The following is a 144,179-nucleotide window of genomic DNA, read 5'->3' as shown; positions in this document are numbered from 1 at the left end:
GGTGATTTCCCATGTGGACTTAATGTCTGCAGGGGTCCCAGGTTTCTGCACCGACAAGGCTCCTGGGTATCTTTCATTGGCGGGTACCCTACAGTAACCTGACTTGGTTCTCCCCTGGCAAGGCAGGCTAGATTCCTCATCAGTCTTCAGTGTGAATACGCACATTTGAGTAGGCTGGGGTTTAAAATTAGGCAGATACCAGACCCCAAGAGCATGTTCTTGTGACCTGCCCTGTCCCAAATCTTGCCCTCCTTCAGGTTCCTGGCTGCCATGACCTTCCTGGTCCGCACCTGCACAGTACATGCCCTGAAAGTCACCCTTAGTTAGTCCTGGCCCTCTGGGCCTGTTGAACTAAAGTTCATTTCCAAACATTGCAACGGTGAGTTCAGTCCCCATTTAGCCTTACTGTTGGCTGAGGTCCCAGATGTTTACAGCAATCATGCCTCTCAGAGGGGTCTTATCAGAGGATACCCCAGCTAGCTAGCCATATCCAGCCTCGGCAAGGGGATCCAGATGACTCCAGCCTGGCCCGCAGTGGGAGCATGTGGGTCAGGGCTGGTAACTAGGCAGGTGCCACGTAACCCAAGAGTCTGAACTCACGAGCTGCCCTCTCTGGATTCTCACCCTGTTCCAGATACCTGACTACCCTGACCTGGAGATGCACACACGCACAGTTGTGCCCTGTAAGTCAGCCTTGGGCACACCGGACTCTCCAAGCTTGTGAAACTCTGGCCATCCCCAGCCACCTATGCAGACTGGAGGGAACCCACCTTTCGAAAATCACTTTAATTAGAAAGCTGCAAATAGGTGGCAGTCAGTCCCCGTGCTGACTTGCTGCCTGTTGGATTCAGGGCTTCTCTAGGAAGAGGGACTCCCAGGTGTCTCCCAAAGGAGGGGACCCTGTCCTGGTGGCAAGGCAGCTGGAAAACTTCCAGCCCTGCCTTCAGGAGGAGTATTCCAGAATGGGCAGGTTGTCATTGCTCATCAGGCCTACTCCTTGTCACCCTAAATGCCTCCTCTGGTGACCCAGCCTCTCCTGACACTGCCCAGTTCGGGTAGCTGGCTACCCTGACTTGCACAGCCAGTGACCTTCATACCCTGTCTGTGAACTTTGGGCTGTAAAGGGCTCTCCAGGCCTAGGGAACTCTGGCTGGAGTGCAACCACCCGAATGGCCTCAGGATGGAAGGAGCCTTGGAAATCTGCCGGAAGTGGCAGCTTTAACCTGGGGATGGTCTGTCCCCATGTGGACCTGCTGCCTGATGGGACCCCCAGGCTTCTCTAGGAAGCAGGACTCCCAGCTGGCTCCCAATAGAGGCTACCCTTTCCTGCAGGCATGGCCCTTCCCCAGCAAGGTAGCTAGAAAAGCCCCGGCTCTGCCTTCAGGAGGACTAGGAAACAAGGGGTAGGTGGGCCTGGTGCATTAGCCTTGTACCCCCAATAGCACCCCTTCTACGAGCCAGCCTTGCTGTTACTGCCTAGTTCTAGGTCCCTGGCTATTTTAGTTTGTGGGGCTCGTGTCAGTGCACTTCATACCTTGTCTCCTGGCCTTGGCATGCAGGAAGTACCCCAGGCCTGTGGAGCTTCTGCCATGACTCAACTACCTGAATGGCTTGGGTGTGGTTTAAGCTATGCCACAGTCTGTCCCTATTTGGACTGGCTTCCTGATGAAGTCCCAGGCTTCTCCAGCAACCAAGACTCCGGGCCATCCCAACCAGCCATGCCCTGGCGAGGCAGTCCAGATTTCTCCAGCTGTGCCTTCAGGGCCACTGTGTACATCTGTGTTGGTTGAACTTTGGAATTGTTGGGTCCCCCAATAATGGGTCCATGGTCAAAGGCGTGAGAATGATACAAAGCGAAGGTCAAGCAAAATTTTATTTCGCGCCAAGCATCAAGAATCAAACTGACCAGCTGGGGCCGCATCTCCTACAGAGAGGGGACCCTTCCCTGCCTCACAGACTAACTTTTATAGAGCAAAGGCCATGTGGTTGGGCCTGGCCACACACAGGTGGCCAATGAGATTGTAACACACGGAGAAAGCTGCACAGTCATGCTAGGTCACACACGGGTGGCCAAATGAATTACAATTCACCCATAGTAGCTATTTGAACTAGCCTATCACCTTGGTCAGAATTGGCGCCCAAAAGACACCACCCACACTCCTTGGTAGCTAGGGAGACGGTATTTGCGCTTTACTGATTGGATGTCTCCACGGTCTCCACCTGACCCGACTCATCCCTGCATCCGGGCTGTTATCTCCACCTGACCTGACCCACCCTTGTATTTGGGCTTTGTTACCTGGGACTGGTTTCCCCGGACTTGCTTTTAAGTAAATTCCCCTTGGGGGGGGCGGGGGCAGGGTCAGTTTAAGTTTTACTGCATAAACAATAAAATGGCTGTTCAACTGGGGTGGGGCCGCTCTGGCTGAATAGGCCCTTACAGGAATAAGGTGGAATCCAGGTACCCCCACCCAGCTCATGGGACCCAGACTCCCCCTGACACTTGCCCAGTGACAGGTCCCTGGCTGGGGGGGTTCCACAAGTGCCATAAGCCCAGAATGTCCCCTTTGTGCAACCAGGGCTCTCCAGGCCTGTGGAGCTTGGAGCCATCTCTCACCACCTGCACTGCTTTCGGGAGGAGGCGGCCCACCACTCCCAAATCACTCTGAGGCGACTGCTCAAATGGGCGACAGTCAGACCCTGTACAGACTTAATGTCTGCTGGGATCCTGGGCTTCTGCAGCAACCAGACCTCCTAGTCTTATGGGAGGACACCCCAGCCAGCAGCCCCTCCACCCCCATCCAACCTGTCACAACACTCAAGATTCCTCCAGCTCTGCCTTTGGAGAATTATTTGCATTTGAGGAAGTTAAGGCTTGGAATTAGGCGGAATCCAGCTTCCCCCATGAAACAGAGTACCGGCAGCCTTATTAAAAATTGAAGGGGGGGGGGGGGGCGCCTGGGCGGCTTAGTGGGTTAAGCCTCTGCCTTCAGCTCAGGTCATGATCTCAGAGTCCTGGGATCAAGTCCCACATCGGGCTGTGTGCTGGGCGGGGAGCCTGCTTCCTCCTCTCCCTCTGCCTGCCTCTCTGCCTACTTGTGATTGCTCTCTGTCAAATAAATAAAATCTAAAAGAATAAAATAAAATAAAATAAAAAATTGAAGGGGGGAAGCCCCGAAGAGGGAGCGGTCATACTCCTACGCTCCTGGCAGCCTGCGTATCCCGCTAGCGGAAGAGAATTCTTATCTTGACAAGGGAAGACCCTTTTCATACAGGAATCTACCCCCCCCACCCCCGCTTTTAAGGAAGGAGGAGCTCTCCCTGCCCCAGCACCACTCACTGACCACTCCGCACAGCCAGTGAGAAACCACCACAACCTCACACTTTCCTCCAATGGACTTTGGTACAGAAACCCTCCCCAGTTTCCTCCTGAAACCTGATAAAAGCCAACCTTCCCTTTTTTTCTTCCAGCTTGCCTATGATTTGCCATGGTTTGCTTGCCCTGACTCACAATTCCTCTGTTATTCCCCCCAAAACCTCACTTCATTAGTAAAAATAACTGGCAGTTTTATTTTTAGGTCGACACCCTGAACAGCCTTCTCCTGTAACTCCTGCTGTGTTGGATATCGCCCTGTTCCAGGTCCTGGGCTGCTCTGGCCTGTCACCCCGTTCACGCTCAGTCCCCACCCTGTCACCCGTCTTGGACTGCAGAGGGCACTCCAGGCCTCTGGAGCTCTGGCCTGAGCAAAACAACTGAATGGACTCAGGGTGAAGAAGCCCAACACCTCCCAGAGCCTTCCACCCCCCTACTCCCCCTTCCCAGCTGAGGCAACAGCTTTATCTCTCAACAGTCTGCCCCACCTGGACTGTCTGCCTGATGGGGTCCTGGGATTCCCTAGCAATCAAGGCATCTGGCTGTTTTTGGCATGCATAGTCTGCACAGGATCCCCTGACTCTGAACTACACAGCGCCCTCCAGGCCTACAGAGTGCAGGCTAAGCCGAAAATACTTGAATGGCCTCAGAGTAAAGGGAACCCACCCCAAAATTCTTTCTGAGGCAACAGCTTTCATCTGACCACAGTCAGTCCCCAGGTGAACGGGCTGCCCAATGCTCCTATAGGAGACTGCGGGGGCCAGGCCTCCAGGTCCTGCCCTAGCAAGGCTTTCAGGATTCCTCCTGCTCTGCTTCCCTGGAGACTATACGCATTCTTGTAGGTTCAGCTGTGGAATTAGGCAGATGCCAGTTTGCCCAATAAGGCCTACCTGTGACTCGGCCTCCCCTGACATTGCCCTGTTCCAGGTGCCTGGCTAGCCCGAGCTGCACAGCCCACATGTGCACAGTAGCCACCCCGTCCGGCTGCCTGGGCTTCGGGAGCTCACGCCGGTCACTTCCAGGTGGGGAGACCCCACAAGGAACGTTTTTCAGAGACTCTTGCTTAAGCCAGCAACCGTCTGTCTGCATTTGAACCGGCTAGCTACTGGGGTCTGGGGTTTCTCCCCTGATCAAAGCTCAAAGAAACTCTTACTGAACGGTACTCAGGCCATCCCGCCCAAGCCTTCCATGTCAAGGCAGTCCAGATTCCTCCAGCTCTGCCCTCAGGGGGACAAGGAGCCCTTACGTAGGTTAAGCCTTGAAACGAGACAGATGCCAGGTACCACATCATCCGTGTCCTTTGACGGGGCCTCTCCAGGTGCTTGCCCCATTCCAAGTACTGGCTACTCTGACTGCGGAGGCCCGCCCATGGCAGGACCCACCTCCTAAGCCAGCTTTAGGCAGCCGGCCCTCGGAAACAGGGGAGTCAAACTCCACACAGACTTCCTACCAGCGTGGGTGCTGGGCTCCTGCAGCAGCCTAAGCTCCCAGGTGTCTGGCAGGAAGCTATCGCAGTCAGCCCACCGATCCAAGCCTGGCAAGGCAGTCCAGATTCCTCCAGGTCTGCCTTTAGTGGGGCATGTGTGTTTGGGTGGGCAAAGTCCTAGAATCAGTCAGATGCCAGGCACCCTCAGAAGCCTCCCTGGGTGTCTGGAATTTGCCCAACATTGGCCTGCCCCGTGACTCTGGCTGTCCTGACCTGTGTGGTCTGCACAGGCCGTACACCCCCTGAAACTAGCCTTGAGCAGACCCAATGCTCCAAGCTTATGGGAGTCTGGCTAGGCCCCGAACACCTGCACAGGCTCCAGTGTGGAGGAGCTGGCCTTGTGAAAATCACCCGGCAATACCCTGTATCCCCAATACCCCCTCCTGTGAACGGACCTCCCCCGACATTGCCCCATCCCAGATCTCTGGCTCCATGGACCTGACTGGCTGCCTGCTGGGGTCCTGGGCTTCTCTAGGAATCAAGGCTTCTAGGTGTCACTTACTGGAGGCTACCTTAGCCATCCCCCTGGGTCCCACCCTGGCAAGGCAGTCCTGGTTCCACTAGCTCTGTCTTCGGCTGGGAAATGTGCATTTGTGTGGGTTAAGGTTTGCATGAGGCGCATGCCAGGTACCTGCCATAGCTTGCTCTTGTGACCAGGCCGCTTTCACGTGACATTCACCCTTTTACAGGTCCCTGGCTACCCTCACCCAGTGACCCACACAGCCACAGTCCCAACCCTAATCTAGCTCTGAGCAGATGAGACCCTCTCGGCTTGTGAAATTCTGGCCAGGCCCCTATCACCTACATGGCCTTTGGCATGGAGGGAGCCTATCTCCCCAAAATTGCTCTGAGCCAAAAGTTGCAAATGGGTCACAATCCGTTCCTTCGTGGGCTGGCTGCCTGATGGGATCCTGGGCTTCTCTAGGGAACCAGGACCTCTAGGGGCCCCCAAATGGAGGATAAGCTGTCTTGCAGGCAGGTGCCCGCCCTGGCAAAGCAGTTGAAAAACATCCAGTTCTACCTTCCAGAGGGAAAAATTCCCACAGAGCATAGGCAGGCCTTGTGCATTCGGTCAATGCCTTGTAGCCCCGATACCCCCTCCTGGAACCCGGTCACACTTGCCTGTTCCAGGATCCTGCCAATCATGACCGGTGACCTGCAATGGATGTTCTGCACCCTGCCAGCTTATGGCCGTGGGATTCCCTCAGGCCTGTGAGGAGCAGCACAGTTGCCCATTACCTGCTAGCCCTCAGAGTGTAAGGTCCTATTGAGCCAGAGCGATTCCATCCAGTTAAACAGTGATTTTGTTGTTTAGGCAGTAAAACTTAAACTGACCCTACCCCCCCCCCCCCCCCCCCCCCAGGGGACTTACTTAAAAGCAAGTCTGGGAAACTAGTCCCAGGTAACAAAGCCCAAACACAAGGGCGGGTCAGGCCAGGTGGAGATATCTGATCAGTGGGGCCCGCATACTGTCTCCCTAGCTACCAAGGAGTGTGGGCCCCGCCTTTTGGGCACCAATTCTGACCAAGGTGATAGGCTAGTTCAAATAGCTACTAGGGTAAGTTGTAATTCAATTGACCACCCGTGTGTGACCTAGCAGGACGGTGCAACCTTTCTGTGTGTTACAATCTCACTGGCCACCTGTGTGTGGCCAGGCCCAACCACATGGCTTTAGCCCTTTAAAAGTTAGTCGGCAAGGCAGGTGGGGTCGCCCTCTCTGTAAGAGGGGACCCCGGCTGGTCGGTTTGATTTTCAATGCTTGGTGCGAAATAAAGCTTTGCTTGACCTTCACTTTGCATCAGTCTCACTCCTTTGATTAGAGACCTAACAAGAGGAAAGAGAGCCAAAATTCCAAAAATCTTTCTGAGGCTCTAGGTTACATTGGGACCTGTTAGTCCTCATTTGAACTGGCTCTCTGATAGGGTCCCAGCTCCTCCAGTAATTAAGGATTCCAGGTGTGTCCTATAAGAGGGCATCCCACCTGGTTTTAGCAAGGCAGTCCAGATTTCTCCGACTCTGCTTGGGGGGGAAGACACACTTTTGGGTAGGTTAAGCCTTAGAATTAGGCAGATGCCTGGTACTTCCAGTAGCCTGCTCTTGTGACCTGGCCTCACAGGACACCTTGTCTCAGGTCCACGTTGCGTGCCAGAGGTATGTTTCCCGTTAGCCATCCTTTTGGCAGCTGAGGCCACCATGCCTTCGGAGGTAGAACTCAACCCCAAACACCTGCACAGCCTCGAGGTTGCAGGGACCCAACACTCTGAAAATCACTGTGAAACAACCATTGCTACGAACCGTTCAGACCCCACGGAGACTTACCGTCAGCTGGGCCCGGAACTTCTACAGCAATCAAAGTTCCCAGATGTCCTTATTGGAGGAAGCCCCAGCCAGCCCGCCGATCGAACTCTGGCAAGGCACTCACTCCAGATTACTCCAAGTCCGCTTGCAGTGGGAATATGTTTATTTGCGTAGGTGAAGGTCTGGGATTAGGCAGATGTTGGGTACCTCCGAATGCCCCCTCAGGGCCTTGTCCAACATCGCCCGGACCAGTGTGGCCTGCACATGCGCAATATGCACCCAGAACCCGGACTTGGGCAGACCCCGCCCTTTAAACTTGTCAACTTCCTGATGGGCCCTAATCACCTAGGTAGCCTTCAGCAGTGGAGGGAGCCCATCTGAAAATCACTCTGCCCCGAAAGCTGCAAATTGGGAATAGCCACCATGTGAACTTGCAGTCAGTGGAGTCCTAGGCTTCTCTAGGGACGAGGACTTCCAAATGGGTCTAAATGGAGGCTCCCCTGTACTGCCAGCGTGGCCCCTCCCTGGCAAAGCAGGAAACCTCCAGCTTTGCCTTTTGGGGAGAACTCCACAATGGGTAGGTAGGCCTTGCACGTGTAGGCTGTTGACTTGTCCTCCTAACAGCCCCGCCTTGTGACCTGGCCTCCTTCAACATCGCTTTGCTCCAGGGCCCTGGCTATCCTGACCTGCGCAGGGGGACGTGCAGTCCACGCCTTGTTAGCGGGACTAGGGCTGCAGGGGACACTCCAAGCCCGTGAAATTCTGGTCAGAACCCAGTGGCCAAAATTGCCGCGGGCTGTAGGGAAACCACTGCTAGAAAATCTTTGGTTGGGGGGGACGGGGGCAGAGCAGCTTTAAATTGGTGACAGGTTGTCCTCATTTGGATTGGCTGCCTGGTAGGGATCCTGGACTTCTCCAGCAGTGGGGCCTCTCAGGTGTCTCTTATCCAAGAATACAATGACAACCCTCCCCGCGCGGATGGCCAGGCAGTCCACATTCCTCCAGTTCAGCCTATGTCGACTATTGGTTTGATATGATTCCAAGTCCACTTGTTTATGACAAAGACAAACTGTTTTTAGAGGTAGAGTTTTTTCGGTATGACAATGAAGTAAGTCGTTTCAGGACATCATCATCATCATCTCATCTGTTCTCGCCCATGAGAACTCAGCAGCTGGCGGCACCTGGCTGGCGGCTTATGGGTGAAAACGTGACGGAACTGGCATGGAGACGTCAGAATACAAATACAAATGAGAGCTGTAGGGGCTCCTGGAGAATGCTTGCTCTGAGGAATCAAAACTTGGGCTGATTTAAAATAGCTCTCAAAGACCTTAGGACAATTAGCTTCTGCCCCAGTAAAGGCAAGTCTCTTTTAAGCAGGGGCAGAGCCAGGTATCCTCCTTGTGAAGACCGTCTTGCCAAACAACACCTGTGCCCTTGTTGCCTAGCAACACACTATAGCAACAGAGGACTTTTTTTTTTTTTTTTTTTTTTTTTGCGCTGGCTGCAAGATGTCAGCTCTTACTTGGCTAAGACTCTCTTGATTTCAACTCCTCTGAAGTGTTTAGAAAGAGAAATCCAGGGTGCCTGGGTGGCACCCTCAAGTGTGTGGGTCTTGTTTCTGTTCAGGGCATGATCTCAGGGTGATGAGATCAAACCAGGGCTGCAGAGATTTGAGGTCTGCATGGAGTATGCTTGGGATTTTCTCTCTTCTGCTCCCTCTGCCCCTCCCACTTGTGCACGTTCTCTCTCTCTCTCTAAAAGTAAGTTTTTTTTTTTTTTTAATTGTTATTTTAAAGAGAAATCCAAAATGGAGTCCTTTGCTTTAACTCAGGATCCTGAGACCAAGAGTTGCACATTCTTCCACTGAGCCACCCAGGCGCCCAGCAATGTGACCTTTTATTTATTATTTTAAAAAATTTTTAATTTACTTGACAGAGAGAGAGAGAGAGTGCACAAGCAGGTGGAGTGGCAGGCAGAGGTAGAGTGAGAAGCAGGGTCCCTGCTGAGCAGGGAGCCCAATTCAGGGATTGACCTCAATGACTTGAGCTGAAGGCAGATGCTTAACCTAAGCCACCCAGGTGCCCCACAGTGCGACCTTTGAAGTCAATCTGAGGGACATTTGGATGGCTCCATCGGTTAAACCACTGCCTTCAGCTCAGGTCATGATCCCTGAGTCATTGGATCGAGTCCCGCATCGGGCTCCTTGCTCAGTGGGGAGTCTGCTTCTCTCTCTGCCTCTGCCTGCCACTCCACCTGCTTGTGTGCTCTGTCTCTCTCTCTCTGACAAATAAATAAATAAGATATTTTTTTTTTAAAAAAGAAGTCAATCTGAAATATCCCGATCAGCTTCAGGTGAGGTCATCTGCATGATAACAAACCCTGCTGGTCCCTCTCCCCTTAAAAGAAGATGCCCTGGGGCACCTGGGTGGCTTAATTGGTTGGGCAACTGCCTTTGGCTCAGGTCATGATCCTGCAATCCCAGGATCCAGTCCCGCATCAGGCTCCCTGCTTAGCGGGGAGTCTGCTTCTCCCTCTGACCTCTCTCCTCTCTGTCTCTCTCCCAAATAAATAAATAAAATAAAATCTTTAAAAAAAAAAAAAAAAAGATGCCCTGGCCTGAAACAATCCTTTCTTTTCTTTTGCTTATAGCTTTGTTACCCTACCCTCCTTCCGATTAAAACCTGTCCATTTTGTACAACTCCTCAGAACATCTCTCTACTTTCTTCAACAGTTGATTCATAAATTGCTTAATAAAGTCAATTATATATTCACTAGGTTAAATATTTTTTTTAACAGGGGCACCTGGGTGGCTCAGTGGGTTAAGCCTCTGCCTTAGGCTCAGGTCATGATCCCAGGGTCCTGGGATGGAGCCCCGCATCGGGCTCTCTGCTCAGCAGGGGGCCTGCTTCCCCCACCCCCCACCCGCTGACTGCCTCTCTGCCTACTTGTGATCTCTCTCTCTCTCAAATAAATAAATAAAATCTTTAAAAAAATAATTTTGGGGGGGGGGGCGCCTGGGTGGCTCAGTGGGTTAAAGCCTCTGCCTTCAGCTTGGGTCATGATCCCAGGGTCCTGGGATCGAGCCCCACATCGGGCTCTCAGCTCAGCAGGGAGACTGCTTCCCTCTCTCTCTCTACCTGCTTCTCTGCCTGCTTGTGGTCTCTGTCTGTCAAATAAATAAATAAAATCTTTTAAAAATATATTTTTTTAATAAAAGTACAAAACTAAATTTGGACTTTATTCCTTTCATCTCCCCTTTCCTGGAACAATAGTGTGATTCATCTATCATTGGTTTGGACTATGGTATTTCTTTATTGGTTTAGTAAACCACATTATCCTGTGTGCAGTTGACTTGTAAAATTTCACAGTGGAAAATTTCACAGATGTAGGAAAGACATTAGGGTTTGAAGCTGATGGCCAAGAAGGAATTCTTGAGACGTCTTTGGTGCAAAAAGGTGATTTTATTAAAGCACAGGGACAGGACCCATGGGCAGAAAAAGCTGCTGCTCCAGGGTTGTGAGGATTGGTTGATTCTACACTTCTCAAGTTGGGAGAGGATTAGGGATAGAGTAAGTCTCTAAAGGGATTTTGGAAGCAAGGTTTCCGGACCTTGAAGGGGCTAGCTATTGTTGGGAAAAAGTCATTTTTTACCATCTAATAAAACCTTAGTCTTGAGACCCTTCCTTCCAATGTATACTGGTGGCCGATATGCTTGGGGGATGAATGCCAACATGCATCTTGCAGTGGGGGGGGGGGGGTTAGAAATAAAGGAAGTTTCCAAAAGAATTTTTATCTGTTAAGTAGATTCACAGGGGCCTGGAGGTTGGGTTAAGATTGTCTTTTGCAAAATATCAACATCAAAGCAGTTGAGTCCCTAGAGGAAAGTAACTCTGCCCATTTCAAGGACTTGTTAATGGTCTGTAGGAAGTAAGGAAATTTAACAATTTTTCTTCTGCCTTTGCTTCCCACATCACCTACATTGAGTAAATTTTTGGCAAAGACAAACTCAGTATCTGAGCTTTAACTCACATCCTCAAACAAAACAAATGGTATAATCTGCAACTGGAACCAAAGTAATAGTAATGAACATTGGTCATTGCTGTGAAATGTCGTATTCCGTGTAAATTAAAAACAGGTGATAAATTATAATACATGTATAATTAGCCAGAATCTGATAAAGCCCATTAATGGCTTGACAAAATTTAAACTTAATATACGGTTTACTATCTATGGCATCCTACTGAGATTATAACCAGCCTTTGAATAGATAAAATTGATAGAGCTACTACAATTTGGATGCTAGTGTTCGCCACAACAATTATCTGACTCTGCTTTACCGTATTATAAATGATCTGGAATCCTATTATGCAATCTCTATGATGAAACATACATTGAACACAGTTGTTAAAGGCAGCAGAACAATAGCAGATATACACTTCACTTACTAACCTTACCAAAATTATTCAAGAGATGGTTTATGGGTAGAATGGATTATTTATTAATGTCTGAGGATCCCTAGAGACCTATTGAAGACTTTGGGAAAAACTTAAAATCAAGAAACCTCCAGATATTGGCCTGGTCACCAGATCCAGTCCCTAAAAGAGCAACCAAGGAAGATAATCCAATGCTACTGTAACAAGCATTCGTTAACACAGATGCCAACAGGCAGAATGGAAAAGTGCGATCACAAAAAGTTTCCCCAGGGTAGGAAGAAAGGAAATGAATGGCCTTGGGTGTCCTAACTCAGGCCTGGGGGCCAGCTCAGCAGCCAGTGGGATATTTAAATAAAGAGCTTGATCTGGTGGCCCGAGTGGGCCGGCCTGCCTTGGGGCCACCCTCTTGATCCCTGAGGCTAGGAAACACCACACTGGAAGGAGCCCTCCACCCTTTCCCACAACTGCCTGGGAGGTAGATGAGCTCATGGTCAAAAACTTGATTGGTGACAGGTGCAGGGAGGGTTAATCAGATTAAAACAGCCCATAATAAAGAGCCCATAAAAATTTCTACATATAAATGCCAAATTGGCAACCCTCTCTGGTCCCCTCCCTCTTTAGGAGTGTGGTACTACCACTCAATAAACTTTGCTTTGTTGCCCACCACTCTTTCTCTGGTCTACCTCTTCATTCCCCAAAATGGCGTGACCAAGAACAGTGGGCACCAAAGGAAAAGAAGTCTGCAACAGTAACATTAACTAGAAGCTAAAAGCCCATTATAATAGACAAAACTACAACAAATGATTAATATGAAACCAAATCAGAGTCAATGACAAGAACGCTAATACTGGACAAGAAATGACAAAAATTAGAATGTAATTACAACAACCTCATTTGGACACCGATGGCCCGAGGAGGACAAAACCTGATCCCGCCAGAGTAGAGATCATGCACTTCAAACCCATTAACACTGATGCTAAAATGAATCAATACCCCAGAATATCTGGAAAAAATAATATTAACTTACAAAGATCTTTGGGTAGCGGCAAACTGGAGATTAAGATGACCAACTCCTGATATATTATCCCTTAAAACATCTCCATGGAAAACTGCAGAGGAAACTACTAATATATTTCATTTCACTATTATATTTCATATTATGAAATTAGGACTATTTGTGATAGTGATCTGTGATAGAGAACATAGATCCTCACTGATACGTGTGAAAGCAACAGAACAAATTAAAAAGTCAGCTTAAAAGCTGTACCCTGGGGTGCCTGGGTGACTCAGTTGGTTAAGTGTCTGCCTTCCACTCAGGTCATGATCCCAGGGTCCTGGGATGGAGCCAGCAGTGGGCTTCCTGCTGATCAGGGAGACTGCTTCTCCCTCTCCCTCTGCTTGCCACTCCCTCTGCTTGGGCTCTCTCTGCCAAATAAATAAATAAAATCTTTTATTTTTTTTAAAGATTTTATTTATTTATCTGACAGAGATCACAAGCAGACAGAGAGGCAGGCAGAGAGAGAGAGGGAAGCAGGCTCCCTGCTGAGCAGAGAGCCCGATGTGGGACTCGATCCCAGGACCCTGAGATCATGACCTGAGCCTAAGGCAGCGGCTTAACCCACTGAGCCACCCAGGCACCCCAAATAAATAAAATCTTAAAAAAAAAAAATCTGTACCCTGCAGGATAGAACATCATTATTTACAGTATTTGCATAAGCCAGAAAAACAGAACTGATTGACTTGATAAGACCAACTGAGGAATTAACTGAAGATAAAGGTTAAACCTCCTGTCTATAGACAAAACAGGCTTATACCTAATGAAAATAAACCAAGTCAAAACAGACTATCTAGACTTAAGTTTCTGGCTTTTTTGTTTTGGCCGTTTGGGCTTCCTAAACCATTTAGACCACCACCCTTGAACACAAATTTTAAAAACAGAAACTCAAATAAGAACCCAAGAAAGCATGTACAGTGGCAAAGAAATGGAAACAGCCACACTTTTATGGTAGATAGACCTACAGAAAATAAGCCCACATATATCCACTACCCCATTTACTATAAATACTAACTGCTTTATCAAACCTAATTCCATTAATAGACAAGCCGCTGATAGTCAAAGGAAAGTAAACCCCATGAGCCACCCCTGTACCCCAAGACTCTGTGGTCACTGTCTCTTGGCCTAGGCCAGAGATAATTGCCCATATATTACACAGGTCATATCAATAGAAACCTATTTTGCAAGCAGAAATACTGCATATAGCACTATGTTGTTAGATACAGAGGCCCAAGTAACAATGACACAGGGCTATCCTACTCGTTTAGAAAATTTTAAAGATTTTATTTATTTATTTGAGGGGGTGGTTAGCACCTGTGCCAGGGGAGGAGCAAAGGGAGAGGGGTGAAGAGGGAGGGAGAGGGAGAGAGAAGCCCCATGCAGGGCTCAATCCCAGGGCCCTGAGATCACAACCTGAGCTGAAACCAAAAGTTGGCCCATCAACTGACTGAGACACACAGGGTTTCCTATTTAGGAAATTTAAACAAACAAACAAACAAACAAACAAACAAATGGACTAATTGAATGATTAGGATGAAAATTAACACCAGGGGCACATGGGTATATAGAGTCTAACAATTGAGGATAGACTGTGCATTATGGCTACATGCTTTATAAATCCCAATTTAGAAAACATTCTTGGAAGGAGGTAATAACACAAAATTTGAGGGAAACACATTCAGGAACTCCTAAAGGAATAAATTATTGTGCCTACTGTTTCATGTTATAATAATCCAATCCAGCCTATTAAAAAGCTGGACGAGTGTTATAGATTACAGGAATTTAAACAACCTCTCCAGATTGGTGGTGGTGGGGAACCCAGATATAGGTGCTATCATCAGCAACACCACCACTGGATCTGAAACTGATCACATGGGGATAGGCTTATCCGACATGTTTTTTGCTATTCCGGTTGATAAGGAGAGCCAACCCATGACTACATTCCTGTGATATCAAATACATTAGGTCTGATCAACAACATACATTAACAACCCAGTAATAGCCCACAACATTCTAACACAAGACATCCAGGTCTTCCAGGAAACCACAACACGCACACAAACCATCATTTCTTCTACCTATGACATCCCTATTTATAGAGATAACTTGAACAACAGACTAGAGTCCCATTATAGTTAATGGAATCCCTTACACTCAGAAGATGGACAAATGACTCAAATAATGTCCAAGGACCCCACACTACAGTAGAATTTCTAAGTATAATTTGGTCCTCTGAAGGCAGAGAAAGAACTGACCCAGTTATAAAGAAGATAGTGCATAAACTCCTATCACAAAAGCAGCAGGTCACAAACTGATAGGACTATTTCAATATTGGAAAGAGCACCTACCACATAAGAAGACCATATCAAAACACATTTATAAAATAACTAGGAAAAGTAGGGGGTGGTATTGTTTAAGTAGGGAATTCAGAAGGACAGAAACTCAAGAGGCAACCTTAACTTAGAAATGCTGTCAGAAATTTTAATACATTGGTACCAGCTAATGAGGACTCCTAATATAAATGAAATAACCTATATTCACAGAGGATTGCAAATGGTGTCTGAGGATAAAAACACGCAGGACCCTTTTGGGCTAAGTACCCATGGTCTAAGAACAGATACCAGTCATTTGAAAGTCTGCCCTGGGCACTCAATAAGATCCTACAAAATACAGAGCCACTAACAGAAAATAAGCTAATTACACTTAAACTCAACAGCCTATTCTGAAACAAATAAAGGAGACCCTTGACAGAGGAGAATGACTTTTGACCATAAAGTCCTAACATGGATAAATAAAGGGAGTGTTGGCATAGAAAATGTTGAGTCTGGAAATGCTATAAGGACATCTCATTTAGTCAGGCAGGCATGGGCAAAGCTTGTCCTGTATATGGTCACAAATGCAAAGATTCATTTTGTAGAAATCTCAGCTAAAACTGAGCATGACATGGCCTCAAAATGTCCAAAGGAAATGTCTTTTTTGTGTTGTGTATGACTCAGGACCTCGTTAAGAACTTAATTTTTCCTCCCAGAGGTCCCAAGACATGGCTGACTGACATGCTTTATCATGTCTCCTTCTGGTCTTGCGAAAATAAGGAGACAACCCACAAGAATGGTGGTGCGGGGTGGTGTGGTCGTGGGCTGGGATAAACATTTATTCAACATATGCTGTAAGTCTCCTATTTTATTAGGCTGTTACATATTTTCTATGTTGACATGATCATCCTGAAAGATAGTTTTATTTCTCCATTCTACAGGTGAGGAAATGAGGTACAGAGAGAGTAAATGCTCTGTCCAGGATCACATGGCTATTAAGACACAGAAATGGAACTCTATCTGGCTCAGACGCCTATGGTCTTTCCTCTGTATACATGTCCCCCTCTCACTAGATTAGAAGTTATATAAAGTAATTATCTGGCTGAGAATTATTTTTGCATATGCTCTCCAGCCTAGAATACTTGCATTCTTTCATGGAATCATCCTTGTCAACATAATGCCAAGCTGGCTCCCTCTTTTAGTTCTTATAAGATTTTGTTTATTGACTTTAATTAAGTGACCTCACTTAGAAGTATAAAGGTATTTATTAGAAGGTTTGAATTAGTCTATAAAGAAGACAGCAATTCCAAAGGGGTGTGTGACATCACCACCCCGTCCACTTGAAGATGGTGGCTGTACCCACGGTTCTGAAGTCACTGATATATGGAATATATTGTTTCACAGTATTACACTTCTCTTCACTTCTGCTCTAGACTGGATGCCACCTCCCCAAGGTCTCCTCTATGTATGTCTTGGCAAGCCAGTGCCCTTAAAAGTAGCTTCCTTCCCCATTCCAGAATTACAAATCAGTCTTCTTGACTGACTGGCGTTTCTCCTATGCCATTTAGAGCAACATGAAAGACTAGCGAGTGGGAAATAATGCAAACCACCCTCCCCCCACGCTCCCCACCCCCCGCCAAAAAAACATTGGTCTTATATGCTGGTGTGTCTTTTACACATGGTGGAAAAGAGCCTCCAGAGGGCAGAGCTTATTTGCCATTGTCCTTGGACTGTGTCTTCAGTTTGCTTCTCCACTTTGGTGACCCAAGGTAAGGAATAAATCATGGTCCTCCATGGTAAAGTTCTACTGGACCCAAGGTATGAATAGCAACCATCCTGCCTCTTTCCCAAGTTAGGTGGTGTAATGCCCATTCAATGGATGTAACACAGATTCAGATATGCTCAATAATTTGCCCAATGCCACACAGCCAGTGCCAAGGCAGGTCAAGGCCAGGGTCCTTCCAGACTTCAGCTCAGTTCCTTGGATGTTCTTGGATGGGAAGGGAATTAAAAGCAAGACAAGGCTTGTTGGGTATAAGGTTTCTTTTTTTTTTTTAAATAACTAAGGTGAGTCAAAAATAACCAGAATGGAAATAAACTCGAGTTTTAAGAAACAAATTAATTTTTAAAAAGAGTAGTCAAGTTTATTATAAAAAGATTAATAGTTGTATCTTATGATAAGTCATATTTATATTATAATTCATATTATTTGATAAATAATACCACAAAAGCATCAGCAATTAAAAAAAAACACTCTCATTATGGTAACAAACTATTTTAATATTCCATATTCTACCTCAGACTTTATTTACATGCATAAGAGAGTTTTGCATAATTGATATTCTATTGTATTGCTCCACTGTGATGCTGCTTTTGAAAAAAACTTAATATACTACAAGCACATTACATTGATTTATAATAATTACTTAAACTGGCTATAATATTCTATCAAGTATGTTATCAAAGATTGTTTAAACATCATCTTTTGACTTATTTTTATTTGCTTCCTCTTATTAATATGAATAACACTCCAAGAAGCTACTCTAAGCACATAATTTCATCCTTTTGCAAATAAAAAAACTGTAGTTGTCACTTGAAATATATGAAATATGTGTCTAAATGTGTATGTTTAATTTTAGTTCATTGAAGGAAAGTTAATTTAATTTTTTTTTTTAAGATTTTATCTATTTATTTGTCAGAGAGAGAGAGAATAAGCAGGGGGAGCTGCAGGCAGAGGGAGAAACAGGCTCCCCGCTGAGCAAGGAGCTAGATGTGGGACTCAATCCCAGGACCCATGACCTGAGCTGAAGGCAGATGCTTAATGGACTAAGCCACCCTGGAGTTCTAGGAAAGTTAATTTTAGGAAAGAAGAAAGAACACAATAGATACCACCTTGTAATCCCAACACGTAGAAACTTCTGGTATTATAAAGATGCACATTCTTTATATAGTTATCAAATAATATTTGGGATATATATAGATATAGATATATAAAATCAGTAACAGTTTGAGTCATAGCATAATACTGCTTCTGCATCTGCTTCCATTCATGAATGTTTTCTCATTTTATTAAATATTTGTTTGTATCTTGCATCATGATTTATTTAATTGCATCCTTCTTGTTGGACACTTAGTGGTTTTATTTTAATTCTCTATAGTTAATGATACTACAATTACTTTGAAATTAGCCTTTGTAAACACTTATAATTGGTTCCTTAGAATTAAACTTCTAGAATTGGAATAACTGATTTAAGGATTTTCATATTTTTGTTTTATATTACCATATTGCTTTCCAGAAGAGTTGTATCAGGTAAACTTCTCCTTTCTGTATATGAGGGTTTCTTTTTTCCCTCATGCTGGCAAGCAGCAGTTTCTTCATTAAAAAAAAAGAAGAAACGCCCCCCCCCGGCCCCCATTGCCCTGTTAATTTGTTAGTTAAAAAATACACTCTCCTGTATAATTTTGGATTTCAGGAAACAGTCAACAAAACAAAGAGGCAACCCATGGAATGGGAGAAGATATTCGCAAATGACACTACAAAGGGCTGATATCCAAGATCTATAAAGAACTCCTCAAACTCAACATACACAAAACAGGTAATCACATCAAAAAAAGGGCAGAAGACATTAATAGACAATTCTACAAAGAAGACATACAGATGGCTAACAGACACATGAAAAAAATGTTCATAATCATTAGCCATTAGGGAGATTCAAATCAAAACCACATTGAGATACACCTTACGCTAGTTAGAATGGCCAAAATCAATAAGACAGGAAACAAATGTTGGAGAGGATGTGGAGAAAGGGGAACCCTCTTACACTGTTGATGGGAATGCAAGCTGGTGCAGCCACTTTGGAAAACAGTGTGGAGATTCTTTATAGAGCTACCCTATGACCCTGCAATTGCAGTACTGGGTATTTACCCCAAAGATACGGATGTAGTGAAAAGAAGGGCCATCACAGTCCCTCATGGTTTGTCTCCCCCTCCAATCTCCTCCAACTCACTTCTCCTCTCCCCAGTGTTCATAGTGGCAATGGCGACAGTCGCCAAACTGTGGAAAGAACCAAGATGCCCTTCAACAGACGAATGAATAAAGAAGATGTGGTCCATATATACAATGGAGTATGATGCCTCCATCAGAAAGGATGAATACCCAACTTTTGCTTCAACATGGATGGGACTGGAAGAGATTGTGCTGAAAGAAATAAGTCAAGCAGAGAGAGTCAATTATCATATGGTTTTACCTGTGGAGCATAAGGAATAACATGGAGGACATTGGGAGATGGGAGAGGAGAAGTGAGTTGGGGGAAATTGGAGGCGGAGACAAACCATGAGAGACTGTGGACTCTGAGAAACAAACTGAGGGTTTTGGAAGGGAGAGGGGTGGGGATTGGGTGAGCCTGGTGGTGGGTATTAAGGAGGGCACTATTGCATGAAGCACTGGGTGTGGTGCATAAACAATGAATTTGGGAACAGTGAAAAAAAAAAAAAAAGACAAAGCACCAGATAAGGCAGCTGGATACATTTTCTCTCTCTTGAAATTCTAGTCTCTGTTGGAACGACTCCCTTAGGCATCCACAGCTCTAGGTTCTTTTAAGAAATGAAGCAAGTATTCCCAGGACTGTTCACATTGGGGAACAAAATCTAAAGAAGTATTCCTGCCTTTCTGATGTCAGAGATCACCATAGAGATGTTTCTCACTTTGAGGCAGAAGATACAGCTTTTTTGTGGTCTGAGCGCCAAACTTGTTGAAAGACGGTCATTGTTGTAACTTAACATTAATTAATAATGTGTACTCACACAAACTTGCATCAAATGACATTCTGCATGGAGGCAGGAGAGAAGGGGTTGGACTGAATGCATGAACCCTTGGAAGTTGTTTTCAGCTGAGGATTTTCGAGTAACCACTGGAAATCAAGGGAAGTACCAAGGATAGTAGGAGTTGAGAAGAACAGAAGGCCAGGATATAATATATAATATATAATATATAATATATAATATATAATATCTTTCTTCTTCTTCTACCTCACATTGTGCTTAGACAAAGCCCAATCTATATGAGAACTACCCTATAGAAAGTTGCTGAGTGAATAAATGAATGAATGGGGGAAAAAAAGAGCATCGTTGAACTCAGTAATACTGTCAATCAACTGGGTATAATTGACATCTGTAGACTACTTCATCGTTGAACTCAGTAATACTGTCAATCAACTGGGTATAATTGACATCTGTAGACTACTTCATCATTGAACTCAGTAATACTGTCAATCAACTGGGTATAATTGACATCTGTAGACTACTTCATCCAACAGTGGCAGAACACTCCTTATGCCCAAGTTTACATGGAACATTTAGCAATATAGACCACATTTTGGGTCATAAAATACACCTTAACAAATTTAAAAGAATAGAAATCATACAATATCTGCTTTCAGGCCACAATGCATTTGTGCATTTGAAACTAGAGACCAGTAATGGAAAGGTACCTGGAACATCCCCCAATACTTGGAGATTAAACAACATACTTCTAACAAGACACAGGTCAAAGAAGACATATCAGAAAATATTTTAAGATATTTAAGATATTTAAGATATTTTTAACTAAATAAAAAATACAACTTTTTAAACCTATGAGGTACTTTAAAAAGCACCACTTAGAGGGAAATTTATGCCATTGAGTGGATATGTTAAAAAATAAGAAAGACCTAAAATTAATAATCTAAGTTTCCACATTAGGAAACTGGAAAAAGAAAAACAAATTAAATCCAAAGTAGGCATGAAAAAAAAGAAACAAGAACCAGAACAGAATCAATGAAATTGAAAACAGGAGATTAATAGAGAAAATCAATAAAATCAAAAGCTGATTCTTTGAAAAGATCAATAATATCAAAACTATTTTAAAAGTCCAGTACCATTCATGATAAAAATCCTCAGTAAACTAGGAATAGAGAACTTTTCCAACCTAATATCCACAAAAATGCTATAGCTCATATCTTAGTAGTGAGAAACTTAAACTTTCTCACTAGGATTAGAAACAAAGCAAGGATGTTCCCTCTCACCAGTCCTTTTCAGCACCATACTATAAGTTCTAGCTAATGCAGTAAGAGAAGAACAAGAAATAAAAAGTATACATTTTGGGGGAACCCTCTTACACTGTTGGTGGGAATGCAAGCTGGTGCAGCCACTCTGGAGAACAGCATGGAGTTTCCTCAAAAAGTTGAAAATAGAGCTACCCTACAACCCAGCAATCGCACTACTGGGTATTTACCCTAAAGATACAAATGTAGTGATCTGAAGGGGCATGTGCACCCCAATGTTTATAGCAACAATGTCCACAATAGCCGAACTATGGAAAGAACCTAAATGTCCATCAACAGATGAATGGATAAAGAAGATGTGGTGTGTATATATATACACAATGGAATACTATGCAGCCAACAAAAGAAATGAAATCTTGCCATTTGCAATGACGTGGATGGAACTAGAGGGTATTATGCTGAGCAAAGTAAGTCAATCAGAGAAAGACAATTATCATATGATCTCCCTGATATGAAGAATTCGAGAAGCAACATGGGGAGTGTGGGGCATAGGGAAGGAAATAATGAAACAAGATGGGATCAGGAGGGAGACAAACCATAAGAGACTCTTTTTTTTTTTTTAAGATTTTATTTATTTATTTGACAGAGAGAGATCACAAGTAGATGGAGAGGCAGGCAGAGAGAGAGAGAGAGAGAGGGAAGCAGGCTCCCTGCTGAGCAAAGAGCCCGATGCGGGACTCGATCCCAGGACCCTGAGATCATGACCTGAGCCGAAGGCAGCGGCTTAACCCACTGAGCCACCCAGGCGCCCCCCATAAGAGACTCTTAATCTCACAAAACAGAGGGTTGCTGGGGGGAAGCGGGTAGGGAGAGGGTGGTTGGGTTATGGACACTGGGGAGGGTATGTGCTATGGTGAGTGTTGTGAAGTGTGTAAACCTGGTGATTCCTGTGAATCGATTCCTGTACCCCTGAGGCTAGTAATACATTATATGTTAATAAAAAATTAAAAAATACATACATTTTGGGAAAGAAGAAATAAAGCTGTTTTGTTTGCAGATGACATAATTATCTATGTGGACGACTGAAAGAATCAACAAAAAATCTACTGGAAATAATAGTTATAGCAAAGTTGCAGGGTACAAAGTTAATATACAAGCACCAATTATTTTCCTATATACCAGCAATGAACAAGTGGAATTTGAAATTAAAAGCACAATATCATTTACATTAGCACCCTCCAAAATGAAATGCTTAGATATAAATCTAACAAAATACGTGCAGGATCTATATCAGGAAAACTATAAATATCTGTTGAATTAAATCAAAGAAGAAAGTAAGTAGAGAGATATTCTATGTTTCTGTAGAGGAAGACTCAATATTATCAAGATGTCAATTCCCAACTTGACCTCTGTGTTAAAGATAAACTCATTAAAAATTCCAGCAAGTGGGGCGCCTGGGTGGCTCAGTGGGTTAAAGCCTCTGCCTTCGGCTCAGGTCATGATCTCAGGGTCCTGGGATCGAGCCCCACATCGGGCTCTCTGCTCCGCGGGGAGCCTGCTTCCTCCTCTCTCTCTGCCTGCCTCTCTGCCTCCTTGTGATTTCTGTCTGTCAAATAAATAAATAAATCTTAAAAAAAAAAATTAAAAAAAAAAATTCCAGCAAGTTATTTTGTGGATACCAACAAACTTATTCTAAAGTTTATACATAGAGAGTAAAAGACCCAGAATTGGCAATATAATATATAAGGAGAAGAACAAAGTCAGAGCACCTAACTTCAAGACTTATAGTAAAGCAACACTAATCAAGACAATGTGATATTGGCAAAGAACAAATAGATCAGCAGAACAGACAAAGTTATCAGTAGCTAAAACAGACAAATAGATCAATTTTTAGAACAGAGAGCCCAAAATTAGACCCCCATGAAGGACAAAGGAGCAAAGGTAATAAAATAGAGCAAAGGTAGTCTTTTCAATAAAAGGTGCCGGAACAACTGGAATCCACATGCAAAAAAAAAAAAAATGAATGTAAGCACAGACCTTTCACCCTTCACAAAAATTAACTTGGAATATACCACAGATCTAAATTTAAAGTTAAAAAAGATAAAAGTCCTAGAAGAAAAACACAGGGGAAAACCTAGATGACCTTGGGTATGACAATGACTTTTTAGATATTTTAGATATAAAACCAAAGATATCAACCATGAAAGAAAGATATCAACCATGATAAGCTGGTCCTCATTCAAATTAAACACTTCTGCTCTGTGAAAGACAGTATCATGAGAATGGGAAGAGAAGTCACAGACCAGAAAAAAAAAATTTGGAAAAGACATACATGATAAAGGATGTTCTCTAAAATTGTACAAAGAACTCTTGATTCAAAAATAAGAAAACAAATAATTTGGGGCTCCTGGGTGGCTCAGTGGTTAAGCATCTGCCTTAAGCTCAGGTCATGATTCCAGGGTCCTGGATGGAGCCCTGCATCAGGCTCCCTGCTCCCGGGGAGCAGGGAGCCTTCTTCTTCTGCTCCCAGCCCCCCCCCCCCCCTTTTTTTTAAAAGATTTTATTTATTTATTTGACACAGGGAGAGATCACAAGTAGGCAGAGAGGCAGGCAGAGAGAGAAAGGGAAGCAGGCTCCCTGCCGAGCAGAGAGCCTGACGTGGGGCTCGGTCCCAGGACCCTGAGATCATGACCCAAGCTGAAGGGAGAGGCTTAATCCTCTGAGCCACCCAGGCGCCCCCCCACTCTCCCTTCTTGTGTTCCCTCTCTCGCTGTGTCTCTGTCAAACTAATAAATAAAATCTTAAAGAAACAAAAAAAAGAAAAGAAAACAAATAATTAATTAAAATAGGCTAAAACTTTAATGGGCACCTTATCAAAGAAGATATACAGATAGACAAAAAGCATATGAATAGATGTTCCATATTATATGTCATCAGGGAAATAAAAATTAAAACAAGAACAAGGTATCACTACACACCTACTAGAATGGCTAAAATCTAGATCACTGATGACACTAAATGCTGGTGAGGGAGGGTGTGTTGCAATAGGAATTCTTATTCATTGCTGACTGGAATGCAAACTGGTACAGCCATTTTGGATGACAAAACCAAACATATTCTTACTATATGATCCAGCAGTCACGCTGCTTGGTATTTGCCCAGAGGAACTGAAAACATGACTACCCAAAAACCTGCACGTGGATATTTACATCAGCTTTACTCATAATTACGAAAACTTGGAAATAGCCAAGACGTATTTCAGTAGGTGAATGGGACATCCAGACAATTAACTATTATTCAATGCTAGAATTAAACGATTTATCAAGTCATGAAAAGACAAGGAGGATCCTCAAATGCATATTACTAAGTGAAAGAAGCCAATATAAAAAGGCTACATACTGCATGATTTCAATTATATGACATTCTGGAAAAGGCAAAACTATGGAGACAGTAAAAAAAATCATTGGTTGCCAGGGGCTATCAGGGGAGAAGAGATACATAGGCAGAGCAGAGGCTTTTTAGGGCAGTAAGAATACTCTGTATGATACCATAATGATGGCATGTCATTATACATTAGTCCAAACCCTTTAGATGTACAACACCAAGAGTGAACTCTAATGTAAACTACGGACTTTGGGCAGTTATGTGTTAATGTAGGTTCATCAGTTGTAATAAATGTACCACTCTGTTGGGAAGGGGTGCTGATAATAGAGAAGTTATGCATGTGTGTGGGGTAGGAGTATATGAGAAATCTTTGTACCTTTCCCTCAATTTTACTGTGAAGTTAAAACTGCTCTAAAAATAGTCCTAATTAAGAAAGTAATTTGATATAAAGATGGATTTTTATTCAACTATTACCAAATTCAGCTGTTATAGAAAGCAAGACATACCTACAATGCTAATTTTTAGGATTATATAAGTCTCAGTCTTATTATGCTAAATGGAAAGATGCTTCATGTTCATGGATTGGATGACTTAATATTAAGATGGCAGTACTCCCCAAGTTGAACTGCAGATCAACAAAAGATGTCCTAAAATTAGTTTGTGTTGATGACTGCCCGACCCTGTGAATATATTTTAAAAAGTGTAAAATTCCACAAATGTCATGTAGCTATTTCCTTTGATAATACCCAAAGAACTGGATCTAGCCCAGAGAAGACTGACTAGAGTGACCGAGAAGACAAAGCTGTCTGTTCGCATTCTCACTGCCCATTTCTCTCCTTCAGTAGAAAAGGGTATGTGGCACCTGTCAGTAGTTCTCAACCCTGGCTCTGTGTTAGAATCACTTGGGCCCCATCCCAGACCAATTAAGTCTGGGCCCCAGGTTCAATCTTTTAAAAAATCTCCCTCAGGACTTCAGGTTTCTGATCCAGCATGTAAGGAACTTAGAAGCCATCATCTCATTCTATCAATAAGGAAAAAAATGAACAAACTTAAAAAAAAAATCAATAAACTTTCTTAGATCTATCAAAGGAGCAAAATCACAGGGCAAACTGCTGCTCCTTGAACTAGAGAGAATTTCAGCTTACCAGAGCAGAAACCCACCTCAGTGAGACCAAAAATGGGGGAAGAAATCTAAGCTGTAACTGATAAATTGCTGGGGGTTCTGTATGGATAAGTCGGGGAGATAAAACAAAACAAAACAAAACAAAACAAAACAAAGCAAAACCCAGGAAGACTCAATCACAGGGGCAAGATTCACACTTTGTGCATTTTGCCTCCAGGAGCTTTACCAGGTTCTCACAGTAAAGATCAGAGAAAAATACCTTTGGGCTTTCAGGAGAGGGAGGCAAAAAGTAAGCATTTTGAAACACACCAGCGCATTCCGAGAAAGGCAGGCCCACAAGAGAAACTATTTTACCAGACCTAACATATTGGGGTTTTATCAGAGTCTAACCAACCCAGGTGAAAGGCAAATAGCCAACTCCAGCTACTCAAGCCTTCCAAGTGGAAGGCAATACACAAATCGGACCCCCTCTGGCCATCCTGGACCATGTAAATGGTTAAAGAAAAAAAAAAAGAAGAAGAAGGAGAAAGAAAGAAAAACTGCGAAGCATTTGCAAAATTTTTGACATCTCAGCAGCACAGCCTCACTTAAAAGCCTAGGATGGAATGGTTTAAGACTGTGCAAGCATACCTAGGCTATACTGTAGATTCAGTGCTAGACCACCATAATAAAGTGAATAAAGTGAGTCAAGGGAATTTTTTTGTTCCCAGTGCATATAAAATTTATGTTTGCACTATACTGTAGTCTGTAAGTATGCAGTAACATTGTGTCTAAATAACAAATATCCATACCTTAATTTAAAAAATAAATTATTGCTAAAAATGCTAACTGTGATTGAAATCTTCATAGATTCATAATCTTTTTTGCCGATAGAGGGTTTTGCCTCCATGTTGATGGCTGCTGACTGATCATGTTGGTGGCTGCTGAAGGCTGGAGTGGCGGAAGCAATTTCTTGAAATAAGACAAAAATGAGGTTTGTCACATCGATTGACTATTTCACACATGATTTCTCTGTAGCATCAATACTGTTGGATAGCATTTTACGCACAGGAGAACTTCTTTCAAAATTGGGAGTTGATCCTCTCAAAAATGTGCTCTTGCTTTTTCAACTAAGTTTATATAATATTCTAAGTCCTGGGTTGACATTTCAACATCCTTCACAGCATCTTCCCTGGGAGTAGTTTCCATCTGAAGAAACCACTTTGTTCGCCCATAAGAAAGATCTCCTCATCCATTCAAGTTTGACCATGAGATTGAAGTAATTCAGTTACATATTTGGGCTCCACTTCCAATTCTAGTTCTCTTGCTATTTCTACCACACCTGCAGTTATCTCCTCCACTGAAGTCTTGAACTTCAAAGTCATCCATGACGGTTGAAATCAACTTCTTCCAAACTCCTGCTAAGGTTGATATTTGGACTTCTTCCCATGAATCACGACTGTTCTTAAAGTTCATTTGTGAACAATTTCCTGAGGGTTTTCAATTTACTTTGCTCAGATCCAGCAGTGGAATCACTATGTATGGCAGCTATAGCCTTAAGAAATGTATTTCTTAAATAATAAGACTTGAAAGTCAAAATTAGTCTTTAATCTATGGGCTGCAGAATGTTGTGTTAACAGGCATGACAACAACATTAATGTCATTATACATCTCCATGGACTCTTGGGTGGCCAGGTGTATTGTCAGTGAGCAGGAATCTTTTAAAAGGAATCTTCCCCCCCGCCCCCTGCCCGAGCAGTAGGTCTCAGTGGGTTTAATATTCAGTAAACTATGTTATAAAAAGATAGACTATCATCTATACTTTGTTGTTCCATTTATGGAGCATAGGCAGAGAAAACTTAGCATAATTCTTGAAGGCCCTAGAATTTTTGGAGTGGAAATGAATATTGATTTCAACTTAAATTCACTAGGTACATTAGTCTCTAACAAATGAGCTTTGTAGCTAGGCTTTGACTTCTCTCTAGCTATGGAAGTTTTAGATGGCATCTTTTAATATAAGACTGTTTTATCTATAATAAAAATCTGTTTAGTGTGGGTACCTTCATTGATTATCATAGCTAGATTTTCTGGATGACTTGTGGCAGCTTTTACATCAGCATTTGCAGGCTCACTTTGCACTGGTGTATTATGGAGATGGCTTCTTTCCTTAAACCTCATGAACCAACCTCTGCTGGGTTCACACTTTTCTTCTGCAGTCACCTCACCCTTCTCAGCCTTCATAAAATTGAAGACAGTCAGGGCTGTGCTCTGATTAGACTTTGGCTTAATGGAATGTTGTGGCTGGTTTGATCTTCTCTCCAGACTACTGAGTCTTTCCCCATATCAGTAAAAAGGCCATTTGTGTATTCACTGGGATAGTACTTTTAATTTCCTACAAGAACTTTTCCTTCTTGGGCACGTGCACCCGAATGTTTATAGCAGCAATGTCTACAATAGCCAAACTATGGAAAGAACCTAGATGTCCATCAACAGATGAATGGATAAAGAAGATGTGGTATATATACACAATGGAATACTATGCAGCCATCAAAAGAAATGAAATCTTGCCATTTGCGACGACGTGGATGGAACTAGAGGGTATCATGCTTAGCGAAATAAGTCAATCGGAGAAAGACAACTATCATATGATCTCCCTGATATGAGGGAGAGGAGATGCAACATGGGGGGTTGAGGGGGTAGGAGAAGAGTAAATGAAACAAGATGGGATTGGGAGGGAGACAAACAATAAGTGACTCTTAATCTCACAAAACAATCTGAGGGTTGATGGGGGGAGGGGGTTGGGAGAGGGGGTGGGGTTATGGATATTGGGGAGGGTATGTGCTATGGTGAGTGCTGTGAAGTGTGTAAACCTGGCGAATCGCAGACCTGTACCCCTGGGGATAAAAATATATGATTATAAAGCTGTAAAAAAAAAAAAAGAAACGAAAAAAGAAAGGATGAATACCCAAGTTTTGTAGCAACATGGACGGGACTGGAAGAGATTATGCCGAGTGAAATAAGTCAAGCAGAGAGAGTCAATTATCATATGGTTTCACTTATTTGTGGTGCATAACAAATAGCATGGAGGACAAGGGGAGATGGAGAGGAGAAGGGAGTTGAGGGAAATTGGAAGGGGAGGTGAACCATGAGAGACTATGGACTCTGAAAAACGATCTGAGAATTTTGAAGGGGTGGGGGGTGGGAGGTTGGGGGCACCAGGTGGTGGGTATTGTAGAGGGCACGGATTGCATGGAGCACTGGGTGTGGTGCAAAAATAATGAATACTGTTATGCTGAAAAAAAAATTAATAAAGTGCAAAATGTCATAAAAAAAAAAAGAACTTTTCCTTCTTGTTCACAACCTATCTGAGTAATTCTTTGCCACAAGAGGCCTAGCTTTCAGACTGCCTCAGCTTTTGACATGCCTTCCTCAGTAAGGTTAATCATTTCTAGCTTCTGATTTACAGTGAGTGACATGTGACTCTTCCTCCCACTTGAATATTTAGAGGCCATTGTAGGGTTGTTAATTGGCCTAATTTCAATATTGTTGTGTCTCAGGGAATGGGGAGACCTGAGGATAGAGAGGCAGGGGAACAGCTAATTGGTAGAGCTGTTCTATCAAAATACACATGATACTTAGTATTAAGTTTGCTGTCATATATGGGCACAGTTTGTGGCTCCCCAGAACAGTTATAATAATAACATCAAAGATCACTTGATCACAGAGCACTATAATAAATATAATAGTAACAGAATAATTTGAAATAGTGTAAGAATTTCAAGAATTCCAAAATATGACACAGAGACCTGAAGTGAACAAATGTTGTCAGAAAAAATGGTGCCAATAGACTTAACACAAGGTTGCCATAAACCTCAACTTTGAAAAAGTGCAATGTCTGCAAAGTGCAGTAAAGTGAAGGGCAATAAAACAAGGTGTGTCTGTAGAATGTTCTTCTTTTACACCATACCACTACCTTATAAAAGGCCTGTCAACCACAGGTGTTTTTTGTTTTGTTTTGTTTTGTTTTGTTGTTGTTTTTTTACTAAGTACATCATGTCTGGCTTTCAACAAAAAATTACAAGGCATACTAAAAGGCAAAAAACTCAGTCTGAAGACAGAGCAAGTATCAGAAACAGACCAAGATATGGCAGGGATGTTGGAATCATCAGACCACGAATTTAAAACCACTATGCTTAATATGCTAAGGGATTGAATGCAGAAAGTGGCCAACAAGCAAGAACAGATGGCTAATGTATGCAGAGAGATGAAAATTCTAAGAAAAAAATTAAAAGGAAATGCTAGAGATTAAAAAAAAAAAAGCTAACAGAAATGAAGAATGTCCTTGATACCTACCTTAGCAGATTGCACATGGCTGAGAAAAAAATCTGAGCTTGAGGTTTTGTCAGTTGAAACCTCCAAAACTGAAAGGTAAAAAGAGAAAACCCTGGAAAAAGGGAAGAGAACATCCAATAACTGTGGGGCAATTACAAAAGGTGTAACACTCATGTAATGGAAAACCAGAAAAAGAAGAAAGGAAAAAAATAAATATTTGAAGCAATAATGATTGAGAATTTCCCCAAATTAATGCTAGATGCCAAGCCACAGATCCAGGAAGTTTAAAGAATGCCAAGAAGAATAACTACCAAAAGAAACTACACTTAAGCGTATTTACCCAAACTATAGAATATCGAAGATAAAGGAAAAAATCTTGAAAAAAGTGAGAGGAATAAAACACTTACTCTATAAAGGAACAAAGATAAGAGTTACATCTTACTTCTCAGTAACCACACAAGCAAGAGGCAAAAAGAGACTTCTCTGCAGACCCCCATCAGCTCACCTGTAAAATAAATCTTGTGATTCCTATCCTACTTGTCACATAGTAAATGCTCAATGAAGGGTCTTGAATATTTTGAAGTATCTGTTAGGGGCTCGGGAGGAACAACAACAAAATTTTTTTTAAGCTTCCTATAAATAGTAGATTTATAGAACATAAAGAAATCCTCCAAATGACTATGTAGAAATTACGCATTAGAAATTAATGGGTTTGTGGAAGTCCCGGCTATTCAATGCTAATAAACAACATGAAGAAGAGCATTTGGAATTTTTTCAGGATTTAACTCTTCAACTATGTCACTCTGGGTCAATCATTTCCTTCATGTTCCAGGAAATTTAGGGAAAAGGTAGAAAGAGGGGGAGCAACTAATGTCCTTAATGCCAGCTCTGTGCCTGGCACCATGCAATGCACTTGGCCTACATTATCCCAAATGGTTTATAAACAACCCAAGGAGGCAGACATTACTATCTTTATTTTACACTTGTTGGGAGTCAACAAGATTAAGTAATTTGCTGATGATTGCCAAGGTACGAAGGAGTGGAGATGGGATTTAAAACCAGCCTGCCTCATGGAAAAACATGAGCTAATAGGAATGGCAGCCGGGCCTCCTGGCCTGGACTCTTGGTCAGGGGTGGGCCCATGTGTCAAGCTTCTGGATGAGCCTGGCTGGTCCATGGTCTTAATCCAGAAGGGGTAGTAATATTTCCATTAATTTCTTGAATTGAAAATGACCTTAAGAGCCTCTGGGGAGTGACATACTGTTTTCCTGTGTCCTTTCCTTTAAGAAGGGTATGGGAGGCCCTCCGATTGTGAATATGGACGTCCTTTATTCTGGTTAATGATCTGCAGCTCTGATTGAAGTATAGGGGTGGGGACTGGCACCCTGAAGTGCTGCACACAAGCTGCCCCTTCGTCTGCAGCAACACTTGGATCAATTGGAGGCTTTCAGAATGAAGGACAGACATCTTTACCACTTTTGTAAAAAGAGGGAAGATTTTATGTCATTTCCAGACGTGCAACTGGAAGGTTTCTGAAGGTGGAAGGTGGACCTTTGTCTCTCCTGCTCTTTTCCCTGCTGCTTTCGTTACTGTTTAGTCTGAATGGGCTGTAAGAACTTCCTAAAAAAAAAATACAGAGCCCTTAAAGCATCAAGAGTCATTGAACATAAAAAAAAATTCGTAAGGAAAATTATATATTTCTTCTTTAATGGGCTAGTCGCAATCAGATTTGATGACTGATTTGATTTTCCTGGTGAACATCGTGGTCTACACTAATTGTGAAGTGAGCCTAATTAACTGTAAGGTCAGACAGGCATAAAGTGCACGTTCTGTTTTTTCCACTACATTCCTAAACCTAGCACAGTTCATTGACTCATGCATTCAACATGTATTTACAGGGCAACTGTTATCTGCATGTCACTCTGCTACCTATTAGAGGCATAAAGAAAAACAGGACATGGTCTCTGTCTTACAAAGGCTTATAGTTTAGCAGGTGAGGAATATATATAAACAAGAATCTCAAGAAGGGGAAAAAGTGTTGCAGAAAGAGAAGAAAGGGTGGGAAGAGAGAGGAGACAACCAGGAGGTGTCACTGTTGTGATGTCTCATCACCAGGTGGAGGGGAAGAGGGAGGACATTTTACACAATGTTGCTGGGGAATGAAATGCGTGAGGAAGAGAGGCAAGAGATGAATATGGAAACCCAGACTGGGGTCAAATCGACAGTGGTCTTATATGTTACTAAGGAGTTGGGGCTTTTTCAGTCAGGCAAAGAAGGGTTGACAGCCAGCAAGGAATCAAACCTCAGTGCTACACCTGCAGGGCCTGAACTCTGCCAACCACCTGAAAGAGCGGGAGGATGGGTTCACCCCTGGAGCCTCCAGAAAGGAATGCAGTTCTGCACACCTGACATTAACCCATTGAGTCCCAGCTCTGACTTCTGACCTACGGCACCGTAACATAGTAACATTGTCTTGTTTTAAGCCAGTGAGTGTCTGGTAATTTGTTATGATAGCTAGAACACTAATACAGGGACTAGAGGAAGCCACCTTCCTTCCCTGGCCTTTCCCTTTTTATTTGGCTTTGGAATATAGGTGGGTTTCAGTGGGGTGAAGTCCAGAGCAGTGACCAAGAGAGAATTCTTGAGACGTCTCTGGGGCAAAACGGTGGTTTATTAAAGCCCAGGGACAGCACCCCGGGGGGGCAGAAAGCCCTGCTGCATTGGGGCTGTGAGGCTGTGGCTGATTATATACTGTGGGGTTGGGAGAGGTAAGGAAAAGGGGAGGTTTTAAAAGAACTTTCATGGCGCCTGGTTGGCTCAGTCATTAAGCGTCTGCCTTCAGCTCAGGTCATGATCTCAGGGTCCTGAGATCGAGCCCCACAACGGGCTTCCTGCTCCGCGGGAAGCCAGCTTCTCCTTCCCACTCCCCCATCCTGTGTTCCCTCTCTCCCTGTGTCTCTCTCTGTCAAATAAACAAACAAATAAATATTTAAAAAAAAAAAAGAACTTTCATATGCTAAAGAGGACCTTCAAGATACCGAAACTCCTTGTCAGTTGTGAAGTTAAGCTTGTCTTTCCCCTCTAGCAAGGCATTAACATTAGATAGTTGGGAGATTGTCCTGGAAGAACGTCACAACCGTCCCACCCAGGAATGGGGGGTGGGGAGGGGTTGCAGGGGATCGCTGCTGCTTTCTTCAGCCAGCCTTCTGTTTCCTCATCACTTTGATGCCAGTGACCCTCATGGGTCTAATGTTTGGACTTCTCCTCCTCCCTCCTAATATTTTCTAAGATAGACCCCGGACCCAAATATAATTACAAGGGGGAAAGAAAAAGTTTAAAGCAAAGATTTGCATTTGTTAGGCTGTGGGCCATGGTTACCGACCACCAAGTTTTGTTTGACTTGCATAGTATTATAAAAACTTTAAATTTCATGTTCTTTGTCTCTCTTCCTTTTTGTATTTTCCCTCCCCCCCTCCCTTTCTTCTTTTTCTTTCTTTCCTTATTTTTGCCTTAAGTTAAGGAGCTCTGTGATCTCGGGGTCCTGGGATCGAGTCCCACATCGGGCTCTCTGCTAGGCGGGGAGCCTGCTTCCTCTTCTCTCTCTCTCTACTTGTGATCTCTCTCTCTGTCAAATAAATAAAATCTTTAAAAAAAAAAAGTTAAGGAGCTCTGGCCCCAGTGAGCTGGCTGCCTGGATCTGAGTGTTACTGTCCCCTTTGACGAGTGTTCAGTTTCTAGCATTCCTTGTTACCTCTCATGGGTTGTTTACTCATTTATATTACCTGTTTGCATGTTGATTGCCTTTGTGACACTAGCCTAAATCTAGAGTGAAAACATACTGGATCTGGGATCTCTGAAGTGAGAGGATATGAAAGCAAAGGAAGCAACAGCAAGACTCAATAAATGAGCAGAATTACTTTTTTCAATTCAGGGTGGTCCTATGAAGTATGGTGAGGTCTTCTGAATAACGTGTGTGCTTGCACCTCCGCGTGCGACTATACCTATGGATGAGTGTATATAAGTAGAGAATTATGAAATGGGCAAAAAATCACAGTTTCAGATGAATTCTTTGAGTGAGGTTTCTTTTCCTTCAGTGGGACCCACCTACTACCAACCTATAGTTTCAGCTCTGCCTCAGTCCAACGGGAGGATATTTAGGCACATGACCCTGAGTCAGTATTTTATGAGATCCTCATCATTGCTTTGGTGTGGCTTAACATCCTCTCTGGTTCCGTGTGCAAGGTTTTGACTTGATTATCTTTGACCAAGATCATTCCTGACAGCTCAATTCCAATAATAGGGTTCTTCCCCATTCTCTTCTTGCCTTAGTTTCTTGCCTGATTTTTAAAAACTGTAATTCTGTCTCATGCCCTCTAATCAATCTGTTAACTCAAAATTCTGTCTTGGAACCTTAGCCTCATTAGGGAAGGAAATTCTCACTCCTTTCTTCTGGGCCTTCCTTAGGCTGAATTTTTACTTCATTGGACCCTCTCCCAGTGGCCTGAGGCTCTCCACATGTCATCTGAGGCAACACCTTTTCTAGTCACATCTGCCTAGTGTCTTCTTGGCCTGTCACAATCAAAGCTCCATTCAGATGATCTCACTGTCCCAGGCATTTGTGAGCCCTGTGAGGACATTACAACTTTTTTCATTCTTGAGGAAAGTCTAGGAAATAAAATATGTGAACATAGGAGGAAACTGCCTGGAAATTTGAGAGGCTTCCCCAGTAAGCTTTCTAGTCTTTCCTTGTTCTGCAGCTTACAGGGTTGAGCCCATCTTTTCTCAATTATCTCAAGTGGAAGGCTCATTTAGGACATTTGGTCATTTTACTCCTGATTTTCTTCAAAATGAACCTAGTGCTCTATAACCATGACAATAATTTGGGCCTTTAGGTCAAAAAATTCCCAAAGAGTCTCTTTATCTATTAATTGACAACTAAACAGAACTCTAGGGAAGAACTATTCCTTTTGGGCATGAAAAGTTATATAGAGTTATACGATCACGGAATGAGGACTAGCCAAAGATTTGGAAGTGGTGTGTTCTAGTCCAGACTCTGCCACTGACTACCTGGTGATCTGGGGAAAGACACTTACCATCTGTGTGGCTTTCCTTATCTGTTTAAAAAGAAGTAATTTTTAACATGGTTACTCACAGGGTTGTGAGGATTTCCTAAAGATGGATCTGAGTCATTGTCCAAATTGGAGATCCCAGCATTAAGATCCCATCTGTTTACTGTTGATAAAAACAGCACCTTGTTTACTAGAGTGTTTAATGCCATCTACATACATTTGTCATGGGATTCGTTGACATTTATGAGTCAGAGATCTGCTCAAGGCTATGCAGCTCCAGAGTGAATCAAGAACTCAGGTCTCTTGACCCCGAGAGTCAGGTGATGTTACATGCTCACTGTAGAAAGAGCATCTCTGACAGAAACCCCAGGATCAAGGAGCACAGAGGTGCTTCTGTTCATGCTCTCTGCTCACATCTTACCCACTGAAGTCCCATCCTACCATGTCTGGGCTGACATCCCATTGATCATTCCAGGGCAGATGACACTGGGCCATTTCATTTCTGACCAGAAAAGTTTCTGTCAGTGTTAAGAGGCTTCTGAGAGATGATGTGCCTCTGTTGGGAGTCTGACTGGACTACTTTCTCTCCTTTTCGGAGCCACGTAATTTTGGTCTGAAGGAAGAGAGAAGAATGGCCAGTTATTAGAATGACAATGAGATAACTTGCATATTCTGCTGGTTTGTTGCTGTCATTCCCTTTAGGAATAGCAGTGGTCCAAACCAAAACCCTTTGACCTCAGGGTAGGGCTCCTCGAATTCTTCTTCTTACCTTCCTCTCCAAGAACTGATAATCCCTGAAGCTACGTATTGCTTTTCTGTACAAACAATTCCAAAGTTCTTGTCTTCTAGGCAAGTGATACTGGGGCAGCTCTAAACTCCTATTGGCCTTGTAGAAGGTCTGAGAAGACGGGCTGGCTGCTGAGGAAACCAGGCCTTCTAGTCACATAGCCTGGTGTCTATAACCCTGACTTTCAAGCAGTTCTTTGGCTCAGTTTTGTCTTCCATGACCCCCTAGCGATTTTCTCAGAGCTCTAACGTAGCATGAATTCCACTTTGGTGCTTATACAGAAGTGAGTTAGGCTGAATCAGATTTTTTTTTTTTTTAAGATTTTATTTATTTATTTGACAGACAGAGATCACAAGTAGACAGGCAGGCAGAGGGTGCGGGGAGCAGGTTCCCTGCTGAGCAGAGAGCCCGATGCGGGGCTCGATCCCAGGACCCTGAGATCATGACCTGAGCTGAAGACAGAGGCTTAATCCACTGAGCCACCCAGGTGCCCCAAGCTGAATCAGATTTTGACAGGCTCAAGTCCTTTATGATTTTATTGACAATATTCTGTCAAATAGAACAATTCTTTTTCTTTCCATTTTATGCCCCTTACCTTGAAAAGCTTGAGTATTAGGGAGGCTGGTAATAAAAGATCATCTAGGACACTCTTCTCCTAGCAATAATGTTCTCCTAGAAGGTGGGTCAGGGTATCCAACTTCCTAAAAGTACCTTAGTTGGAGACATGTAAGGAAACCCACAGAGAAACCCTTCCCTAACTATCTTGACTATAGGACTCTCCAGAAGAAGCAACCTCAACTTCTTGGTTTTCATATGCTAAGGAGTGTCAGGATGTGGAGCTAGGTCTCTGGGAAATTTCTTCCCCATCTCCCATTGTACACTTGGACAAGCAGCTCTGAACTGAAGAAGAGGACTTCTGCCCCATGCCTACCCTGGTACAGGACACAGCTGCACAGTGGTGAGCCCATGTCTTGATGGGGTAAGTTTGCTAGAAGAAGCTAAAGACAAATGTAGAGAAAAACTGCATCAGAACTCAGGGTACACTTGAGGGCCTCCAGCCCAGGAAGGCCATCCCAGAACAACCTCCAGGGAAACACCTTCAGAAAAGGAGTGGGAAAATGGAAGGTGAAGCAGTGATGCTCCAGGGACATCAAGGAGACCTGGTCTGAATGCTGCAGTACCTTTGGTCTTAGGAGACATTTTATCTGGATACAAAGGTCATGATGACAACCCTAAAGACCCAGGGAAGTAACAAAAGGAAATGAAGCCATATGAATACTGGAATCGCAAAGTTTAAGGCTGTTTGGACCCTATGGATCATGGGCAATATTCCATAGTGGCCTCCCCCACTAGGGAATGAGGGGACATATGCAAATGGGCAGAAAAGGCAAGCTGGTGTTTCATGCCCATAAGCAGCAGAAAGAAACAGTATCTCCAACCTAGAAATAGCAGTGAACAATTGGTATGGGGGAAAGAAAATGCTTGTCAGGAGAGACCATGTGGAAACCAAGGCAACTTTAATACTTGGAAGAGGGCTTAACTCCTTGAGGCTAAAGATGGGGGAGAAAAAGGATATAGCGTGGCTCAGATATGGGTGGCTGGGACAAGAGTGTTTATTACTGGGATAAGATGATCTGTAGTAGGTACTTCCAGGAAGCAGAAGGCATGGGATGGAGGTTCTGTTCAAGTTAGCAGGTGCTCTCAGAGGGAGGGGAAAATAACAACTGGGATGTTACAATTGTGTCCACACACACATTGGAACCACCACACATACAGAGGAGCCAGCAGAGATACAGACAAGCCTAAGGTACCTGCCTTCAAGGGGCTATAAGAGAATTAGGAAGATACAATTACTCAGATGAGAGCTGTGCACAGAGCCCCAGAAAGGCAGTCAGGAGACCTGCTTCTCATCCCATCTCTGCCACTCACATGCTGGGTGGTTTGGAGCAAATTGCTTCACATTTCGGGGACCTCAGTCTCCTTGTGGTCATTAAGGAGCTTGGCCAAACTGGATTAGAGTCACCATCTTAGTAGTTAGATCAGTGGGATTCTAACTCCAACTCACAATTTTGGCCTGGACTTGCTATTACCTCCCGTTGTTGAGGCCGAAACCACTCAATACCTCTGAGCAAGGTGAATCTTAAGATGGCATGGTCTCCTGGAGAAAAAAGACAGGGAACATTAAAATCCCTTCTAACACCCAACAAAATAAATCTTTATATGTAAGCAAGGAAGTTCTTGACAATATTCCTTGGAGTATAGGATGTTACTGACAGATATTATCTAAATCCAAGCCTCTATATTTGAGATCAGGGAGGTAAAGGTGATTTATTTCCTACTTAGGTGCACCTCTCAGAGGGGCAGGAACTTGGCTCCACAACCAGCCAGAGCTGCTTCTCTCACTCTTCATGCAAGCTAGGGATGGGTTAAGTTTCAAAAGTCTCATTTGTACTCCCCAAAGGGAGTGGAACGCTTGTTTGTGAGGAGGCTGGAAGGGGGGCAGGGTTAAGTATCTGGAAAAAATGGACATGAGAACTGCATAGGCTGAAACTAAAACCTTGGAATGCTCAGCTCTCTTACAGGACAATTTGTTGCTGTCTTTAAGACTCCTGTCTTATCTCCTTATTTTGTTCTGATGTTGGTACCAGTTTCAGACTCACAGACCTGTTCTCTTTGGTTCTCAGAACCTTCCACTGCAGAGACATCCAGTCCTGCTCTCTCCAGGCACTGCTCTGTGCACCCTCTTCCCCCTCTTTAAAATTTCCTTACTGATCTCAGTGCAGATATTAAGAAAGGGATTGAGTTTAACTGCTCTGCTAAGAAAACATGTCTGTATTTATTTTCAAATGCACCTATTTGCTTATTTATAAATATATTAATAATATGCAATATATGAATGCCATATTAAGAGTATATTAATAATAAATATGTAGATCACTCATAATCACATCATGCAGAGATAAGCCTATTAATACTTTATTTATGAATTTTTCCCATGCTCTCATAAAGATTACATACATGCATAAAGATATATATGTATTTACCACATGAAAATCATACCCTAAATCCACTTTTTAATATTCTCATTTAATACCATAAAACAGATGCTTTTCAAATGATAGGGTTTCTGGAGATAGTTGGAGCAGGGGCTTCTTAAATAGCAGTAAAGCAAGTCACCACCTCTATCTACCCACCACATGGACCATGACCTACATCCTGAGGCTGTTGGGAGGTACTGCTGAGAAGTGTGGTACATGGGTGGGGTACCTTTTTGCTGTTACTGATATCAACAGACAAAACATACTTTAATGCTTCTCTGAGAGCCAAGTTAATGAGATGCCCACCCCTCCAGGAAATACCCTCTACGAAGTCTTACCTTGGTCCTTTGGACCTTTGCTTTCCCTTTATGAGTCTCATTTTCTAGAGAATGGGGCTATAGGTCATGGTTGAGCTTACCTCCACTCCAAGGAGAAGTCTTGTGTGTGGGTTTAGGAGAAGTTTTTTTATCCTTGTGTGTCTTCCCCTTGAACTGGAAGTAAGAGTGGGCTGCCTTCCAGGAACAAAACCTGTGAGAAGATTGTCTTCTGGTCACATGGAAAAAGTTACCCACTGAGGAGGCTGGAACACTGAGCACGGGGCAACTGGGTCAGGACCATTCCTTACAGAGAGTAAAGTGTGCAATAGAGAAGAGGAAAGTCTGGGCCTTGGGGTGTTGCCTGTCAGAGGCCCTTCTTCTGAGCCCTCGCTGTGTCCAGGCCTAGCTCCAGTGAGGACCTGGTATGGACAGTATGTTGGGATTCCCTTTCAGAACCAGTGAATGGAGACTGTAAAGAATCTGCTTTATCCAGATCTGAGGAAGAGTCAATCCCTCCAATGCTTGCTTGAGCCTCAGACTATGAGCTCTCCACTTAACCCCACGTGGTACAGCCAGAGTGTCTGACTGATTTCCTCTCAGGTCCTGATCCCTGATTTCATCCTGTCCCTTACTGAAGGTCATGACCTTGTCATGACATTCCCAGCAGTCTGAGTAAACCCCTTCCTCACATGAACTTGCACTCATATACTTAACTCAGTCTAAGAACTGTTGCTCCCTGGAGTCCCTCATAACACTCTTCATCTGTTCCTCCCTGGCCCCTAATGCTTGCTGTCCATCATCCTACTCTTGCATTGGACCCCTTGGAGGTTGGTCTTGACTAAGATTGGATTTATTTTCTATCCCGCCTTTGCTCTGATAGTCTTTTTTTTTTTTTTAACGATTTTATTTATTTATTTGACAGAGAGAGATCACAAGTAGGCGGGGGGGGGGGGGGAAGCACGCTCGCTGCTGAGCAGAGAGCCCAACATGGGGCTTGATCTCAGGACTCTGAGATCATGACCTGAGCTGAAGGCAGAAGCTTAACCCTCTGAGCTACCCAGGTGCCCCTGCTCTGATAGTCTTAACTGGTGCTCTCTTTCCCATGTCCCCAAGGGGCATTCTATTTGATCACAGCTGGTTTCTCTCATTCCACTCGCTATAATGGGTCTTTGTCCCATCAGGAAGCTCCCAGTCTGCCACAACGCATACTTTATGGTGCTTAAAATAATGAGAGACCTTGTTTCTTTTTTTTTTTTTTTTTAAAGATTTTATTTATTTGACAGATCACAAGTAGGCAGAGAGGCAGGCAGAGAGAGAGGAGGAAGCAGGATCCCCACTGAGCAGAGAGCCCGATGCGGGGCTTGATCCCAAGACCCTGGGATCATGACCTGAGCCGAAGGCAGAGGCCTTAACCCACTGAGCCACCCAGGCGCCCCGAGACCTTGTTTCTAATCCTGGTTTTACCATTTCCAAGTGTTCCTAGGCATCTCTTAGCCCTTTTGAACCTCAATTTACTCATTTATAAAATAGGGATAATGACACTTTGCCCCACCCATCTCAAAGGGCTATTGAGAGGTTCATCTGGGATGACATAAGTAGACACAGTTCGTGCAATATAAAACTCTTTATATAGGAGTGTATAGGAAAGCAAGTGAAGAATCAGCTGCATAAAGATTAGGGATCCAAAGCCTCCCTGAAGCAGTCTACACTTCCTAAATGGGTGTGAGGCAGTGCTGAGCACTGACTCAAGCCAGGAGCAGCATGCATTTCTCAGGGTTCTGATCCTCCAGAAAGTTTCAGGACAAATTTCTGTTTAATCCTGCTTAGCAGAACTAGAACTGTTTAATCCTGCTTAGCAGAACTAGCACTGTTATCTAGTGCTAGATAACAACTAATGTTCAAAGGATAAACTGGTTATCTTGAACTTCGATTTTTAATTCTTTTAATCCTGTATTAAATAATGTATTATCATAGAGATTTTTTTTAATTGAACTGAAGTATATATATTTTTTTTCTTCCAAAGTTTTCTTTAAATCCTAATTAGTTAACATATAGTATAATATTTGTTTCAGGAGTAGAATTTAGTGATTCATCACTTGCATGTAATACCCAGTGCTCATTGTAACAAGTGAACAAGGGCCCTCCTTAACACCCATCACCTATTTATCCCATCCCCTACCACTTCCCTCCATCAACACTCAGTTTGTTCTCTAACATTAAGAGTCTCTTATTGTTTTCCTCCCCCCCTCTCCTTCTCTCCTTTTTCCCCCTTCCCATACATTCATCTGTTTTATTTCCTAAATTCCACATGTAAGTGAAATTACATGGTATTTGTCTTTCTCTGACTGTCTTGTTTTGCTTAGCATAATACACTCTAGCTCCATCCACATCACTGCAAATGACAAGCTTTCATTCTTTTTGATGGCTTAGGAATGTTCCATTGTGTCTATATACCACACCTCGTTTATCCATTCATTAACTGATGGACACTTGGGCTATTTCTATAGTTTGGCTGTTGTTGATAATGCTGCTGTAAACACTGGGGTGCAGGTAACCCTTCGAATCTGTATTTTGTGTCCTGTGGGTAAATACCTAGTAGTACAATTGCTGGATCATAGTTCTATTTATCATAGAGATTTTAAAATAAAGGTTGGAAATTGGTAAGCAACCTTTAGACTTCTCTTCCACTAAAGTAACACTTATGCGTGTGTGTGTGTGTGTGTGGTGTGTGTGGTGTATGTGTGTGGGGGGTGAGGGGAGGTCCCCTAAGAGCCAGAATCATATAATAATCTAAATATCCTAATTAGCCCTGTCTTGGAACATTTCAGCTGGTTATCCTCTGGTCACTGTCATACAGGGCCCCGTGTGGAACGTATAGGTTGGCACTATACACTATAGGAATGAATAACCAGCTGGGACAACCTGGACCAGTGTCCAGTGTCCAGTGTATAGGTTGGCACTATACACTATAGGAATGAATAACCAGCTGGGAGAACCTGGACCAGTGTCTCAGCCTAAACCTCAGCAGGCTAGGTTAGAAACCAGTGGGCCACAGGTTGCATTTGTCCTGCAGATATTTTGTTTGTTTCATTTTTGCTCTTTGGCCTTCATAATTTCCTCGCCATGTTTTAGTTTTGAGTTTGTTGCTACATTTGCCACTTCAACTTTGGGAGATAGGACAGAAAAACCTAAATTTCTGGGACACATTGGTGGCTCAGTTGGTTGAGAGACCAACTCTTGGTTTTGGCTCAGGTCACGATCTAAGTCATGAGATGGATCCCTGTGTCTGGATCTGTGCCCAGCAGGGAGTCTGCTTGAAGATTCTCTTCCTCTCTGCCTTCCTTCACTCTCTCTCTCTCTCTCAAATAAATCAATCTTTTACAATAACAACAACAACAACAACAACAACAACCACCACAACAACAAAACTCCTAAATTTCTAAGCTCCTCTTGAGAATGTAATATCTAGCAACTGTGCCTCTAATGGTAATTATGGGATTTGGACATAACAGAGTAGAACTTTTGTGTCTTACTCTCTCATGAAGCTCCTCAAGCACAATTATAGTTGTGTTAAACTTGACAGAACTTCTTCCCAGGTATGGAGGTCCATACTCACTCTTAGGTGAGGAACCTATGCCTAAGAAAATTAACCTCATTTTTCTAAGCAAGGAGGAGGTACCTGGGAGAGAGCCAGGTACTCTGATCCCCAGTCTTACTTGGCCCTCCATCCTCTGACTCAGTTTCAGCGTGAGAGTGGGAGGGATGGGGTATATCATGTGGCATAAGAATACACCATTGTAGTTCCCAAGAGACTGGAAACTGTGAAGCAGAGGGCTACTCTAGAAAGTCAAATGTGTTTTTCTGCCCTCGTGGTCTTGGGCAAGGAGAAAGAGTTACCTTTTCCAGAAGTACATAATGATAGGGAAGAGAGACATGACAGTTCCATGGAAGATGTTCCGATCTAGGTGGCCCTCTGCAATGGCAGCAATGATGGCATCCTTCTGGGATTCAGAGATGTTCACCTACCCATAGAATGGGAGCATGTTACTGGCCGAGGCTCCAGGGAAGGCAGAAAACCTCTCTTGACCCCCCAGGACCTATAAGACCACCCCCTCCCCAGAAGCTTTTCATGCAACTGCTAGGGAAAGGACATCTGGTTGACCCAAGACTTAGGAGGTGCCTATCAGCTTTCAGAGTTCTTGAGGAAGAAATGCTTCTTGGCAAATGCCCAGAGAGGAACGGGAATCCCCTTTACCCTCAGCCTTGGAGGGATTTCCGAATGCAGGTAGAGCTTTAGGATGATGTTAATTTTAGACCTCATTAGGGCCACGTCATTCTCCTTGTATGCCCGGTTGGCTTGCAGCACGTGAGCTGAACTTACCAAATCATTAAATCTAAAAAGAAGCAGTAAGTAGGAAATCAGTGAGGAGAGGATAAAAGCAGCAACTAAATAGGGCAGCCAGCCCAGACCCATTTCTGGCCTAAAAAAGACAGGGCCAATCCTGGGCCAGGTTGAAACTTAATTCATTCAATCATAATGCCTCCACAGGCAAATGCAAATTGAGCACCTACCACACGCCAGGTAATATGCTAAGTGCTTCTTCAAGTGTATTTCTTTACCATAAACTCCCTTATGTATCCCATCCTGCTTCCATCCTAACCTCCGTACCAGTTTTGCCTCTGAAGACTTTAAGGGGTAAGAGTTATCTTGCTCTTTCTTTACCTTCCTCCTGAAGCTTTCACAATTACCACCACTCTTTGAAGCCACATATTACTTTTCTTAATTTTTTTATTATAGTAAAATATATGCAACATATCATTTACCAGTTTAACCATTTTTAAACATACAATCAGTGGCATTAAGTACATTGACTGTGCTGGGCAACCATCAACACAATCCACCTCCAGAACTTTTTTCATCTTCTCCAGCTGAAACTCTTAATTTTTTTATTATAGTAAAATATATGCAACATATCATTTACCAGTTTAACCATTTTTAAACATACAATCAGTGGCATTAAGTACATTGACTGTGCTGGGCAACCATCACACAATCCACCTCCAGAACTTTTTTCATCTTCTCCAGCTGAAACTCTAAGCCATCCAACAGTAACTCTCCATTCTCCCCATATCGCAGCCCCTGGCAACTTTCTGTCTCCTAGCAACATATTCTTTCACTAACCGTCAAATACCTGTCAGTTATACCTTATCTTGACTTATGTACACAGTTTATTTCTCTCCGGACTCTTTAAATCTTAATCATTTAAACTTTTCCTAAGAGTAGAATACTAAGATCTTCCCATTATAACCTTGCTTTGCATATCCATTTATTTATTCAATCAGTGGACCCTTGAAAGGGTTTACTCTGTGACAGGTGCCATACCAAGAGCAGGGATTCAGCAGTGACTTGGTAAACAAAGTTCTGCCTTCTTTTTAGTTGTCTAAATGCACTTCCTGCACCTATCATCCTACTCATTAACTCTCATTTGTGTTTGTCTGCCATCCAGATTGCTTTGCAGGATCTCAGAGAATAGGGAACACGTCTTAGTTGTCTTTTGAATCTCCAGTGCCAAACCCAGTGCCCAAGCAATCAGTAAGCATTTGTGGAACTGAACTAAATGCCTCATTGGGGTGCAGATTAAGAAGATCTCTTAAAGGGGAGGAGTCAAGATGGCGGAGAAGTAGCAGGCTGAGACTACTTCGGGTAGCGGGAGATCAGCTAAATAGCTTATCTAAAGATTGCAAACACCTACAAATCCAACGGGAGATTGAAGAGAAGAAGAACAGCAATTCCAGAAACAGAAAATCAACCACTTTCTGCAAGGTAGGACTGGCGGAGAAGTGAATCCAAAGCGACGGGAAGATAGACCGCGGGGGGAGGGGCCGGCTCCCGGCGAGCGGCGGAGCAACGGAGCAAAATCAGGACTTTTAAAAGTCTGTTCTGCTGAGGGACATCGCTCCAGAGGCTTAACTGGGGTGAAGCCCAGGCGGGGTAAGCGCGGCCTCAGGTCCCGCAGGGTCGCAGAAGGATCGGGGGTGTCTGAGTGTCGCAGAGCTTACCGGTATTAGAACGGGGAAGCTGGCTACAGAGACAGAGCCGAGGAGTGACTCTCAGCTCGGAGTTGACTTGAGCCGGTCGCAGGCTCGGTCAGCTCGGAGCGCGGCCGGAGGCCAGGGTGACGAGAGTCATTTGGCACTGTTCTCTGAGGGCGCACTGAGGAGTGGGGCCCCGGGCTCTCGGCTCCTCCGGGCCGGAGACCAGGAGGCCGCCATCTTTATTCCCGTCCTCCGGACTCTACGGAAAGCGCTCAGGGAACAAAAGCTCCCGAAAGCGAACCCGAGCGGATAACTCAGCGCGGCCCCGGGTAAGGGCGGTGCAACTCCGCCTGGGGCAAAGACGCTTGAGAATCACTACAACGGGCCCCTCCCCCAGAAGATCTACGGGAAAACCAGCCAGGACCAAGTTCACCTACCAAGGAGAACGGCGGAATTCCAGAGGAGAAGAAAGCAAAGCACGGAACTCATGGCTTTCTCCCCATGATTTTTTAGCCTTGCAGTTAATTTAATTTTTTTTTTCTTTTTCAATTTTTTTTTCTTTTTCTCTTCTTCTGCTAAATTTTTTTTAACTTTTACCATTTTCTTTTTTTTAACGTTTTTTAAATAGTTTATCTAATATATATATATTTTTTCCTCTTTTTATATTTATTTCTTTATCGGCTTTCTTTTTTTTAATAGTTTTTTTTTTCTTTCTTTCTGAGCCCCTTTTTATCCCCTTTCTCCCCCCTCACAATTCAGGATCTCTTCTGATTTGGCTAAAGCATATTTTCCTGGGGTTGTTGCCACCCTTTTAGTATTTTACTTGCTCCTTCATAAACTCTTATCTGGACAAAATGACAAGGCGGAAAAATTCACAACCAAAAAAAGAACAAGAGGCAGTACCAAAGGCTAGGGACCTAATCAATACAGACATTGGTAATATGTCAGATATAGAGTTCAGAATGACGATTCTCAAGGTTCTAGCCGGGCTTGAAAAAGGCATGGAAGATATTAAAGCAACCCTCTCGGGAGATATAAAAGCCCTTTCTGGAGAAATAAAAGAACTAAAATCTAACCAAGTTGAAATCAAAAAAGCTATTAATGAGGTGCAATCAAAAATGGAGGCTCTCACTGCTAGGATAAATGAGGCAGAAGAAAGAATTAGCGATATAGAAGACCAAATGACAGAGAATAAGGAAGCTGAGCAAAAGAGGGACAAACAGCTACTGGACAATGAGGGGAGAATTCGAGAGATAAGTGACACCATAAGACGAAACAACATTAGAATAATTGGGATTCCAGAAGAAGAGGAAACGAAACAGGGGAGCAGAAGGTATATTGGAGAGAATTATTGGAGAGAATTTCCCCAATATGGCAAAGGGAACAAGCATCAAAATCCAGGAGGTTCAGAGAACCCCCCTCAAAATCAATAAGAATAGGTCTACACCCCGTCACCTAATAGTAAAATTGACAAGTCTTAGTGACAAAGAAAAGATCCTGAAAGCAGCCCGGGAAAAGAAGTCTGTAACGTACAATGGTAAAAATATTAGATTGGCAGCAGACTTATCCACAGAGACCTGGCAGGCCAGAAAGAGCTGGCATGATATATTCAGAGTACTAAATGAGAAAAACATGCAGCCAAGAATACTATATCCAGCTAGGCTATCATTGAAAATAGACGGAGAGATTAAAAGCTTCCAGGACAAACAAAAACTGAAAGAATTTGCAAATACCAAACCAGCTCTACAGGAAATATTGAAAGGGGTCCTCTAAGCAAAGAGAGACCCTCAAAGTAGTAGATCAGAAAGAAACAGAGACAATATACAATAACAGTCACCTTACAGGCAATACAATGGCACTAAATTCATATCTCTCAATACTTACCCTGAATGTTAATGGGCTAAATGCCCCAATCAAAAGACACAGGGTATCAGAATGGATAAAAAAACAAAAACCATCTATATGTTGCCTACAAGAAACTCATCTTACACCCGAAGACACCTCCAGGTTTAAAGTGAGGGGGTGGAAAAGAATTTACCATGCTAATGGACATCAGAAGAAAGCAGGAGTGGCAATCCTTATATCAGATCAATTAGATTTTAAGCCAAAGATTATAATAAGAGATGAGGAAGGACACTATATCATACTCAAAGGAACTGTCCAACAAGAAGATCTAACAATTTTAAATATCTATGCCCCTAACGTGGGAGCAGCCAACTATATAAACCAATTAATAACAAAATCAAAGAAACACATCGACAAGAATACAATAATAGTAGGGGATTTTAACACTCCCCTCACTGAAATGGACAGATCATCCAAGCAAAAGATCAACAAGGAAATCAAGGCCTTAAATGACACACTGGACCAGATGGACATCACAGATATATTCAGAACATTTCATCCCAAAGCAACAGAATACACATTCTTCTCTAGTGCACATGGAACGTTCTCCAGAATAGATCACATTCTTGGTCCTAAATCAAGTCTCAACCGGTATCAAAAGATTGGGATCATTCCCTGCATATTTTCAGACCACAATGCTCTGAAGCTAGAACTCAATAACAAGAGGAAATTTGGAAAGAACCCAAATACATGGAGACTAAACAGCATCCTTCTAAAGAATGAATGGGTCAACCAGGAAATCAAAGAAGAATTGAAAAAAATTATGGAAACAAATGATAATGAAAACACAACAGTTCAGAATCTGTGGGACACAACAAAGGCAGTCCTGAGAGGAAAATATATAGCGGTACAAGCCTTTCTCAAGAAACAAGAAAGGTCTCAGGTACACAACCTAACCCTACACCTAAAGGAGCTGGAGAAAGAACAAGAAAGAAACCCTAAACCCAGCAGGAGAAGAGAAATCATAAAGATCAGAGCAGAAATCAATGAAATAGAAACCAAAAAAACAATAGAACAAATCAACGAAACTAGGAGCTGGTTCTTTGAAAGAATTAATAAGATTGATAAACCCCTGGCCAGACTTATCAAAAAGAAAAGAGAGAGGACCCAAATCAATAAAATCATGAACGAAAGAGGAGAGATCACAACGAACACCAAAGAAATACAGACAATTATAAGAACATACTATGAGCAACTCTACGCCAACAAATTGGACAATCTGGAAGAAATGGATGCATTCCTAGAGACGTATAAACTACCACAACTGAACCAGGAAGAAATAGAAAGCCTGAACAGACCCATAACCAGTAAGGAGATTGAAACAGTCATCAAAAATCTCCAAACAAACAAAAGCCCAGGGCCAGACGGCTTCCCGGGGGAATTCTACCAAACATTTAAAGAAGAACTAATTCCTATTCTCCTGAAACTGTTCCAAAAAATAGCAATAGAAGGAAAACTTCCAAACTCATTTTATGAGGCCAGCATCACCTTGATCCCAAAACCAGACAAGGATCCCAACAAAAAAGAGAACTACAGACCAATATCCTTGATGAACACAGATGCAAAAATTCTCGCCAAAATACTAGCCAATAGGATTCAACAGTACGTTAAAAGGATTATTCACCACGACCAAGTGGGATTTATTCCAGGGCTGCAAGGCTGGTTCAACATCCGCAAATCAATCAATGTGATACAACACATTAATAAAAGAAAGAACAAGAACCATATGATACTCTCCATAGATGCTGAAAAAGCATTTGACAAAGTACAGCATCCCTTCCTGATCAAAACTCTTCAAAGTGTAGGGATAGACGGCACATACCTCAATATTATCAAAGCCATCTATGAAAAACCCACTGCAAATATCATTCTCAATGGAGAAAAACTGAAAGCTTTTCCGCTTAGGTCAGGAACACGGCAGGGATGTCCGTTATCACCACTGCTATTCAACATAGTACTAGAAGTCCTAGCCTCAGCAATCAGACAACAAAAGGAAATTAAAGGCATCCAAATCGGCAAAGAAGAAGTCAAACTATCACTCTTCGCAAATGATATGATACTCTATGTGGAAAACCCAAAAGACTCCACTCCAAAATTGCTAGAACTTGTACAGGAATTCAGTCAAGTGTCAGGATATAAAATCAATGCACAGAAATCAGTTGCATTTCTCTACACCAACAACAAGACAGAAGAAAGAGAAATTAAGGAGTCCATCCCATTTACAATTGCACCCAAAACTATAAGATACCTAGGAATAAACCTAACCAAAGAGACTAAGAATCTATACTCAGAAAACTATAAAGTACTCATGAAAGAAATTGAGGAAGACACAAAGAAATGGAAAAATGTTCCATGCTCCTGGATTGGAAGAATAAATATTGTGAAAATGTCTATGCTACCTAAAGCAATCTACACATTTAATGCAATTCCTATCAAAGTACCATCCATTTTTTTCAAAGAAATGGAACAAATAATCCTAAAATTTATATGGAACCAGAAAAGACCCCGAATAGCCAAAGGAATATTGAAAAAGAAAGCCAAAGTTGGTGGCATCACAATTCCGGACTTCAAGCTCTATTACAAAGCTGTCATCATCAAGACAGCATGGTACTGGCACAAAAACAGACACATAGATCAATGGAACAGAATAGAGAGCCCAGAAATGGACCCTCAACTCTATGGTCAACTCATCTTCGACAAAGCAGGAAAGAATGTCCAATGGAACAAAGACAGCCTCTTCAATAAATGGTGTTGGGAAAATTGGACAGCCACATGCAGAAAAATGAAATTGGATCATTTCCTTACACCACACACGAAAATAGACTCAAAATGGATGAAGGATCTCAATGTGAGAAAGGAATCCATCAAAATTCTCGAGGAAAACACAGGCAGCAACCTCTTCGACGTCAGCCGCAGCAACATCTTCCTAGGAACATCACCAAAGGCAAGGGAAGCAAGGGCAAAAATGAACTTTTGGGATTTTATCAAGATCAAAAGCTTTTGCACAGCAAAGGAAACAGTGAACAAAACCAAAAGACAACTGACAGAATGGGAGAAGATATTTGCAAATGACATATCAGATAAAGGGCTAGTGTCCAAAATCTATAAAGAACTTAGCAAACTCAACACCCAAAGAACAAATAATCCAATCAAGAAATGGGCAGAGGACATGAACAGACATTTCTGCAAAGAAGACATCCAGATGGCCAACAGACACATGAAAAAGTGCTCCATATCACTCGGCATCAGGGAAATACAAATCAAAACCACCATGAGATATCACCTCACACCAGTCAGAATGGCTAAAATTAACAAGTCAGGAAATGACAGATGCTGGCGAGGATGCGGAGAAAGGGGAACCCTCCTACACTGTTGGTGGGAATGCAAGCTGGTGCAACCACTCTGGAAAACAGCATGGAGGTTCCTCAAAATGTTGAAAATAGAACTACCCTATGACCCAGCAATTGCACTGCTGGGTATTTACCCTAAAGATACAAACATAGTGATCCGAAGGGGCACGTTCACCCGAATGTTTATAGCAGCAATGTCTACAATAGCCAAACTATGGAAGGAACCTAGATGTCCATCTACAGACGAATGGATAAAGAAGATGTGGTATATATACACAATGGAATACTATGCAGCCATCAAAAGAAATGAAATCTTGCCATTTGCAACAACGTGGATGGAACTAGAGGGTATCATGCTTAGCGAAATAAGTCAATCGGAGAAAGACAACTATCATATGATCTCCCTGATATGAGGGAGAGGAGATGCAACATGGGGGGTCGAGGGGGTAGGAGAAGAGTAAATGAAACAAGATGGGATTGGGAGGGAGACAAACCATAAGTGACTCTTAATCTCACAAAACAAACTGAGGGTTGATGGGGGGAGGGGGTTGGGAGAGGGGGTGGGGTTATTGGTATCGGGGAGGGTATGTGCTATGGTGAGTGTTGTGAAGTGTGTAAACCTGGCGATTCGCAGACCTGTACCCCTGGGGATAAAAATATATGTTTATAAACCTGAAAAAAAAAAAAAAAAAAAAAAAAAAAAAAAAAAAAAGAAAGAAAGGATGAATCCCCAAGTTTTGTAGCAACATGGACGGGACTGGAAGAGATTATGCTGAGTGAAATAAGTCAAGCAGAGAGAGTCAATTATCATATGGTTTCACTTATTTGTGGAGCATAACAAATAGCATGGAGGACAAGGGGAGATGGAGAGGAGAAGGGAGTTGAGGGAAATTGGAAGGGGAGGTGAACCATGAGAGACTATCGACTCTGAAAAACGATCTGAGAATTTTGAAGGGGTGGGGGGTGGGAGGTTGGGGGCACCAGGTGGTGGGTATTGTAGAGGGCACGGATTGCATGGAGCACTGGGTGTGGTGCAAAAATAATGAATACTGTTATGCTGAAAAAAATTAAAAAATTAAAAAAAAAAAAAAAAAAAAAAAAAGAAGATCTCTTAACCAATTCCCCTAACTAGTGTGCTGAATGACCAGATACTCTGTATTTCTCAAAACACACCGACTGATGCCTACGACATGCTCATCATATACACTGGTTGTACCTTCTGTAATGTACTCTCACATTTTCACAATGAGTTGAGGCAGATACATACTGAGAATTATTCATGCCTCTTCTCAAAGATTTTTGCCTGTTGTACTTGTTCCTATAATTTGTAATTTATGAGAATTAATAAAATATGAACATAAAAGGAAAAGATATTTGTTGTTTCTCAGAAAATAAATTTGATTGTGTTGGAATGTTCCAGTAAAGGCAAGTTGTTTTTTAAAAAGTTGCTATTGAAAAAAAAAAAAAAAGGTTACTATTGAGTGAGGTGTGACAAAGCAATTTAAAACTTTGAAAAAACATGTATAAAAATTCAGAAGGATAAAAAAAAATTCAGAAGGATTAAACTGCCTTTATATTCTCACTCACTTTAAAGAGAGAAATTTTAGAATTAGCTGATAACATTTTGGATATAATTTATGCAAGAAAGATATATGGATCTCCAGTTAGAGGAATGGCTTTGATTTTACGTTGAAAGTTTGACAGGTGAGTTGAAGTATGTTAGCATGATTTAACATAATAATATCTATTTAAGTATGGATGTTCCTCACAAATTTAAAAATAGATTTACCATATAATCCAGTAATCCCACTACTGGGTATTACCTAAAGAATACGAAAATACTAATTCAAAGAAATATATGCACCCCCTATGTTTATTGCAGCATTATTTATAATGGCGAAATTATGGAAGCAGTTCACGTGTCCATTGACAGATCAATGGATAAAGAAAATATGGTATATTTATACAATAGAATATTACTCAACCATGAAAAAGAAAGAAATCTTGCCATTTTCAACAACATGGATGGAGATAGAGGGTATAATTCTAAGTGAAATGTTAGAGAAAGACAAATACCATATGATTTCACTCATATTTGGAATTTAAGAAACAAAACAAATAAAAAAAGAGACAAACCAAGAAACAGTCTTAACTATAGAGAACAAACTGATGGTTACCAGAGGGGAGGGAGGCAGGGGATAAGTGAAATAGGTTGTAAGAATATACTTATCATGATGAATACTGAATAATGTGTAGAATTGTTTAATCAGTATATTCTACACATGAAACTAATATAACACTGTATGTCAACTATATTGGAATTAAAATTTTAAAAAAGCTAATCAACCAAAAGCAGGCAAAAATGACAATAATAATGATACACAATGAGTGCAGTAATATAGAGGATTGAGTAGCCTGTATGCATGTACAGGAGACTTCCAACTTATATCAACTTAAATACCATTTATGCATCTCTATCTTTATCTCTAAATTAGTTCAGAACTTTTAAAAGTTCTCAAAAAAAAAAAAAAAGCCCACCACATTCTAAAACATAGACTCATAAGCCATTCTACTTTAGTACATAAGATACCTAATCACCATGCAGTACATCATTTCTATGGTGGAAATGTATTCCAAATTTCAAATCAGTGTTCCAGGAACATACCCTTTCTGTTAATGGCAAAGATGTTCCCTTTGATGAGGACAGAGAAAGAAGCAGAAACTCTTATTTCTCTTAGAGTCACTTGTTTCTATCTGCAAATGTTCAAGAAAATTTTAAGTCAGTTTTCTCCTTTAGAGGCGCTAGACCTGTGTTCTCAACTGTGCTGCCATCAGAATCCCATGAGCAACTTATGACAGTACCAGTTCCCAGGCTCCACAAGGGACCCCTGAAATCCAAATCTCTGGGCCTTGGCATTGGCAGTATTCACCAGCTCCCAGAGACCCTGATGTGCACCAGCGTTGAGAACCATTGACTAACTCCTTTACCCCAGTAGGACTGTTTTGCGAGTTCAGACCCTCGGCTCACAAATTGAAGAGCTGCACACATGAGACACAGTTGGTTAAGAGTATTTCTAAGTAGAGAGGTGCCTGGGTGGCTCAGTCACTTAAGCCCCTGACTTTTGATTTTGGCTTAGGTCATGATTTCAAGGTCGTGAGACTGAGCCCCATGTCCGGCTCTGCACTGGATATAGAGTCTGTTCAGGCTTCTTTCTCTCCCTCTCCATCTGCTTCTCTTTGCCCAGAGAAATATTTCTAAGTAGAAACTGTACTAAACAACAGGTAAGAATAATCTGACCCAGGGCAGAAAGACGTTTTGCTTTCTGTATTTCACCAAAGCTGTAATGGAATGACCTCCAATTTTTTTTTCTACTACTTGCTTTTTTCATAAGATGCATGGATAAAGCAAGGAATAATATCTATAACTATATGTCTCTGTTCAATGTCATGCACACACACAGACACACAATTTTTACTACTATCATTCTTTGTTCTAACTAAGGAACTATTGGCTCTATGGTGCTCCATAAGAGGACTTCTATCATATTAGCAAATAATAAGGAGAAAAAAGCGCTCCACTTCCTGGGTATAAATATCATTTCAATATTTCAATCATTTCAATACTGGCAACTCCAGAATACTGAAGAGCATCTAGGACCTAAAGGGAAGGATGGCCGAAATTGATACAGTGACGGGCAGAATTCAGTGAGATTTTCAGTTGGAGATTCCTGCCTGGCAGGGCTGAAATCACTGTGTCACTTACAGGCTTTGCAGGAAGGTACTAACCAGGGGAAGCCATGATAGGGAGAGATGGGAAACTTACCTCTCTATTTCAGAAAAAAAATACAAATCATTGATTGCGAAGTTGACGGTGATAATTCTGTGGCCAAGTATTCGACGCTTCATCAGTATTACATCCCCATTCTCAAGGTCTGCGTTCCGGACGTTGGCGGTATTTGCGGTTGGGCGTCCTGGTGCATTTGGTGTTGTGGAGAAATCTGAGAGAGAAAGACGAAAGAATTAAAATCTAGTTTGGTGAAGTTGCTCTTAAACGTGAAGCCTTTGACTTGGGCATAACTAAAATGAAGAAAGGAAAGTGTGGACCCATTTTTGGTGCTGTTGAAATAGTGATTTCCTACCCTTGGGCTCAATGTTTTACTTTGACTTGAAGGACTGCTAAAAAAGCCATCTGCTCAGATGGTATGACAAAAAAAAAAAAAAAGTCAACTGAGTACTGAAAGGTGTTTTCCTGGTGCGTGTCTCATGGAAATATAATTGCACTGTAGTTATGCCAATCCTTAATATTTCTGCAGAAATTAGATATGCAGATGTGACCTTCAAAATGGAGTCTGTGTTTGTTTGTTTGTTTTTTTTTCTAAGATTTTTTATTTATTTGAAAGAGAGACAATGAGAGAGAGCATGAAAGGGGAGAAGGTCAGAAGGACTCCCCATGGAGCTGGGAGCCTGATGCGGGACTTGATCCTGAGACTCCAGGATCATGACCTGAGCTGAAGGCAGTTGCTTAACCACTGAGCCACTCAGGCACCCAGGAGTCTGTGGTTCTGATGCTTATTCTAGGTTTATCAAGGAAGTAATTTAGAAGGAAACTGGGAAAGCAGCACAATAAAAAAGTCAAAATATCAAGAGTAAAGCAGTTTAATGGAACAGAGAGTAGGGTGCTAGAGTAGAAAACAGACATAAATGAGTAAAGAAGAATATAGATGATTCAAGAAGGTTTGGATTGCGTCTAGAAAAACAAGACATTTATTTTAGAAAGTTTCTTGAGTAGGATATACACAAAGAAATCCATTCATTGGGATTTAGGATAGAGAAGACAACAGTTTTGGACTGTATCTGGCAAGCAGACCCTGGTTAATTGCCTGGCTGGGTTTAAGAAAATTGTCTAATCCAGCTCTAGAATTTACAATTCTTCCTATAAAATCCGTTATTCTGGATATCTGTTCAGGAATCGTTGATGTGGTATGGTGCTTCCTATGGTGTAAGTGGGATTCCTTTTGGAGAAGTGTTGCATATAAAATGGGAGGGTACTACAACACTGAATAAATAGCTAGCACCTCTTATTTCCCAGACCTTGTGCTGGGTCCTAGGGTTACAGCACCAAATAAAGCAAAGCCTCCTCCTTCCTATCTTATAATCTCTCTATCTCTTAGACTTGAGTTCAAAGGGGAAAACAAAGTTTGAATAGAACTTGGAAGTTGGTATGATGGCCAGGGAGTTTAGGAAAAGAGTATGCTAAATCCATTCAAGAAATCTGGGAGCAGTGATATACTTGTAAACCAGCTCTGGTAGGGGAGTGGGGAGACTGGCTTTGGTGGTCTTTGCTGATTTCTATAATAAATACTTCCACTGTAGCTGGTTTTAGCTATTGATGGTTCACAAAATGTCCCGAATATTTAAGTTGACTCTCAATTGGGTAGAGATTGTCAGGTTGCATTATTTTTTTAAAGCAAGACCCAAATCTATGCTAGCTATAAGAATACTTTAGGACATAAATAGGTTATAAGTAAAGGAAATGAAAAAGATAATACATGCTAACACTAATAAAAAGAAAGCTGGAGTGACTGTCTTAATATCAGACAAAGTAGATTTCAGAGAAAAGAATATTACCAAGGATAGAAATATTTTTTTTTTTGTAATGACAAATGGGTCAATTGATTGAAGGACATAACAATCCCAGAAAAGTCTAAATGATAATGATAGAAAACAGACCACTGGGAGACAGATCTTCCACTGAGCTATAGAAGCACTCTTCTTGGGCTGTCTTATACAAAGCTCAGGATGTGGGAGGTTGAAGTAGGGTGAAATTAGACTTTCTGACCATTCTGGGGCACGAGGGTTTGAACTAATTTTATTTAAAAGAAGAAACAAAAGAGCTAGAACTATTCGAAAACCCTAAATGTTTGTGAAGCAGTTCCTAAAACATACATACAAAAACTTTTGCAAATTAGAAAATATCATATTAAAATTAAAATTCCAATAGAAAAATAGACAAAGGACGTAAACAATTAAAAAAGGACTGCAAATGACCAACAAATAAAGGTACTCAATTACTAAAAAAATATACATAAGGGGGCGCCAGGGTGGCTGAGTGGGTTAAGCCACTGCCTTCGGCTCAGGTCATGATCCCAGGTCCTGGGTTCGAGCCCCACATTGGGCTTACTGCTCAGCAGGGAGCCTGCTTCCTCCTCTCTCTCTGCCTGCCTCTCTGCTTACTTGTGATTTCTCTCTGTCAAATAAATAAATAAAATCTTTAAAAAAATATACATAAGAATGGCACATTAGGATCGATGGAGGAGTCAAGATGGCGGAGAAGTAGCAGCTGAGACTACTTCGGGTAGCGGGAGATCAGCTAAATAGCTTATCTAAAGATTGCAAACACCTACAAATCCAACGGGAGATTGAAGAGAAGAACAGCAATTCTAGAAACAAGAAATCTACCACTATCTGAAAGGTAGGACTGGCGGAGAAGTGAATCCAAAGCGACGGGAAGATAGACCGCGGGGGGAGGGGCCGGCTCCCGGCGAGCGGCGGAGCAACAGAGCACAAAATCAGGACTTTTAAAAGTCTGTTCCACTGAGGGACATCGCTCCAGAGGCTTAACTGGGGTGAAGCCCAGGCGGGGTCAGTGCGGCCTCAGGTCCCGCAGGGTCGCAGAAGGATCGGGGATGTCTGAGTGTCGCAGAGCTTACCGGTATTAGAACGGGGAAGCCGGCTGCAGAGACAGACCCGAGGAGTGACTCTCAGCTCGGGGTTGCCTTGAACCGGTCGCAGGCTCGGTCAGCTCGGAGCGCGGCCGGAGGCCAGGGTGACGGGAGTCATTGGGCGCTGTTCTCTGAGGGCGCACTGAGGAGTGGGGCCCCGGGCTATCGGCTCCTCCGGGCCGGAGACCGGGAGGCCGCCATCTTCACTCCCGCCCTCCGGAACTCTACGGAAAGCGCTCAGGGAACAAAAGCTTCCGAAAGCGAACCCGAGCGGATTACTCAGCACGGCCCCGGGTAAGGGCGGTGCAACTCCGCCTGGGGCAAAGACGCTTGAGAATCACTACAACAGGCCCCTCCCCCAGAAGATCAACGGGAAACCCAGCCAGGACCAAGTTCACCTACCAAGGAGAACGGCGGAATTCCAGAGGAGAAGAAAGCAAAGCACGGAACTCATGGCTTTCTCCCCATGATTTTTTAGCCTTGCAGTTAATTTAATTTTTTTTCTTTTTCAATTTTTTTTTTCTTTTTCTCTTCTTCTGCTAAATTTTTTTAACTTTTACCGTTTTCTTTTTTAACGTTTTTTAAATAGTTTATCTAATATATATATATATTTTTTTCCTCTTTTTATATTTTTTCTTTATCGGCTTTCTTTTTTTAATAGTTTCTTTTTTTTTTCTTTTTTCTTTCTGAACCCCTTTTTATCCCCTTTCTCCCACCTCACGATTTGGGATCTCTTCTGATTTGGCTAAAGCATATTTTCCTGGGGTTGTTGACACCCTTTTAGTATTTTACTTGCTCCTTCATATACTCTTATCTGGACAAAATGACAAGGCGGAAAAATTCACAACAAAAAAAAGAACAAGAAGCAGTACCAAAGGCTAGGGACCTAATCAATACAGACATTGGTAATATGTCAGATATAGAGTTCAGAATGACGATTCTCAAGGTTCTAGCCGGGCTTGAAAAAGGCATGGAAGATATTAAAGCAACCCTCTCGGGAGATATAAAAGCCCTTTCTGGAGAAATAAAAGAACTAAAATCTAACCAAGTTGAAATCAAAAAAGCTATTAATGAGGTGTAATAAAAAAATGGAGGCTCTCACTGCTAGGATAAATGAGGCAGAAGAAAGAATTAGCGATATAGAAGACGAAATGACAGAGAATAAAGAAGCTGAGCAAAAGAGGGACAAACAGCTACTGGACAATGAGGGGAGAATTCGAGAGATAAGTGACACCATAAGACGAAACAACATTAGAATAATTGGGATTCCAGAAGAAGAGGAAACAGAGAGGGGAGCAGAAGGTATGTTGGAGAGAATTATTGGAGAGAATTTCCCCAATATGGCAAAGGGAACAAGCATCAAAATCCAGGAGGTTCAGAGAACCCCCCTCAAAATCAATAAGAATAGGTCCACACCCTGTCACCTAATAGTAAAATTGACAAGTCTTAGTGACAAAGAAAAGATCCTGAAAGCAGCCCGGGAAAAGAAGTCTGTAACGTACAATGGTAAAAATATTAGATTGGCAGCAGACTTATCCACAGAGACCTGGCAGGCCAGAAAGAGCTGGCATGATATATTCAGAGTACTAAATGAGAAAAACATGCAGCCAAGAATACTATATCCAGCTAGGCTATCATTGAAAATAGACGGAGAGATTAAAAGCTTCCAGGACAAACAAAAACTGAAAGAATTTGCAAATACCAAAGCAGCTCTACAGGAAATATTTAAAGGGGTCCTTTAAGCAAAGAGAGACCCTAAAAGTAGTAGATCAGAAAGAAACAGAGACAATATACAATAACAGTCACCTTACAGGCAATACAATGGCACTAAACTCATATCTCTCAATAGTTACCCTGAATGTTAATGGGCTAAATGCCCCAATCAAAAGACACAGGGTATCAGAATGGATAAAAAAACAAAACCCATCTATATGTTGCCTACAAGAAACTCATCTTAAACCCGAAGATACCTCCAGGTTTAAAGTGAGGGGGTGGAAAAGAATTTACCATGCTAATGGACATCAGAAGAAAGCAGGAGTGGCAATCCTTATATCAAATCATTTAGATTTTAAGCCAAAGACTATAATAAGAGACGAGGAAGGACACTATATCATACTCAAAGGAACTGTCCAACAAGAAGATGTAACAGATGGACCAGATGGACATCACAGATATATTCAGAACATTTCATCCCAAAGCAACAGAATACACATTCTTCTCTAGTGCACATGGAACATTCTCCAGAATAGATCCTATTCTCGGTCCTAAATCAAGTCTCAACTGGTATCAAAAGATTGGGATCATTCCCTGCATATTTTCAGACCACAATGCTCTGAAGCTAGAACTCAATAACAAGAGGAAATTTGGAAAGAACCCAAATACATGGAGACTAAACAGCATCCTTCTAAAGAATGAATGGGTCAACCAGGAAATTAAAGAAGAATTGAAAAAAATTATGGAAACAAATGAGAATGAAAACACAACGGTTCAGAATCTGTGGGACACAACAAAGGCAGTCCTGAGAGGAAAATATATAGTGGTACAAGCCTTTCTCAAGAAACAAGAAAGGTCTCAGGTACACAACCTAACCCTACACCTAAAGGAGCTGGAGAAAGAACAAGAAAGAAACCCTAAACCCAGCAGGAGAAGAGAAATCATAAAGATCAGAGCAGAAATCAATGAAATAGAAACCAAAAACAATAGAACAAATCAACGAAACTAGGAGCTGGTTCTTTGAAAGAATTAATAAGATTGATAAACCCCTGGCCAGACTTATCAAAAAGAAAAGAGAAAGGACCCAAATAAATAAAATCATGAATGAAAGAGGAGAGATCACAACGAACACCAAAGAAATACAGACAATTATAAGAACATGCTATGAGCAACTCTACGCCAACAAATTTGACAATCTGGAAGAAATGGATGCATTCTTAGAGACATATAAACTACCACAACTGAACCAGGAAGAAATAGAAAGCCTGAACAGACCCATAACCAGTAAGGAGATTGAAACAGTCATCAAAAATCTCCAAGCAAACAAAAGCCCAGGGCCAGACGACTTCCTGGGGGAATTCTACCAAACCTTTAAAGAAGAACTAATTCCTATTCTCCTGAAACTGTTCCAAAAAATAGAAATGGAAGGAAAACTTCCAAACTCATTTTATGAGGCCAGCATTACCTTGATCCCAAAACCAGACAAGGATCCCATCAAAAAAGAGAACTACAGACCAACATCCTTGATGAACACAGATGCAAAAATTCTCGCCAAAATTCTAGCGAGTAGGATTCAACAGTACATTAAAAGGATTATTCACCACGACCAAGTGGGATTTATTCCAGGGCTGCAAGGTTGGTTCAACATCCACAAATCAATCAATGTGATACAACACATTAATAAAAGAAAGAACAAGAACCATATGATACTCTCCATAGATGCTGAAAAAGCATTTGACAAAGTACAGCATCCCTTCCTGATCAAAACTCTTCAAAGTGTAGGGATAGACGGCACATACCTCAATATTATCAAAGCCATCTATGAAAAACCCACCGCAAATATCATTCTCAATGGAGAAAAACTGAAAGCTTTTCCGCTAAGGTCAGGAACACGGCAGGGATGTCCGTTATCACCACTGCTATTCAACATAGTACTAGAAGTCCTAGCCTCAGCAATCAGACAACAAAAGGAAATTAAAGGCATCCAAATCGGCAAAGAAGAAGTCAAACTATCACTCTTCGCAGATGATATGATACTCTATGTGGAAAACCCAAAAGACTCCACTCCAAAACTACTAGAACTTGTACAGGAATTCAGTCAAGTGTCAGGATATAAAATCAATGCACAGAAATCAGTTGCATTTCTCTACACCAACAACAAGACAGAAGAAAGAGAAATTAAGGAGTCCATCCCATTTACAATTGCACCCAAAACTATAAGATACCTAGGAATAAACCTAACCAAAGAGACTAAGAATCTATACTCAGAAAACTATAAAGTACTCATGAAAGAAATTGAGGAAGACACAAAGAAATGGAAAAATGTTCCATGCTCCTGGATTGGAAGAATAAATATTGTGAAAATGTCTATGCTACCTAAAGCAATCTACACATTTAATGCAATTCCTATCAAAGTACCATCCATTTTTTTCAAAGAAATGGAACAAATAATCCTAAAATTTATATGGAACCAGAAAAGACCTCGAATAGCCAAAGCAATATTGAAAAAGAAAGCCAAAGTTGGTGGCATCACAATTCCGGACTTCAAGCTCTATTACAAAGCTGTCATCATCAAGACAGCATGGTACTGGCACAAAAACAGACACATAGATCAATGGAACAGAATAGAGAGCCCAGAAATAGACCCTCAACTCTATGGTCAACTCATCTTCGACAAAGCAGGAAAGAATGTCCAATGGAAAAAAGACAGCCTCTTCAATAAATGGTGTTGGGAAAATTGGACAGCCACATGCAGAATAATGGAATTGGATCATTTCCTTACACCACACACGAAAATAGACTCAAAATGGATGAAGGATCTCAATGTGAGAAAGGAATCCATCAAAATCCTTGAGGAGAACACAGGCAGCAACCTCTTCGACGTCAGCCGCAGCAACATCTTCCTAGGAACATCACCAAAGGCAAGGGAAGCAAGGGCAAAAATGAACTATTGGGATTTTATCAAGATCAAAAGCTTTTGCACAGCAAAGGAAACAGTGAACAAAACCAAAAGACAACTGACAGAATGGGAGAAGATATTTGCAAATGACATATCAGATAAAGGGCTAGTGTCCAAAATCTATAAAGAACTTAGCAAACTCAACACCCAAAGAACAAATAATCCAATCAAGAAATGGGCAGAGGGACGCCTGGGTGGCTCAGTTGGTTGGACAACTGCCTTCGGCTCAGGTCATGATCCCGGAGTCCCGGGATCGAGTCCTGCATCGGGCTCCCAGGTCCACGGGGAGTCTGCTTCTCCCTCTGACTTTCTCCTCGCTCATGCTCTCTCTCACTGCCTTTCTCTCAATAAATAAATAAAAATCTTAAAAAAAAAAAAGAAATGGGCAGAGGACATGAACAGACATTTCTGCAAAGAAGACATCCAGATGGCCAACAGACACATGAAAAAGTGCTCCACATCACTCGACATCAGGGAAATACAAATCAAAACCACAATGAGATATCACCTCACACCAGTCAGAATGGCTAAAATTAACAAGTCAGGAAATGACAGATGCTGGCGAGGATGCGGAGAAAGGGGAACCCTCCTACACTGTTGGTGGGAATGCAAGCTGGTGCAATCACTCTGGAAAACAGCATGGAGGTTCCTCAAAATGTTGAAAATAGAACTACCCTATGACCCAGCAATTGCACTGCTGGGTATTTACCCTAAAGATACAAACGTAGTGATCTGAAGGTGCACGTGCACCCGAATGTTTATAGCAGCAATGTCTATAATAGCCAAACTATGGAAAGAACCTAGATGTCCATCAACAGACGAATGGATAAAGAAGATGTGGTATATATACACAATGGAATACTATGCAGCCATCAAAAGAAATGAAATCATGCCATTTGCGACGACGTGGATGGAACTAGAGGGTATCATGCTTAGAGAAATAAGTCAATCGGAGAAAGACAACTATCATATGATCTCCCTGATATGAGGGAGAGGAGATGCAACATGAGGGGTTGAGGGGGTAGGAGAAGAATAAATGAAACAAGATGGGATTGGGAGGGAGACAAACCATAAGTGACTCTTAATCTCACAAAACAAACTGAGGGTTAATGGGGGGAGGTGGGTTGGGAGAGGGGGGGTGGGGTTATGGATATTGGGGAGGGTATGTGCTATGGTGAGTGCTGTGAAGTGTGTAAACCTGGTGATTCGCAGACCTGTACCCCTGGGGATAAAAATATATGTTTATAAAAAAAAAAAAAAAAGAATGGCACGTTAGTTTTCATTTACTGGATTGTCAGTTTTTTGTTTTGTTTTGTTTTTAGACAGAGATCACAAGTAGGCAGAGAGGCAGGCAAAGAGAGAAGAGGAAGCAGGCTCCCCATGGAGCAGAGAGCCCAATGCAGGACTTGATCCCAGGACCCTGAGATCATGACCTGATCAGAAGGCAGAGGCTTTAACCCAGTGAGCCACCCAGGTGCCCCTGGATCGTCAGTTTTTATTTTTTTATTTTATTTTATTTTATTTATTTATTTTTTAAAAGATTTTATTTATTTATTTGAGAGAGAGACAGTGAGAGAGAGCGTGAGTGAGGAGAAGGTCAGAGGGAGAAGCAGACTCCCCGTGGAGCTGGGAGCCCGATGTGGGACTGGATCCCGGGACTCCAGGATCATGACCTGAGCCGAAGGCAGTCATCCAACCAACTGAGCCACCCAGGCGTCCCCGTCAGTTTTTAAAAAGTGCCTAATATCCCAGAGGTTGGTGACAACGTGGCACTTATTTATACAGTTGGTGAGAGTTTAATTAGTGTAATGTTTTTAAATTTTAACTATTTTTAACCATTTACCCATTTCTCCTATTTTAAGGAATTAATCTCATAGAAATACACGATTGCTAAATATGTGTGTTTTGCAGCATTATTTGTCATACCGACAATTAAAACAACTCAAAAGTCAACAAGAGAGATGAGGGCGATAGACATTAAGGAGGGCCTTGAAGGAATGAGCCCTGGGTGTTACATGCAACTGATGAATCACTAAACTCTACCTCTGAAACTGATCATACACTATGTTAATTCATTGAATTCAAATTTAAAAAACTAAAAAAAAGGAAGAGATGAGATTTTCATTATCAATTCCTCCAGTATTATCTCAGGCACCTTGGCCATCTCATTAATCTTAATTAATTAATCATAATCATTAATCTCCAGTCCAACGCTCCTGATTGCAGTTCTTGTAATAAGCCATGCTCTTTATTATTTTAGGGTTCTATGTAGACCTTGAAATCGCTCCCCACCTATTTTGCCTGCTTAACTTGTCATTCATGAAGACAGATTTGTCATTTTCTAGCCGTCTTCCCTGATCCTCCTCCCTGACTAACTAGGGTCTCCCTACAATTGTCATTGGGATTACTCACCATACGATAACAGCAGTAACACTGGCTAACCCTTTTATAGTAATGGGTAAAGACACTTTGTATGCATTAACTCATCTAATCCTCACAACAATCTAGGCGTTAAGCACCATTATTATTACCATTCTACAGATGAAAAAGCTGAGGTATAAAACCACTTTCACAAGGCCCTTCAAGCATACTCAAACCCAGGGTATTTGGCTCCAACATCTGTGGCTCTTACTTTCTGTCTTGCCCTCAAAATGTAAGTGCCATGAAGACATGTTCTATCCTACATGTTTACCACTGTATCCCCAGCACCTGGCAAAGTTCCTGCCACGTGGTGGGTTCTCAGAAAGTGTGATGAATGAATGAATGAACTAAGAAATGAAGCAGTTGAATAAATCTATACAATGGACAACAGTTTTGTGAAATGTCAGATCTTGCTGCACTTCAGTCATTTTCCACCCTTGCTGGCTCTGGGAGAAGAAGCCACTGGACTCACATCCTCTCCAGGCAGGCCTGAGCTTGGCTTTGCACCCAGGACCTGGAGTCCTTGCCGGACCCCAGGCTCACACAGGCAAGACAAAAAATGAGAGCTCTGCACCCTCTTATCAGGGCTGACCCCTGTGTCTGAAATATCAACCGGAAAGACAGTAAATGGAGAGATGACTTACTTTCCTTGTTATTTTGTACTTCTAGGTGAAGATAGTCTTCAAATTCCCGGCGCTTATGGGGATCAGACACAAATCTGCGGTACTTGCAAAAACTCTTAATGAAGCCAATCATTTTCCGCCAGCCTCTCCCCTGGGGGAAGAGAGAGGGGTACGCCATATTCATTAGTATAGCTGCTATTCACCGAAAGTCTTCTATGTGCCAGAAACTTGACATTCATTATATTTAGTCCTCACAATACCTCCTTTGTAAGGAATAATCTTAAACTCCAATTTAAAGGTGAGGAAAAACAGAATCGTAAACCTTCTCCAAATTAAGTGGCTAGTGAGCAGAAGATTCTGGCTTTACCCAGGCATGGGGCCACTGGCAATGCTCCTTCTACCATAGTCTTTCAACATTAAGATTTGAGATGACATGATTAGGAGAGAGTGTGAGTGCTAAAAATAGGAAGAAAGAGGGCTGGGAGATATGCCTAATGCACAAGAAGGGAGTATTAGCTCAGGAAAATTTGAAATGTTGAAGAAATAAGGAAATGAATAAAATCATTTCTAATCATTAAAAAGAGAAAAGTACAATTACATGCAAATGCATACCATACACACACACACACACACACACCCAAATGCATTTTATAAGTTCATTATCTGTTTCTTAATGCCCAGTGACCATTCTGTAATTCACTTACCCATTGACAAATTGATATTTGGAGTCAGAAAGAATCTTATTGATCAACTAGATCAGTTGTCTCATTCCACAAAGAGGGATCTTCAAGGCAAGCATGAATTTAGAAAGCCAGTAGCAATATACAAAAATCACTGGGTCTGGGTTCAGAAACTTGGAGTCTAGAGCCTAGCTTTTCCCTGATTATGTAATTTGGGTCAATTTATTTAATCTGTGTCTCAGTGTCTCCATGTATAAGAGAGAAACAATAGCCTTCAGGATTGGGGTGAGGGTTAGTGATTATGTATTTAAACTCTAGTGTGGTGTTTGGTACAAAGTAGACACTAAGTACGTGTCAGTTTATTTTTATCTTTTCTTATCTAAGAGCAACTGGAAGACCTGAAATTAAAATGAAGTCTGGTTCTGGATACAATATTCCTTTTAATGTCCTACATGAGCATTCATGGTACCCTGACACAGAGTTGACTCATGTATGGAGGGAAAAAAAGAGAAAAGAGGGAGTAGACATTTTCATAAAAGCATAGTCCATGTCTGTTTTCAGAAATATCTTAGGGACGCCTGGGTGGCTCAGTTGGTTAAGCAGCTGCCTTCGGCTCAGGTCATGATCCCAGCGCCCTGGGATCGAGTCCCACATCGGGCTCCTTGCTCCGCAGGGAGCCTGCTTCTCCCTCTGCCTCTGCCTGCCATTCTGTCTGCCTGTGCTCTCTCTCTCTCCCTCTCTCTCTCTGATAGATAAATAAAATCTTAAAAAAAATACTATTTAAGAAATATCTTAGCAAGGTTTTTGGAGTCACAGCTGGGCTCAAATTTTTCTGATACTAATCAACTCTACAACACAATGAGCAAGTGATTATTTAAAAATGGAGCATGTATTTTTTTCTCAAATCATACGAAGATAGTTTCCTGAATAACATTCCTGTCTAGGGAAGCATGTGTCTTGGTTGACAGGCCTCAGAAGTACACTGGAATTTACTGATGAAACTTCTTTGTAAAAATAATACTTAATTATTTTTAAGATAATATTTAATTATTGCCATTTTCTTGCAAAACTCTATTTTGCAAAATTGTATACTGTCCATTAAAATGCTTTTATGTAAACTGGAAAAAAATCCTGTCTCTTCTTTCTCCCACCCACTCCTCCTTTTTTTTTTTCACTGCTGGCATAGAGAAAGAATGAGCTAAATAATTGGTGAGTTTGGAAGAAGAAAATGGGCATGTTCTGCTCTCAGTCCTCTGCATTCTCTTTGGGAGTGGCTTGTTTTCAGGATACCTGTAGAAATGTCAGGTATCCATAAGGGGTTTGTCATTCAATAAGGGATTCACCCAGGAGGCCCAAGTTGTTCCATTATGCCAGTGGCTGCATACCTGACTAAGTTTAATTTGGGTGCAGAGAGGGTTATTAAACCCATCGGACGTTATGGCCAATCCACATCCTTCAAACCAGCTTTTAGCAGTAAAAAAACTCCCTCACATTTTGATCTCCATGTATCTGACCCCTATGTCTTTCGCTTATCTGGTTCTAGTCACAGAGTGAAAGCAAGGATTTTTCCTCAAATTCCCACTGTAACAATTTCTCTGAGCCTCGGGGTCCTCCATTGTAAAATGTGAATTAAGAAACATAGCCAGGGGCGCCTGAGTGGCTCAGTGGGTTAAAGCCTCTGCCTTCGGCTTGGGTCATGATCTCAGGGTTCTGGGATTGAGCCCCACATTGGGCTCTCTGCCTGCTTCCTCCTCTCTCTGCCTGCCTCTCTGCCTGCTTGTGATCTCTCTCTGTCAAACAAACAAACAAACAAACAAACAGAGTAGTTGTTTGGGTGAATAAATAAGCTAACAGGGAAAGTCTTTTTTGCATGGTTGACAAAGCTGACAAAGCATAAGATGTCCTGGTCCCCAGTGTGTGGTCTTCACTGCCTTCCTCACTGACCTGGGATTCTTGTAGGTGAGCTGCGGTCTTTGAGGGCTTCTTAGAAGTTTGTACTTCAACATGCCCTTCAGGATAAGGTGGGAACAGCTCTTGGTAATCTTTAAACCTGCCAGAAGGAAACCAAGAACATCAAGAAGGCAAACACCTGGTACAAAAAAGGTAACGGTCAAGGCAAACCTACCTCAGCTTTTGGAGGAAGTCAGAGTGGGAACTGGGGAATGGTGGGACGCTCCCAAGGACTCTTCTTACCATTTCGGTCCTTTGCTAATGTCAGCCTATCCTTCCTGATCAATACTGTATTGTTCCTTGTTCAGGTAAATGAACTGAAATGTGTGTGTGCACAGGTATGTAGGTAGAGGATTCAAGATAAATTTGATTTTTCTCTTGTAGGGAAGCTCGGGCAGTGAACTGTAAGAGTAAATTTGAGACTCCTTGAGTACGACGGCTTTCAGAAGCCAATGAGGAGCTCCCGAAAGAATTATCACTTTCTCTGAGCAATACCCACCACTTCTCTTCCAGAGATTTCATGACAAAGCTCTGTATCATTAACAGTGTGGTTGTGCTGACATGACGCATTCCAGAGATTTCTTTGACAATAGGGGCATCACACTGCAGTATTTCTTCTAAAAAAATGCCAAGAGAGAGAAAAAAGTCATCAACTTGTCTACCTTTTCTGAGGTACCTGGTTTGTTTTTCATCTTAGAGTCTCACAGTTCCTTATTCTTAATCTGGTCAGACTCCGAGCTCTCCACAATTTGAAAATCTCAAAAGCATAATTGAAGAGCAAATACTTCCATTCAAATTCAAAGACAAGTGCTTCAAGGGAAGGAAATATTTAAAAGACTCATTTCTGCAGTTAAAGTGTTTGGTTTAGGAAGAGAGCAGAACAGTAAAGGATTAAAGTTAAATTGTTGGGGCAGATGGGAGGGAATCCAAGATTACAGATAAGTATCATGAGGGCACTATGATTCTCAGGTGTCCAGATACTACTGTGTTCATTAAAAAGACTTGAAAATTTATCAACGACAAGATCTGCAAACTCATCTTTGTCTTCTTCCTGGTAATCAACAAGTAAATATTCCTTATAAGTAAACATTTGCCAGATTTACATCTTTTTTTACTTTCATAAAACGTATAACCTTATCTTGGTTATCACAAGGAAATACACACACACACACACACACACCTGTTTGTTCATTTTGTGGCAAAATCTTCATTGCTTTGCTATAGGTTTGTTAACTTTGAGGAGGGGATTGTGCTTACCTCCCTTTTCTCCCCTCTAGAATTATAGGTCAACACTTTATCTGCAACTTCTTTGTTTGGCCAAGATGAATTTACGTGGGTCAGATTGCCCTCCCTCCACAGGCAAGTAAACAAAATTTATGAAACAAAGATTTTCAGGGAGACAGTTCTTCCCAAGACAACTCTCTCTACAATCTACAGTGGGCAAGCACCCCAACGTTACAGACGGCTGACTCTTACTTTTGTATCTAAATTACTGTCTAGTTGATTTAAGGGTAAAATAACTCGAGTTTGAATTCAAGTTTTCTGTGTTTCATCGTCCTCATTAGTAAAATGGAGCTATTTTTTCTATCTTATAGAGATTAAATAAAATCCTATTTTCAGTGCTGAATTGAGTTAAATGTGAGGTTAAATTTCATATTTAAGTACAAGTGTCTTGCACTTGGCTTCTTGCAGTAGTATTTACTTTAGATTTATTTTTGTTGCTCTCTGCTTTTACTGTCCCTCTTAATCTTTGCCTCAGTACTGCCCATGCGGCCACTGCTCTGTTCTGCTCTTTCAGGGGTCTCACATGAGACAGTTTCTCTGCCAAACTCTACCCCTAACATACTAAAGGGAGAAGGGAACAATATCAGGAGAAGAGGGTATATACCAGCAGAACTTTTGCCATGGAAATAAGTCTTGATTATATTTTCAAAGAGAGACTTGTATATTTTTTCGTTTGTCTCAATACTGATCTTATGTATGGCTACCAGGAATTGCAAGGGGCTTTCAGCCTTCCGTTCTTTGAGGAACTCTTTGAAGAACTCCAAGTGGTGTGTATTGAGGAGGACTTCTGTTAAGTTTCTGGAAAATAAGAAAGCATCATTGGTGAAGAGAAAAGGATGGTAGCCCAAGATTCTGCTCCAGTTAAGGAATGTGGAGGGGCATCTCCCAGACTTTAGCCATATGTGAAAAGTGGAGTCAATAAATTGGTTACTATGCCTATCTCCTTGGAATAAATGTAAACTTTTATATATCTACCCTAAGCTTAGTCCAATCATTTGACAACCCCAATAGAAGAGGAGGAGAGGTATTTAAAGGAGATAAATTTTTTTTTACATTGTTGATTCAAAGCAACCTCTAATTGGCACTCATTTCAATGAGGCAGAGCATGAGTGATCAGTTGTTATTGATCAATATTCTAAATTTCTTTAGTTGACTTATTATTTCACATTTCCTTACATATAGATACTCCTAATATTTTATCCTCAATCCTCTTTACTTTTGCCTTATGATTTCCCCCCTCTCTGGGTAATGTCTGCATCTTCTAGGCTTTCAGTTTTCATTGATAGGAGGAAGTAGTTTCATTTCATTTTGATTTTCATTGATACCTTATCGCTAGTTCTCATGACCTCCACCTCAAAATTTCAACTGTCCATTCAACCTCATCTTTGTCATACTTATTATTTAAGCCTCTATACATACATCCACATGTTGTCCAACTTATCCTTCCTCCTTTACATACTTATTTCATTAAGTATGATGTTAGCCCTAAGTTTTTTTTTTTAATAGGTGAACTTTATTTGAATAAGATGGTACACTTCTATTTTAATTTTATTGAGAATTTGTATCATGAACGGGTGATGGATTTTGTAAAATGCTTTCTTTCACCAATTGGGATAACCATGTGGAGTTTTCCCCTTTACTTTATCAATATGGCATACTGTATTAATTGATCTTTGGATGTTAGAGCAACTGTGCATTCCTGGGATAAATCCCACTTGGTCATGTTGTATAATATTTTTTATATCTCGCTGGACTTGGTTTGCTATTGTTTCATTGAGGATTTTTATATCAAGATTTGAGAGGGAAATTGGTCTGTAACTTTCATGTCTTGTGTTATCTTTGTTTGACTTTGGGATCAGGATAATACTTTTTTGGCCTCATAGAATAATTTAGCAAGTGTTCCTTATCTCTATCTTCTCAAAGAGTTTATGGACTATTATTGGTATTATTTGTCACTTAACTACTGCATAGATTTTTCCAGTGAAGCCATCTGTATCTAGACTTTTCTCTGTGAGAATATTTTAGGTTACTAATTTAATTTTTTCTCTTGTTATAGATTTATTTGCATTTTCTCCTTCTTGAGTCAGTTTCAGAAACTTGGGTATTTCTAGAAATTTATTAATTTCATCAAAGTTGTCTAATTTGTTCCTTACATTTCTTTAAAATCTTATTAATTTCTATAGAGTCAGTGATTATGTTTTCTTTCAGTCCAGACATTGGGGATCTGTGTCATCTCATTTTTTTCCCCCCTTGGCCACTATAGCTAATGGTTTATCATTTCTTTTTTTTCTTTTCTTTTCTTCTTCTTTTTTTTTTAATCTCTACAAAAAACCTACTTGTGCCTTGATTTTTTTCTATTTTTTTTTGTCTACATTTGTTGACTTCCACTCTAACATTTATTATTTACTTCCTTCTGCTTTTAGTTTGAATGTATCATCCCATTGGTCTCCATTGTTTCTGATGACAAGTAAACTTTAATCTTTTTGTAGTTCCCTTGAATATAAGTAATTTTTCTCTTGTAGCATTTAAGATTTTTCTCTTTGTCATTCAACATTTTGACTATGATATGTCTAGATGTGGATCCTTTGAGTTTTTCCTACTTGGAGTTCATGAAGCTTTTTGTATGTCTTAATTAGGGTTGTAATAAAATTCGAAAATATTCAACCATTATATATACAAAAATTTTCTGCCTCTTTCTCTCTCTTTCCTCTTTTTCTGGGATTTCCCTTATTTGCATGTTGGTATGCTAACTGGAATTTCTCAGATCTCTGAGGTTCTGTTTATGTTTCTTTATTCTTTCTTCTTCAGACTGGATAATGTATATTGAGCTATTTTCAAGTTCACTGCTGCTTCTGCCAAGTTTGTTGATTCGCTCTATTGAGTTTTTCATTTCAGTTATTGTACTTCTCAACTCCACATTTTTATTTGGTTCTATTTTACAATTTCTATCTTATTAATATTTTCTATTTGATGAGTTATTATCCTTAGACTTTCCTTTAATTCTTTAAACATGGTTTCCTTTATTTCATGAAACATATTGCCTAGAAGACTTTGGTAAGTCCAATATCTAAATCACCTCAGAGACAGCTTCTATTGGCTGCTTTTTTCCTTCTGTGTATGAACCATACTTTCCTGTGTGTTTTTCTTGGGAGGTGGTGGGGGGGTATGTCTCATACTTTGTTGTTGTTCTTTAAAACTGACATATTAGATAAAATAATTTATTAATTAATTTATTAATAAAATTAATTCTGAATTCTTTTGAAAGGTTTGTTCAGGTTTATCACTGCTTTTATGGGACAACTATTTGTGATGTTCTTACTCCACCATTCCAGAAATCTGATTCTTCCTCTTCAGTCATTTTAAAATCTGTATCTTCCCTTCCATTTCTACTCCCACTGTTTAATTCAAACTTTTATTATCACTTGTCTGAACAACTGCAGTGAACTTCTAACTACTATTTCTGTTTTTGGTCTCTGATTCTCAGACTTCTTATATATCATTATTATTTCTGCCAGGGTAATTTTTGTTGTTGTTGTTGTTGTTGTTGTTGTTTTTAAAGATTTTCTTTATTCATTTGAGAGAGAGAACAAGAGAGAGCATGAGAAGGGAGAAGGCAGAGGGAGAAGCAGACTCCCCATGGAGCTGGGAGCCTGACATGGAACTCGACCCTGGGACTCAGGGATCATTACCCGAGCTGAAGGCAGTCTCTTAACCAACTGAGCCACCCAGGTGCCCCAGGGTAATGTTTTTTAAATCTATATAACAGACATTTCTGGTACTCTTGTTCTAACAAATGCCAAGGAATTATTATTTCCAGTTAAACAATACAAATTCCTTAATAATTTATTCAAGACCTTCTTTCTATTATTTGATCTCAATATGGCTTTCTAATCTTATGCTTTATGTCCCTTTACCTCATGCATTCTATGCTTAACATCACTGGGCTGTTTTTAAGTTTTTAAGTACTTTTATATTTGTGAGTTTATATGTTGGTGTCATTTCTTTAGCTTAGAAGATTTAGCCCTACCCCCAAAATACTCACTTTTCTTTGAACATGCACATGAATTTGTACTTGTAGTTTGGGGCCTCTTCTGATACTCTGACTTTTCCTAATCCTCACTCAAAATTTCCTTCTCCTTCTTATACTCTTATAGTAATTAGTCAATATTTTATTGTAACATTATAAGGTCAGCCTTGTATTTTATTTAATTCTCTATTAGATTAAAGGCAAGGATTATATTTTATTTTTTTGTGACGTTAGTGTCTGGGACACAGTATATGGTCAATAATTGTTTATTATATTGAATGAGGGTTAGGACAATGTTTAAGAGAATTGCAACTATGGTATCCCTGGGCCATTCTCTTTTGGTCTTAACTGAAGATATGAAACTGGACTATATGATTTCTGTGATATTTACACTCAAAAATACTGGAAAATAGGTATTTCTGTAAACATAATGGAGAGTGGGGAGTGGTACAAGTTGGAAGAGCAAAAGGAATAAATGATTGATGCTCAGAGAATAATTTCAGTTCCTTGAAGGGAAGGGAGGTCTCTCTAGAGTATTTAGAAGAGTTAGAGGACTTACCATGCTCAACGAATGTTATCAATAACTGAAAGCATACTTCAGAAAGCTTTCTCTGTGCAAAATATTCTCCCAATGACTTTGACTACCAAATTTGTATGTGTTACTATAACTTTATCTTCTTTAAGGACTTTTCATATACCTAGTAATTAAGAGGTAATTACTGAATAAAAAATGAATTATTGAATGGATGGCATGGTCTACAAGAGAATCATGGTCAAGTTGAGAGGATGGAAAACATACTGGGTCTATGTCAAGAAGCAAGAAAAGTCTCCTATGTGCATCCTAACTTTACACTTAAAGGAGTTAGAAAAGGAATAACAAATAAAGCCTAAAACCATCAGAACAAGGGAAATAAAAGATTAGAACAGTAACAAACAATATAGAAACAAACAAACAAAAACCCAGTGGAATGGATTAATAAAACTCAACCTGGTTCTTCAAAAGAATTAGTAAAACTGACAAACTCCTAGCCAGACCTATCAAAAAGAAAAGAAAATGGACCCAAATAGATAAAATCATGAATGAAAGAGGAGACATTACAACAAACACCACAGAAATATAAACAATTATAAGAGAATATTATGAAAAATTATATGCCAACAAACTGGGCAACTTGGAAGAAATGGACAAATTCCTAGAAACCTACAAACTACCAAAACTGAAAGAGGAAGAAATAGAAAATTTGAACAGACCCATAACCAGCAAAGAAATTGAATGAGTAATAAAAAATTTCCTAATAAACAAAAGTCCTGGGCCAGGTGGATTCCCAAGGGGAATTACTTTAAAGAAGGGTTAATACCTATTCTTCTCAAACTATTAAAAAAAAAAGTCAGAAAAACTTCCAAACTCATTCTACAAAGCCAGTATTACCTTGATTCCAAGAAAAGGACCCCACTAAAAAAGGAGAGTTACAGACCAATATTCCTAATGAACATGGATGCAAAAATACTCACCAAATCTAATTCAACAGTATATTAAAAGAATTATTCACCACAATCAAGTGAGATTTATTCCTGGGTTCAGGGGTGGTTTAATCTTCACAAATCAATCAATGTGATACATCACATTAATAAAATAAAGGAAAAGAATCATATGGTATTGCCAATAGATTCAGAAAAAGCATTTGACAAAATACAGCATCCATTCTTGATTAAAACCCTCAGAAAGTAGAGATAAAGGGAACATACTTCAACATCATAAGACCATATATGAAAGACCCGTAGCTAATATAATTCTTAATGGGGGAAAACTGAGAACTTTCTCCTATGGTCAGGAACAAGACAAGGATGTCCACTCTCAACCATTACTATTTAACACAGTACTGGAAGTGTTAGCCTCAGCAATTAGACAACAAAAAGAAATAAAAGGCATCCAAACTGGTAAGGAAGAAGTAAAACTGTCACTATTTACAGACAATATCATACTCTATGTAGAAAACCCAAAAGACCACCAAAAAAATTGCTAGAACTAATACATGAATTCAGCAAAATTGCAGGATATAACATCAATGTGCAGAAATCTGTTGCATTTCTATACACCAATAGTGAAGCAGTAGAAAAAGAATTCAAGGAATTGATACCATTTGCAATTGCACCAAGAACAATAAGATACCTAGGAATAAACCTAATTAAAGAGGTAAAAGATCTATACTCTGAAAACTATAGATCAGTTATGAAAGAAATTGAAGAGGACACAAAGAAATGGAAAAGCATTCCGTGCTCATGGATTGAAAGAACAGACATTGTTAAAATGTCTATACTACCCAAACCAATCTATACATTTAATGCTATCCCTATCAAAATATCACCAACATTTTTCACAGAGCTAGAACAAACAATCCTAAAGTTTGCATGGAACCCCAAAAGACTCCAAATAACAAAAACAATTCTGAAAAAGAAAAACAAACCTGGAGGCATCTTGAGGCATTGACACAGTATGTATGGTACTGGCACAAAAACGGGCACATAGATGAAATGGAACAGAATAGAGAACCCAGAAATGGACCCTCAAATCTATGGTCAACTAATATTTGATGAAGCAGGAAAGATTATTCAATGGAAAAAAGTCTCTTTGACAAATAGTGTTGGGAAAACTGGACAGCAACATGCAGAAGAATGAAACTGGACCACTTTTTAATACCATACACAAAGATAAATTCAAAATGGATGAAAGATCTAAATGTGAAACAGGACTCTATCAATTTTTCTAGAGAACACAGGCGGGAACCTTTTTGACCTCAGCCATAGCAACATCTTAGTAGACATGTTGCCCGAGACAAGGGAAACAAAAGCAAAAATGAACTATTGGGACTTCAACAATATAACAAACTTTTGCACAGCAAAGGAAACAATCAACAAAAATAAGAGGTAGCCTAAAGAATGGAAGAAGATATTTGCAAATGTCATATCTGATAAAGGGTTAGTATCCAAAATATATGAAGAACTTATCAAACTCAATGCCCTCCCCACAAAATACTTCAGTTAGGAAATGGGCAGAAGACATGAATAGACACTTTTCTAAAGAAGACATCCAATGGCTAACAGACAAATGGAAAGATGCTCAACATCACTCATCATCAGGAAAATACAAATCCAAACTACAACAAGATACCACCTCACACCTGTCAGAATGGCTAAAATTAACAACACAAGAAACAACAGGTATTAGTGAGGATGCAGAGAAAGCAAAACACTCTTGCACTGTTTGTGGGAATGCATACTGGTGCAGTCACTCTGGAGAACAGTATGGAGGTTCCTCAAAAACTTAAAAATAGAACTACCCTATGATCCACCAATTGTAGTACTAGGTATTCACCCAAAGAATACAAAAATACTGAGTCAAAGGGGTACACGCACCCCAATGTTTATAGCAGAATTATCAGCAATAGTCAAACTATGGAGAGAGCCCAAATGTCCATCAGCTGATGAAGGGTAAAGATGTGGTGTGTGCGTGTATTCCACCATATATATATATATGGTGCATTATTACTCAGCCATCAAAAAAAAAAAAAGAAATTTCACCATTTGCAATAACACGGATGGAGTTAGAGTATATTATGCTAAGTGAAATAAGTCAGAGAAAGTCAAATGCCATATGATCTCACTCATATATGGAAATTAAAAAGAAAACATGGACATATGGGAAGAGAGAAAAGAAAAAAGGACAGAGGGAAACAAACCATAAGAGACTCTTAATGATAGAGAACAAACTGAGGCTTGGGGCGCTTGGGTGGCTCAGTGGGTTAGGCGTCTGCCTTTGGCTCACGTCATGATCCCGGGGTCCTGGGATCGAGTCCCACATCGGGTTCTCTGCTCAGCTGGGAGCCTGCTTCCTCCTCTCTCTGCCTGCCTCTCTGCCTACTTGTGATCTCTGTCAAATAAATAAATAAAATCTTTTTTTAAAAATTTATTTGACACACAGAGAGAGATCACAATTAGGCAGAGAGGCAGAAAGAGAGAGGGGAGGAAGGAGGCTCCCTGCTGGATCCCAGGACCCTGAGATCATGACCTGAGCAGAAGGCAGAGGCTTAACCCATTGAGCCACCCAGGTGCCCCATAAATAAAATCTTAAAACAAAACAAAACAAAACAAAACAGGCTTGATGGAGAGAGGTCGGTGGGGGATTTGCTAGATGGATCATGGGTATTTAAGAAGGCATTTATGATGAGCATTGGGTGTTGTATGTATGTGATGAATCACTGATTTCTACTCCAGAAACCAATATTGCATTGTATGTTGACTAACTAAAATAAAAACCTTAAAAATAAATAAATAAATAAATGAATAAATAATAAAGTGTGCCTTGCATATGTGTATGACATGTGGAAAGAAGCAAAAAATCCATGTACAGAAAGATAAATTCAGCATTAAACATGTTGAGATTAGGGGCGCCTGGGTGGCTCAGTGGGTTAAGCCGCTGCCTTCGGCTCGGGTCATGATCTCGGAGTCCTGGGATCGAGCCTCGCATCGGGCTCTCTGCTCAGCAGGGAGCCTGCTTCCTCCTCTCTCTCTGCCTGCTTGTGATCTCTCAGTCACATAAATAAATAAAATCTTTAAAAAAAAAACATGTTGAGATTAAAGAGAACTTGTGTCTGGAGTATATTGCTGTAACCAGATCCTATGTCTTACCTGGGTCTTAACGAGGGCTTCCTTACACCAGCCTTTCTGAAGAAGGACATTTTCCTATGTGAGGTTGAAAACACATTTGGTTCTCTGACAACTTCCAATGCAATATCTAATGAAAAATCACAAAGTTAGGTAACATCATGTTATAAAGAATATTCCAGAGAATAAGAAGGGACAAATTAAAAAAGATACTTATCAGACATCAAGTACATGTGGAAGAACCACAGTTCCCACAACCGCCCAGCATCTCAGGACATTACTGCTGAAAAGAGACTTGGGGATGATTTTTACCCTGACTTCAGTCCAGACTGTGTTATCTAAGTGTGTTGGTCATTAGGCCAAGAAGCCACCTTCCTCAGAAGACTTCCTAAGACCAAGCCTATTGTATTTCTTCCCATTTTAACACCAAATGTTTTCTATCCTTCCTCTAATCAGCCATATTGACTGGACTATATTCCACAAGACATTCAGTCTGCCTGACACCTCTGTTATCCCATCCTATGCCCTTTCACTTGCCCTCAGGAGCTCCTGCTCTGTAATCAGCAAACTCTCACAGAATCTGGAGCTCTTTGTTAAATGTTCCCTCTATCTCCTTGCTTTAACTGAAATCATTCTCTCTTCTGAGAACACTGCTTCCACTGAAAGCTTCTCTTTTTTTTTTCTTTTTAAAGATTTTATTTATTTGACAAAGAGAGATCTCTAGTAGGCAGAGAGGCAGGCAGAGAGAGAGAGGAAGGGAAGCAGGCTCCCTGCTGAGCAGAGAGCCCGATGAGGGCAGGGTTGGATCCCAGGACCCTGAGATCATGACCTGAGCAGAAGGCAGAGGCTTAACTCACTGAACCACCCAGGTGCCCCACACTGCAAGCTCTTAAAAGCTATTCTATCACACCATACGCAATTTAGAGTGGGTGTTTGCTTCCCTATTACCATATAAAAACATTATTTCAAAAAGTGTATTAAAACATTGCTATTGAAGAATAATAGATTCCAAGGATCTCAGTATCTTAGGAAAGCCCTTTGGGGTGAGTATTGTATAAGAAAATATATAGACTATCAACTTATTAAGGGCAAGGATGATATATTACTTATCTTACCCCCAGAAATTGGAACATGTCCTAGTTATATAGTTAATGCCTTAAAATGTTTATTAAATAGAATATATTTCCACAGAAAATTTTTATATGGTTTGGTAATACTAGCAGTGATAGCACAGAAAAAAGACTGAAAAGCAATAGAAATATATATATATATATATATTGCTTCTAAGTAAATGAAATTGAATTGGTGAAAAAAATAAAATCCAGATGATGGAAGACTAGATATTAAAAAAAAATCCACACAAATGAAACTCAAAAACCCAGTATAAACACTTATAAATCCTGGATAAAAAAAATTATACATTTTAAAACTCATATATAAGTTTGTATAAAATTACAACAAAACAAAATAAAAACATAGAAATTAGAAACAAGGAGGATGTTAGAAACCAGAAAGTTTAAGTTGACATCCTAGAGGTGTTCACAGTGTTAAAACCACAACAGGTCAGAAGACAAAACCATTGGCCTTTAGAAAAAGGAAAAAAACAAACAAACCCTGGCACTGCTTTTGTTCTCAAAACACTCATCAATTATGACAGTTACTACTGAAAAATTTGACAAGACTTTTGGCAGAGTCTCAGGGCCCAAGAAGGCAAATTGCAAACCAGCGCAGGAGCACGGGCTCTGATAAGTACCAGTCTTTCAATTGTGATCCCAAGAAATAAAGGAAAGCAGAAATAGCTCATCCATCAAAAGGAATAAAAATCAGCTTTGAACCAACACATTCCCTAAATGGATTAAGGTTATTTGGATGCTACTAGTTTAGTGTATGTCAGATGTAAGATAAAATCCTCTCTGGAGGAAAATAACATTTCCAGAGCCTCAAATTATCACTACAGTTTATCAAATTATCACTACCAACCATGTTAAAAAAATAAAGCAGAAATAGCAAGGTATTTAAAAAGACCTGACCAAAAAAAAGAGAGGAGGAGAAGTTGATAGTTGAAATTGATATAGGAAATCCAAATATGGACTTTTAAAATTACTATTATTAATATAGTGTACGGAATTAAAAGGAGTAAAATATCAACAGATACTAAGTATCATACAAAGAAAAAATTCTGAAAATAAAAAATTTAATGACTGAAATTAATGAAATTAAGAACTAATAAATTGGTTTAATGACAAATTATATGCAACGAAGTGAGAATTACTGATCTAGGAGTTAGATCAAAAGAAAATATGCAGACTGAAACATACAGAGAAAAATATGAAAAATGAAGAAATATCATATAAAACATAAGCAAGTGGCTATAATGTAAAAAATATATGAAGTAAGATTATCAGAAAGAGGGAAAAAATAAAACGGAGCAGGACAGGTATTTGAAGAGATAATAACTGAAAATTTTCTAAAACTGACAAATGACATCAAATCAGAAATACAGGAAGTCCTGAAACCACAAATAGTATAAATACTTAGATATGTCTTATTAAAATTGCATGACGGGGGCGCCTGGGTGGCTGAGTGGATTAAAGCTCTGCTTTCCGCTCAGGTCATGATCCCAGGGTCCTGGGATCGAGCCCCACATCGGGCTCTCTGCTCTGCGGGGAGCCTGCTTTCTCCTCTCTCTCTCTGCCTGCCTTTCTGCCTACTTGTGATCTCTCTCTGTCAAATAAGACTCTGAAAAACAATCTGAAGGGTTTGAAGAGGTGAGGGGGTGGGAGGTTGGGGGAACCAGGTGGTGGGTATTAGAGAGGGCACAGATTGTATGGAGCACTGGGTGTGGTACAAAAACAATGAATACTGTTACGTTGAAAATAAAAAAAATGATTAAAAAAAAAGAAAATCTTTTAAAAAAATTGCATGACAGTAGAAACAAAGAGAAAATGAAGGGGGGCTGGGCAATGAATAAAAGAAATATTTCCTTCTACTAAATAATGCCAGTGAAGACATTAGGCTGACTCCTCAAAATGAACTAAGGAAGCCAAGAGATAGTAAAATGGTATCTTCAAAGTGCTAAAAGAAAGTAATTCCAACAAGAATTCTACAGCCAAAGACCATATTATCAAACAGAGCCAAAATAAAGATAATTCTAAAATTTACATTAAAGGAAATGCCAAAAGGTGTTCTTAGAGGCAATTTAGAGGGGCAGGAAATGATGAAAAAGTGAATATGTTGTGAGTAAGCATAACTGAATATTAATTTATAAAATAGTAATATATATGTAGTAAAAGTAGTAACTTACATTAAACTTTAATGTCAAGGATGCATTTTGAAATCTATACGGTAACCAGTAAGAGAAGAAAACATGTAAAAACAACACATTAACAGAAAGAATATATGGAATTATTATTAGAAAACAATTTGTAATCTTAAAGAAAGCCAAAAAGAGAAAAGAGAATATAGAACAGAAGGGTCAAATAGAAAATAGTAAGGTAGCATTTAAAACCTAATACACGAGAAGTTACAGTGAATGTGATCAGACTAAATAATTAGAAGGTAATTCTCAAATTGGATTAAACAAAAATGCAATTACCAAAAAAGAGGGATTCTGCTTAAAAAAGGCTTACCTTAGATATAAAAGGAGATATTAAAAAAAATAAAAGAATGGAACAGGATATAACAAGCAAACACTAGCCAGAAAGAAAGGTGATGACTATTAGATATAATTAGATATCTAATTAGATCAGATAATATCAGACAAAGTAAACAATAAAGAAGCATCATCAGAAATAATGAAATTTTCTACCATAAAGCTATAATGGTTCCAAATTTGCTTGTATCTAGAGATGTAACCTCAAATAATATAAAGGAAAAACTGCAAGTCATTTTTTCAAAAAGAATTATTTATTTATTTTAGAGAGAGAAAAAGAGAGAGAGTGAGAGCAGGGAGGGGTGGAGGAAGAGGAAAAGAGGATCTTAAGCAGACTTCCTGCTGAACATGGAGCCCGGTGGAGCTCAATCACATGATGCTGAGATCATGACCTGAGCTGAAATGAAGAGTTGGATGCTTAACTGACTGAACCACCCAGGGGCCTCCAAAACTGCAAGTCTTAGAAAAAGAAGTAAAAATCCAGAGGGGAGATTTAAAAAATTTCTCTTTCAATAATGGATACAAATGTACTCTAAAACTACCATCAAAGATAGAAAATCTGGGGCCTGGGTGTCTTAGTTGGTTAAATGTCTGCCTTTGGCTCAGGTCATGATCCAAGGGTCCTGAGATTGAGCCCAGCATTGGGTTCAGCAGGAAGCCAGCTTCTCCCTCTCCTTCTGCCCATCCCCATCACTCATGCTCTCTCTGTCTCTCAAATACATAAATGAAACCTTAAAAAAGATATAGAGGGATGCCTGGGTGGCTCAGTTGGTTAAGCAGCTGCCTTAGGCTCAGGTCATGATCCCAGCATCCTGGTATCGAGTCCCATATCGGGCTCCTTGCTCAGCAGGGAGCCTGCTTCTCCCTATGCCTCTGCCTGCCATTCTGTATGCCTCTGCACTCGCTCTCTCTCTCTCTCTCTCTCTCTCTCTGACTAATAAATAAATAATCTTAAAAAAAAGATATAGAAAATCTGAACATACTTAATCAAATACATCTACTTGCAGATATAGAATATTACATCCAAAATTATATGCCTAGAGATAGATAATTAATTATAATAAGAGTATCATAAATAACTTAACAAAATATTTGAAATTTCAAATGAAATCAACAAATTTGTAGAAAATACAACATATTAAAATGACACAAGAAGAAATAGAAAGTCTGAAAAATCCTACATATTTTAAAGAAATTAAGTTTGTAATTAAATCTCTCCTTGAGATTGAGACAAGTGCGCTTGCCAACACCATTTCTTTCTTTTTAAAAAATTTAAAAAAATTTTTAAATTAACATATAATGTATTATTAGCCCCAGGGGTACAGGCATGTGAATCGCCAGGTTTATACACTTCACAGCACTTACCATAGCACATACCTTCCCCAATGTCCATATCCCAACCACTCTCTCCCTACCCCTCTCCCCCCGGCAACCCTCAGTTTGTTTTGTGGATTAAGAGTCTCTTATGGTTTGTCTTCCTCCCGATCCCATCTTGTTTCATTTATTCCTTTCCTACCCCCCAAAACCGAACATGTTGCCTCTCAACTTCCTTCTATCAGGGGGATCATATGATAATTGTCTTTCTCTGATTGACTTATTTTGTTAAGCATAATACCCTCTAGTTCCATCCACATCATCACAAATGGCAAGATTTCATTTCTTTTGATGGCTGCATAGTACTCCACTGTATATATATATACCACTTCTTTATCCATTCATCTGTTGATGGACATCTAGGTTCTTTCCATAATTTGGCTATTGTGGACCTTGTTGCTATAAACATTCAGGTGCACATGCCCCTTTGGATCACTACATTTGTATCTCTAGGGTAAATACCCAGTAGTGCGATTGGTGGGTCATAGGGTAGCTCTATTTTCAACTTTTTGAAGAACCTCCATGCTGTTTTCCAGAGTGGCTGCACCAGTTTGCATTCCCACCAACAGTGTAGGAGGGTTCCCCTTTCTCCGCATTCTCGCCAGCATCTGTCATTCCTTGACTTCTTAATTTTAGCCATTCTGACTGGTGTGAGGTGGTATCTCATTGTGGTTTTGATTTGTATTTCCCTGATGCTGAGTGACGTGGAGCACTTTTTCATGTGTCTGTTGGTCATCTGGATGTCTTCTTTGCAGAAATGTCTGTTCATGTCTTCTGCCCATTTCTTGATTGGATTATTTGTTCTTTGGGTGTTGAGTTTGATAAGTTCTTTATAGATTTTGGACACTAGCCCTTTATCTGATATGTTGTTTGCAAGTAAATATCTTCTCCCATTCTGTCAGTTGTCTTTTGGTTTTGTTAACTGTTTCCTTTATTGTGCAAAAGCTTCTGATCTTGATGAAGTCCCAATAGTTCGTTTTTTTTTTTTTTTTTTTTTTTTTTTTTTTTTTTGCCTGTCCCTTGCCTTTGGTGATGTTCCTAGGAAGAAGTTGCTGAGGCTGAGGTCAAAGAGGTTGCTGCCTGTGTTTCTTCAAGGATTTTGATGGATTCCTTTCTCATGTTGAGGTCCTTCATCCATTTTGAGTCTATTTTCATATGTGGTGTAAGGAAATGGTCCAGTTTCATTTTTCTGAATGTGGCTGTCCAATTTTCCCAACACCATTTGTTGAAAAGACTGTCTTTTTTTCCATTGGACATTCTTTCCTGCTTTGTTGAAGATTAGTTGACCATAGAGTTGAGGGTCTATTTCTGGCCTCTCTATTCTGTTCCATTGAGCAATGTTTCTGTTTTTGTGCCAGTACCATACTGTCTTGATGATGACGGCTTTGTAGTAGAGCTTGAAGTCTGGAATTGTAATGCCACCAACTTTGGCTTTATTTTTCAACATTCCTCTGGCTATTCGAGGTCTTTTCTGGTTCCATATAAATTTTAGGATTATTTGTTCCATTTCTTTGAAAAAAAAAAAAGGATGGTATTTTGATAGGGATTGCATTAAATGTATAGATTGCTTTAGGTAGCATAGACATTTTCACAATATTTGTTCTTCCAATCCATGAGCATGTAATATTTTTCCATTTCTTTGTGTCTTCCTCAATTTCTTTCATGAGTACTTTATAGTTTTCTGAATACAGATTCTTTGCCTCTTTAGTTAGGTTTATTCCTAGGTATTTTGTAGCTTTGGGTGCAACTGTAAATGGGATTGACTCCTTAATTTCTCTTTCTTCTGTCTTGTTGTTGATGTATAGAAATGCGACTGACTTCTGTGCATTGATTTTATATCCTGACACTTTGCTGAATTCCTGTATATGTTCTAGCAGTTTGGAGTGGAGTCTTTTGAGTTTTCCACATAAAGTATCATATCATCTGCAAAGAGTGATAGTTTGACTTCTTCTTTACTGATTTGGATGCCTTTAATTTCTTTTTATTGTCTGATTGCTGAGCCTGATTGCTGTCTGATTGCTAGAAGTACTGTGTTGAATAGCAGTGGTGTTAATGGACATCCCTGATGGCCAACACCATTTCTATCTAAAAGGGTAATGGAGGACCTAGTAAGACCAATGAGGTAATGAAAAGAAATCAAATGAATAAATATTTTAGCACAATAAATAAAACTCTTTAATGGCAGAGGGCATAATTGTGTGTATAAAATCAAACAAATTTTTAGAATTTACAATTTAGGAAAGCAGTAGAAGACAGGACCAATATGTAAAAATCAACATATTTTATATGCCAGAAACAATTTTAAAATGAAACTTTAAAAATTATACCATTTACAAGTGTATCAGAAAACATCAAAGGCTTAAACACAAATGTAATGGAAGCTATAAAATAATATTACATGGAAAAACAGAAAACATTATTGAAAGAAATTAAAGAAAACTTAAGTAAGTGGAGAAATATACTAAATTCATGGATTAAAAAGTACAATAGGGAATGACATCCCAGAAAATGATTAAGTAGGGTGCTCCAGGGATCCATCTTCCATAAAAACAACTAAAGATGTGGCAAAATGGTTATAATCAGGGTTTTACAGAATTCTGAACTTGGTCAAGAACTTATAATAAGTTCTTGAAAGGGAAAGGCTTAGTGAAGAAAGAAGAGTCTGAGTCTGCTAAGAAAGTGTTGCGACATTTTTAAGTTGTCCACCTCCCATTTCTTCATGATCCCACATCAGTGGTGGCCATATGACAGCAACCTACATTCTTGCTGCAGGCTTCTATTGCCAGAGATAGCAATATGGATCTAATTTTCAAAGAATGTGTTTGTCTCTTGAAATGAAGTTGTCTCTTGGCTCTCTGAAGATCTGGCATAAGGACTAGCCTTTGTTTTTCCCTATTTAGGAGTATTTTTAGGGCTGAGAGGCATCCCATGTGACATTTGTTGAAAGCATTTATAGGCACAAGTACTGGGTACAGTAGACTGGGCCAACAGCTGGGACATCAGACAACACAAAGTTGGGGAAAGAAGTGTATACATGGGGTAGTAAGGGCTTTTAAAGCTCCCACATATACTGGGGAATTAAGAAAGCTATTCACATGCCCGAAACTGGATGTGTGCTCAGAAAAGTCATGAGAAGATCCAAAACTTTCCCCTGTGGCTGAACTTCAGGGTCCAGGCAAATGGAAAATGAAGGCTAAGGCAGAGTTGTAAATAGCCTGGCTGAGCATTGAAAGAGTATTCCAACACATAGCCAATCTGCAAAGGCCAGTAAAGTAATTTTTCTTTTTGTTTTGTTTATTTCCTTTTCTTTTTTTCGTTCTGACATTTAAGGAAACTATCAAAACCCTGGTTGGCCACAAGCAAGTAGAACACGAACTTTAGTGGTCACACATAACAAAGAGTACAGACTTTACAAAAATTGTTGAGAAATTTCACCAAAGAAAACACCCGCAAAAGCAGCAGCAGCAAACTTGAAGGAGAGGGGAGAATCTCATTTTCAGAGCTGCCACAATATAATGTCCAAAATGTCTAGTCTTCAACAAGAAAACTATAAGGCATATAAAAAACCAAGTATGGCCCATTCACAGAAAAAAAGAAATCAATAGAAAGTGTTCATGAGAAGTCCAGTCATTGTACTTATTAGACAAAAACTTTAAATCAACTGTCTTAAATGTTCAAAGAGCTAAAGGAAAGTATGGACAAAGAACTAAAGGAAGTCAAGAGAATGGTGTCTTACCAAAAAAAGTATCAATAAAAGGATAGAAAGACAAAAAGAAATTAAATAGCAGTTCTGTAGCTGAAAAGTAAAATAATTTTGAGCTAAATGAAATTAAAAAATCACATAACAAACCATATGAGATGTAGCAAAAGGATTGCTCAAGGAGAAATTTATTCTTATAAATGCAGAAATTGAAGAAAAAAAGACACCAAATCAGTAAATGAAACTTATACCTCTAGGAACTAGATAAAGAATAGCAAGCTAAATCCAAAGTTAGCAGAAAAACAGAATAATAAAGATTAGAATGGAAGTAAGCAAAATAGGGAACAGAAAACCAATATAGAAAATCGACAAAACCAACAGCTTTTTCTCTGAAAAAAAAAAAAAAAAAAAAAAAAAAAAAAGAAAAACCTGATAAATATTTAGTTAGGCTGACAAAGAAATAAAAGACTCAAACTACTAAGCTCAGAAATGAAAGTAATCAACATTACAGAAATAAAAAGAGAACATTATAAACAATTATATGCCAATAAATTAGATAAATTATATGCCAATAAATTAGATAATCTAGACAAATGGAAAAATTCCAAGAAATATACAACTATCCGACAAACTCAAGAAGAAATAAAAAATTTGAACATATTATAACAAGAGACTGAATCAGTAATGACAAACCTCTCAACAAAGAAAAACAAAGGACCACATGACTTCACTGGTGAATTCTATAGTAGAACATTTAAAGAGTTAAGACTATAGATCTTTACATTAAAGGCAATGCAAAGAAGCTTATAGTTATAGTTAAAAACATGAGTATCTTTATGGATAAAGATACTTGGAGTAAAGAAACAAAGTCAGTTTTAACTGAATTATAATTAAGAGTTTCTGTTTGTTAGAGATACCATTGAGAGAGAGAATATTATCCTTATAAGACTTGTGACTGATAGGTGACTCATGTATATAAGTAACCCATATAAATCGGTAAAAAAAAGAGAGAATACAAATGGAAAAGTAGGCAAGAAATTTAAATAGGAATGTCATACACACACACACACACATCATATCCAATTGAATATTAAACAAATGTAAAGGCACTCAGTGTTATTACTCAATAAAGAAATAAATGTCAAAACAACAAGTGACACATCACTACATACCCACAAGAATAGCTAAGAATAAAGATTTGGCACATTAAATATTGGTGAGATTGCGGAGCAATTGGAATTCTCATATCCTGTTGATAAACATGATAAATATGTACAAACACTTTGTAAAAGTATTGGGAATGTTACTTCCCAATTGGGAAGTTACCAAAGTGGAATGTATGTGTATCTTATTGACCCAGAAACTCTAGGTCCATATTCAACAGAAATGTGTTCATATGTGTATCAAATGATATGCACAAAGATGTTCATAAGAGCATTAAAAAACTGAAACAACTCAAATATTCATCACTTTTGAATGAATTAAAAATGGTGTATTCACATATCAGAATACTCCACGGCATGCATTCTCAAAGGATGCTATTGTTTCCAATAGGTGAAAATTCGTTTTCGAGGGTCAGAAGAGTCTTACTCCTTTATATGCCACAGACATGTAGTATATCTATGGCATTAAAATTTATGTCTAAAGAGGCTCCTTGTGGGGGTGCAATAATGAAAAAAAATTGAGGTGAGGGTTACGCAACTGTTCTGCATTACTAAAAAAAAATCAACAGTTGCTACATTCAACATGATTGAACTCACAAGCATAATGTTGAGTTAAAGAAGGCTGTCATGGGAGTACATACTGCATGACTCAATTTATATAAATATCAAAAAATTATGTACATTTAAAAAACCAGATAAAACTAAATTACCATTATCTTTGGGAAATAGGGAAGGATTAAAAATGGGGCGGTAACATAAAGGTGACCTTTGTTCAAAAGGGCATTTGAGGATCAAACATATTCTTCCTTTTCCTATTCTTCACAATTATTAGTAGTTATTAGAAAAGAGGCAAATAAGGGCTAAGAAGAGACAAAAAGTACAGAGGCTAGGTGATTTGAAGTAGAAATTTTTAATGCCATATTGGGAAAAATGAAAAAAAGCCATGATGCTTTGGCTCTTCCTTCCCTTCTCTCAGGGATGACAGAGCTGAGATACTGGGATGGGGGCATGCTACATGCATCAGGTCACAAGATCATGTTAAGACTATTAAGCTATGCACAGAATAAAGTTCTATAAACCATGTACACGGGAGTAGAGCCTGGAGAAACACACTCAGAGTAGACATAGAAGTTCTCCCTGTCACTGTAGTGATTTAACCATGCTACTGATATATCCTAAGCTTCTTCTGGGTCAAGAATACTTCAGTAGATGTTGTAGCAACTCAGATCCCATCCATCCTGTCTGAGTTGAAGCATTCATTCTCCTAACTTGCTATAAATTTTGCCTGGTGATGGTGCACAGTTGGGCTATCCCAGAACCCTGAGATCATGACCTGAGCCGAAGGCAAAGACCTAACCCACTGAGCCATCAAAGTGCCCCATTTTTTCTTAATGCATATAAGAGTTTTTTCTTAATGCATATAAGAGTTATAAACTGTAGTTTGTTTAGTTTACTAAGAAACATGTAATTGCTAAAAAATGCTAACCATCATCAAAGCTTCCAGTGAGTTGTGAACCTGGTAGAGGATCTTGCCTTAATGTTGATGGCTGGTAACTGATCAAGGTGGTGGTTGCTTAAGGTTAGGGTGACTGTGGAAACGTCTTAAAGTAAGACAACAATGACGTTTGCCACATTAATTGACTCTTCCTTTCACAAAAAATTTCTCTGTATATACGATGCTGTTTGATAGCATTTTGCCCACAGAACTACTTTCAAAATTGGAGTTGATCCTCTCAAATCCTGCCACTCCTTTATCAACTAAAATTTATGTAATATTCTAAATTTATGTAATATTCTAAATTCCTTGTTGTCATTTCAACAATCTTCATGGCATCTTTGTCAGAAGTAGATTCCATCTCAAGAAACCACTTTCTTTCCTCCTTCATAAGAAGCAACTCTTCATCCACTCAAGTTTTATCATGAGATTGCCACAGTTCAGTCCCATCTTTAGGTGCCCTTTCTAGTTCTAGTTTTCTTGCTATTTCTACCACATATGCAGTTATTTCCTCCACTGAAGTCTTGAACACTTCAAAGTCATCCATGGAAATTAGAGCCAACTTCTACAAAACTCCTGCTAATGTTGATATTTGGAACTCTTCCCATGAAAAATTTTTTTAAAGATATTCATTTGGGAGACAGAGAGACAGTGTGAGTGAGAGAGGCAGAGGGAGAAGGAGAAGCAGATTCCCCACTGAGCAGGGAGCCCAACTTGGGGCTCTATCCCAGGACCCAGAGATCCTGACCTGAGCCGAAGGCAGATGCTCAACCACCTGAGCCACCCAGGTGCCCCAAATCATGAATGTTCTTAATGACATCCAGAGGGAATCCTTTCCTGAAGTTTTTCAACTTCTTTTGCCCAAATTCATTAGAGGAATCACGATGTATGGCAGCTATAGCCTTAAGAAATGTATTCCTTAAATAATAAGACTTGAAAGTCAAAATTACTACTTGACCCATGGGCTGCAGAATGAATGTTGTGTTAGCAGGCATAAAAATAGCATTAATCTTGTACATCTCCATAAGAGCTATTGGGTGACCAGGTGCATTGTTAATGAGCAGTAATATATTTTTTTTAAGATTTTATTTATTTATTTGACAGAGAGAGATCACAAGTAGACAGAGAAGCAGGCAGAGAGAGAGAGAGGGAGGAGGAAGCAGGCTCCCCGCTGAGCAGAGAGCCCGATGTGGGACTCGATCCCAGGACCCTGAGATCATGACCTGAGCCGAAGGCAGCGGCTTAACCCACTGAGCCACCCAGGTTCCCTGAGCAGTAATATTTTGAAAGGTATCTTTTCCCAAGCAATAAGTCTCAACAGTGGGCTTAAAATATTTGGTAAACCATGTTATAAACAGATGTGCTATCACCCAGGCTTTGTTGTTCCATTTATGGAGCATAAGCAAGTAGATTTAGTATAATGGTTAAGGACCCTACACTTAAAGGCAAGAAAGGTAAATGAGCATTGGTTTCAGCTTAAAGTCACCAGCTGCTTTATACCCTAACAAGAGAGTTAGCCTGTTTGTTGAAGCTTAGAAGGCACGCTTTGACTTCTCTCCAACCATGAAAAATTGTAAATGGCGTCTTCTTCCAATATGAGACTGTTTTGTCTACACTGAAAATCTGTTGTTTAGTGTAGCCACCTTCGTGAATTATCTTGGCTACACCTGGATATCTTGCAGAAGTTTCTACATCAACACTAGCTGCTTTACCTTGTACTTTTATGTTATGGAGATGGCTTCTTCCCTTAAAAACTCATTACCATTCCCTTAAAAACTCATGTACCAACCTCTATTAGCTTCAAACTTGTCTTTGTAGCTTCTTCACCTCTCTCAGCCTTTATAAAAATTGAAGAGACCTAGGACCTTGCTGTGTGTTAGGCTTTGGCTTAAGGAAAGGCTATGTCTGGTTTGATCTTCTATCCAGACCATTAACATTTTCTGTATTAGCAATAAAGCTGTTTTGCCTTCTTACCATTCATGTATTCACTGGAGTGTTGCGTTTAATTTCCGTCAAGAATTTTTCCTTTGCATTCACAACTTGGGTAACTGTTTGGTGCAAGAGGCCTAGCTTTCATCCTATCTCAGCTTTTGACATGTCTTCCTCACTAAGCTTAATCATTTCTAACTTTTTATTTAAAGTGAAAGATGTGTAATACTTCTTTTCACTCAAACACTTAGAGGCCATTGTAGGGTTATTAATAGCCTAATTTCAATATTGTTGTGCCTCAGAGAAGAGGGAGGCCCAAGGAGAGGGAGTGGCCAGTCGTCGGCCTAGTCAGAATACACACAGATTTCATCAATTATATGGGTGAGGTTTGTGGCACCCCAAAACACTTACAATAGTAACATCAAAGATCACTGATTACAGATCATCATAACAAATAAAATAATAAAAATGTTTGAAATATTTTAGGAATTACCAAAATGTGACACAGATGCACAAAGTGAGCAAATGCTTTTGGAAAAATGGCACCAATAGACTTGCTCAAGATAGGGTTGCCATAAACTTTCAATATGTAAAAATGCAACATCTGCAAAGCATAATAAAATGAAATGAAATAAAATGAGTTACACCTGTGTTGAGAAACTGACTCTAAAGTTCCTGTCGGTAGGCTAAAGGCCTGGAATCGCCAACACAATAGTGAAGGACAAAAGCAGTTAGAAGACTAACTGACTTCAGGACTTACTACAAAAAAATGAAAAACAACCTACTGTAAAGCAAGAATCATCAAGACAATGTGATCTTGGTGAAAGAAGAGACAAATAGATCAATGGGACAGAATAGAGAGCCCAGAAATAGGCCCACGTGAATACAGACAGCTGATATTTGACAAAAGAACAAAGGTAATAGAATACAACAAAGATAGCTTTTTTCTTTCTTTCTTTTTCTTTTTAGATTTTTATTTATTTATTGGAGAAAGAGAGAGGGCACAGAGGGAGAGGCAGACTCCCCACTGAACAGAGAGCCTGATGTGGGCCTTGATCCCCAGGACCCTGGGATCATGATGTGAGCTAAAGGCAGAGGCTTAACGGCTGAGCCACCCAGGTACCCCAAAGACAGTCTTTTCATCTTTTCAACAAATGGTGCAGAAACCATTTGACATCCACATGAAAAAAAAAAAAATCAATGTGGACAGAGACCTTATGCCCTTTACAAAAAAATAACTCAAAGTGGATCATAGGCCCAAATGTAAAATGCAAAACTATTAGACTCCTGGAAGATAACATAGGAAAAATTTAGATAATTTTGGATTTGGCAATGACTTTTTAGATAAAATAGCAAAGGCACAATCCATGAAAAAAAGAATCGATAAGCTGTACTTTATTCAAAATAAATACCCTGCTCTATGGAAGACAATTAGATGACTAGAGAAAGGGAGAAAATAGTTGCAAAAGACATATGTGATAAAGAACTGTTTTTCCAAAATATACAAAGAACTCAAGTCTCAACAATAAGAAAACAAATAATCTGACTAACAAGTGGACTAAACACCACAACAGACACTTCGGCAAAGAAGTATACAAATAGAAAATAACCTTTTTAAGAATACTTATTTATTTATTTGAGAGAAAGAGATAGAGTGCACAACTGGGAGGGGCAAAGGGAGAGAGAATCTGAAGCAGATTCTGCACTGAGCGTCAAGCTCAACCCGGGGTTTGACCCCATGAGCCAGAGATCACAATCTGAGTGGAAACCACGAACGGGATGTCTAACTGACTGTGCCACCCAGGTACACTGAAAATAGCATTTAAAAAGAACCTTCACACTGTATATCATTAGGAAAAAGCAAATTAAGCAATAATGAGATACTACTACACACCTATTAGAATGGCTCAAATCTGCAACAGAAATTCTCTCTCATTACTGGTAGGAAAGCAAAATTGTACAAGCACTTTGGAAGACATTTCCAAAGACACTTTGGAAGAAGTCTGGTGCTTCTTTATAAAACTGAACCTGGGGCACCTGGGAGGCTCGGTCACTTAAGTGTCTGCCTTCACCTTGGGTTGTGACCTCGGGGTCCTGGGATGAGCCCCGCATCCAGCTCCGTGCTCAGTGGGAGGCCTGCTTCTCCTTCTCCCACTCCTCCTGCTTGTGTTCCCTCTCTCACTGTCTTTCTGTCAAATAAAATTAAAACAAAACAAAACAAAACACGAACCTGCTATTATCATGAAACCCAGCAATTGTGCTTCTTGGTATTACCCAATAAAAACTTATGACCACACAGAAACCTGCACATGGTTGTTTATAAGAGCTCTATTCATAACTGACCAAACTCGAAAGCAATCAAGATGTCCTTCAGTAGGTGAATGGATAAACAAATGCTGGTAAACCAATGGAGTGCTATTTAGTGTTAAAAAGAAATAAACTATCAAGGCAAAATTAGACATGGAGGAAGCTTAAATGTCTACTACAAAGTCTGAGAAGACAATCTGGAGAGCTATATAGTATATGATTTCAATTTATATGATATTTTAAAAAAAGCAAAACTATGGAGGTAGTGAAAAGATCAGTGGTTGCTAGGGGTTGGCAGTATGGAGAGGGATGAATAGGTGGAGGTTATTAGGACTTTTAGGGCACAGAGACTTTTTAGGGCCATGAAAATACTTTGTATGATGTGATAATGACAGGTACATGTCATTATACATTTGTCCAAACTCAAAGAAAGTACACTACCAAGAGGAAACCCTACGGTAAACTATGGGTTTGGGCAATTATCATGTGTTAATATAGGTTCATCAATTATAGCAAATGTAGCACTCTGATGGGGGATGTTGATGATGGGGGAGGTGGTGCAAGTGTTGGAGCATGAGATATATAGGAAATCTCTGTACTTCCCTCTTAATTTTTTTGTGAATCTAAAACTACTCTAAACAAAGCCTTTAAAAAAAAAAGAATACTGGGAGGAAGGAAGACACATGTGGATGAATCTACGGGAGTAAGCATGAAGAACAAAAGTTTTTGCATTGTATCTTAAAGTTCACTCATAAACAACCACTGTGAAATAGGGCACCAAGTAACCAAGTAGACAAAATGACTTGGATGATTGATTTCAGCAAATCTCTGTCATAATCCACCAATGAACTCGTGAACAGAGTGGCTAGATGGGTATTAGATTACTAGGGATGGAAGTTGTATGTGTACCCAATGGCATGGGCCCCACACTCACCAAGGCTGATTTAGTTACCACTGCTGCCAAATGTTCAACTTGTCAGTGACAGGGAAAAATGCCAAGGCCACATACTTCAATAACTCTCAGAGCAAACCAACCGCTTACTTGGTGACGAGTTGATGACATTGGATCACTTCTACTCTGGAAAGGCCATCAATTCATCTTGCTTGGAAGTGACAAGGATTCCTGCCTGTAAGGCCTCAGCGAGCATTGCTATCAGGAGGCTTACAAGATCCCTGAATGAGATCCCATGTAACGTTTGGGGGATACACTTCCAGCCCAGGAGGTTGGCAATGGACATATGATGATGGGATCCACTAGGTCTATCAACCATGAGAGGTGCTGGCCTGGTAGAGCAATGGAGCCATTTCTTGAAGGTGCAGCTGTGAAACCAGCTTGATTATGATCTTGGGACATGGGACATCATCCTTCAGGTTAAACTGAAGGTGTTGTATCCCCAGTAACTAGAGTATATGTGTATGGGACAAAGGATAAAAGTATGAGTGATACATTTAACATTAGTATCAATGACTTACTTAGGGAAATTTCTAATCCTTACAACTTTAGGTTCTGTGGGTCTAGACCAGTGCTGTCCAATAGAAATGCAACTTGAATCACATAAATAATTTTAAATTTTCTAGTAGTCACATTAAAAAAGATAAAATTAAAAGCATGAAATTAATTTAAATAATATGTATTTGTGTAACCTATTTGTATCAGATACATTTCAAGTGTTCAATGACCACATGACGCTAGTGGTTCCTGTACTGGGCAGTGCTGGTCTAGAGATCTTGGTTTCCAGATGGGGAGTGCTTCTACCAGGGACAGAGTAGGCACTCAGTCACTTTAAACTCCTTAGGCTAAGGGGCTAGCAGGCAAAAAAAGGAGTTACTGTACTGACAGGGTAATTGACTCTTACCATCTAGGTTATCAGTAACACAGCAGGGGCAATGGAGAATTCATTTGGCACTCTTGGTATTCTGATGCCTAATTCTGATGATAAATTGTCAAGGGCAGTAACTATAGACTGAGAAGTGATGATGACCAGGGAGCTCAGGTCCCTTAGGGATGACAGTCTACGTCATCCTCTCAGTTAAGTCCCTCAAGACCAGCAGAGACACTAGCTGAAAATAAAGGAACTTTAGGATGTGCAGCAGAGGAGGGTGAAGAGGAGTATTCACTGTGGTCTCCAGATAGGCTACAGGAGTGTAAGTCAGCCCTTCCAGTCTAAGTTCCCCAGGGGGAAATATAAACCAACAAAACTAACCAGAAGTTACTGGGGTAGCTACTCCAAGATGGAATGAAATTTCCATACAAAGAAAGTCAACAGGGTGCTGTGGTGCACAGCTGATGCATAGCTCAGATCCTTCTTTTAGGACCAAATCACTCATTCTCAGCTGCCTGGGATGTTGGCTACAGACAGCTCATAGCTGAGGCCCACTCTGGGCATTGCCTCAGCCAAAGGGTGCTGCATGACCCAAGGTTATATCTTCCCTACAAGCAGCCAAATCCCTTACGAGTCAATGTGAATGTAAAAAAACAAAACAAAACAAAAACCAAAAAATGCTTTGTCTCAGTAAGGCACAACTTGGAAAGGCCATCCTAGCTTTAGGGTTTCCTCTATGGGACCCCTGCTGAGGTCTGCTGTAACTGCCTGACCAGCATCAACCTCTGCCAATGCTGCTTTCCTTATTTCTTGAAAGGGGTTATTACTAAGAACACACACCAACAAACCTCCTTCCACACATCTCTGACTCTAAGAAACATGGTAGAAGACAAATCTGTATTATGAAGTCCCAGAATAACTAGGTGAGGAGGTAGGAATGAACAACTTTCATCACCATTCTCATTCATTTATAATTGACTGTCAGTTTCATGATGCCCTCCTGTGGCCATGTAGGAGGAAAAAAAAGATGTGGCAATTCTCCGCTGACTATCCCTCATTTCAAAAGAAGCATGGTTCTTGTCTTGGCTTATGGCTCTTGCGGCTGGGGAGACTCTTACCTGATTGTTTCAAATGTCTCTCTGAGTTGTAAACACTTACCTAGTTTAGGTGCTGTTTCACAATATATTTTGTAATCATCGCTGATCTTCTGTATGGCCACCTTTGGAAACTTAAAGCAGAGTTCCTCAAAGGACATTTTCCTGATGTCTACCAAGTAGGGGAAAAAAGGTATAGAGCCTGGTTGTCCACTCTGGTTCAAAGATTCATACACTTTTATTGACAGTATTACCTTTAAAATGTTATTTAAGGAAGATAATAATGTTTTAATAAAATGTTTACACAAGGTATATAAGTTCCTCAGGGAAATTAGAAGCAAGGAAATATAACCTTCCCACCTCTCCAGAATGGGAGGATTCTGCCCTTCTTGGGGACACCTGACCCATGGAGATTTTCTGCCTGAGGGATACTAGGGTAACTGAGATATGATTTTGAAAGTGGTACTAATTGTTAACACATATACAAGAAGTAATTTATTCAAATGAATACTGACCCCTTCAAAGTAGCCATCTGTTGTGGGAAGGAATTGCAAATATAATTCAAACATTCTGCTATTGCTTCAAAGAATTTGATACACTTAGGGATAATATATGGCAAATAACATGGTAGGAACTTTCTCTCTTTTTTTTTTTTTTTTAAAGATTTTTATTTATTTGTCAGAGAGAGAGGGAGAGAGAGCGAGCACAGGCAGATAGAATGGCAGGCAGAGGCAGAGGGAGAAGCAGGCTCCCTGCTGAGCAAGGATGCTGGGATCATGACCTGAGCCGAAGGCAGCTGCTTAACCAACTGAGCCACCCAGGCATCCCGGAACTTTCTCTCTTGCTTGGCTCTGTCTTTGGGAATTACTTTCAGAACTGACAACTCATATATGTAAATATCATTAATAATTGCAAGTCATTGTCCTTTGAGAGTGAATTATTTTTTCTAGAAAAAGTCATACATTATTTCTAGCTATACACACTTGATTGAGAGGGAATACATTTTTGCATCCAGAATACGATGAGACAGGAAGGCTGAGACATCAAGGGAAGTTTTAGTCATGTACTGAACAATAGAAACAGATTAGCAGCACCTTGCCTCCTACCTAGGTGAAAACACTCAATCATGTTGTGAATTCTGGGGTTTAAAGTAAGTCTAATTGCGCACAGTTCTTCAGAAACTCTCCCAAGGCAGTCTAGTACTTTCTGAAAATCATACTGGTGGGAGTCTAGAAGGAAGGCTGGGGTGTGGACCCACAAATGTCAGCATTGTCATTGTTATCATTATCATCTCTCAGCCAGGGGAATCTGGCCGTAAGTTGTTAAGAGCAGTAGATCATTCCTGCAATAGATCCAGTTTTCTAGTCCTGGACCAAACCCTCCCTTGCTAAGCAACCTTGACCAAGTCTTTCCACTTCTCAGAGACTCGTTTTCTCCATATGAAAGCTGAGGGTATTCTAGCTCTGATGTGCTGTGAGTTTATGGTATACCCTGACTGGATCTGCCCACCTGGGAGTCAGGGCCTTGGGTTGGGCAAATATACAGGAGGACCTTTATCAGGTCATACCTGCATTTCCAAAAAGCAGTGGTGGAGGAAGTAATGATGTGTGCTGAGGGAAGGAAGAAGCATCTTCATGGAGAGTGGTTCCCACTCTTCCTGGCCATCCCTGGCACTCCAAGACCACCAAAGCCATGCCTATTGCCAAGTATGTGTGCAGTCAAATTTACCAGCTATCCTTTCTTCCACTTTTCTCTTGATTTCTGGAACAGGTTCTGGCATGTTCAGTATTTAGAGAGAAGGTGAAATTCTGATATGAAACACAGGGTTTGTTCATGCTAGATTTAATAACTCATGCCCAAGCATGGCTATGAGAGGCAAGCATTCAAGGCATCTTGTTTTGTATATGGAGTGCACATCAAAGTTTTTAAAAAGCTGAATGTTTTTTAGTATAATCTAACAAGTACTTACTGAGCACCTGCTGGCTCTGTAAAGGCATTGCCTTGAATCCCCTCAACAATCCTACCAAGTAGGGGCCATTATCCCCACTCCACAGCTGAGGAAATGAGGCTCAAAGAGATGAAGTAACTCGCCCAGGCTCACTGAGCAAGGGAGCAGTGAAATTGAATTTTTGAAGCTTTGGCTTATTCCTCTTCTGTATTTTTAAAAGTGCAGGTCATGATTCAATAATGTTGAAAAATTGTCATTGCCCACTTTTACAAAATGAAATAGGATAAAATAGAATAGAGAAACTAGAGGAAATCATATTATATAGTAAGGGTAAGTACTGCTTTGTGAAAATGCTTTTCCACGTATACACACACACATATACACAAGTACATGTTCCCTGACGTCTAATATGTTTATTGTGGATACAGTACTGCAGTGCTCTGACTGCCTCAGCACAGATAATTAAAGCAGTTTGTTCAATTTAGATATTAATGGCTGACATTATTGAACTTTAACTATTGCCAAACATTGTGGTAATAGGTTTCATAGGTGACCTTGGAGCTTCTTCACAATAGCAACAAACCTATTATGATTAGTTCCATTTTAAAAATGAGAAAACTGGGGCTTACAGAGAGGATGAATACATTGCTCAAGTTTATAGTCACTAGCAGACCTAGGATATAACCCCGTCCTCTGGGACAGCACAGCCTTGTGCTCCTAATCACTCCTCTCTACTGCCCGAGTGAGCTGCTGTGTTATGTTGGGGAAGAGGAGTAGCTATTAAAAATATATTCACAGAAATGCTTTGGACCTGACTCTGGAGGAGGTGGTAAGATGGAATAGGCTTATCAGATGAACAACAAATAATTATTCTGTAACTAAGGTGATGCTTTGATGGGCAGGAGTCTGGCCAAACTTAAATAGCCAGTTAAGTCCGACCTTGGCTCTGCCACTTACTGTGTCACTTTGGGAAGGTCATTTAACCTCTCTATTACTCAGTTACTCAGTACTTACCTCATAGGTTATTTTGAAGATCAAATGAGGTAATCTTTGCATTGCACAGTGCTGATGTACAGTAAATCATCACTAAATGTTGAATATTAATATTTCCCAGTTGCCTCTATGTTAGGGTCAAAAAATTATGGTGACTGCCCTTACCTGCTTGGAACACTGGAGACTTTAGTTCTACCTGGAGAGACCCGTTTTGTTTCAGGTCCTCGGTTGTTATCTTTTGCCACTGCATAGAATCCATTTCCTCCATGTTAGCCAAACCCTGGCTTAACTCCAGGGATTCCTCACACCTCTTATAAAGAAGAATGTTCTCTTCTTTACTTATAGATTCCTTTTTATGCCATTTGCTGCTGATGAACTTGGCCTGAGTCTAAGAGAATGGGATGGGGTCAAAGAGCATTTGCTATAGGAACTAGACCAGAAGCAAGATTTTTGTAACCACCCCGTCCTCCTCTGCCTCCTCGTCACATGGGCTTATGCTGGTTGCTTTTCTTAAGAACCACTGCTCCTTTCCACACCAACCCCCACCCTCTTCTAATCAAACCCATATCTATAAGGGAGGAGTTCTATATGAATGTTACTTCTTCACAATTAGCTACTGCACTTGAGTCTTTTTCCTCGAGGTTTGTGTTTAGAATATCGGGGACCATGTCAATGCCTACTGGCCTCTAGGAAAAATAAAAATTTCATTTACTTTGACAAATAAGTCTTCTAAAAGAGCAGTTACTCCTTTTTCTTCCCACAACCTCATGATTCCTCCCCAACTCAAAGTCCCTCCTACTGTGAAAATGAGAAACCAGTGGTCCTCTTCCTCCAGGAATTCATCATACCAGGAGCTGAGCATCTGAAATCCAAACAGGATACAAGCGCTATGAGGTGATGCTCAGTTTGCTGCATCTCTTGTGCTAGTGTTCATGTGGGAGAAGAGCAGCCTGCAGATTCTGGATTCTCTACTTTGGAGATTCAATGGAACAGCAAGCATTAGCCATAACCAACCAGGAGGCAACCTTTGCCTCCCTGAAGATGGCAGCTTGCGCAGTCTCTCTCTGAATCTCAGAGAACGGTAATTGATATTTACCTAAGGAAAGAATAACAACTTACTGAAGGAAAATTACTTGGCATCACCTACTTCCTCGTTCTTTTTCAAATAAAGTGCCATCTCATTTGAGCCTCAAAATGGCCCTGAAAACCAAAGATCTTTTCTGCAGTGACTTCTCTCAAGATTTCCCACTTGAAGACCTTACCCATTTGTGAAGGATATTTCACTACATTAGAACAAGCAAAAACCAACCATAACAACAAAAACACCTAAGAGTTGGTGCTCAGCTAGGTTCACTTGTCTGTACTCTCACCTTTGTTCATTCATTTATTTGACAAATAGTTTCCGAGGGCCTCCTATCTGCCAGGCACTATGCAAATGGCTGGGAATATACGGATAATATATTACAAACCTTGTTCTCAAGGAGCGCACCTTCTAGCATGATGAATAGCACAGGAAAGCACATGCTACAGTACAAGGGTGAAGAACGTCCTCTGGGAGCAGAGTCCAGGAAATTCAGAAAGAATTCAAAAAGGCAAGGGAATTTTAACCAGAATTTGCATTTTGCAGGATAAGTAGCTCACCATATGGAAGTTGAGTAAAGGGTATTCCAGGCAGTAGAAAGAACTTAAGCAAAGGCATAGACATGGGCAAGGACAGTTTGAGAATGATAAGTACTCCAGCATAGGTGAGCTATAGCATCCTGCAGAGAGCAGAGGGGTGGGGTAGTAGCAAGAGATGAGGCAGTGAAGGTTGGTTGGGACTATCCATGAAGGACTCAAATGCCTTCGTATGTAGTCTAGGCATTAGTTTGCTGGGAATGAGTCAACAACAGTAATTTTTAGGGAATGTAAGATTGTTTCCGCAAACCACCTCAGTCATGCTGCCAAAAGGTGAGTGAGTTAAAGAGTATGAGTTTTAGTAACTTCATCAGATCTCCTGGGTTCCTAGGGAACTGGAGTGAAGTATATTCCTGAGAAAATTCAGCTCAGTGATTGAATATTAGCAATATATAATGTAATATGATGTAATTGACCAGTGGATAATCTCTGAATATATATATTAAATATGAGTAATAAATAAACGTGTGACATGAGTACCCTATTAATGTTCCTTCTAGTTTAAAAGATTTATGACTCTAGTAACTAGTGAATAAGTGATCTAATTGGTATCTTAACCAACAATGCTTAATGAAGCATTTCCCATTAGAAGAGAAAGAGTTGCAGCAAAATAATAGTATATCTAAACTTAAATTTACACTTTAAAATTTGACTTATGAAAAATGTCAATGGTATTTTCGTAGGGATTTCATTGAATGTGTAGATTGTTCTGGGTAACATAGATATTTTAACAATATTCTTCCAATCCACGAGCATGGAATGTTTTTCTAGTTCTTTGTGTCTTCCTCAATTTCTTTCATAAGTGTTCTATAGTTTTTAGAGTATAGATCCTTTACTCCTTTGGTTAGGTTTATTCCTAAGTAGCTTATGGTTTTTGGTGCAATTGTAAATGGGATTGATTCCTTAATTTCTCTTTCTTTTGTCTCATTGTTAGTATATAGAAATGCAACTGAGATGGAACAAATAATCTTAAAATTTGTATGGAACTAGAAAAGACCCTAAATAGCCAGAGGAGTGTTAAAAAAGAAAACCAAAGCTGATGGCATCACAATGCTGGACTTCAAGCTATATTACAAAGCTGTAATCATCAAGACAGTATGGTACTGGCACCAAAACAGACACATGAATCAAAGTAACAGAATAGAGAACCCAGAAATGGACACTCCAACTCTATGGTCAACTAATATTTGATGAAGAAAGAAAAAATATCCAATGGAAAAAGGACAGTCTCTTCGATAAAGGGTGCTGGGAAAATTAGACAGCTACTTGTAGAAGAATGAAACGACCATTTTCTTACACCATACACAAAGATAAACTCAAAATGGATGAAAGGCCTAAATGTGAGACAGGAATCCATCAAAATCCTAGCAGCAACCTCTTTGACGCTGGCCACAACAGCTTCTTGCTAGACATCTCCAAAGGCAAGGGAAATAAAAGCAAAAATGAACTATTGGGACTTCATCAAGATAAAAAGCTTCTGCACAGCAAAGGAAATAGTTGACAAAACCAAAAGACAACTGCCAGAATGGGAGAAGATATTTACAAATGACATATTGGATGAACAGCTAGTATCCAAAATCTCTAAAGAACTTAGCAAACTCAACACCCCCCCCCCCCAAAAAAAGAATCCAGTCAAGAAATGGGCAGAGGACATGAACAGATATTTCTTCAAAGAAGAACATACAAATGGTCAACAGACACATGAGAAAATGTTCCACATCACTTGGCATCAGGGAAATACACATCAAAACCACAATGAGACATCACCTCACACCAGTCAGTATAGCTAAATTTAATAAGACAGGAAACAACAAATGTTGGTGAGGAAGCAGAGAAAAGGGGAACCTCTTATACTCTTGGTGGGACTACAAGCTGGTGCGGCCACTCTGAAAAACAGTATGGAGGTACTTCAAGAAGTTAAAAATGGAGGTGTTATTTGCACTAATGACTTGTTGAACACTACATTAAAAGCTAATGATGTACTATATGTTGGATAATTGAACATAATAATAATTTAAAAATCTAAAAATAAAACTTAAAAAAAAAATAGAACTACCCTATGACCCAACAATTACACTGCTAGGTATTTACCCAAAGGATACAAATGTAGTGATCCGAAGGGGCACCTGCATCCCAGTTTTTATAGCAGCAATATTCACAAAAGCCAAACTGTGGAAAGAGCTGAGATATCCATCAATGGATGAATGGATAAAGATGTGGTGTATAAATACAATGGAATATTACTCAGCCATCAGAAAGGATGAATACTTAATATTTACATTGACATGGATGGGATTAGAGGGTATCATGCTACGCGAAGTAAGTCAGAGAAAGACAATTATCGTATGATTTCACTCATATGTGGAATATAAGAAACAGTGCAGAGGATCATAGGGGGAAGGGAGGAAAAACTGAATAGGAAGTCATTAGGGAGAGAGAAAAACAGTGAGAAACTCTTAACTATAGGAAACAAACTAAGCATTGCTAGAGGGAAGGTGGGGGGGATGGGATAACTGGGTGATGGGCATTAAGGAGGGCATGTGATGTGATGAGTAAGGGGTTTAGGTTTATATGATGAATTATTGAATATTACATCTGAAACTAATGATGTACTATATGTTGGCTAATTGAATCTAAATAAAATTTGACCTACTATTTTTAATATATATGTACTTTTTCTGTAATTTTTTTATTATGTTACATTAGTCACCATATAGTACATCATTAGTTTTTGATGTACTGTTCCATGATTCATTATTTGTTTGTAACACCTTGAGCACATGTTGTGCTTATCACAACATGTGCTCTCCTTAATACCTGTCATGGGGCTACCATATCCCCCAACCTCCCCTCCCCTCTGAAACCCTCAGATTGTTTCATGGAGCCCATAGTCTCTCATGGTTCATCTCCCCCTGATTTCCCCCACTTCAGTTTTCCCTTCCTTCCCCTAATGTCCTCCATACTATTCCTTATGTTGAGAAAGGGGAACCCTCTTACACTGTTGGTGGGAATTCAAGGTGGTACAGCCACTTTGGAAAACAGTATAGAGGTTCCTCAAAAAGTTAAAAATAGAGCTACCCTATGACCCAGCAATTTCACTACTACGTATTTAAGCCAAAGATACAGATGTAGTAAAAAGAAGGGGAATATGCACTCCAATGTTCATAGCAGCAATGTCCACAATAGCGAAACTGTGGAAGGAGCCAAGATGCCCTCCAACAGATGAATGGATAAAGAAGATGTGGTACATATGTACAATGGAATATTACTCAATGCCATCAGAAATGATGCATTCCCACCATTTGCATCAACACGGATGGAATTGGAGGGGATTATGCTAAGTGACATAAGTCAAGCAGAGAAAGACAATTATATGGTTTCACTCTATAATTGTTTTTCATTAAAATATATTAGGGTTTCCTTCAGAATTCAGTTTGCCCATCACTTGGAAAACTCTCCTGACCTAACCTGAAAGCGGTGCATGAAAGGCCAGATAGTAAATATTTTCCAGTGTCTGTGGAGCTCCTTACTCCTGCATCTTCAGTACCTTCTCTCAATCCTCCCCTCTTTGCTTAGAACCCAAGGCAACTTTTAAGCTGATGTGCTGTCCTCCAGGTTCACACCTACTTCTCTCTACCCATTTCCTTTTATGGTATAGTATTCTCAATGTATCTATAAACTTATTAAATCCACAAATACAATGACAAAATATGATTTTGTCCCATTTCTCATTTTATATATGAGGCAAAGAGACCTAGGGAAATTCAAGAACTATACCTTGGGTTTGTTCAAGATCACATAGCCAAACAGTGACAAAGCCAGAACTTTAAAAACTTTTCCCATACTCCACATAGACATGTTTCCACATTGGTGAGTCAGAAGTCAGGAAATGGACATATCAGTGGACATACTATAGGTAATTCACAAAGGTTGACTGAATAATTGGAGAATGATTGAAGAGATGGATGAAGATCAGAGTTCTCACATAATCTAGTTGTCTCAAAAAAGAAAAAAAAAGAAAAGAAAAAAAAATCTAGTTGTTTCCAATCAGAAAAGAGCTCTGGGCAAGGCCAAAAGGGGGGCCATTGCTAACTAGGATTGATCAGTTCAACAGACATCTATTGAGCATGAATGTCTATTAACACTATCAAGCACTGAATACTATACCCCCCCAAGTAGTGTTCCAAATGCTGGTGAGACAGTACTGACAAAACGATGAAAATCCCAGCCCTCATAGGGAGAAATAAGCAAAATAAGTTAAATAAATAAATATATGTATATATACACACATACATACATACACATGTATATATATATACACACACACACATACATATTATGCATCTATCTGAAAAATAATACAAATATATGTGTATATAATAGATGTGTATATAATAGATGTATGCATACGTGTACACTGTAAGGATTATATGTGTATTATACACACACTCACACAGAGTGAATGTATGTACATATGTATGTTAGAATGGTGTATGTAAGAATGGATGGTTGGATCCGGATGATATGTGCTAAGGAGAAAAATAAAGTGGGGATGGGATGAAATTTTATGTCAAGTGGGTAAGGAAGGCCTTGCTGAGAGGACTTGAGCAAACAGCTGAAGGCGGGGGGCAAGCTGTGTAAGCATCTGTACTTTACACAGAGTGGGAGCACTGCCACTGTGCAGGCAGTATGCCTAGCATGGCTGGAGTGGTGTACCCAGAGGCAGTGGAAGATGAAACCAAAGAGGGAGGTAGAGAAATTTATAGAAATTATTTGGCCTTGCCAGTTTTGGCAAGGTCTTTGGATTTTACTGAAGACAGAAAGCCATCTGTTTTCAAGGTCCCCACTCAATTCCTTTTACTTATTTTCAATTTTCATTACACAGTTTATGTTTTTGCAGAATCACCACGGCCAGTGTGGAAATGAGCCTGCTTATCATGTCCAAGGACAAATCCATAGGCATCAGTTAGGAGGCAGTAATCTAGGTGACACTGGATGGGTCTTAGACAAGAGCAGTTGTAACAGGGAAGGGGAGGCATGCTAAGACCTCCTGGGTTCTGATCCTGGTTACTCCACTAGCCTCCTGTGTGCCTTTGGGCTAACCAATCTACCTTGTAGGGTCAGTCTCATTTACCTCAGTTATGTAACAGTGGCAATAGCACTACCCTGTCTACTACTTCGGAGGTTCTAAAGTATTATAAAGTATGTTTTCACATATTACCTCTTTTATAAGGTCTACTCTCTATTCCAGATCTACTCTCTATTCTTCTTCACTCTGTTTGTGCCTTGGGCAATTAACCTGTATGGACCACATCAACAGGCTCACTTGACCTCACGTTGGGTTCATCTAGTTAGGAGTCCTAACAGGAGATGGGAAAGCAGGAGGAGAGTAAGCGTGGAATTAGCTATTCCCCATGATCCCTTCTGGCCAGATCACTGAGGACTGGCTATACATTTCTACTGACAGAGTTCCTGCCAACTGTCGCACCCCAAACAGCTCTTTTTCTCCTGGTTCTGGTAACTGCTCCCTCTCCTCAATTCTTCAGGTCTCAGAGGGAGAAAAAAGTGACCCACGCTTACTGGCCCTGAGGTGTTACACTATCTCTTTTGGTTTCCCTATCCTCATGCCCTTTCCTTTGTAAGCAGTCTCTTGTATCAGATTTTCATCTGCTACCCAACTTGATTCTGCCATTTGTCTCTGCCAAGATCTTAACCGTAAATATTCAAGCTATGGGCCTCATTGGCTGTGCGTCTTCAGGATAGTCACATGCTTTTATCTAATGTTTTGGGATAAGAATAAACTCTTACCAGTTGGCTCCTTCTTGGTAGTCTAGTCTACCCTGAATTTCAATACATTATGTTTGGAACAGAATTCCTGGAACTTTCCTCAGTAGAACACTCTGGGGTTCATGGTTTTGGGAGATTCCATATAAGGGGAAATTAAAGAAGAAATAAAAAGTGGATGTTGACCAATCACCCACTTCCATCCTACTTTGGATTTTGGCTGTTTCTTAGGAATTTGTATAGCTTTTTCCTAAGAGATCATCCAAGTTTTCAATATGTGAAAAATTATGTAGGTAATTATATCATTAACTTAACCAGTCTAAATGACCAGATAGGATTTTTGGTCAGTCTTGACCTCATCTTCCAGATACTAACCAATTTCTACACTGCACACTTTTACCTTGCAATTCCTACCTTGCAGATCTCCCTCTGGGCTCTGGGAATCCAGGGGTTTATATCCCCAGAAGGCAGCATCTCCTTCAGGCCTTCAATGGTTTGTGATTTGAGTGGTAGGCATGGACCAATCTGTTCATTCAGGTAGAGCTCACAAATTCGGTTGCCCAGCATGTGCCGAAAGGTGGCATTCCCAGTCTTCCTGTTACTCATCAGGACACTGAGAAAATGGTGCAGGTCTTGCCAGAGGTCCAGGAGTTGGGTCTCCACTTTCAAATTCTGCTTTTTCAGGTGGTTCCGGAAGGGACTCCCTGCACAGGCATCAGCACACAAGGCCCAGTGGGTGTACCCTAAGGAGATGGTTTGCTTGATGGCCTTCTTGACTTTCATCTGGGGGGAGTGATTGATGATAGGGGTGACAGTCCTCAGGTGTGTAGAGAACGTTGTCTCAAAGAGGCCCTCCATGTGGAGGTGGCTCTTGGCTTTCTTCTTCATGTCAGACTTCCTGGCACATAAAATATCCTTTTCCAGGGAACTGATTATTCTCTCTTTTGAAGAAGTCACTTTCGGGGAAGGCATTTGTATATATTTATATTTGTATGTGTCCTTCTCTGGAGAACACATTTTCTGGGGTTGTGTAATATTGGTGTCTGGCTTGGTATCCATTTTCAGAGTAGTGCTATGGTCTATCAATTGCCACATCCTCCTCTTGGTCTTCCTGCTCGAGTACTGCTTCTGGGGGTGGTGGCTCTCCTTGATGCTCATGTTTAGAGGGAGTCCTCCTACATGAGTACAGCAAATAGTGTACAGGCGAGTCTCATATTCCTGCATCAGACCTTGGCATGATTCCTCCTTGGCCAGAATTGTCCTGGCATGGGTGTAAAAGTTGGGGAGCCAATAGCTCTGAATTTTGAACAGAGCCACTTTCTGCATGTGGCTCAAGATCTCCCTCCTGGTGGTTGACTGGTTGGGATGCCAGATGGAGAGGTTCAGGAGGGACTCTGGAAAGAGAAGAGACATGAAGGATGAAAATAATGTAGTGGTGGTGATGATGATGATGTTGGGAGTGGTTTTTTGAATTTTTCCAAATATCATTGTGCATAACATTTAATTTGTTCTTCATACAACCTTTGGGTATGGACAGGACAAATATATAATAAACACATTTTTAGGATTTTCTCAGGGAACAGTAACCCCTTCCTCTGATTACCCTCCTTCTTCACCATAGCAATAAGCCAGTTTATGGATTCCTTGAATTATTTTTTAGACCACTGGATGATATTTTGTAGGGAAAAGCAAAAGGTACACGAAAACTAAGAATGGGATTTCTGAGTCAGATCTGCCTGGAGGAAGGGGTTTAGATGGGTAATTTGAGGAAGTCATTACTAGCCCTGATTTTAATATCATAAATTCTCAACTTATCTCTAACAATAGAGGAGTGTAATCAATCCCAAACAGCAAATCTTCTGGAACACATTTATATTTGGGTTAGGAATGTCTCCTTACTTACTAAATAAATAAACAAACAAATACATAAATTTAGATGAATCTGATGTTCTAGAGAAGAGGCTGGCAAACAAGTAAAGGACCAGATAATAAAATATTATTCTTTGCTTGCTTCTCAGCTTTTTGGCTAAGATCAAGTGAAATATTCTTTGAGAGCCATATGCAGGCTCTGCTCCATAGTCTTCTTCCTTTACCCTTTACAAATACAAAAACATTCTTAGTTCATAGGCTACATGAACTATGTTTGGCCTGTGAACTGTAGATTGTTCTAGAGAATCTCAGTTTAAAGAAAGACAAGCCATGCAGTCTCAGAAGATGCAGGAGCTGTTTAATTACCCTGTCCCAATTCCTCCTCACTCCTTCCAGCCAACCTTTACTGGTGATCAGTATCTCAGGAAGAAGCTTAAGGATAATGGGTCTCTTACAACCCTTCCCTGTTCAGGGTTCTCAGTGGCATCCCTGATATATAGAAAATGGAGAGGGTAGCAGTCTGCAAAATGAGAAACTGAGTATTATCAGACACCGAATTGACTTCTTTGTTACACCCCCCAGTGATTTCAGTTCAGATGTAATTCTCTGTGATTCTCACTGATGTTCATGTTGCAGAGAGTTATCACTCTTGAGCCCTCCTGTAGATGTGTAGCCTTCAGCACAAGGAGGAGGGACAGGTAGTGGTCTCTCATCTCCAGGTCCATCTCATCTATGCTCAAGATCTCCTCAGCAAGGATCCAGAAGTCCACCAGCTCTTCACCTACAGATCAGAAAGGGTGAGGACAGAGCCACAGCCCAGTCTTGCCCCTGCAGTGGTTTTACCTGGGTGTAGCAGCTGATACCACTCCCCACTACCAGCCTGCTCTTTTGGCTCCAATATCACCATTAGTCACTTCTTTAGGTTAAGGCATGGTCTTTAGTAGTGTCATAATGTAGGGGCAGATGGAGGGATGGAGAAAAGGGGCTTAATGGGTAGGGATCTTTTGTGACTTCTGTTGTTGTGAGAAAAAGTGTCACTTCAGGGAAAAACTGCAAGACTCCAAGGATGGATCATGAGACATTTGAGTTTTATAAAAAAAAAAAAAAAATGAAGATGCGAAGAAAAAAAGAATATTTGCTATAACGTGGACCAAGAGCAGCCAGAAGAAGAATAATGGAGCCCAAAGGTGTCAAAGACTACATTCCCTGTTTCACAACTTTGCCAGGGCAGGAGTCTAAGTGACAAACTTAAAGATGGTCTGTCTAGTTCTTCCCTATCCACTCCCTGGAAACACAGGATTTCACCCTTAAATGAGAGCTTGTCCTTAGATGAAACTTAATGCTGCTGAACTGGAGTGCTGGCTAGTGTGGCAGCTGACCTCCCAGCACTCATCAACCACTGGACCCAACAGAACAGAAAGCTGTGCATCCCAACACTTGTGCTTCATGTTTGTTTATCTACTTGTTCCTTCTCTGTTTCCCCACCATGTGGCAGCTTTATTAAGTGGGGATTTATGGCTCTGTTCACAGTGGCTGCCATACTGGTGGTGCTCCACAAACACTGTTAAATGAATGGGTGGATGGATGGATAAAAGAAAGGCACTCTGATTGCTTTTGCCCTAATCTATACCGTGGACCCATTTTCAAAGACTTTCATGCAAACAACAATAATAAAACACCATATTTCCCATATACATATCCTGCTGTCAGTAAATGCTCTGGGGCATCCTGGAAGCTGTTGAGAACTTGCAAAGGCTCCGGAAACAACTCAAGAACCTACCTGTACTGCTGGTGAGGTAGGTACAGAAGCGCCACATCCCTCTGACCCCACCAATGCACTTATGGAGTAGCCACTGGTCTGCTTTTCTCCATCTCATCATCTTGGCTGCCAGGAGAAGTTCATGATGAGAGAGAGAATGAGCTCTTCCCACAGCACCTCTGTCAGCCTTGCACAGCTGACCCCCATTCAGTCAGTGTGAGTGAGGAAAAATAGTGGCCAGTTGGATGAGCTTGTTATAAGTATGTGGTACTTCTGAACATAGGAAAAGACCCTCTTAGTGACATGCATAATATGAAGGACCCACAAACAGTACAACCCACAGATTAAAAATACCCTCTGACCAAGACCTCTTGCCTTCTGTAATCCCCACCTGACAGTGATTTTGCCAGTCCAATTTTTCCAATATATATATACTGGGAAGGATGAAGGAGATGAGTATATGAGTATATTGGGTGTTTTGTTACATTTTAATCAATTGAATCTCCTGAATCTTGACTTTTCCCAGGGTGGAGCTGAGAGTCAAATTATCAATTCAGCTCTAGATGGAAATTTTATTAATTCATTTTTTCAATAAATATTTATTACATGTCTACTACTTAGTACCATACCATTTTAGGTGTTTGGGATACACCAGCAAACAAAGTCCCTGCCCTCAAGGAGCTTACATTCTGGTGAAGGAGACTGATAATAAATAATAACCATAGTAAATACATTATCTGGTGAGGTCAAACGTCATAAGCACTACAGGAAAAAATGGAAAAGTAAGAGAGGGTAAAGGGGGTTGGGAGTGCTAGGGCAAGAGTTGGATGAGTGGACACTAGGGTCATCAGGGTAGTTCTCCACTGAGGAGGTGAGATTTCCACAGAGATCTGAAGAGGTGAGAGAGAGAGCCAGTGTGGATATATGGAGAATGAGCATTCCAGGCAGAGTGCACAGTCAATGCAAAGCCTTGAAGTGAGAATGTATCCAGCATGTTTGAGGAACTGCAAGCAGATCAAGTATAACTGGAACGGAGTAAGCAAGGTGGGGGGAGTGGGAGCAGATGAGGTCCTAAAAGTACTGGGACCACATTGGTAGGATCCAGAAGGCTATTGTAGGGGCATTGGATTTTACACTGAGACAGGAGCCATTGGTTGGGTATGGAGCAGTGAGTAGAGGAGTGACATGATCTGAATTAAGTTTTAAAATACTCTCTCTGGAGAACAAGAGAAGAAGCAAGAGATTAATTAAGAGATGAGTTCAGTAGCCAGGTGAGAAATGATGGAGGCTTAGACCAGGTGGTGAGCTATGTTTGATTCTGGATGTATTTTAGGCAATGTTTCCATGTTGTGTGTCCACCGGTAATTCTCTCATTTCTGACAACTAATGCACATAACCTATTTGATCACTGCTTATTGCTCTAGGTACCAACAATTCAGCCCAAGATTTCACCCACTGCTGCATTACATTACAAGCTGAGGTACCCTCCCATCTAAGGGTACAAAGCTGGCCAGTATTTGTACCTTACTATGAACTAACAGGCATAGGATCATTATGCAGCCTGGTTTCCCATATTTCTCCACACATACACTCTCATGCTTACCTCCTTCTGGGGAGTTAATGAAGCCGATGAGCTCTTGACAGAGAATGTAATGGAAACACAAGTTGGTTTTACAGAAGAAAGGTAACCGGTATTTTTCCAACCAGGTCAATAATCCTTTGTACTTTGCAATCTAGGGTTCAAACAACATGGGAACAGAAAAGAGAAACGGAACTGAATGCTAAGAAATACAGTTAGCAAGGGGAAACAACTTCATTCCTGCAGTATCTGGCCCGCAGAAGAGGTACATTGACTAAAAATAGTATCTAAGGGGAGTGAAGACTTGAGCTGAGGTTCCCAAAGGAGTGAATGAATTGGTAGGAAAGAAAAACTTTGGTCTTTTATCAAAAAATTGTCCTTATTCCTGAGTGAAGTTGTTTAAGAAAAGATCTAAGTCTTGTTAGGTAGAAGAGAAGCAGAAGAGATTTTGATCTGTGGTGTTGTCATAACTCTATTCAACTTGTTTCTTTGTAAGCACACTTAAAATTTCTCACAAGTTCCTAACCCATATCAAATGCACAACATGTACAAAAAGACACAAAGACACATCATTTATAGTACCCGTGGGATCCCTGAAGGACTGAGCCACCAGAGAAGGAAGAAGAATATAATTTTTCTTTTTACTTGTACCTCTCATTTCTCTTCACCTTTTTTTTTTTTTTCATCCCTCCTCATCCATTTCCTAACTGGCAACCACCAGTTTGTTCTCTGTAATACGGGTCTGTTTCTGCTTTTATTTGTTCTTTGGGGTTTTGTTTGTTAGATTCCACATATAAGTGAAATCATACAGTATTTGCTTTTCTTTATTTCATTTAGCATTATAGTCTCTAGTCCCATCCATGTTGTCACAAATCACAAGATCTCTTTCTTTTTTTTTTTTTTTTTTTTAATGGCTGAGTAGTATTCTATTGATGGACACTTAGGGTATGTCCATATTTTGGATATTGTAAATAATGCATAAACATAGGTGTGCATATAACTTTTCAAATTAGTATTTTCATTTTCTTTGGGTAAATACCCAGTAGCAGAATTACTGGATTTTATGGCAGTTGTATTTTTAATTTTTTGAGGCATCACCATCACCATCACCATTTTCCACAGTGGTGACACCAATTTACATTCTCACCAACAGTGAATGAGGCTTCCCTTTTCTCCACATCCTCGCCAACACTTGTTTTTGCTTGTCATTTTGACAGGTATAAGGTGGTACCTCATTGTAGTTTTGATTTACATTTTCTCAATGAATCATGATATTGAACATCTTTTCACATGTACATTGGTGATCTATACCTCTTTTTTTTTTTTAAGATTGTATTAATTTTAATGAGAGAGAGCACAAGCAGGGGGAGGGTCAGAGGGAGAGAGGGAGGCAGACCATCTTAAGCAGACTCCTTGCTGAGTGCAGACCCCTACATCGGGCTCGAGCTCATGATCCTGAGATCATGGACTGTGCCAAAATTGTAAGCCCAACATCTAACTGACTGAGCTACCCAACCATGTCCATCTGTATATCTTTTTTGGAAAAAATTTCTATTCAGGTCTTCTGCCCATTTTTAGTTGGATTTATTTTTGGTGTTGAGTTGTATATTTCTTTATATATTTTTGGATAGTAACCCTTTCTTACATATATATCACTTGCAAATATTTTCTTCTTTCACTAGGTTGCCTTTTTGTTTCCCGAAGGTTTCCTTTGCTGTGCAAAAGGTATTTATTTTGGTATAGTCTCAAGAGTTTAATTTTGCTTTTGTTTCCTTTGCTGAGGAGACATATTCACAAATATGTTGTTAAGGCTGATGTCAAAGAGATTATTGTCTGTGCTTTCTTTCAGGATTTTTATGGTTTCGAGTCTCACACTTAGGTCTCTAATCCATTTTGAGTTGATTTTTGTGTATGGTAAAAGAAAGTGGTTTCATTCATTTGCATGTAACTGTCCAGTTTTTTCAACATTATTTAAGAGATTATATTTTTTCCCATTGTATTTTCTTCCCTCCTTCATCATAGATTAATTGACCATAAAAGTGTGGGTTTATTTCTGGACTCTACGTACTATGGATAGATCTATGGGTAGATTTATCCACAGATCCAGCCAAATTGATCTATGTGTCTATTTTTGTGTCAGTGCAATATTGATTTTTACAGCTTTGTAGTATATTTTAAACTCTAGGATTCTGATACCTTCAGCTTTGTTCTTCTTTTGCAAGACTGCTTTGGTATTCTGGAGTCTTTTGTGGTTCTATAAAAATGTTAGGATTATCTGTTCTAGTTCTGTGAAAAATACTATTGGTATTTTGATAGGGATTGAATTGAATCTGTATATTGCTTTGGGTAGTACAGACCTTTTAACAATATTAACTCTTCCAATTCATGAACATGGTATGTCTTTCCATTTGTTTGTGTCATCTTCAATTTCTTTCATCAGTGTTTTATAGTTTTCAGAGTACAGGTCTTTCACCTCCTTGATTAGGTTTATTCCTAGGTATCTTATCCTTTTTGGTATAATTATAAATGCAATTGTTTTCTTAGTTTCTCTTTCTGCTATTTCATTATTAGTATATAGAAACACAACAGACTTCTGTTTATTAATTTTGTATCCTACAACTTTACAGAATTACATAAATTACATTTATTACTTCTAACTTTTTTTGATGGCATCTTTAGTGCTTCATATGTATCATATCTGCAAATAGTGACTGTTTTATTTCTTCCTTACCAATTTGGATGCCTTTTATTTTTTTTTTATCTGATTGCTGTGGTTTGTACTATGTTAAAAAAAAGTAATAAAGTGGACATTTGTGTCTTATTTCTGATCTGAGAGGAAAAGCTCTCAATTTTTCATCATCAAGTATGATGTTAGTGGGTTTGTGATATATATATGGCCTTTATTATGCTGAGGTATGTTCCTTTTCAACAAACTTTGTTGAGAGCTTTTATCATGAATGGATGTTGAATTTTGTCAGATGTGTTTTCTGCATCTATTAAGATTATCGCATGATTTTTTTTATCCTTCATTTTGTTAATGTGGTATATCATGTTGATTGAATTGCAAGCACTGAACCATCCTTGTATCCATAAAATAAATCCCACTAGATCATAGTAAATGATCCTTTTAATGTATTGCTGATTTCAGTTTGCTAATATTTTGTTGAGGAGTTTTGCATTTATGTTCTTCAGAGATATTGGCCTGTAGTTCTCCCTTTTTATAGTGTCTTTGTCTAGTTTTGGTATCAGGGTAATGCTGGCCTTGTAGAAGGTATTTGGAAACTTTCCTTCATCTTCTATTTTTTAGAAGAGTTTGAGGAGTATAGGTATTAATTCTTCTTTAAACATTTGGTAGCATTCCCCTGTGAATCCACTTGGTTCTGGTATTTGAAATTTTCTGATCACCAATTCAATTTCATTACTAGTAATTGTTCTATTCAGATTTTCTATTCCTTCCTGATTCATTTTTGGAAATTGCATGTTTCTGTGAATCTATCCATTTCTTCTGGGTTGTCCAATTTTTTGGCATATAATTTTTCATGGTAGTCTCTCATAATTCTTTATATTTCTGTGGTTTTGGTGGTTATTTCTTCTCTTTCAAGAAAATAAAGATTTTTTAAGTTTTAGGGGTTTCCTAGGGAAATCAGATATAAGAATCAGAGGGGAGTGTCTTTCTAAGCTGTCCAGGTCTGAGAGAAAAACAAAATCATGTTATGAGTATGGTTTAGAGTGATCTTTCTGATCCCACATGCCACTGGTACAGCATGCAGAAGTCATTGGTAAGTCTAAGGTGTACGTAGTGGAAAAGGAGAACAGGAAGGGGAAAAAGGAGAAAAGAAAGACAATGGACAAAGAGAACATATAAGAGATAAAAAAGATTGGGAGAAAGACATGTTTCTGAAGGAGAATCGTAGGGTAGTCTTAGGAATTGAAGAGTGGCACCTTACCTTAAGCTATAACTTATAATGCAAATAATCACTATGTGGCCAATAGGCTGACACTTTCTATACTGCTCACATGGCAGGCATTGTCAATCAGTTCTCAGACTTTTTCTTGATTAGGTGCTGCCCCAGAGTTCTTCTAAATGGTGTTCCAAACATTTGCTACCCAATTATAACAGTAGACATGAAAGATGAATATCATTTGCTGACCATAGACTAGAATACAGAACAGATAATTCACCAGTGATTGTCTGCCCAAGTGGTAAAAATACAAAAAGGAGAAAGGTCTACAAGTGGCTTGATGCTGTTTACAAGGTCCTACTCACCTGCTTTATAGTTTCTTCCAGAGTTACCCTCTGGACTTCCTCTTCCTTTTATCTCTCTATCTCTCAATTCGCACTTCAGATTTAGGTCCCTCTCTCCCCATCCCAAAGGCTCTGCCATTCAAGAATCTTACCAAGTTATAAGGTATTTCTGGCCACAAGCTCCACTGTGAATTTTCAACAGTATAAAATGGTGTCTGACCAAAGACCTGCAAAAGAAAGCTAGGAAACAGCCAAAGAGGTAGAGCTTCTCTTCACAAATATGTCACACTCCAATTGCAGCCACAAGGAAAGGGGATTCCATTGATTTCCTATCTCAAGGGACATTAACTCTTAAATTCATTCCCCTAAATCAACTTGCCTTGCAGAAAAGCACCCAAAATAGACTAAACTGAAAGATTCATTGATCTTTTGGGTCTGTTCTTCCCCAGCCTGGGAGTTATCTTGTCTGTGTACAAAGGCCAAAGCCCATAATATTATTTTTTGCATTGAATTATTCATTTCTTTTTTTTTAAGATTTATTTATTTATTTGAGAGAGAAAGAGAGAGAAAACACAAGTGGGGGAAAGGGTAGACGGAGAGGGAGAGACAGAATCCTCAAGTAGACTTCCCTCTTCCCTCTGAGCAGATGCTGATATAGGGCTCAATCCCAGGACCCTGAGATCATAATCTGAGCTGAAACCAGGAGTTGGACACTCAACTGATAAGCCACCTAGGCACTCTGCATTATTCATTTCTGCATGGATTTAGAGAGTTAGAGCAAAGACTTGAAGCTTTTTTATAAAGAGAAACAGCTTTGGATTTGCCTCAACTCTTAAACTGGAGAAAGTAGAGAGGCCTAAGAATATGAGGACTAGGAGTACAAATTACTTAGTGGAGGCAATTAGAGTGTCCAAAATTGATAGATATTTCTATATTACTGTCTTGGAGAAGGGACAACCAGCTTTGAGACTAATGGGCATGGGGTTCTATGTTTACAGGTATCTAAGCTTAGCATTCTCACCATAGGTACCAACATGTCTCGAAGTATCCCCACATCAATTGTGATAAACTAGAGAGTCTAAAGCCCTAACTCCTGGCTGCACTATCAGCACTTTATGTCAGCCTGACCATCTCCCCAAGACTATCAGCCCCATATTTTGTCAGTCTGAGGCCCGCTCCTTCTCTCCCCTTTGTTCTTGGCTATGAGATATAAAAGGAAGGCAGTGGTACCTATTTTACCTTACAAATATCAGGCTGTGAAGGAGGCTCAGTCCTTAGTCACCCCTCTCTGCTCTGCACTTGGGGTTTGACATGACACGCCCTGCCCGGCATGTGAAAATGCCTTAATGAGATGTGTGGTAGGGCTAAGGAGTCATGAGGTTATTGTGGGAGTAGCGCACGGAAGCAGTCTCACCACATGATGTTGGTACCACAGAGCCCATGAGGCTGATGTGGAAAACATGCCAGGTATAGAGCCTCAAAACCTGGTTGGGTCCTAGAACTTCCCCAGACTTGCCATATGTTCTTAGGCAAGTCATTTAATTTCTGAGATTCATCTGTGAGAAGGGAATGGTGTCCATCACCCAGGGTGATTATAGAAATTAAATGGCCAAATTATAAATTGACAGTGGTATTCAACAGGAACTAACTAATACTGTCTCTCTAAATAGACCACAGCTGCCTAAATGGCCAAGACTTTCTTACATTCTTGGCTGGCATTCTACTTTCCACACCATTCTCACCATTTCTAGAACATTAGTATAGGCTGCATAAATTGCGTTGATGAATTAACGAGAATGCCTCACGATTACTTCTGTAACCTTTCATTTAAAAAAAAGACAGTAGCACCTGACTCCTCCCCTAGGTACCAACTCTCCCTGCATTGAAACAGTGACAAGTCCAATATTTTTCTTCCTAAAAAATCTCTTATTTATTCCATTCTCTTCATTCTCTTGCCTTTAGACCTCCCTCACTGAAATAATCTCCTAACTGGTCTCCTTGCCTCTACCATGATCCCCCAGACAGCCCAACCTATGGTCAGACTTCAGCAGAAATAATTTTCCCAAATCAAAGTCTGGTCATGTTACTTCTTTACTTGAAACCCTTTGATGGCTCTCTAGTACCTTCAGGATGATGCCTGCCTGCTCTCAGAGCCCATCTGTGCTGTTTTGTGTCTTGCTATGTCTGCCTGTCACAACTTCTTCTTCAGCTTGCCTTAGCTGCTTAGAGTTTCTCCCCAAGTACCACAAGATTGTTCTCTCTGGTGCCTTTACTTACTCCATTCTGTTTGTAAGGTCTCTGCTTCTTAATACTCAACCCCTCCCCCACCCCATCTTTTCCTCCTATCTCTTTATTCACATTTTGCTCCCCATTTTCTTTCCCAGCCAATTGTCAAATATGTTGTTGTCTTTAAAAACTTGCTTGTGTCTTCTATTCACGGAAGCCCTTCCTGACCTACAGCTCTGATGCACTTATACTCTTGCTGCCTTCTAGACACTCCTATCATGTCACTTAGAACCCTTTTTGTACTTACCTTAAATATTATTCTCATTAGACTGGGAATTCCTTGAGAACAGCAATGGCATCATTAATATCTGTATCCCCAGTATGAAGCCCACTGACTGTCACAAAGTAACTACCCAATAAATATTTGTGAAGTAGCACAAAATGTTTTTTCCCCAGTTGTATGAAATTTCACCTTTTAATATGTAGTGTTACATGGGAAAGGACACACTGAGCCACAAAATTATAAGGCACCAACTTTAAGATATAACCAGAAACTTAAACCAAAAAAGATATGGGATCAGTCTAGGTTTGGATCTAAGAATATTTTGATGTTTCAGATTTTAGTTGCATGGGTTAAGGAAATACATCTTCAGTTTCAGGCAACATCTTAGAAAGTGCTAGATGCCAAACACCTGGTAAGAAAAATAGAGCAAAATATGTAATCCAAGGTCCTTGTCCTGCAGGAATTCACAGTCTCACAACTAAGTGGGAGAGACACACCCATACAATACCACAGAGTTGGAAAGTGCCCATGAGACTCAAAGGCAGGGAGAAACAAGTTCCGATTAGGAGATAGAAATTTCTCAAGAATAGGATTTAAGTAGAGATTTGAAAAATGGTTAAGACGTTGGTAGGTGGTGGAGCGCCTGGGTGCTCAGTCGGTTAAGCGGCTGCCTTTGGCTCAGGTGATGATTCTGGGCTCGAGCCCCACATAGGTCTCCCTGCCCAGTGGGAAGTCTACTTATTCTTCCCCCTCTGCCCCTCCTCTGCTTATGCTCTCCCTCTCTCTCTCTCAAATAAATAAAATCTTAAAAAAAAAGACTTTGGTAGGTGGAATTATAAAAATTAACAACACAGCCAAGAAGGGGTGCAGTGGTGAGAGAATGCCAGGTGTACTCCGTGAGGGTGCAGTTGCTGTCCCTGCAGACCTGGGTGCCAGCGGAGGATGTGATGGGAAATAACCAGACAAGCAAATGCAACTCAGAAATCTGAGGGTTTGGGATTTATTAGTAATGGGAAACTCCCAGAGATTTTAAAGGAGATTCTGGTTCCTACTTATTTGCTCAAATTTAAATAGCCTTGAGTTAGTAGTTTACTTATTTATTTTTTAAATGTACTCAGCTCAGTGTGATTCACTATTTGGCTATTGAGCAAACATTTGAATTTAATTCTGGGAATACTTACCGGAAGAGAAAGAAATGTGTTGAAAAAGTCGGCAAAGACTTCATCCTCTAGCAGAATTATAAGATTTGTAGAACCGATTATCTCTATATGGGGAGAAAAAGCAAACAAATAAACAAACAAATAAAACCTTATGAACCAGGGTTGTTTTCAGGATGAGAAAACGAAGAAATCGCACAGATTATTTCACTTGGCCAAATCTCAGCATTTGATGACCTTTAGAGTCATCTATCTTGATTTTTCCTTCTCTCCAGGACTCTTCTGTGCAATATCGCTCTGCTTAAATACTCCCAGCTGTTGGGAACTCACAGCTTCCCAGGGCTACCCATTCCATTTATGAAGAAATGAAATTGTTAGGAAGACTTACCTATTGTAAACTGCCTTTTTTTATCTTCTTTCCATTTGCAGAAATTCTGCCATCTGAAGCTCAACAGAATTCATCTAAGTCCTCTTAAATGGTTTGATGCTCCCATATTTATAAAACCATCTCAACCTTCTGTCCACCTCCAACCCTTCTGGCTCATCAATCACTAAACAATTCCTCAGCCATTCTTCAAATGGCCTCCTTTCTACCTGGGTCCTCCCTCTCTGACTAGAGTGGCACCTGCAACTCAAGCACTCTGCATGCTTTCCAGGGAAGAGCAAAGACAACTTTGTCCATTTATATGTTCTATTGGTGTGGCCCAAAATGGGGTTAGCTTTGGGTGCTGCCATATTACACTATTAACTCCACTATCCACTATCCTTTATTCATGCAGTCACTTTTCAGAAACCAAGGGCAGGAACTTACATTTATTCCCTTTGAATTTCAACTTGTTGATTTAGACCCCAACAAGAACTTTTTTGAATACTGATTTGGTCATGCAAAGTATTTATTACTCCTTTCAGGGCTGATCATTGTGTAGCGGAATTTAATCTGAGGGGATGAATGTTGAATGTCATGAAGCCAAGCACAGAGACCACAGGTGGACTGTGTGTCTCCTCAAAGTTTGCTCTAACTCACTGTGTATGCTCTTTAATGCCCAATATTCAACAAGTGAATAATCCAGTTGTTTTATCAATGTCCAGCATTTTCCCATCATACCCAAAGTTTATAATGAACGATGTATAAAATGAGCAACATAAATACTATATTAGTCCTGTCTCTTAGTCTAGTTAAATGTCTGGTGAGAACAGTAAGTGCCACTCACAGCTGCTAGAGTGCAGTTATGATGATATAAGAAAACTAAACATTTTTCATGATGATGGTCGCTATTGTCTGTGTAATAGAAATAGGAACCCCAAATCAAACACTATTGCAATATAGCTGATGTCTGGTTTGCCCTTTGCTACACAGATATCTCTGCTCTTCTTTTTAGAAGCATTCACTGATCTATTTTATGTAGTCCACATGAATGATTCCAAAACATATGTTTTTAGTCCAGACTTCTTTCCTTGGCTCTAGTTCTAAATATCCAATGAGCTATGGGACATCCCTTCATGGACATCTACCAGCACTTCCATCTCAACATTTTCAAAGCTGATCTGATCATTTTGCTTCCTAACCTAATCTTTTTCCTGTATTCCCAATCTCAATCACTAGAATCACCACTCTTTCAATTGTCTAAATCAGAATCCTGAAAATCATCTTTGATTACCCCCTTGTTCTGTTTCTCTTCCTCTCAAATACTCCCCTAAGAAATGGAGGACCATGTTATGTAGTCTCTCCTCCTACATATCTCTGGAATCTATCCTTTCCTCTCCATCCATTAAGTCACTGTCCTTTTTTCAGGTCCTATCATCTCTCACCTAATGGTCTCCCTAACTTTCCCTTCCAAGCACTTTCCACATACTGCCACTAAAGTCTTCTAATGCTGTGGTTGTTAAAGCCCTTCCAAAACTACTCAGTGTCCTACAAATCTAAGGCTTCACCAGATCTGGCCTTTGGGTTATGTGCCAGCACCATACCATGCTTCCTCTTGTTTGCCAGCCAAGATATTGCTCTTTCCTACACGTCCTATCCACTCTCACTTTCAATCTCCATATCTTTGTTCCCATATTCCCATCACTTAAAATGTCCTCTCAACCCATTTGTTTGCAAATCACTAGTCATCAAGAACTGATTTACATATGATCTTCTTGGTGAACCAATCATGGTAGAATCTACCACAATTGCAAAGTCAATCGCTACCCCCCTGCACCATTATTTATATCTCCCATTGTTATAATTAACAAGTCACTGTTTTCTTCCATTGATGTATCATCTGTCTTCCTCAAAAGACTGAGCTCAATGAGATGAGGAGCTCTGTCTTTTAATATTCTTCTCCTAGGCACTAAAGTGCTTACATTAATATCTAAGCTTTATAAAAGTTGAATGAACTGTTCTTTCAAGAGTTCTTCAGTCTTTTGAGCTTTTGTTCAATTGTTGATTTATCATTCAGAGAGCCTGGCATGGATTTTTTAATAAGATTATTGAGACAATCTGAATGCAGGAAAGTGGAGTTTGGCAGAAATTTCCCAACTGATTGTGTTCCATAGCTATATATGCTATTGGTGACAAGGGGCTTGACTATGACAGAATTTGCCACTAATAAGACAGTCTTAATGGGGTATATAAACTAGGTTTTCCACATCTTTCCCTTTCTTATCCTACTATGTCTTCATTCCTGTGCTTCTATTTTCACCTGTTCTGCCTTGAAACTTCCTAGTAATTTGGGCAGGCCTTCAACATTCATTCCATACAATAATACTGACTTGGGAACAAATGAAATCATTGGGTAATCCCAAACCTCATGCTAGCCTTCTCCCTGGAGGAGACATGGCACATGATAGCCCAATCTGTGTTTTTCTTCCTCCTTCTTAGTTGCTTTACTCTTCTATGATTGGGGCTCTGTCTTATTCTTAAAGATCAGGTGGCATAAAGTGGGGGTGGGAGTTGGGGAGGAGAAGGAAAAAAAGGAAATAAAGGGCATGAAATATAAAAGCCATATGTGGTTTAAGACTGGGAAGGTGAGAGGTTTGCCTTATGTAGGGGGAGCTAAAAGCCTCAGAAACATCCCTTTTAGATACTCACCAGCATTGCTCATGTTGCCATGCTTTTCCTGCCACTGTGATTGATTAGGAGGCAGAATTTTAGCCCCTAGTCAACAGAACTCCACCCCTTGTGAACATGCAGTGACACCCCCTCCAAGGGGTTCCAGATTCTATCAGGAAGTGGCCTATTTCTGTCTGGTGTAGACCTCAGTCTGAAGATAAGTCTTTGTTACCTCATCTCCTGGAATGTACCAGACTCTTCCTATAGTTAGGCTTTTAGTCCATATACTATTTTGTGTGCTCTGACAAGTTCTTCATAAATTGTTTTCAAGTTATACAGGTCCTGAGTTTTAGTTCTGTCTCTTTAACTTGACACTATGCTTCAGGGAAGCAAGGATCTGTTCATTTATTTCTAATGTGTCTCTTGTGTCTAAGATCCTTCTAGAAATTTAATAGGTACTTGGTGAATGTTTAATGTTTAATGAGTTGACTTATCTTCCAGATAAGCTGGCAAATTCAACCAACTATCCACGTGTTTTTTCTACCCTTTCTCCTCTTTCCCAGATAGTTTCTCTTCCGGTTGGCTGTGGGTTACTTCATAATCCATTGGCATTGAAAAGGAATAATATAAACAATCGTTGAATATCTTCCATGAGGAAGAAGCTAGGCTAGGTATTTATAGTTTGTTCTAACTTGATTCTTAACCCACAAACTAGAGGTTATTACCTCTCTTTCACTGAAAGATAGGAAGTACAACACAGATTTTAGTCTGCCTATTTGATTCAAGAGCCCATGTTATTTCAAACATGCTAGTAAATCATACCTACTTTTCACATGCATTTGAATGGACTTAAAAATAAGCCCCTTGGGGCCAGCTCCCGGCAAGCGGCGGAGCAATGGAGCACAAAATCAGGACTTTTAAAAGTCTGTTCTGCTGAGGGACATCGCTCCAGAGGCTTAACCGGGGTGAAGCCCACGCGGGGTCAGCGTGACCTCAGGTCCCGCAGGGTCACAGAAGGATCGGGGGTGTCTGAGTGTCGCAGAGCTTACAGGTATTAGAACGGGGAAGCCGGCTACAGAGACAGACCCGAGGCGTAAGCTCTAAGCTCGGGGTTACCTTTAACCGGTCGCAGCCTCGGTGAGCTCGGAGCGTGGCCGGAGGCCAGGGTGACGGGAGTAATTGGGCGCTGTTCTCTGAGGGCGCACTGAGGAGTGGGGCCCCGGGCTCTCGGCTCCTCCAGGCCGGAGACCAGGAGGCCGCCATCTTCATTTCCGCCCTCTGGAACTCTACGGAAAGCACTCAGGGAACAAAAGCTCCCGAAAGCAAACCCGAGCGGATTACTCAGCCCGGCCCCGGGTAAGGGCGGTGCAACTCCGCCTGGGGCAAAGACACTTGAGAATCACTACAACAGGCCCCTCCCCCAGAAGATCAGCAAGAAACCCAGCCAAGACCAAGTTCACCTACCAAGGAGTGCAGTTTCAATACCAAGGAGAGCAGCGGAATTCCAGAGGAGGAGAAAGCAAAGCACGGAATTCATGGCTTTCTCCCCATGATTCTTTAGCCTTGAAGTTAATTTAAATTTTTTTTTCTTTTTCAATTTTTTTTCTCTTCTTCTGCTAAATTTTTTTATCTTTTACCCTTTTCTTTTTTAATGTTTTTTAACTAGTTTGTCTAATATATATATATATATTTTTTTTTTCCTTTTTATATTTTTTCTTTATTGGTTTTCTTTTTTTAATTGTTTCTTTTTTTTTTTCTTTCTGAACCTTTTTATCCCCTTTCTCCCCCCTCACTATTTGGGATCTCTTCTGATTGGGCTAAGGCATATTTTCCTGGGTTTGTTGCCACCCTTTTAGTATTTTACTTGTTCCTTCATATACTCTTATCTGGACAAAATGACAAGGTGGCAAAATTCACCACAAAAAAAAGAACAAGAGGCAGTACCAAAGGCTAGAGACCTAATCAATACAGACATAGGTAATATGTCAGATCTAGAGTTCAGAATGACAATTCACAAGGTTCTAGCCAAGCTCAAAAAAGGCATGGAAGAGATTAGAGAAACCCTTTCGGGAGATATAAAAGCCCTTTCTGGAGAAATAAACTAAAATTGAACTAAGTTGAAATAAAAAAAGCTATTAATGAGGTGCAATAAAAAATGGAGGCTCTCACTGCTAGGATAAATGAGGCAGAAAAAAGAATTAGTGATATAGAAGACCAAATGACAGAGAATAAAGAAGCTGAGCAAAAGAGGGACAAACAGCTACTGGACCACGAGGGGAGAATTCGAGAGATAAGTGACACCATAAGACGAAACAACATTAGAATAATTGGGATTCCAGAAGAAGAAGAAAGAGAGAGGGGAGCAGAAGGTATATTGGAGAGAATTATTGGAGAGAATTTCCCCAATATGGCAAAGGGAACAAGCATCAAAATCCAGGAGGTTCAGAGAACCCCCCTCAAAATCAATAAGAATAGGTCCACACCCCGTCACCTAATAGTAAAATTTACAAGTCTTAGTGACAAAGAGAAGATCCTGAAAGCAGCCCGGGAAAAGAAGTCTGTAACATACAATGGTAAAAATATTAGATTGGCAGCAGACTTATCCACAGAGACCTGGCAGGCCAGAAAGAGCTGGCATGATATATTCAGAGCACTAAACGAGAAAAACATGCAGCCAAGAATACTATATCCAGCTAGGCTATCATTGAAAATAGAAGGAGAGATTAAAAGCTTCCAGGACAAACAAAAACTGAAAGAATTTGCAAATACCAAAGCAGCTCTACAGGAAATATTGAAAGGGGTCCTCTAAGCAAAGAGAGACCCTAAAAGTAGTAGATCAGAAAGGAACAGAAACAATATACAATAACAGTCACCTTACAGGCAATACAATGGCACTAAACTCATATCTCTCAATAGTTACCCTGAATGTTAATGGGCTAAATGCCCCAATCAAAAGACACAGGGTATCAGAATGGATAAAAAAACAAAACCCATCTATATGTTGCCTACAAGAAACTCATTTTAAACCCAAAGACACCTCCAGATTTAAAGTGAGGGGGTGGAAAAGAATTTACCATGCTAATGGACATCAGAAGAAAGCAGGAGTGGCAATCCTTATATCAGATCAATTAGATTTTAAGCCAAAGACTATAATAAGAGATGAGGAAGGACACTATATCATACTCAAAGGATCTGTCCAACAAGAAGATCTAACAATTTTAAATATCTATGCCCCTAAGGTGGGAGCAGCCAACTATATAAACCAATTAATAACAAAATCAAAGAAACACATCAACAATCATACAATAATAGTAGGGGACTTTAACACTCCCCTCACTGAAATGGACAGATCATCCAAGCAAAAGATCAACAAGGAAATCAAGGCCTTAAATGACACACTGGACCAGATGGACATCACAGATATATTCAGAACATTTCATCCCAAAGCAACAGAATACACATTCTTCTTTAGTGCACATGGAACATTCTCCAGAATAGATCACATTCTCGGTCCTAAATCAAGTCTCAACCGGTATCAAAAGATTGGGATCATTCCCTGCATATTTTCAGACCACAATGCTCTGAAGCTAGAACTCAATAACAAGAGGAAATTTGGAAAGAACCCAAATACATGGAGACTAAGCAGCATCCTTCTAAAGAATGAATGGGTCAACCAGGAAATTAAAGAAGAATTGAAAAAATTCATGGAAACAAATGAGAATGAAAACACAACGGTTCAGAATCTGTGGGACACAACAAAGGCAGTCCTGAGAGGAAAATATGTAGCGGTACAAGCCTTTCTCAAGAAACAAGAAAGGTCTCAGGTACACAACCTAACCCTACACCTAAAGGAGCTGGAGAAAGAACAAGAAATAAACCCTAAACCCAGCAGGAGAAGAGAAATCATAAAGATCAGAGCAGAAATCAATGAAATAGAAACCAAAAAAACAATAGAACAAATCAACGAAACTAGGAGCTGGTTCTTTGAAAGAATTAATAAGATTGATAAACCCCTGGCCAGACTTATCAAAAAGAAAAGAGAAAGGACCCAAATAAATAAAATCATGAATGAAAGAGGAGAGATCACAACGAACACCAAAGAAATACAGACAATTAAAAGAACATACTATGAGCAACTCTACGCCAACAAATTTGACAATCTGGAAGAAATGGATGCATTCCTAGGGACATATAAACTACCACAACTGAACCAGGAAGAAATAGAAAGCCTGAACAGACCCATAACCAGTAAGGAGATTGAAACAGTCATCAAAAATCTCCAAACAAACAAAAGCCCAGGGCCAGACGGCTTCCTGGGGGAATTCTACCAAACATTTAAAGAAGAACTAATTCCTATTCTCCTGAAACTGTTCCAAAAAATAGAAATGGAAGGAAAACTTCCAAACTCATTTTATGAGACCAGCATCACCTTGATCCCAAAACCAGACAAGGATCCCATCAAAAAAGAGAACTACAGACCAATATCCTTGATGAACACAGATGCAAAAATTCTCACCAAAATACTAGCCAATAGGATTCAGCAGTACATTAAAAGGATTATTCACCACGACCAAGTGGGATTTATTCCAGGGCTGCAAGGCTGGTTCAACATCCGCAAATCAATCAATGTGATACAACACATTAATAAAAGAAAGAACAAGAACCATATGATACTCTCCATAGATGCTGAAAAAGCATTTGACAAAGTACAGCATCCCTTCCTGAACAAAACTCTTCAAAGTGTAGGGATAGAGGGCACATACCTCAATATTATCAAAGCTATCTATGAAAAACCCACCGCAAATATCATTCTCAATGGAGAAAAACTGAAAACTTTTCCGCTAAGGTCAGGAACACGGCAGGGATGTCCGTTATCACCACTGCTATTCAACATAGTACTAGAAGTCCTAGCCTCAGCAATCAGACAACAAAAGGAAATTAAAGGCATCCAAATCGGCAAAGAAGAAGTCAAACTATCACTCTTCGCAGATGATATGATACTCTATGTGGAAAACCCAAAAGACTCCACTCCAAAACTGCTAGAACTTGTACAGGAATTCAGTAAAGTGTCAGGATATAAAATCAATGCACAGAAATCAGTTGCATTTCTCTTCAACAACAAGACAGAAGAAAGAGAAATTAAGGAGTCAATCCCATTTACAATTGCACCCAAAACTATAAGATACCTAGGAATAAACCTAACCAAAGAGACTAAGAATCTATACACAGAAAACTATAAAGTACTCATGAAAGAAATTGAGGAAGACACAAAGAAATGGAAAAATGTTCCATGCTCCTGGATTAGAAGAATACATATTGTGAAAATGTCTATGCTACCTAAAGCAATCTACACTTTTAATGCAATTCCTATCAAAGTACCATCCATTTTTTTTCAAAGAAATGGAACAAATAATCCTAAAATTTATATGGAACCAGAAAAGACCTCGAATAGCCAAAGCAATATTGAAAAAGAAAGCCAAAGTTGGTGGCAACACAATTCCGGACTTCAAGCTCTATTACAAAGCTGTCATCATCAAGACAGCATGGTACTGGCACAAAAACAGACACATAGATCAATGGAACAGAATAGAGAGCCCAGAAATAGACCCTTAACTCTATGGTCAACTAATCTTTGACAAAGCAGGAAAGAATGTCCAATGGAAAAAAGCCTCTTCAACAAATGGTGTTGGGAAAATTGGACAGCCACATGCAGAAAAATGAAATTGGATCATTTCCTTACACCACACACGAAAATAGACTCAAAATGGATGAAGGATCTCAATGTGAGAAAGGAATCCATCAAAATCCTCGAGGAGAACACAGGCAGCAACCTCTTTGACCTCAGCCACAGCAACATCTTCCTAGGAACATCGCCAAAGGCAAGGGAAACAAGGGCAAAAATGAACTGTTGGGATTTTATCAAGATCAAAAGCTTTTGCACAGCAAAGGAAACAGTTAACAAAACCAAAAGACAACTGACAGAATGGGAGAAGATATTTGCAAATGACATATCAGATAAAGGGCTAGTGTCCAAAATCTATAAAGAACTTAGCAAACTCAACACCCAAAGAACAAATAATCCAATCAAGAAATGGGCAGAGGACATGAACAGACATTTCTGCAAAGAAGACATCCAGATGGCCAACAGACACATGAAAAAGTGCTCCACATCACTCGGCATCAGAGAAATACAAATCAAAACCACAATGAGATATCACCTCACACCAATCAGAATGGCTAAAATTAACAAGTCAGGAAATGACAGATGCTGGCGAGGATGCGGAGAAAGGGGAACCCTCCTACACTGTTGGTGGGAATGCAAGCTGGTGCAACCACTCTGGAAAACAGCATGGAGGTTCCTCAAAATGTTGAAAATAGAACTACCCTATGACCCAGCAATTGCACTGCTGGGTATTTACCCTAAAGATACAAACATAGTGATCCGAAGGGGCACGTGCACCCGAATGTTTACAGTAGCAATGTCTACAATAGCCAAACTATGGAAAGAACCTAGATGTCCATCAACAGACGAATGGATAAAGAAGATGTGGTATATATACACAATGGAATACTACGAAGCCATCAAAAGAAATGAAATCATGCCATTTGCGACGACGTGGATGGAACTAGAGGGTATCATGCGTAGTGAAATAAGTCAATCGGAGAAAGACAACTATCATATGATCTCCCTGATATGAGGGAGAGGAGATGCAACATGGGGGGTTAAGGGGGTAGGAGAAGAGTAAATGAAACAAGATGGGATTGGGAGAGAGACAAACCGTAAGTGACTCTTAATCTCACAAAACAAACTGAGGGTTGATGGGGGGAGGTGAGTTGGGGGGATGGGGTTATGGACATTGGGGAGGGTATGTGCTATGGTGAGTGCTGTGAAGTGTGTAAACCTGGCGATTCACAGACCTGTACCCTTGGGGATAAAAATATATGTTTATAAAAAATAAAATTAAAAAAAAATAAGCCCCTTGGACTTTTTTTCAGTCCCTGGACTTCTTTCAGAAATTACTATGAATCTCTTTCCTAATCTTTGCTGAAGAGATCTGCTGCCATTTCCAGGGTAAACATACACTGGGGTAAAGGAGACAACCAGAGATCTGGGAAATCATTGCATTATAGATCTGACCCAACACACAGCCACTAAGTACCAGAGCTGAGATGTGAACTCAAATTTATCTAATTCAAAAATTTCCTGTAGTTGCCTGTGAATAATCATCATCTTGGGGCACCTGTAAAATATATGGATCCCCGAGCCCCACCCCTGCCCTTCTACGTCAGAGCTTTCAGAGGAAGGACATGGTAATGTACAAGTACCCCACGTGATTCTTATCACACAAGTTTGGGAAACATCTGATTCCCTTTCCTTTTGGGAACTAAAAGGTCTTGAAAGGTCAGGGATCATGCCTGTAAATATCATACAGGTAAAGATCATACAGGGAAATGCCTGTAGCCAGTGATGTTGGCTTTTAGTCCTTGCCACTGTTGAGTGACAATGCTCCATTAAGTTGTTAATAGCTCCAGTAGCCTCTCTGAGCTTTGGGGAAGGGTGGGTGAGTGATCGAGAGGAGAGAATGCTGCTTGCAGCCTCATTGAGGACAAGTCTGAAAGCACATTCCCTTAAGGAATGTGGGTGTATATATCAGTGTTACATATGCCATTCTTTTAGGAAGAGACTGGAAAGGTTTTTTGTTTGTTTGTTTGTTTTCTTCTTTGCCCAGGTGTGATAGCTCTTTTCCAAAGGACAGGATAAGCTAAGGAATAGATGAGATTAGAGATTAGTAAACCATCCAGAGCTTTGCCGTGATTCTCTCTCTCTCTTTCTCTCGTGTGTGTGTGTGTGTGTGTGTGTGTGTGTGTGTGTATTACACTGACTAACAAAGGAGGTAACTGATAATTAATTGAAGAAATATGGTAGGCTACCAACTCATCTTGGAACACAAATCTCTTCACTTTAAAAATCCAAGTCACTTTAAAAAAGAGTGTTTGGTCTTTACATAAACCAAAGGAAGCATAACACTTTTTCAAATGTAAATGATTATTGGTGTTTCATTATTAACATGCCTGGCACCTTCCGAATTTCTTCTCTTTGGGACAAGAAGATTTTTTAGACATGACAGGCTTCCCAACAATTCCAGAACTTTTCAAGTCTTTTAACCCTTTCTTAGTTATGACACTGATTGACTCTCTTCTCAGTAACTTTTGGCTAAATTATTAAGGTTTACAGAGGTGATGGTCTTTTATTTGAATATTCACTTCCTATGGGAAGAGAGCCAGAAAAATGGAAGAATTGTTTGATAAGATAACCAAGTGCCCGACAGCCCTCCAGAGAAAGGGAATTCAAGACTCTGGTAGGCTGATGTTGTCAGTGAACAGAATAGCCAGGAGATACTGCCTGCCGAAATAATACCCACCAGTTTACAAAACCCTTGGAAGCTGAGTTTAGTGATTCGAAAGTCACAAGGTGGGAGAGGATGAGCCATCTGGAAAGGGACTGAAGAAAGGTTGTTAAACACATAGAAAGTTGGATGACAGTAAATTGTAATAGTTGCTCCCTTGCAATCTGTTCTCTCCAACTGGCATCCTCTTTTAACAGTAGGACAATAAATCACACTACTTAGGAATTGGGTGAAATGAGCTGAAAGGAAATGGCATAGACGAAGTGGCACTCCATGTCCCGTAGTGCCCGGCAGTAGTAGGTACCAGCTAATGTACATTCAGTTCAGCTGAGAAATGGATGTGAAGGCCATATGGAAAGCTTGAAGTCCCGCCCAAATATAAAGACCTAAAAATTATGATTGAGGAAAGGGGACACTGAAAGAGGGTCCGGGAGAGATAAAGCAAGTAACACAGAGTCATTGTCCCAGTGTTAACTCACGAAAGCTTGAGATATAATATCGACAGACAATAGAATTCTCCTAAGCAAACCTGTGCCTTCTGATTTAGAACTTTGTGTGCATTACTGTTCATTGTTAGCTATCTAAGGAAAAGATGCAGCATGCAGAATTTAGACCTTACTCCTAATTTTTGTCATCTTTGCTGATATAATAGATTTCAATCAAAGACTTCAGAATGGTGGTCAATGTAATACATGTAATCTTAAAGTAAAAGGAAGTGCAATTTCGTCCTACATAAAGGAGTTAAAATGCTACATAATGGTACATAATAGGACTTGGTGCATTTAGCTACAGTAATACAGAAAGAGAATAAAAACTGGAAAAGACTTTCACTAAAATAGGGCTATTTAGCTAACAATTCATTTTAAGGAAAGATACTGAAGTTATAAGAAGTATAACCTTTCTTTTTCTTTTTTTTTTTTTTAAGATTTATTTATTTGACAGACAGAGACAGCAAGAGAGGAAACACAAGCAGGGGGAGTGGGAGAGGGAGAAGCAGGCTTCCCACTGAACAGGGAGCCCAATGAGGGGCTCCATCCCAGGACCCTGGGATCATGACCTGAGCTGAAGGCAGATGCTTAACAACTGAACCACCCAGGCGCCCTAAGAAGTACAATTTTTTGTGACTGGTGATTAGTGAAGTCTTGGCCAAAGGCAAAACCAAAACAAAACAAAACAGAAATAAGGAAGATGTGGTCCATATACACTACGGAGTATTATGCCTCCATCAGAAAGGATGAATACCCAACTTTTGTAGCAACATGGACGGGACTGGAAGAGATTATGCTGAGTGAAATAAGTCAAGCAGGGAGAGTCAATTATCATATGGTTTCACTTATTTGTGGAGCATAACAAATAGCATGGAGGACAAGGGGAGTTAGGAGAAGGCATTTGGGGGAAATTGGAAGGGGAGGTGAACCATGAGAGACTATGGACTCTGAAAAACAATCTGAAGGGTTTGAAGAGGTGGGGGCGGGTAGGAGATTGGGGGAACCAGGTGGTGGGTATTAGAGAGGGCACGGATTGCATGGAGCACTGGGTGTGGTACAAAAACAATGAATACTGTTATGCTGAAAATAAATAAAAAATGATTAAAAAATATATAAAAACAAAAACCAAAGTAAAACAGAAAACAAACAACAACAAAAACATATATAATCCTACAAAGAAAGGATTAGTCTTGATCTTATATTCTTTGACCTAAAATATGTATACAAATTCTGAGTTTTGGACAGAGAAGCCTCAAGAAGTTGGCAACAATAATTTTATTTCTTTTGGTTGAGTGGGTAAATTTAAATTTAAATTTTAAAATATGAAACAACTAAGGAATTTCAACTAACAAAATATGGAAATGGCATCTGTTTAGGAAAATTTTTTTCCTATGATTTGTGATATGCATTATTTATCAAATGCATGATTTTATTGAAAGATGGTGAACAAATGATAGCAATTTTAAATAATATTACATTTATAAATAATTTTTTATGTCAAGTTAAAAAATTTAATAATTAGTATATCAATGTATGCCTAATCTATTGGATGTTAACTACAATACAAGTAATTGCAAATGTTTTTGTTATTTTGGAACAATATTCCCCTTCAATTAGTAAGAGCCCATTAATAATATTCTGCCTTCAAACTGAAAAGTAAATTATTAAACGTCTCATTAAACAATTTTGTGTGGCTCTTCCTTAGGCACCCATCCTAAGGGACAGGAACTTGGTAGTGTTCTCTGTGTCACTGGGCCATGAAATTCCATCCCTGGAACTGCTCTGGTAAGGTTATGTTTGCTTGGCTTTGGTGTCTGAGCAGAGGAAACATAAAAGACCTCAGAATTCCTATCCTGAACTCCTCTAACAAACTCCTACTTATCCATCAAAACGCAGATCAGAATTAAACCAACATTTCATCTGTGCTACACCTGTCCTAGATACTTTATTTACTCCTTCACCAACTATTTGATGCATATCTATTATGTGATGAGCTAAACAAAAGCATTTTGATTATTTTATAAAGTTGCTAAAAAGACAGCAGCCATTTCAGCTCAAAGGGCATTGTACACGGTTTTGTTTTTGAGATACACACATATCTATTTATCTATAATCTATACCTAGTGTTTGAATTCTGTGTTTACTCAAGTCCACACACCTAAGTTTAACAAGAAACAAACAGACCTTCATTATGTTTACCAGATGCCTGGATAACACCTGCTTATGGATTTTTTTGCCCTTCTCTTCATCCCTTCATTTTTTTCTAAATTGAAACTTCAACACCAAACTGAGAGCAATTACCTTTTCCAGGCTTGTGTAAAAATGTGCCCTCTGGTGGGCGGTGGTGAAGATTACACCTTTCTCTCTACAACTCTGGGGTTTTTTGCTGTTGCTATTGTTTCTAAATTTATCTTCAGTTGGTTTTACATTCCAAAGGTTTTACATCCCAAGATACAAATCCAAAGGATTACTTTCAGAGTGCTCATACCTACTGTGATGTGAAGAGAACAGAAAGACCCTTTCATCCAAACATCAGGTCTGTCCATTCCACCATTATATCAGCCCTTAGTAATAATTCTTTGTGGCGTTGTGACCATGCTAATATTTATTATTTTACCTCAAAGGTACATATTGTGAGACATAATAATATTGGGAGGCATTAATTTACTACAGGAGATGAGTTCATCAGCATCTACCAGGAGCTCAAAAGTACTCAGAAAGGGACAGATCTGTCAGTAGATGGCTTTGGTATCTCTTCAACTTCATCTTTGTAGAGAGATAATATCTTGAAATATTAATATATTAATATTAGGCTTTGCTTTTCCACCCTTGTAAATAACTTCTTCCCCAGTTAGTGGCAGACACTGCCACAAGATGAGGTTTGATTGTAATTGTAAGAAAAGAAGAGTCAATTTTTAGATTAAAAAAATCCAAACCATGCTCTTAATTCAAAAATAGGAGGGCTGAGTGAAGTAGAAAACAGGGGTTTGCCATATCAGTAGGAAAGAATGCAGAGGAAAAACAGATTCCCTACTTTCCCAATTTCAGGACACTCGAAGAGGTTCAGCTAGGGTTCAGGAAGGATGAGTTGCAAGGTTAGGCAAGTCCTGAAAAATACCCAAGATTGTGAGGGAGAAACAAGGGGAAGGGACCCAGAGGTGACAACCAGGAACAGGGCAGGACCTACAGAGAGGACTGCAAAGCTCCACCGGTCACCAGGACCAAGGAGAGGCAAAGAAGCTGAACTAATGCCTAAGAAATATTTTATTTCCACCCCACAGACCACTGTTATCCCCGGTGGAGAGCAGCATTGTTACCTGATTGGATACCCTACTGGTGCAAGGTGAAAGCCCTCCCTGGAGAGTTGGTGCCTGCCGGTCACATGCATGCCATCCCGCATTCAGAGACATTGCTGACCACCCCTGAAATGACACTGGGAAGCACCACCCCCTTTGCAGTAACTCTGAATGCTCACAGCTCCTCAAACCACAGAGTAGAAAACCTTAACAAGAAGACAATAATTTGGGGCACCTGGGTGGCTCAGTGGGTTGAAGCCTCTGCCTTCGGCTCAGGTCATGATCCTGGGATCCTGGGATCGAGCCCCGCATCGGGCTCTCTGCTTGGCAGGAAGCCTGCTTCCTCCTCTCTCTCTGCCTGCCTCTCTGCCTACTTGTGATCTCTCTCTGTCAAATAAACAAATAAAATCTTAAAAAAAAAAAAGAAGACAATAATTCACGCCTGCTACACAATAACTGTTGAACTAGAAAATTAACCGGGAAGAGTAAGTCCAGAACCAAAGGAAGACTGGTATGTCTAGTTCTCCTAAGAACTAGAAGCAAAAGGGAAACCAGAAGGATGATGACCCCCTAGAATCACTGCCCCAGCCTCACTCTGTCCTAAGCCTGGATATTATAATCATGACCAAGAGTAAGAGAAGCCTAACAGATTGTCTGTATCCTGGGCACAGCAGGGAAAGAAGCATAGCAGGGGTCATAAAGACATTGTTTTGCAAGTTGCCAGCAATTTAACTCTACTACTTAGAATTCCACCTCTGTGGACACCCAGGCATAGCATTATGCAATATAACTAGATATCTGACTGCCTTAAGCTAGTGTTTTTTTAAAACCTTTTGAGTCTTAGATTATCATCTATAAACCTACATGATAAGATAATTGTGAGGATTGAAAAAAATTTTTTTGTGGGATAAATAAGCCACTGAATTTCACGACACATGAGAACCAGAAAGGAGTTGTTCCAGGTGAGTACTACTTAGAAATGGATTGAGGTATGTACAGAATAATGGGCTGATCTATCCAGGCAGAAGAATCTGACAGACTCTACACTCAGTGAGACTCACTCCTGAAAGCACACGGGTCCTTTTGCGCCCTCGCTGTATACAAGGTGCTGCTCTGTTGTGCTAGACCCTGCAGAGGAAAATGCCTTCCAGGAGTGTGGTGATGTTATCATGGTATCACATATGCTCGAACTCACCAAAACATATACATTAAATATGTGTGATTGCTTGTAAATTAAGTATATCTTAATAAAGCTGAAAACAAAAGATCTCTTTGACAAACCATAAGAAAATAATTCAGCAATTGTTCTCTGAGCCCTTTCTAGTTAAAATAACAGTTTAGATTTCGTGTAGGTATTGAAGAGATCCAGAAAGAGAAAGGGTAAGGAGGGGCTTACTATGATGGGTAAATTATGATGTACTAAATGTAACTTGTGGTCAGTATTCTCTTGGGTGAGTGAGGATATATATAAAGACCCAAAAGGAAGATATAGTACATTTATTTTCATGTTCTCCTGGGGGGGATGTGAAGATTACAGAGAGGAGAAACGCAAAGAGAATGCCTTGGCTGGAGTTGAGGAGAGGAAGAGGAGGTGGGGGAAATACTTGGGGAGCCGAGAATGAAGGTCATTGTGACATGCCTCTTGTGTTTCAGTTGCCTGTCTCAGCACACTGCTCAGCAAATGAGACTGAGAGAAGCCAGAGGGGAGACGGGGTAGGTCCATCCCAGGAGAGTCTGCTGCCTCGGTCATCTTCCTCTCTAACACCACCACTTCCCACAACTTCTCATCCAGGTGTTTCAGAATGTGCAGGTGATAGGAACCATTCTGGGCTTCCCCAGGTTCGGACATCAACAAATGTAAAAATACCACACAACGGAGAAGCCGTAGACCCAGATCATCAAAATGGCAATGAAAGCCACATGCCAGCAGAAGAAGGTGGTGACAAATATAATGTCGTTTTCATCATCGTCCATCCATTTATAGCCAGAAATTGGTTTGTACAGCATAAAACCTATCTGAATCAGCCAAGAGCCTGTCAACATATAAAAAAAGGCCTTCATCACCCAAAGCTGCAGCATATCAGGAGCCCATAGCTCTGCGACCACCACCAGTGCCAGCAGGAATATGGCCTGGGTGAGCAGGACGTGGGACTGCAGCTCCACACCTTCGGAGTCCTGCATGTGAGACACCATCAGAGGCAGAAAGAGAAACATGCCCAGGGCTTGGGCGCCCTGCTCCAGAGCAGCACACCGCTGGGGCAGCAAGTTCTGGCTCACCACATCCACACACCCGCTCAGAAAGAAGGCCATATAGAGAGTGAAATGTTGCCACTGTTTGCGGTACAAAAAGTTTCTCTGATGATATATGTTGCTGATAAGTACAAACTGTCCCTGTATGTTATGCAGCTCTTGGGCTGCTAAAATGAAGGCACTTAATATCTTCACCAGCCCAACATAGCATACTTGCTGCAGTCTTGCCCATTGTCCTTTGCTCCAGGGATAGCGTGGCAGATACTGGACAGGGTAGTTGCATATGAAGGCCCTGGAGACTAGTCGTGCATGATAAAGTCCATAGAAGAAGAGAGACAGTCCTGGGTATAGATGGCCCTCAAAGCCTCCCATGGAACTGAAGGTAGATCTGACCAAAGGGAGAGAGAAGCAGCTCAGAAATGGTCGCCTTGGGTTCTAGAGCATGGAGGTAGCTTCCTGAAGCCTACTTATATCTTCTCTTCAGCTCGCTGCATCCACATACACGGGGAAATGGCTTTGGAGGAAACCCAAACTTATGCTGGGGTGGGTGTCATGGTTTCCGTTCTGGTCTTCTGCTCTGGTTCATTGATAGCTAACCAAGCATTGCCAAACAGTAAAATAAGCATATTCTCCCTCACAGTGCCTGGACACATACAGTTCTCAGAGATTATGCTATAGACTCCCCTTGCCTCTCCTCCTACATGCTTTTCATGCCATCGCTATCTTCCTTACTTCCCAAATTCATAGAACGTAAGGAAGAACCGAGAGAAAGCATGGAGAGGATACAGTGTGGGGCATATCCCTTAAGATTCCTCACATATAATCTCATACAAGTGCTAGGTACAAATGTATTCTCCTGGGTATAAACAGTCTTAGGTAAACATATACGTACAACATTCAATTTCTCTGATGTTGTTTGAGGCTTGCCAGAAAAATATTCCCTCCTGAGGATCTGTCTTCTGCTGATCTCCAGAGAGATCTTTCCTCCTGAGAGTCTCTCCTCTGAGCTGAAGCAATGTTTTTCCAAGTTAAAATGTAGGTGAACAGGTTCTACTCAGAGGTGCTAATTCGGAATTTCTTTTTTTTTTTTTTTTTTTTTTTTTTTTTTTTTTTTTTAAAGATTTTATTTATTTGACAGAGAGAGAGAGAGATCACAAGTAGGTGGAGAGGCAGGCAGAGAGAGAGAGAGAGAGGAGGAAGCAGGCTCCCCACTGAGCAGAGAGCCCGATACGGGGCTCGATCCCAGGACCCTGGGATCACGACCTGAGCTGAAGGCAGAGGCTTTAACCCACTGAGCCACCCAGGCGCCCCTAATTCGGAATTTCTTGAGGGTGGTGTCTTGACATAAGCATTCCAAGACACGTTCCCAGGTAGCTCTTAGGTGGACTAAAATTTGAATCACTTAGTAATATGTATGTACTGGTTAGAAAGAAGATCCTATTAAACTAAGCTTAGTGTGAAGTAGCCATCAAATATTTTCTCTCATGGAATAAGCATTTTTTAGAATGTGATGGTCATATAATACTTCATGACCGTCATTCAAGTACAGGAATGTCTCAGGTTAAATTTTTCTCATACTGATCCTACAGATTTCCATTTTGGTTCATTTGTTACTAAATTCTCTTTTGGTCTATCAACGGATCTTCCATTTTATTTTATAATTTTTAAAAAAGATTTTATTTATTTATTTGACAGACAGGGATCACAAATAGGCAGAGAGACAGGTAGAGAGAGAGGGGGAAGCAGGCTCCCTGCTGAGCTCAATCCCAGGACCCTGGGATCATGACACGAGCCGAAGGCAGAGGCTTTAAACCACCCAGGTGCCCCTATAATTTTTGCTGATATAAAAAATTTTAGATTGATCTTCATATTAACCATCTTGTTGCTCTTGCTACCTATGCTACCTATGCTCTTGCTAATTTTCAAATGATTTTTAATAATCATATGAACTTCAATAATGAAAAAATGATCTCCTTTTAGATACACCTGTCTTTTCTAATTGTCTCTCCCAATTGCATTAGCATGACAGAATTCTGTTTTTGTTTTAACTGTGAAAGCTCCCCTCTCCTGGGAAGTATCTCCTTTAGCCATGTGGGTTAAATGGGAGCTGTCACTTGCTGACAAATCCTGCTTTCCTCCTCACACATCAGTCAAGGGATTGAGCTGCTAAACCAGTGAGGCTGATCTAAGCCTTTCGCCAACAATTTAACTAAAGAAAACAGCTCTCAGCCCTTTCATAGATTATATCAGTTCTGTTTACAGCAGAACTAATTAGCATATTGGGGTTATATTTCCTTCTCTGTGGGTCCATTAATGTATTCATTATCTGTTGTTGTGTAACAGTTTAACACAATTTAATTCTGTGGCTTAAAACAACAGGCATTTGGGGGACTGGGTGGCTCAGTTGGTTAAGCGTCCACCTTTGGCTCAGGTCATGATCCCAGAGTGCTGGCACCCACCCCTGCATAGGGCTCCCTGCTCAGCGGGGAGCCTGCTTCTCCCTTTCCTCCCTGCTTGTGCTTTCTCCCTATCTCTGTAGCTATCTCTGTGTGTCTCTCTCTCAAATAAATAAATAAAATCTTAAAAAAACCACAACAACCTGCATTTATCTCACTTCCTGTGGGTCAGGATGCAGACAGAGCTTTGTCAGTCCTCTGCTCCCAGTCTCAAGAGGTACAGTCATGATGTTGACCAGGCTGCATTTCATGCTGAATCTGAGTCCTCTTCCAAGCTCACAGGGTTGTAGCAGAATTCAGTTCTTTGTAGCAGTAGGATGCAGTCCCCCTTTGCTTGCTAACTATCATTTCTCATCCACTAGACTGACAAAAATTAGCTTGACAACTAACTGTCTGACAATGTGAAGCAAATAGAATAATGAACATATTGCTAATAAGAATATAAATTGATACAATCACTTTGGAAAAGAATTTGATATTATATGGCATAATATAGAAAGTTGAAGATCTACATCCTTACTTGTATATGGTATACGGTAACGCATCCACACAAGGATCATATGCAGGAATGGTCCACAGCAGCCCTGTCTATAGCTGGCAGAGAGAAGGAAGAATAATAAAAATGTCCCTCAACTTTAAAATATATAGATGAACTTGTATGATAGTCATAAAATAAAATATGGTAGAGAAGTAAGAATGAAAAATACAGCTACATTCAACAACATCATGATAATTTTATGTGTTGACTGAACCCCAGGATGCCCAGATTAAATATTATTTCCGGTATATCTGTGAGATTAACATTTGAATCAGTGGATATTGTAAAGTGGATTGTCCATCCCAATGTGGGTGGGCCTCATCTAATCCTTTGGGGACTGAACAGAACAAAAGGCAGTGAAAGATGGAATTCATCCCTTTTTCTTCCAGCCTATCTGCTGATCTGGGGCATAGATCTTCTTCTGGCCTTACACTGGGTTTATATCATCAGCTTCCTTGGTCTCAGGTCTGTAGACTCTGACTGGAATTATACTACAGTGTCTCCAGCTTGGAGACAGCAGATGGTGAATTTCTGTGCCTTTGTAATCATGTGAACCATTTCCTCGTGATCAATCTCCTTTATATATATCTTCTGTGGGTTCTGCTTCTCTGGGGAATTCTGACTGATACCAACATGGAACCTCAAAAATATATTTAAATGAAAAAAGAATGTCACAAAATAACATATACTGTGAGATTCCACATATATAAAAAGGTCAAAACCACACAAAATTAAACAATGTAAACACATACATAGAACCATAAACAAAATTCAGGAAAGTGGTTACCTCCCAGAAGGGAATGAATAGGATAGATTTGAGAGGGACACAGGCATGGAAAATAACAATGTTTTTCTGTTCTTATAGTTGGTGGGGACCACAGGAGTGTTGCTTACATCTACTCTGTAGAGTTTATATGTATTCTAATAATGTTATTTTGTATCTACTTAGTGTTAATTTTTTTTTAAGAAAAATAAGAATTTTAGGTAGCAGCACTGCGCAGATAAGTGTGACTGGATGTCTATTCAGTCTGCTTTATGGGGAGAAGGTAGGAAGACAGCTGTTTGTGATGGGCCTCTCCAAATTCCAAAATAAGATTTTCTCTAGGACATCAACACTTACATGTATCATTCTACTACTGGCTGTTTTTCACTCAGTCATAATGATGCTTGAGATAGAACTATTTTGTTATATATATAGAAGTATTTTGTTATATCGATAGTACTGATACATTTAATATTATTTTCTTTATCTAGTCCCCTAGTGATGGACGTGTTGGTTTAGCTGATTTCCTTTTTAACAAACAATGCTGAATTAATATTTTTCTTTAGAGGAGATAACCATAACTAGCATTTCTGAGTCACAGAACCATTACCTTCTCAAAATTTAATAACTAGTGATGTATCTCCCTTCAAAGTGATAGTACAAATTTTCACTCACCCCTACAATATTTTTTTAATTTTTTATTTCTTTTCAACGTAACAGTATTCATTGTTTTTGCACCACACCCAGTGCTCCATGCAATCCGTGCCCTCTCCAATACCCACCACCTGGTTCCCCCAACCTCCCACCCCCCGCCCCTTCAAAACCCTCAGATTGTTTTTCAGAGTCCATAGTCTCTCATGGTTCACCTCCCTTTCCAATTTCCCTCAACTCCCTTCTCCACTCAATGTATTAATCAACAAGTTCTTTGGACATTGTATCCCCACCTATACTGCCCTTGTCCAAGCATGACCAACTTTGTTTTGTTGCCACATCCCTTAACTGGGTTCCAATCCTCATCTATTCCTATCCACACTGCAGCCAGAGTGAGCTTTGGGAATAGAGAACTAATGATACCATTGGCTAATTTAAATTCTCTAGTAGCATCCATGGCTTTGTGGATAAAATCCATGACCTTAGATTAATCCTGGAAGGTGTCTCTCGCTTTGGCCTGGTCTCATTTCTGGTCCCTTCCTACATGTATCATTGTCTTTAGGCATATCAGAAGCTTCAAATTCAGCCTGCAATGGACTTCCTATTCCACATTCTTTCTCTGTTTGGGAAACTCCTCCTTTCTCCTTCAAAGCTCAGCTTGAGTATTGTCTCCTCTCAACAAGGAATGATACACATCTCTATAGTTACACTTATACACATGCACTTATACTCATCTGTACAGTCACACGGTTTTACCACTCCTTATTTACTAGGAAGCATTTGAAGTTGGAGACCATGTTCTGTCTTCTTTTTCTTTTGAGACTCTAGCCCCATGCCTGGAGGTACTCAGTGAGTGTTTGATGAATGAATATATGAGTGAAGTATCACATGAACACAGGATTTCTACCATAAAATGCTTTATAATCTAATTATAAAGACAGAACAGATACATACAAATGATGCAAGGCTACTAATGCTAAGAGCTAAATGACAAATAAGTGAAACAAAAGACCAGACCTATTTAATTAGAGGAAAGAGCTCACCCCAGCTGTAGAAGTCAGGGCAAATATGATCATTCCCAGTGAACAGCTGGAGAGGCTAACATATGTGAGTTCAAATTTTATCTTGAACTCCTTTGTCCTTGGATCTATGGGTGTGGAGGACTTGGCATAACTGTAACACAAATACTCTCTCTCTCTTGGGGGCAATATTCCCTGTACTGAGAGCACACAGTATAAACCAAGGGCAGAGTGTAATCCCAGCAAAGAGCTTGGTAATGCCGCACAGAGCTCATATTCAAAGAACGTTTGTCTTTCAGCAATTAAGGTTCGTTAGTGAGGGATAGACTAGATGGCCTCAAACCAGGCTCTACATGTGTGGCTTTCAGAACCCACAGATTTCATGCTGAAAGTCCTGATACAATAATTGGAAAATTCACGTTCCATTAGAGGGACATAAACAAAAATTTCTCTCCTCTTACTCCTTACTGTATGAAAGAAGAAGTATCATCTAAAAGGATGAAAGGAATGGGCATATCCTATTGATTTGGGGTTTTGTGACTAAAAATAGGTGGAATGTAAATCGAGAGCTTCTGTTTGACTGAATGTGGCAGGAGCAAGGAGTTCCCCATATTGAGCCAGATACACCACTGATGGGGCAGACTCCTGGGGTGGGGAAGGAGCAAGTGCCCTCTTACGAACTGATGTTTTGTAATCTACAAACAAGACCTCCACCAGAAGCAGCTCTCCTGGTACTGTAGTGGATTCTTGGCTACTCATTGACTCACCTCTAGGGACAGGGTCTGGTGGGCACAGGCCAATAGTAAAGTATGAAACTTGGCTGTTCATAATAATTATCTCCGAAGAGGCTTTAAAAATACAGAGCACTAAATTTTCACCCTGACCCTAATGAATAAAGTCCCTCTGGGTAGGGGTCTAGGAATCTGAATTTTGAGTTACACCCAACCAACCCCCCACCCCCCAACTATTGGTGATTCCAATGCAGGCCATCTTTCCTGAGGCTTGGAAACCATCTTTCCTGAGGCTTGGAAACCATTGCTCTAGACTAGAAAACACCATCCTCATCATTAGGCCATGCATGGGCACCATCTTCCTGCCCTAACTAACCCACAGATTCACCCAGGAGTATGGGGTGACATCTTTATAAAAGCAGAACCCACAATGTTTATCAAGAGACACAGGCATGCAGGAGGAGAAGGAGAGGAGGCAGAGGTGGGAGGAGGTTAAATGAGGGATGGACAGGCAGGTAGAGGGAAGGGAAGGTGGAGGAGAGAAAGAGAGATGGAGGAAACTGAGAGAGAACATGGGGAACTCAACAGAAAGGAAAGAAAGGTTGAAAGCAGCCCAGACCCTGAGAAGACGGAGACAAAGAAAAGGGGACTCAAGGGAGCAGGTTGTGCTTTCTTTCCCAAGGGTGGGAGAGAAGTAAAAAACCCTCCTTGTCCTGGCTCCGGGAGACCTTATCAGGTAGTGATTAAGAAAATGAGGAGTCTGATTGGTGTTTGACACCTAGTTTGGCCATTTGCTAGGTGGATGCTTTAAGACAAGGTATTCATTTTCTCTAAGATTCATTCTTCTCATAGGTAAATGTGAAATTATGGGGCATCCATGAAATATAGTATTTTAAAGCAGGTTATAAATATAAAGTATTTTAAGTTGGCAATCTTAGGGCTGGATGAGATCATAGAGACTATTTCTTCCAAATCTCTGAAGATTCACAAAGGAAGGAAGGAACTGAAGCACAGAAAGTGATTCACAGGATATAACATGGTTAGTGGGTTAGTTCATAACAAAGTCTACGCTGAGATATTTAGTCACAAGTTGACTGTCACTAAGAAGTACAAGGGAAGTCCAGATCAACAT

The 144,179-nt window shown here is 40.4% G+C and overlaps 2 protein-coding genes across 7 annotated transcripts; both read right to left on the bottom strand.

Annotated features, from left to right (window-relative positions):
- Positions 1-37,168: 37,168 nt before the first annotated feature.
- On the bottom strand, positions 37,169-122,590 carry RGSL1 (regulator of G protein signaling like 1). 6 transcript variants are annotated; one of them, XM_047704563.1, is made up of 21 exons: positions 122,487-122,590; positions 119,438-119,520; positions 115,900-115,974; positions 111,526-111,655; positions 109,944-110,048; positions 108,783-108,944; positions 106,709-107,688; positions 99,633-99,695; positions 98,999-99,221; positions 95,957-96,064; positions 77,380-77,485; positions 69,271-69,464; positions 67,882-67,999; positions 67,377-67,482; positions 64,774-64,903; positions 54,138-54,312; positions 43,279-43,417; positions 42,921-43,045; positions 39,125-39,234; positions 37,734-37,826; positions 37,169-37,368 (listed from the first exon to the last, which is right to left on the bottom strand). In XM_047704563.1, coding segments are annotated over exons 1-21 (3,240 nt in total). In that variant the 5' UTR covers positions 122,500-122,590; the 3' UTR covers positions 37,169-37,366. The 6 variants fall into 6 exon arrangements, with proteins under 6 accessions (XP_047560519.1, XP_047560520.1, XP_047560518.1 ...); XM_047704564.1 differs by having other exon boundaries at positions 37,321-37,366; positions 37,759-37,826; XM_047704562.1 differs by lacking the exon at positions 37,169-37,368 and having other exon boundaries at positions 37,641-37,826.
- Positions 122,591-136,487: 13,897 nt separating this feature from the next.
- Positions 136,488-137,261, bottom strand: LOC125085801 (transmembrane epididymal protein 1-like). Its single transcript, XM_047704573.1, has one exon. The coding sequence runs from the start codon at positions 137,259-137,261 to the stop codon at positions 136,488-136,490; it is 774 nt and encodes a 257-aa protein (XP_047560529.1).
- Positions 137,262-144,179: the final 6,918 nt, after the last annotated feature.

This window comes from Lutra lutra, chromosome 15, assembly GCF_902655055.1.
Source record: "Lutra lutra chromosome 15, mLutLut1.2, whole genome shotgun sequence".
NCBI classification, from domain to species: Eukaryota; Metazoa; Chordata; class Mammalia; order Carnivora; family Mustelidae; genus Lutra; species Lutra lutra.
The sequence above is the reverse complement of the archived record's forward strand: the minus strand, read 5'-3'. Positions and strand labels throughout refer to the sequence as shown.

Bases quoted from the DNA above. Each gene is read 5' to 3' on its own strand.
- RGSL1 (XM_047704562.1), bottom strand. The intron at 110,049-111,525 runs GTAAGCATGAGA...TTCTCCTGGCAG, and splicing joins CATTAACTCCCCAGAAGGAG to CCAAGATGATGAGATGGAGA. The intron at 39,235-42,920 runs GTAACTCTTTCT...ATCTTCTCACAG, and splicing joins ATTATGTACTTCTGGAAAAG to GTTTTGTTCCTGGAAGGCAG.
- LOC125085801 (XM_047704573.1), bottom strand. From the start codon at position 137,261: ATGGGAGGCTTTGAGGGCCATCTATACCCAGGACTGTCTCTCTTCTTC.